At 45.3% G+C, this 144,179-nt stretch overlaps 1 protein-coding gene and 2 long non-coding RNA genes across 3 annotated transcripts; all 3 read right to left on the reverse strand.

The window, feature by feature from the left end:
* Positions 1 to 10,743: 10,743 nt before the first annotated feature.
* Positions 10,744 to 20,598, reverse strand: LOC118497028. Its single transcript, XR_004899570.1, has 3 exons — positions 18,821 to 20,598; positions 15,079 to 15,084; positions 10,744 to 10,755 (listed from the first exon to the last, which is right to left on the reverse strand). It is a non-coding gene; the product is annotated as an uncharacterized LOC118497028 (long non-coding RNA).
* A 950-nt stretch (positions 20,599 to 21,548) lies between these two features.
* ZNRF2 (zinc and ring finger 2) lies at positions 21,549 to 92,503 on the reverse strand. Its single transcript, XM_028526222.2, has 5 exons — positions 91,988 to 92,503; positions 55,060 to 55,155; positions 34,200 to 34,305; positions 26,913 to 26,992; positions 21,549 to 22,827 (listed from the first exon to the last, which is right to left on the reverse strand). Exons 1-4 carry the CDS (start codon positions 92,463 to 92,465, stop codon positions 26,935 to 26,937), a joined length of 738 nt encoding a protein of 245 aa, XP_028382023.1. The 5' UTR covers positions 92,466 to 92,503; the 3' UTR covers positions 21,549 to 22,827; positions 26,913 to 26,934.
* Positions 64,528 to 75,473, reverse strand: LOC118497029. The gene is made up of 3 exons (XR_004899571.1): positions 75,462 to 75,473; positions 69,556 to 69,562; positions 64,528 to 64,870 (listed from the first exon to the last, which is right to left on the reverse strand). It is a non-coding gene; the product is annotated as an uncharacterized LOC118497029 (long non-coding RNA).
* Positions 92,504 to 144,179: the final 51,676 nt, after the last annotated feature.

Below are 144,179 nucleotides of genomic sequence, written 5' to 3' on the forward strand. Positions count from 1 at the left end.
TAAAGCAAATTCAACATGATTTTTATTACACCCAACACTGGTGTTAGAGCTTAATCCAGGGTTCAGAAAAACCACCTCCTAGCTGGACTCTTACCAAACATGTGACTCATAGTGAATGATTCCCCCCAGTCTGCGCATGAGCTCCACAGAGGTGTGGCGGACAGCTGCAGTGAGGGCTCCCCGGTACATGCCACTTCCCCGGCCTGTGTGCCTTGCACTGGGTAATGAATGCACCCCCCACTCCCCCAATCCAATGCAAGCAGAAGCCTTTGCAACTCTTCCTGCGGGGAACCCTCTGCTACCAGGTGACTAATCCCAGCAAACCTGCTGGAGGCACGAGATCCAGCCGGCAGCCAGCAGCCAGCACTTAACCTCCAGCAGAGCGGGTGAGGCCACGCCAGCCCCGTCGGCCCCAGCAGACCCACCTGCTGCTTGTGGCTGCGTGGACAAGTACAGGCAACAGCCTATGTTTCTGACTCACGGAACTGTGAGTTAATTAACACTGTGGTTTGCAGCCAGTAAATTCTGAGGTGGTTGGCTACCTAGTAAAGGATAATTGCAATGGTACCCCAACAAGAAAGCTGGCTAACTGCTATAATAGATCGACTCTGAAATACGAAATGGCTTGAGTACAACAGAAGTTTAGCTCCTGCTCACATAACCAGTGCAAGGGAGTTTCAGGTCAGTGCCAGGTGGCTCTTCCACATGCAGTCACTCAGGGACCCAGGCCGTGTGTTTGCCACCTTTTACATGGAGTTCCCAAGGCCACCGTAGGCCGTGTGGAGCAGACAGAGGCGGCAGCGAGAGCACAGAGAACAGCGAACGGTAAGGTCTGTTGGGCCTGGCCAAAAACTAGGGCGTGTCTTCTGTTCACATTTCAGGGCTAGAACCCAATCACGTGACCCCGCCTAACTGCAGCGAGGGAGTCTGACTGTGTGCCCAGGAGGACGAGGAAGGAGTCTGTGTGCCCAGGAGGACGAGGAAGGAGTCTGACTGTGTGCCCAGGAGGACGAGGAAGGAGTCTGAGGAACAGCTCAGTTTGATGCTGTAGAGCTGTCCTCACTTCAGGAAATAAGAATCATGGGACAGTCGGCATGGCACAGTGGGGCACAGGCTGGGGGTTAGGAAGATCTGGGTGGGACTTCGGTTCCCTGCACACCAACAGCGCAACCCAAGCCAATGACTAATCCATGTACATCTTCACTTCTTCATCTACGAGGCAGGGAAACTGCTGTCTTCAGTGGGCTGTGGTGGGGATTAAACGTGAAGTACTGGGCAAAGAGTGTGGCGTGTGACAGTCATTTGATAAATGGTAGGCAATAGCATTGCCATTACAACTAAATCGAATGGTGTGAGACATCAGAGTATGAACAGAAGAGGCACACTGGGCCATCCGGATGGCAGCAGAACTCACGGCAGGCCCAGCTGTCAGACAGAAAACTCTAACTCAAACCAGCACCACCACGCAAGGAGGGGCTTTCTCAGGAGAGAAAGACGGGGTAGCTGCGGCACGAAAGGAAGCGCTGCTGGACTGGAACCTCTCCCAGGGCCTGAGGTTCCGATGCTTTCTTTTCCACGTCACAGGCTATTTATACATCTCTGCGTCATTCTCTCCCATCCAGACACACCTCTGCGTGCTTCCACAGCCTCCAGAGCCGCTCACTTTACATGTGAGATAATGTCATTGTGGTGTGGCCAAAAGGGGGGTTTTAGGGTGATCCGATCAGTTCCTCATGGGGCAGGTCCTGGTGGCAGTCATGCCCCAGGCATGCAGCTTCTTCAGTAAAAGGTTCATCGTTGCCTTCTGCAAACCCTGTCCATTGCCCTTGTGCATCTAGGTTAACAAGCCTTTGAAATAAGCATTTCCATCCTCCAGAAAGCACATAAAAATCTTATTAACTATCCTGTAACCCAAATCACCTTGCCTTCTCCCACCCTCATGCAATCTTTCTTACTCTTATACAAGTTCTCTTTGGGTTTGGACATTCTTATGTAGACAATGGTTATTTTTAAAGTCTCTCACTTTTACATATACACATTGATTTATACCATGGTTTTTCTTTAAAGCAGTGCCTTTGAAATATACTCGAGGAAGGGGAGGACACAGATGACATGCATCGGCCACGAGCTGACAACTGCTAAAGCTGGTGGGTCACACGTGGGAGTCCGCTCCATTGTTCTGTGTTTGTCTGCATTGGAAAATTCCCACTAAGCGGACAAATGAACAAAAGCCCGAGACTGATCTCCTCCTGGCTTGCAGGTTCAAGACAGATGAACCTGACTAGCCCATCTTATATGGTCCAGATTGTAAAACTTCCCTCAAAGACTTGGCCCAGACCAATAGTATGTGGAAAAAATGGTTAGATCTGCCTCACTTGCAGGTTCACCTTAACCCTGTTCCAAACGTTCCTGGTCACTATCTTTCCTCTCCCTCCCGGCCCTTCCATCTTTGGAAGAACCCGTACTGACTCGAAGTCCCTGAACGTGACAACCTCCAGTGAAGAGGCCCCTAATGTTTCCTGACGTGTCAACTTCTACTCCTGGTTACACTCGAGGGCTTGCTGCCATCATTCAGGACTTCTCGAAGCCTGCCCTGGCCCACGGACCTTCCTGACCTCTAGCAAACAATTCCAGTGAGTCCCTCAGCCCAGTAAGGTGAATTCTCTCTGGTGGAAGGACGGGAACAAACCTTCCAAATGGACACAGGTTGTACTATAAATCCGACCACTGTCTCTATGATTATAAAACCGAGTTGTTCAGAATTATAAGTTACCAGGTGATAAACTTCCCCCCACCTGCTGTCCCCGTATGTGGCTCCCCCTCATTTGACCCACGCCACCCCCTTTTCCCTTTCTTTTTGAAAAACTTAAGGAATTAATCAAAAAGCATGGTGTTGTTATTCACATACCCATTCAGTGCAGATAAAATTCAAATGATTTTTTTTTAAAAGTCTCAAGTTTTACACATATTGGCTTTTTAAATTTTTCTTGCTAGAACCAATCCAGGAGAAAAAGTTAACTGTTAGTCTGAATAATGGCCTTGTTCCTAGGCTAAAACTCATGGTATGATACACATTTTAGATGAATAAATACAGAGGTTCATGGTGTATCAAAGTTAGTCATACTAGAAAACAGTTCGTGTAATATTCCTGATCATAGCCCTTTGGGAAATTGGAATAATTCAATTTTAGTTAAAAACAGCTCTAGGTTTTCTAATTTACCATCATGTAAAAATAATGTTAGTGCAAAGTGTTCATTTGTACAAGACTGGAATTTACTGTTTTTATGATTTTAAACTCCCTAAATCTCTCTCATTGGTTTTGTGGGTCAAGCTGATTTAGTCATGCGTAATTCTTATCATGCTACACACCATAAGGACTTAATATGTAACTTAAATCATAGTTTCAAGATTCACAGTTAAGAGCTAGGTTAATATTAAGAACTTAGGTTAATATGAAATTGAGTTAAATTAATAAATAATCTTCAGATACCTGGACAATTTATAAGAAAAAGATACAAAACCCCGGTCATCGACCACGGTTTTAATTCATCTTTGTCTCTTATTTTATACATTATAAAAAGACTGAAAAATAATTGCAAATGCCTTTGGACAACATTAATTTGTTTTTGCCTCCTTAAATCTATAAAAGATACAAAATGTGTAACCACGAAGAGAAACATTTAAACAGGTTTTGGTTTTATGTATCCTAGTTCTGTGTTTGGGTGCAATAAAATGGGTTATTTTTGGCTAAGGTCGTAACTATTAAAATGGCTGAGACTATACTATAGCACAGTTACCAAATGAGACATCTCATACATGAGACAATGGACGTGGCTTATCAATGAAGGGCCCTGTTAGTTTTATTAAGATGGTAAGGTCAGTGCAATAAATAGGTTGGTTTATTTAATATATATCATAAAAATAATTGTATCTTAAAGCTAATTAAAAACCTTACATTTATTACATGTTTACATATTCACATGCCTAAACAAATATTTCAGAAGGCTTTGGAAATGTGCATTAGTAGAGTTTCTATTTAAAATATTGTGAAATCTTTATACTTTTGGCATACTCTTGAACTATTTTAACACAAAATTCCTCCTTTTTGAAAAAAATAAGATACTAATAAAATAAAAGATGTTAATCATTACTATTTTTACATTATCAACTTCTAAAACTTTCTTGCATTTCGATACTTCTTATTTATAATTATATTTTGTCTCCTTAACTCTACTCTGTCTTTTCCAACGTGAAAATAAAACTGTCAGTGTGTCTTTTACAACCAACTGTTCTTTGGGTATCTTGGAACAACTACAAGGCAGCTTACGATTTGCTTTTTCATCTCATAAAAGGAGGAAAAATAGAAACAAATTTGTTTGGCACTTCAAATTTTAACTAACTTAAAACTATTACGAGCTCTTTAGTTTCCCAAACACAGGCTAAAAGAACAAAAAGTGACAAATCATAATAGAAGTTTTAAAAAATGAATGAAAGTTGGAGAAAATTCAGCTTGAGTCTTGAAGAAACGCAGCCTCCCAGGCCCCCTCCAGCTCTCAGGTGTCGCAACCGCCCTGGAGAGGAGCCCTGCGGGCGGAGACTGCCCGCTCAGGGGCTTCGGGTGGAAGAGGATGGCAAACGCAGACACTTCTACCCCAGAGAGGACAAGCCTCATTGTTTTGATGTCTCAGGTTTTCTTCCTTCTGCTTTACTGCCAGCCTGACTTCTCATCCATCACACCCGGGTGCCCCCTCGCAATCACCTGAGGTTTTGCAGGCTGCTTTTCTGTGTTCTTGCTGGTGTACTTCCACCATTCTCCTGTCTTCTCTGATGTAAGAAAGGCAACGCTCCTGTGTTCCTTTCAGTCCAGAGCCACTGCTCCAGATCTACTGACCGACAGATGATTCTCAGCCCCCATCTGACCTCACGACAAAAAGTCAACATCTGTTACTTTATAGACCTTGAAAGGTCCCTTCTGATATCTGAATTGTCCCCCAGTCTTTTCAAAACTGGAACCTAACCTCAAGTCAACAAAGTACTTCTGCTGGAATTACTTTAGGGTGGACATTACACACTCACTAGGAGTGGGGACAAATACTGGGGCTGTCCCTGGGGAAATGGCCAGTCTGTCCTCCTTGGAGACTCTCCAGCCCGATTTGGAAGAACTCTTTACCTTTGCTCAGGGACCCTGCTGCCCCGAGGGCCAGGCGGCTGGCTCACGTCTCAGGTGATGTTATTTCCACTCCCAGTATCGTCTACCCCCATCCTTCTTTTCAACCAACCTTGTTTTCATTCTTCTTTTTCTACCAACATATCATGATTCGTGGGACATGGCTAAAGCAGGACACAGAGGAACATTTATAGCATTCCGTACAAACCCTTTCAGGACACAAAAGGCGGACCCTTCCCAACCCCTTTAAGGACCACTCCCTCACCGTGATACCAAAACAGAAGATACTGCAGGAACAGGAAACTACAGACCAACAGCCTTCATGGATATCTCTGCCAAAAAAGCCTTACCTAAATATTAGCAAATTGAATCTAGAAATATAAAAACTTCGTTCACCATTCAAAAAAAAAATCAACGAAATTCATCATATCAGCCGATTAAAGAGGAAAACAGTATGATCATTTCAGTAGACAGAGAAGCAACATTTGACAAAATTCACCATCTGTTCATGATAAATTCTCTTAGGAAACAGGAACAGAAGGCAACTTCCTGAATTTTATAGAGGACAGCTACAAAAAAACCCCACAGCTAACATCAATTTAATAGTGAAAGACTGAATGCTTTCCCTTTAAAGTTCAAAATAAGCAAGAGTCTCAGCGCTAGCACTTCCCTTCACACCAGACGGGAGACCCCAGCCAATGTAACACGAGAGAAAGGAAGAAGGAAGCAAGGACAGGAGGGAGGGAGGAAGAGGGGAGGGGAGAGAGAGAGAGAGAAAGAATGGGGAAGGATATAAAGGAGGAGGAAGGGAGAGAGGAGCTAAAAATAAAGAAAAGGAAGAAGAAAAAAGGAAATAAAAGGGCACGCATATTAGAAAGAAAGCAATGATCTATTTGTAGACAGTATAATTGTCTATGCAGAGAATTCCAAAGAATCAGCAAAAAAGCTCCAAGAGTGAGTTTAAGATTATAGGATACAAAATCATGTACAAAATTCATTTGTTTTTCTGTAATAGTGGTAAACAACTGGAAATTTAAAAATTAAAAAAGGCATCATTTACAGTAACACTATCATGCAATACTCAGGTAAAAATCTATCAAGATCTATATGTTGAAAACTGTAAAATACTGGAGACATTTTTAAAAACTGACAAAAAAATGGAGAGAGATACTGTGCTCCATGACTGGAAGCGTTAATATTGTCAAGATTAAAACAATCGATCCTTAGATTCAATGCAATCTCAATCCAAGTACCAGCAAGAGTCTTTGTAGCAATTAACAAGTTGATGCTAAAATTTATGTGCAAGACCAAAGGCACTGGAAAAACAAAAATATGAAATAAATATGGAAGAAAAAAAAAAGGAAGAAAGTTGGAAGACTCATACTACCTAATTGCAAGACTTACTGCAAAGCACAAAGCTACAGTAATGAAGACAGAGCAGAATGGGGAAGGGCAGAGACAGGCAGAACAGAGAACCCAGAAACAAACCCACACATGTATTGATAACTGATTTCTGACAAGGTGCAAAGATAATCAGAGAACGAATAACCTTTTCAATGAGTGGTGCTAGAATCCCTGGACATGCATATATGCAAGAAAAGAAAACAATGAACCTCAACCCATACTTTGCACCATACTAAAAAATTAATTGGAAATGCATCATAGGCTAACTGTAACACCTAAATCTCCCAGAACATGGGTCCACAAACTAAGACTCCTGGGAATGCAAACCTGACCTGTTCCCCGACGCAGATAAAATTACTCTGGAACACCGCTGACTCACGCACTGCTTATGCCTGCTGTCCCACTACGACACAGAGACCCACCCCACGGCCTGCAGAGCCTAATGTAGTTACTACCTGGCCCTTTACAGAAAAAGCTGGTCACCTCTGTTCTCTAAGTCATACAAAGAAAATCTTTGTTACTTTGGGTTAGTCAAAAATATCTTAGATTCAAAATCAAAAACATAATAAAAAATCAATAAAAGAAAAAAAAACCCCAACAAACTAGACTTCCATCTAAATTTAAAACTTCTGTTTTTTGAAAGACATTGGTAAGAAAATAAAAAGACAGGCCACAGACTGGGAGAAAATACTTGCAAATCATAATTTTAAATAAAAGGTTTGTATCTAGAATATGTAAAGAATTCTCAAGATACAAGAATAAAAGAACACAACCCAGTTTTTTAAAAAATTTCTAAGAGTTTAACACTTCGCTAAAGAAGAGAGATAGCAAATAAGAATATGAAAAAATACTCAACCTCATTTGTGTCATTGGGGAAATGAAAACAGAAAATATGATGAGGCATAATGTATATCCAGCCAAAAAATCCCAAAACACAACAAAGCAAAAACATCTTTAGAGAGGGAAGGGAGGGAGAAAGAGAGAGAGAGAGAAACATCAATGTGCGGTTGCTGGGGGTTATGGCCTGCAACCCAGGCATGTACCCTGGCTGGGAATTGAACCTGGGACACTTTGGTTCCCAGCCCGTGCTCAATCCACTGAGCTACGCCAGCCAGGGCCTGCAAAAACATCTTTAAAAAGTCAACCCTCCTGACAACACCAAGATCTGCAAGGATGTGAAGCACCAGGAATTCTCGTACATTGTGGTAGGTATTCTCGTATATTTCGTATATACAAAACGGTACAGCCACTTTGAAAAACTGTCCGCTCCCTGGCTGGTGTAGCTCAGTGGATTGAGCGCGGGCTGGGAACCAAAGTGTCCCAGGTTCGATTCCCAGTCAGGGCACATGCCTGGGTTGCAGGCCATGACTCCCAGCAACCACACATTGATGTTTCTCTCTCTCTTTCTCCTTCCCTTCCCTCTCTAAAAATAAATAAATAAATAAAATATTTAAAAAAAACAAAAAAGAAAAACTGTCCGGCAGTTTTTTATAAAGTAAGCTCGTGATTATCACACGGTCCAGCAATCCCACACTTGGGAGAGAAAGGAAATCTTTCACACATAAACCTTTAGGTGAGCATTAACAGCACCTGTATTTGTTGTCATTGAAACTGGAAACAACCCAAATATCCTTCGACTGCTCAAGCGTGGTATATTCACACAATGGATTACTTACTACCCAGCAATGAAAAGGCCAAAACTACTAATCTTTAGGTCAGTTGTCATAAAAAAAAACTTCCTACATTTCTAAGCAAGCGAAGACGACTTTCCAGTTTCAAAACACAATACAAATCTACAATTATCAAAACTGTGTGGTACTGGCATAGGATGGACACAGATCAAGGGAATAAAATGAAGAGTTGAGTAATAAATCCATGCATTTCTAGTTCACTGGTTCTCAACAAGGGAGGCAAGACAGTTCAATGCGGAACCTAATAGTCTTTTCAACAAACGGTGCTGGGGTAACTTGCTATCCACGTGCAAAAGAAGGAAGCTGTACCCCTACACCTCACACCATACACAAGGATTAACTCCAAATGGATTACAGACCTAAATGTATGAGCCAGAACGATAAAACTCTTAGAAGAAAACATAGGTGTGCGCCTGCCTGACTGATCTAGCAACGGTTTCTTACACGGCACCTAAAGCGCAAGCAGCCAAAGGAAAACAGATGAGTTGGACTTCAAAATAAAACACTTTTCTGCCGCAAAGGTCACTCGTGAAAGAGCGAAAAGATAACCCACGAGGCGGGAGAGAGGGTCTGCAAATCGTGTATCTGACAAGGGTCTATAGTGCAGAACACAGAAAAAGAATTCTTGAAACTCAACAATAAAAAGACAAATAATTTAAAAACGGGGAAACGATTTGAATGGACATTTGATGTGCCAATGGCCAATGAGCACATGAAGATGTGTAACAATATCAGTCATGAAAATGCAAATGAAAAGCCACAATGAGATGCCACTTCACAGCTATTGGGCTGGCAGTATTCAAGATAAGCGATAACAAGCGTTGGTGAGGATGTAGAGAAATGGAAACCTTTCCACATTGCTGGTGGGAATGTAAAATAGTGTAGCTTCTTTGGACAAAGCTGGACAGTTTTCAGCAAGTTAAACACAGGGTTGCCACAGGTATGAGCCAGTAATGCTACTGCTAGGTATGGACCCCAAGGTCATTGGAAACACGTTCACAAAAAGACTTGTACACAAACGCTCATGGCAGCATTATTCAAGATAGCCAAAGAGTGGAAACAACCCCAATGCCCATCAACAAAATGTATCTATACAATAGAATATTACTCAACCATAAGAAGGAATAATAAAGTATGCGTTACCACATGGACGAACCTTGAGAGCATTACGCTAAGTGAAAGAAAGCAGACACAAAAGGACCATATTGTGTGATTCCACTTAATGAAAAGTCCAAAATAAATAGATCCATAGAGACAGAGAGCAGTTTGATGGTTACCAGGGGCAAGGACGGGGGGGGGGGGGGGGCGGGGAACGGAGTGTGACTACTAGTAGAAATTTTCTTTTAAGGGTGAAATAAATAGTCTGGAATTAGTGGTGGTGGCCGCACGACTCTGTGACTATACTACAAACACTGAACTGTATACTTCAAAATGGATTTTATGGCATATGAATTATATCTCAATACAATTAAAAAATGGCAAACCTCTTGCCTAAAGCTATATAATTCAGAAGACAATGGAGTGGTATCTTCAAAGCACTGGGAAAAAAAAAGACAATCTAGAATTCGATGCCCAGCAAAATTTCTTTCAAAACTGAAGACAGTGATTTCAAGACTTACTATATAAATCTGCAGCAATCAAGACAGTGTACTGTTGGCATTTTATATATACACACACACACACACACGTCAATAGAACAACACAGCTCAGAAACAGACCCACACATATCAAGTTATTTGATTTTCAACAAAAATGCTAAATTAATTTGATAGGGAAAAGATAATTATTTAAACAAACGATCTGAAATAAACTGGAGTCTTATGGATAAACATGCACCTCAATACTTACCTTCACACAATACATACAAATGAACTTGAATTGTATCACAAACCTAAATGTAAGTGCTACAGACAAATCTCTGTGACTCTGTATTAGGCAAGAGTATCTCAGAACACAAAAAACATGAACAGGAGAGGTCTAAACTAATAAGCTGGACTGCATTAAAATTCAACCTTTGCTCTTTCAAAGACACTTAAAAAAATGAAAAGGCAAGCTGTAGACGGAAGCCATTTGCAAATCATGTATCTGAAGAAAGATACGTGTGCAGAACATATAAAAAACTCTCACATCTCAGTGATAACATGATGCACAACCCAATTTAAAAATGAGCAGTCTCATGAGACTTTAGGAATAACTGGGTAAGGAGCATGGCAAATTTTCTCCCAAAAAAGTAATGCAAAACTTGACAAAACTGTCAAACAATCACTTTAGAACTCTGGAAACTCACCAGAGGCACGTAACAAACTAAGAAACATTTACTCAAGAAAACCTGCTGAACCCTGGCGAAAACTGTGGGGTCTGGCATTTCAGCCACGAACAGCTTTAACCCTTTAACCCCCTAACCCCCCCCCCCCCCAGTTATGTGGCACTACAATTCCATCACAGTGGGGTGGCTCTGAGGATCTACAGCTTTGGATCAAAATGTGGGTAAAACTCACACTCAGGGGTAATGCTGGAAACAATGTCGATCTTGGCAGAAATCAGGACAGGCCAACAGTGTGGCTTGCCTGAGGCTGAGACACTGGTTGTGGCCAGCAGCAGCTGGGCAGAACAGAAACTTAACATAGTGACCTGGGAATGAGAGGGGGGGTGACCCTCTGACATGTTCCACCGTCCAGACAAGGACTTGAAGGCCAATGTTCATAGCAGCTTACTCGGAACAGCCGAAAAAGTGGAAACAACCTGAGTGCCCCTGTACTAGCAGATGAACAAATGTGGTATGTCCATACAACAAATGCGCTTCAGCAAAAGTGAAGAATCACTAACACATGCCAAGCATGGGTGAACCTCAGAAACATCGTGTTAGGTGGAAGAAGCGAGGTGCAAAGCTGTATTTTGTACGGTTCCATTAAATGAAATATCCGGAAGTGGGAAACTTCAGAGCCCGAATACATATCAGTGGTTGCCCAGGGCTGACGGAGGGGGAGATGGGGAGTGACTGCTAATGGGCGTGAAGTTTCTTTATGTTGATAAAAACATTCCAAAGTTAGGTTATGTTGAGAATTGCACAACTTTGTAACTATACTAAAAACCACAAACGTGTATGCTTCAAGTGATTGGATTTTATGGTATGTAAATTATATTGCAACAAAAATGTTAAAGAAGTAGTGGGGTAAATATTTGTACAGACCTTTCACCAAAGCAGATACAGAAATGGCAGTGAGTACATAAAAAATGCGTAATATTATTAGTGGTTAGGTAAATTCAAACTAAACCATGAAATACATACCTAGTAGAATAGCCAAAATTAAAAAGACTGTCTGCCAACTGAGTGTGTTGGCTATAATGTGGCAAAACCATTATGCAAAGCTGGTGGAAATGTATCACGGTACAGCCACTATGCAAAACAGTTTGGCAGAACCTTAAAAAGCAAAATAATATCTACCACACCACTCAGTAATTCTAGTCCTAGGCATTTATTCAAGAGAAATGAACTCACACGTTCACATACAATTTATATATAAATGTTCAGACATTTTATTCATAAGAGCCCCAAATTAGAAACAGCCCAGGTGTCCCTGAAAACATGGGTAACAGACGGCAGTATATTCGTACAATGGAATTCTGCTCAGCAATAGAAAAGAACTGATTCAAGCAACAACGGTGATGCCTATTGCAGACCTGCTGAGCGAAACAGCCTCACGCAAATGAAGTTCATTCACACTGAGTGTTTCCAGCTGCTCTCCAGCGAGACAAAGCAGGCCGATGGCTGCCCAGGGCTGAGGATGGCCGCCAGGGCGGGGGCAGGGTGGGTCTCACCGAGAGGGGGCTCTGGGTAATGTTGGAGGGTGACACAGATGTTCCCCAGCTCGGTGGTGGTGGGAGCTGCATGGGAGTCTGCGTGTCCAAGCTCACCAGGTGGTCTCCTTGCGACGGATGTTTTTATTGTATGGAAGTTAGAACTTATTCGAGTTACTTTTATTTTTTAAAAAGATTTATTTATTTATTTTTAGAGAAGGGAGAGAGAGAGAGAGAGAGAGAGAGAGAGAGAAACATCAATGTGCAGTTGCTGGGGGCCATGGCCTGCAGCTCAGGCATGTGCCCTGGCTGGGAATCGAACCTGCTGGTTTGCAGCCCGCACTCAATCCACTGAGCTATGCCAGCCAGGGCCTCGAGTTACTTTTAAAAGCTGTGAAGGAAAAACCTGGCTAGAACTCCAACAGCACTCTCACTGGGCAAACAGGCCTCCAGAACCAAAGGCGAGTGAGTGCACAAGTCTCTGCCTGGCTGTCCCCGCTGCCACCCTGCGTGTGTGCAGTGCTTCCGTCCGTTCTCGCCTGCCAGGGCCGCACGGACACACGCCCGTCCAATCGAGTGTTTCCCGGGGACTTGACGGATCTAACGCCTGGAGAGGCCCGACACAGGTGCTCGTTCGAGCAGCAGGTTTCGCACACCCATGCTGCTGTTCACACGGCGGCTGTGACGCACACCCACCCCACTGCCCACGTTCGCTCGGAAAGCGGACCCGCAAGCTCCTTATGGGCGGGCACTGTCTTTTCTCACGGGTGGGCTCACCCAACACCTTACATCTGCTTCACATTCAACAAACTTGTGCAAAATGAATGAACCAACACTTCAAGGCACCCTGCGATCAAGTTCAAGTCAACTCCCCCACCTCCTTCTTCAGGGAGACGACTTTTGAAGATAAGCAACACAACTCCCAGAATGAGACTCAGACGACAATCCCACACAGCCGCCCACGCTGGCTCGCCGAGGACCGACGGGAGAGCCACACGCAGAATGCCGTTTGGAGTGAACCCTGCATGTCCTCATCCCGTGCGTTCTGGTGGGTTGCGTCGGCGTGCCCAGTGACGACACCGGCAGCTGCCGCTCCAGGAGGGAGAAACGACGAGGATAAAACAAAGACATCATTGCTCAGCTTTGGGAAAGTCGAGTTTCTTAAAAGCAAAGCCAGCAGCAAGAGTTGGAAGGTCAAAGGTCTGCCTCTACTTGGCAGAGCCACGTTCTGGAGGTAGAAAGGGTTTTTTTTGTTTTCTTTTAAAGGAATCTACAAACTTAGCTGGGCACAGCAAGGGCCTGGGCCCAGCCTCATCAGGCAGTCTCGAGTCTACGAACCGAACCGAAGAGCTGGGAGCGGTCTTCTCGTTCAAACAGAGCCACCGGTCCACCGGTCCACCGAGCAGTGGAAAGAACCAGAGAAAACGCAGCAAGAGCGGTCTGAGACGTGGCTGGCACTCTCGCCCTCACGAGTGGGGTGCAAGAAAACCTGAGGTAAGGGTTGCACGCTGGCTATAGAACAGGATCACGCCAGAACAAGGAACTCGGAATCTCTGGGGTGGGGGCAAGGCCTTGCCCTTCCCTCTCTCCCTCCTGAGCTGGTCTGATTTTAGCCAAGTGTGGAGGGTCCCTGGCTTGGGAGGGTCCCCCAAGCAGAAGACGGTGTGTCTTCCCCTGGGACAGTCCATCCTCGCAGACAAACCCCCCCCCCCCCACAGCCCTACCCCCAGACTCTCTCCACAGGGCGTCTGGGCACAGAACTCCCACACCGACTAGGGAGCGCGTTCCGGGAGGCAGCTCGGGCTTGACTGCCGGTGACTCTCAAGCTGGCTTTGCAGAGGCTCAGCTTTCGACTGGGGTCTGGTGGACGAGGGTGGCAGGTTCAGCTTGAACGTGGTCAAGGGGCAGCTCCTGCTAGAAGGCCGGAAACTTGTGGAACTGCCCCGGCAGAGCTCAACACGGGGACTGCTCAGAAGAGCTGTTCGTCAGCACTAGTCACAATCCCTGCTGGTCTCGGCTGGAACCTCACAGCCAGCCGACTCCTAACTGACCAGTTACTCAGCGCCTGCACATTCCTCCCCCCAAACCGGGAAACACACCCAAAGCCAGTGGTATCTGTGAGAGCGCACGGAGACGATTCACTAGACTAGCAACCTTTTCGAGGTATTTCCAGCCCCTTTCACTGAAAAAATTAGGGACCAGCCTCGGTGTGGTACCAGCCCAGGGCCAGCTCTGCTCAGGCACAGTGGCTACACTAACCTTGAGAGACACGGGCCTGCACGAAGTTGCAGTTGTGAGACCTTCCAAAACGTCCAGGTCGGGAGAGCCGGGAGTGGAAAACCAGCCTCCCACAGCCATCATCGAGGCCTGCGCCCCGTACAGTACCGCTGGTCACACACGGCGCCCGAGGGCTTACAACACGGCTAGTTCTGAACACAAACGTGCTGCAGAGACGAAACACGCTGAATTTCCAAGACTGGAACAAGAAAAAGAATGTAAACTATTTCACTGTTGTAGCTTTTATACTGGTTGCATGCTACAATGGTGGCAGTGTGGGTTTGAACACCCTGAGAAGGCCTGAGGCCCTGGCAGGGCCTGAGTCCTGACAGCGAACGGTGAACCTTCTCTCGCAGGTGTCCTCCGGCTGGCTGTGTGAGGAACGCCCCCAACACTGGCAGAGTTCATGCATTCCAATGGTTAGGGAGCTAGTTGAAAGGTTCGTGACATACAGTGATTTGATGCTTTTCTGAAACAGGAATTTACCCTGTAGACACTGCACCGTCTGTGTCAGTCACCCCGCTACTCACTAAAAGGTTGAGCCAATCAGAAAGCACAGAGATCGCAAACAGACTTTGTTGGGAAGGTATTTTTCGACGGTGTACTTTTTAAAAAAAAATCCCACAAAGTAATGAATGCTGGATTTGTAAGCTCACGGAAGAGAACCCCAGGAATAAGGCACTGCGTGGCGAACCGAACAACTCCGTGCTGCAATTATGGCATCATTTGGTAATGCAGAACAATTATCTTTACTGTATTTTAGTGGGAAATCAAATCTTAAATCATGCATATGTATGACTATAATGAGTTTTAAAAAATATTTTAGGGCCAGAAAAGCAATAAAAAAAGAAAAGAAAAGAAAAGAAAAGAAAAGAAAAGAAAAGAAAAGAAAAGAAAAGAAAAGAAAACTGTTTTAGGGCCATTCCCTTCCTGCTGCTGAGTCTCTATCATTCCCACAGCCTTGACTGGCAAGACTGCCTGGTCTACAAAGTTCCACACCGTCTCCAGGAGCACCTCCCGGCCGGTGTGGAGACACCGGTGAGAGCTGGAATCACTGTTCCCGTGGACATGTTGTGTTCAACTAGGTAACCTGTGGGGACTTACCCTGGGCCTAAGCTAGCGTGAGGCCATCCTGAGGTTTCTGCTGCTTCTCCCGGGCAGGCCTACCCGTCCTTGTTTTCTGTCCTGGGCCAGACAAAGGTGGTCACGATGCAGCCAGCAGCAGGCTATAGTCTTGCAGGGACTGATCCGCCTTTCCCGGCCCTACTCTTGAAAACCCACCCCACCCCACCCCCCCAACAGCAACACCCACGCAGAAGCAGGACTCACCCCACCCGTCTCCCTGCTGCTGCAGTCTCCGCTTCCAGCCGTAGCTGCCCCCTGCTGTGAATGTCTCAGCACACCGGTATGGACGGGTGTGGGACCAAGGAACCAAGGAGAGACCCCGAGAATGCTTCAGGGTACGTCTCAGTGTTTTGCTACGCAAACCTGGGAACGCATGGCCTTGTTCCAACAGACACCGAGGTTAAGGGTGGGGGGGGGGAGGTGCCGGGGAAGGTCCAACCAGGCGGCCTAGACCTGGAACCAGCTCAGTGTTCTCACCACACACTCACCGACTCGTCTAACGGTGATGGCAACAACGGTGTCTCTATACTTCCCGAACCTGATTGTGTGCGGGCGTGCGCGCACACTCACACTCTCATGCTCTCTCACAACTTGCTCGGCATTCCTGTCTGGCCTCTCCCAAGGCTCTGCCTCCCACTGAAGACCCAACGCGCTCACGTCAGAGTTGGCGTTCTGTTCTCGGGGCATCCAGCAGATGCTTCCGGCACAGTGAGCTTCCCTGGGGGCAGAGACTCTGTCCTTAAGGCCTAACCCCTCAAGATGGGAAAGACGTTCAGCCGGAGCTGTCCTGGCGTTGCCTCCCGTCCCTCACACCTAAGTGGCTACCAGGATGAGTTCACTCTACTCGAGAGTTCTCCCCCCACCGCCGTTCCTGGTGTGGCCGCTTCACCTTTGCCCCTTGTAATCTCCCCCGAATTACTACCAATTTCCTAACAGGGCGTCTCTGCCTCTAGCCTCCCCCCTCTCTACTCTGAAGGGCTAATCTGCTTAAGGTCATCGTTTGACCTCGGTCACAGTTTGGCACATACACCCCTTCAGGGTCTGCCACCTGTTTACCTCTCTCCATAGAGCCACTCTCCGAGCCCGTCGTGTGTGTCTGAGCTCTGCTTTCTGCCTTGGGAACACCCTCCCCAAGCTCCCCACTCCATAGACCCACCCGTCCTCCATACCCCCCGCGCCCTGATGTGCTTGTTCTTGGAGACTTAGTTTAGTCACGCTCTTGCCCAGCCTGAGTCTAACGGCCCCCGTTCCTGCCTCCACAGCCCCTGCGCACGTCTGTCACAGCGTTTACTGTCTTGATTACACGCTGGTCTGCTTGTGGGTGTCACCCGTTGAAGAGTTGCTCCCAGAGGCCAGCTGTCTTGGATTCCAATACTCTTGGTCCTTAACGGTCCGCAGGACCAAGCCGCGCTTCAATATGTAATTGCCGAAATAGTAGATCTCTAGATTTTAGCCAGAGGGGAGATCAGAACTCACAATGCCCTGTATTGCACTTAGGTTTCTTAAACAGCACCTAAGGTCTAAGGCATTATTACGTCTACACCTCATGGCTGGAGAGGGTAACAGGAAGTATTAACTCACGGATGGACACAAACACCGTTATTGTTTATAATAACCGCTGACATTGTAAGGTGCTCACTAGGTGTCCGGCGCCTATGTGTACCTTCCCATTCAACCCTCACGACAAGCTTGAGGGAGGCGGCAGCGTCATTTTTTTTTTTTACAGGCGAGGAGGCACAGGGAGGTTAGGCCGTCTCGCCCAGGGTCCCGGGAAGGGCGAACCCAGGCGGTCTGACCGCAGACGGAGCCCAGGTTCTGAGCCACGGGGCGGGCTGCAGACTCAGCACGCCCCACAGCACTAACACCGTGCTTCAGAAGACGAAGGGCTGAGCCCACTTTTTAAACCATAATGGAAGGTCACTAAATAAAACCTAAATTATAAAGTTATGATGATGTACTGACAGACCATCTCTCTGCAAAACTTAATGGTTCTCTAGTCATAGTTCAATGACAAAATTTACAAATAGGTTTCACATGAGAAATTTCGAAGTAAATCTCTACATATGGTTAATGTAATAAAGAAAGCGCTTTACCCATTACCACCGCGAACAGTTGTTTCTTAAGCTACTGAAAAATGTTAACTAATACTCTTGGATTCAATCTTGTGATAATGGTTATAACGAAAACAGGTAACAAAACTGTGACATCAGTTAATCCATGGCAATCTTTCAGCACACAGGTAATCCTCAGTTTCACCGTAATGCACTGCCAACTTCTAGACGTACGGGTAGAAACGACAAATTTCCTTGAAAGCATCCTCTCATATTCTATTTCTAAATAACAGGATAATTTGGCAAGATCATTTGGAAGGTTTATTAAAAATATCCATAATGAACTGCTTCATTTTAATTAAGAACATACTAATACAAGTTGCTCCTAGTGCATTTTCTGTGTTTCTTGTGATTGATGCTTGTGATACCTCATGTAACAGAAGAACACTTTCTAATGGAGGAAAGTAAGAGGTATTATTACAGAAGAGTTGTGAAGACCACGAACAAAGAGACAGAGGTAAGTATCTATCAGTACCTTGATTTTCAGACAATGAAACTCATCTAGTCATTGTAAAGAAACAAAATGTAGTGGGCTACTGTAACAGTAAAGGCCAGTATCCTCACAGAACCCCCAGGGTCTTGTGTGGCCCCTTACAGAGCCGACTAGCTGTACTGTACCCACTCAGTGCTCAAAACGTATTGACAAATAATGAAATCTTTCCAAGATGCTGGCGCCCGGTGCGCTGGTGACAGGGTGTCAGCAGAAACGTAAGTTCACAAACACGGATCATCAGTACCTACGAATCTCTGCGTGTCCCATCAAAAAGCAGGCATGCCAATCTGGGAATGGAAGAAATCAGTCACACTCAGTCGAAGACCTGGGGTCCTGAGAGGTGCCCCACCATCCAGGGCAGAGCTAAGTACAATATTGGTTAATAGATAATACGATGCCACTTTTAAAAATTTCATTTATTTCTGGGGCGTCAGTGTATGCTGCGCTGCTCTTCGCCTCTCTATAAATAAGCAACCAACAGTCTATCTTACTATTAGCTATTGTCCTATAACTAACGATGGCTTAAGTATCTGGAAACATACTGACTCCCCTAAGTATGGTATTGCTGCATTTTCATAAATATTAACATATCTGGTTTTCTTCAATGCCTTTTACTTTCCAGAGTAGTTCCCATGCAACACAGGGATCCTGTGGTTTAAAAAAGAAAACAAGACATTCGGTTCCCTCCCTTAAGCACAGCACTCACGGAATACGGTAGGTAGGTGCTCCTGGCATCATCTGGGTAGGTCATGACCAGAGAAGTTCCACCGGCTATTCCTGACGGAGAATCACCACCAGGAGCACAGCAAGGAGCAACTTCCTCCAAAGAAAACCAGTGGCAATTCGGTCTCAGAAGGGAAAGCTCCCAGTAGGGAGGAAAAGTAGGCGGTAAAACAGATACCTACTGTTATCACAATACAGCAAAGAAAACAGCAGAAGTTACATAACTCAGCAGAAAAGGGGAATGGGCCAAAGACAAAATAGTGGCTGGCCAGAATTTTTTTTGAACTCACAGAATACGTACAAGAACAAGGGGCACTTCACATGTAACGGCCCACTGTTAACACGTACCACGCTCAACTGAGGATGAGCCAAATCGCAAGGAAACGGCCCAAGCGACCGACAAGACTTCCCGCAACTAACCGACAGTCCTCATCCTTAAGAAGCAGTATTTACCTCGTACGTAGTTTTGTAAAGTTCCCGGTAACCGCATTTGTATGGAAACTTCCTCTGTGAGAGAGTGGGATGACTCTGATATTATCAGCACATAGTGTGAATGTCACTCAGGTGGCAAACTCAACTGTTCTTGAGTTTCGACAGAGAGGTTTCATGCTTTGTTAAAATGTAGCCTATTGTCAGGAAATTCCCCTTTCCACTCTCCAAGTTAGTAAAAAAAAAAAAATTAGGTTATGTTTATATTGAATCCACCATCTTTTTCATTTAAAGGAACACCCCTACATCTTGCTATAATTAGGTTAATGTAAATGGTTGCTCTTACTCATCACTATACTCAACTTCAGAAATGAAAATAAGATTTGAAAAGGAATCTGCCATTTTCACTAACTCATTTGAACTGAAATCTTTTCCAAATACACACTGCAAATATGCTGAGGGTACCCCTTCAGCACTTTTGGGCTATGCTGCATTAATGTTTAGTGGGTAAAAACTGAAATAATTGTATAACATATCAAGTAAGTATAAAACTTATATAGTATGCAACAGTTAACATGAATTTTTAAATGTTCTTTCAGCTACCACAAAAAGCCAGCTATAGGAACCATTACTTATATTTCAATCATGAACACTGCTCTTAAAACACAATCTACATCCGATTTACAACTAGATCTGAAAAGCACAGATTAATGTGCTTCGTCTATTTCTCTAGGAAGGAGCCAAAGGACAGACAATAATTTTGGTAGCTCTTACGCATTCTGGGGTGGGGGGCAGGGGGAAGCCAGATCAGAGTAAGACGGAGTCAAAATTGGCAATAAATCCACCATGAAGAAAAGAGCGGCACTCAAGTGACGTTTCAGAGACAGTGTTTTCTGTATTTGCAAGTGTGATCTTATCTGAAAACAAGTTATTAACATTTACGAAGATGCTAGGAGGCTGTAACTAACTGGATGGCCCGGGCTTTCCATCTTCCTGGTCTCCACAACGTTCAGCTGTCAGTAGCTATGCATGTACACCCCTAACGCGGTTCCTTGTCCGACTCGCACTGTTTAGCGTCCGGACACACGACAAGTGACGTCGTGTAGAGTGTCACTTACGGCCGTTTCCAGAACAGCGACTCGGAGGAAAAACTGGAGCATCTGGGCTTGATGACCATTTCCTTTTCGGTTTCTCAGTTCGGTTTAGGAAGTCATTCACTGATGGAGACTGAGTTTAAAGTGAGAAATGCTGACTTGTCGATTTTAATGGAAAAGGGGCGGCTATAAACACAGGTAAGTAAGTACTGTTCTAGACAGAGGTAATAACGAAGTCGCGCTTGACACCGGCAGACGCTGAGCTTTCTTTGAAGCCCCGGGAGCATCCACTGCGGCCGCTGCAGCGCGGACCTTGACGGACAGCGGACGAGGCTGGAGCAGGAGGGCGAAGAAGTGGACTGACTGAGGCCGTTACACGTTCAAGGCCAGCGAGCAATTCGTATCAGAAGCTCAGCTCCCAGAGGAACATTAACAGTGAACTACCACAGCGGGAGAGCATCTTCTCCTTCGGAATGGAAGACGACAAAGCCACGCTACACAGGTAGTAGAAAAAAGGTGAACTGTTCACGTTCTCAGAGGTGTTTCCTGGGTGGGGGACTGTGTGTGTGTGTGTGTGTGTGTGTGTGTGAGAAAGAAAGCTTACAAACTTGAAAATGTGAAATAAAATTGATTTATATTAAGATCTCGTGATTAATGGAAAAATTTTAAGAAAAAGAATGTTTTCCTTGAGGGAAAAATATTTCCCAAAACTTGTTAAAAAGCACCTAAGAAACTGTGCTGTCAGCTGTCACACTGGAGGTCTGAGATTCTTTGTATCAAAGGCAGCATAACAAAAGGCATTTCACAGCATAATTTTGGGGAAAATGTTATCTGCTCTGAATCACACAGAGAGCAATGAAAAACTCTTTTAATTGTTTATAATACACAAATGTTTCTGGGTAGCAGCAGTTGCTCCTGTACATGCCCTTAAAAAAAAATAAAACAGAGGCAACAGAGTAGAGAAAAATTTGGGGAATAAAGAGTAGCAGCACTGAATAGAAAAGCAAATACTTGAACACATTAAAGAAGGCTTAACACAAGAGAACAGTACTGAGCGACTTTCACTTATTCTGCGTAAAGTGCACTGCTTAAATGCTCACCGATAACATTTTCCCCTGTTGAACACAGAAATCTACTTATTGGTATTTCTGGTATTTAAAAAAAAAAAAAAAAAAAAGGACATTCATGGCTGTAACCCTAACAGCTCTCTTCCAGTATTCTTTAATCATTCAGATGTATTTTGTGGGAATATTTATTCACATAATTTTGCTTAATACATTTCTTTCTACACAAGACTGAAATTTAAAAGTTCTATAACATTTTCAATTACAGTAATAACACATTAATAAATTATAAGTTAACAAAATCTTCATATTTGCTTTAAAAATCATTTATCAAACGCTAACCTCCAGATTATCTGGAAAACTAAAGATGCAAATTGCTATAAATCTGGCATCCTAATTAAATTCTGATTTTTAAAAGTATATAAAAGTCCCTCAAATTATTCCAAGTTCCACTCAAGAAAATTTTATTTTACCCTTTTCACAAGTTATTAAGCTTACAACCTGCTAAAGCATTTTACCCAAATGTGGGAAAACTGCCTGGAGATGCAAAGCACAATAAAATAATTACATGGGAAGAACAAACAAAAATACCCGTTACAACAGAGTTATTGTAGCTGGCAGCACTCAAGACTCGTAACTGTGTTTTTTAAAAGTTGCATAGCTGCAGGACTCCGCCGATCAGCTGTCAGCAGTTTTGTTTAAGAAGAAACAATACACGTCATAAACTGTAATTCAGGAGACAATCTGAGATTTAATTAATTAAAAGTAATTATGTAACCTGATTACTCTTTGGACTGCATTCTGATAATGTTAAACTTTTAATTAATTTAACATGTTAAGGTATTTTAGCTTTCCTATGTAGAAGTCTATTTTCCACCTTTGGGGAAAAATAATAGAACAACTTGAGATCATGGTCTACATTCAGAGAATGTTTTACTGCTTGATTACATTTCTTGGTTTCACATTTAAGACTTTAATTTATAGGAAATAAATTATGTGGTCTTCAATTTAAAGAAGAGATGAATGCAGAAACATCATGTTGAGGAAAACGAAGAGACCCCCAAACTAAAAAACACAACAAATCAAAACACCAGTTGCGCAGCTCTAGAGAACTTAATAAAAAAAAGTGAATCAACGTTTCAATCAGTTAACTTTGGCGTCTGAACACAAAACGTGTGTCAGTGTTACCTACGCGGATGACTACTAAGGGGTGTGCAGCATGTGCAGAGTCCCTGTGAGTCCTCGGGCCATGTTTGGTACAGTGCGCCCCGTGGCAGGGGTCCTCTCTCCGGCAGGACTCTTCCCTGTGCGATTGTCCGGCTCCGCACCCACCGAGTAGCACAGCGCTCCGATTTCTGGCTGAGCATGCCTGCGTTTCTTGTTTTTGCTTTTCCAGGGACAGATCCTCATATCCTCTTGGTCTTTCGAGCATCTTGAGAAAAGAAGAAAACCTGTGTAAAAGTAGACGCACCTTGGTCTAAGCAGCGGTCCACAACAGCAACGCAAATCCAGACACAGCATTCCTTTTCCTGTGACCCTTGCTTTAGCCAACGCAAACTTTCACACACTTAGCGCTACTCTAAAAACTCACACAATCAGTGTTCTGCTAAAGCACAGATCAAGGGCACAGAAGGATCAGTTAAAGCTCAAAATATAACAAACAAACAAACAAACCCCCCCCCCACTACATCAGTTATTCCCTTCTACAACAAAAGCTATACCAGAGTACAGAAAACATCTCCCCAGTGTACTAAATCTCTCCCCAAATAACCAAAAACCTCAAATTAAAAATATCAAGCAATTCCATAACTAATCAACACCTTCTACTCATGTAACTCTACTTTGGGCTATTACATTCTTACCCTGTAAGAAATGCTATCAGAAACGCTGCACCTGCTGCTACAAATTGCCTTAGAAATAACAACAACAACAACAAAACAAAAACTTTTTAAGGACATTGACTCCTCTTTCAACCCATAAACTATAGATCTGGGGCAGCAAAGAGATAAGAAGAATTAGCATGACAAGCAAGGGCAGCCAGAACAGAAGCAAAATGTAAACAGTCAAGATATTTCACGTCCCTGCGTCTTCAAACGACACTTCCAGTAGAGATGACCCTACTGACCCGTACTTCTGAGGGCAGCAGCCACCGCACTCAGGTCCTACGTACAAAATACGGAAAAGGATGACACCGATACACGGGGTGAGGGAACCAAAATCCGTCTGAGACCAACAGACCCACGTGGGATGAGAGGCGTGTGCGCCGTCCCGAGGCTCACTGAGACACGGAAGGGAAGACTGAGCGGACCAGACCACGACATAAACAATTTCATTCCATGAAATTCCACTTCACACAAAAACGTTTGCTGACTCTAGAAGACAAATTTTTACCTATAAGGTGAAAAATCTTGACGTATTCTTTGGCATATAAGATACTAAGATAAAAATTTCATTTTATAAGTATCGGTTCTTAGCGTCAACACTTCTCTTTAAAAATGCTTATATAGTTTTAGCCAGTTTTAATTTATTGGCCCAGACATAAGGTGACATGAAGACACACCAAAGCATTCTCCTTTTCAAAACACCGTTTCACAGTGACATAAAAACACACGCACACCTGTACTCAAAGCACCCCCCGTCACGGCACTGCCCTTACACAGCGGTCTCACCCTAACGCACGCCCGTGCCTCCGTCTGATCCGACTCACCCCACGGAACAGGGTTCGAAAGCCTCGAGCCCCTCAGTACTGGCCAGTTTGCCCAGGCGCTGGGACTGCACGCGCCTCACAGCTGCCTCACAGCTGCCCCACTGCAGGCTGCATTTCTTACTTCACTCGCTGCAGCTGCTATTATTGAGCTACAGGAACACTTCACTTGATGCTTCAAGTGCTTCAGTTGCTTCCCTTTGGTACATTCCAGACAGCGTTTTTTTGTTTTTGCTTTTTTTTTTAGAAACTGAAGGTTGTGGCAACCCTGCATCAAGCAAAGTCTATTAACATCATTTTTCCAACAGCATTTGCTCACTTCGTGTCTCTGTCACATTTTGGTAAATCTTGCAATTATTTCACACTTGTCATTATTATCGCATCTGTTATGGTGCTCTGTGATGGGTGACCTTTGCTGTTGCTGTGGCAGTTGTTTTGGGGCACCACGCACCATGCCCATGAAGGACAGGGACCCTGACAGATGCTGGGTGTGTTCTGACTGCTCCAGCAGCTGCCCCTTCCCCAGTCTCCCTCCCTCCCTCTCCTCGGGCCTCCCTGCTCCCCGAGACACCGCGATGTCGGAATCTGGCCAATCAATGACCCTCCGGAGGCCTCTAAGTGTTCAAGTGGAAGGAGGAGTCACACGTCTCTCACTTTAAATCAAAAGCTAGACATGAGGAAGCTTAGGGGGAAGACACATTGAGAGCTGAGACAGGCTGAAACCTAGCAAAATCGTGAATGCAATGGAAAAGTTCTTGAATGAAATGAGAAGTGCTACTCCAGTGAACGCACGGATGATGAGAAAGTGAAACAGCCTTATTGCTGACACGGGCAGAGTTCTGTTGGTCTGAGGAGAAGATCAAACCGGCCAGTTCCCAGAAGCCAAAACCTAACACACAGCAAGACCCCCACTCTCCTCAATTCTTAAAGGCTTAGAGAGTTGGGAGAGCTGCAGGAGAAAAGTCTGAAGCTATCAAAGGTTGATTCGTGAGGTTTAAGGAAAGAAGCCGCCTCCGTCACATCCAAGTGCCAGGTGAAGCAGCCAGTGCTGATGGAGAAGCTGCAGCAAGTTACCCAGAAGGTCCAGCTCAGAGGACTCCTGAAGGCAGCTACACTCGACCACAGAGTTTCTTTGTAGAAGGAACAGCCTTACACTGTAGACGTCACCCAGGACTCTCCCAGAGGGGGAGGGGACGTCTGTGCCCGGCTTCAAAGCCGCAAAGGACAGGCTGCCTCTCCCGTGAGGGGCTAATGCAGCTGGTCACTTTCGGTTGAGGCCACGCTCATCTACCACCCCGAAAATTCTACAATTTTCAGTATTATGTCTAAAGAATTCTGCTAAGTCTACTCTGCCTGTGTTCTATAAAGGGAGAAACGAAGCCTGGACGACAGCACACCTGTCTGCAACACGGTTTACTGAGTAGTTTAAGGCCGCCATTGAGACCAGCTGCTCAGAAAAGATTCCTCTCAAAATACCGCAGCTCCCTGACAACGGACCCGGCCCCCCAGGGCTCTGACGGAGATGTGCAATGAGATGAATGTGGCTTTCATGCCTGTTAGAGCAGCATCCGTTCTGCAGCCCAGGGATCAGGGAGTGACTTCAACTTTTAAGTCTTACTCAAGAAATACATTTCTGGGTTTTCCGACCAATACAGAGGTTCCTGAAGGCTGCTGGAGGTGCTGGGGCACCAGGCAGAATTTCTTCCAGTCTTTAACATGCTTGTATGCATTAAGAATCTCCAATGAGGGGGGCTTCCAGCCAAGATGGAGGCGTAGGTAGACACAGTGTGCCTCTTCACACAACCAAAATAAGGGCAACAAAAATTTAGAAACAAAAACCAAAAACCAGAACTGACAGAAAATTAAACTGTATGGAAGTCCGACAACCAAGGAGATAAAGACGAAACATTCATCCAGATGGGTAGGAGAGGCGGAGTCGGGCAGCCGGGCAGAGAGGACTCGGCAAAGCTGCGGCAGGCGTACCCCGTGAGGTGGCGGATTGTGGAGGGGCACGGCACACAAGGCGGCTGGCCGACCTGGTGGTCCCATATTTGCACGCAGACAAACCAGGCGAAACTGGGGAGCGAGACAGACCCCGCAACCCAAGGTCCCAGCGCGGGGAAATAAAGCCTCAAAACACCAATTGAAAACACCTGTGGGGATTGAGGTGCAGGGAGAGACGCCCAGCCTCACAGGAGAGTTCGTTGGAGAGACCCACAGGGTCCTAGAACGTGCACAAACCTCTTTCTCAACCTCTCTGTACCTTAATTTCCTCATCTGCATAATGGGAACAGTAAGAGTACTGAGCTCTAAGAGTTATTAAAGCAATTAGCTGAGTTATTAATAAATGCAAAATGCTTAGGACAATGCCTGGCATATCAGAATGCAATATAAACACTATTATGATCAGAATGATAACATTATATCGCATTACTTAAGAACATACTTGGGAAGAGTAGGGAGTTTGATTCTGCTTGTTTGCTGCATGACCTTGGACCGCTGGTGCAACTTCCAAAGTCATGGAATTTAATGACTCTGACCCCCAGGCTTCTCACTGGTAAAATGGAGTCATGATATATACTCCATGGTTTTTTTAGAAAGTACTAAACAAAAAAATTAAATATGCCAATGTGTATTAAAGAACCAAGAATGTAGAAATTAATCAAGAAAGGTGTTTTTTATGTATCATTTAATGTGAGTTTTCTATACAGAAGCCTAACACAATGTTTACACGCACACACACCTGAGTGAATGAATGAATGGAAAGAAAGAAAATGGTGGCTGAGAATGTATAAATCAGATAACAATTTAAACAGGAAAAGGAAGAATTACCTATAAAACAGGAAGCTGATGCTTAATCTGAAGGGTGCTCAGGACAAGATCTATTTACTTCAAACCATTCATCTATGCAGCTAGAAAAGAATAAAACAGAAAAGTAAAACATTTACGTTTCATTATTTATATCATCATGACAGCCATAATAAAAATGCTTACTTCTTGACTTTGTTGTATCTTTGCAAAAGAAAACTTAAATATTTTAAGATATATTTAGGATATATATGTACATACATATATAAAAAATAAAGATGTGTTTACGACATTTTGATTATTCTAAGCAGTTAAGGAAATAATCTTTGCAAAATTATCCTAGGAAGTACTTTAAAGTTTCAAAAATCATTATTAAAAAAGAATCTAAAGAACTACCATTTTACCAATATTCAAAATTAAATGACAAATCTTGAAAACTATGTCTCTCTTCAAAATGTATTTATTTATGCAGTTATCAACCTGTTCACATCACCTATCAATGTAATCAAAAAACAGCTTTTAATTCTAATTCTTGACAATGCTGCATCACATTGTAAAAGACTGTATTTATATGTAGTATTATTTTAATTCTATTTCATCCTGCAATACATATACATACACACATTAAGTATATCATCACTCACGGTTACATAGTATTTTTTTAAAAGATTTTTATTTATCTACTTTTAGAGAGGGAAGGGAGGGAGGAAGAGAAAGAGAAACATCAATGTGCGGTTGCTGGGGGTCATGGCCTGCAACCCAGGCATGTACCCTGACTGGGAATCGAACCTGCGACACTTTGGTTCGCAGCCCGCGCTCAATCCCCTGAGCTACGCCAGCCAGGGCTTGGTTACACAGTATTTTCTTAAATATCGTAAGGAAGTTAAATATTAGGGTGCACACGATTATCCTCATGTGCAGCAGACAGATACCACTTGTGGCTGTTTACGCTCACATCCACTAAGGTGAAATGGAAGGAAAACACAGTTCCCCAGTCACACTAGCCACACGTCAAGTGCTAGACAGCGGACACGGAACGTTCCCACCACTACAGAAAGCTCTGTCTCACTGTGGCAAATGATACGTGCAAGGCCTTGAAAACGTTAAGCAACTTGCCCAACAGCTCAGAAGCTACCCAAGCAGGACTCAAGCTGTCCCGGTCTCACTGCTGACACGCGCCACGTTTGCACATGCCACAGAGCAGGATGGCTCGGCTAATACGTTGAAGGGCAGAATTAATAATTATCATTCTCGTGTCCTAACAGGATGGTATGGTAGGTAGAAATGATGGGAGAAATTAAAAGACAAAAAGTAAAGAATCCCAACCACGTGATATTCTTTCAAATGTCTAAAACAACTGCTGTTGCTGTTAAGACGTCTGCTGTCTGAGTGCGCACGCCCGGCCGGCTGCGGTGCGGCTCTCAGCCCGCTCTCCCCCCTGCCCACGTGGTCCTAGCGGCCCTGGGTCCAGGGGGTCTCCCTGAGAGCACTGAGAACTGGGCAGGGTGCTCCAGCTCCGCTGACCGTCCACGGCACCTCCGAGCAGTCCCTGTGCGACCTACAGTGGGTGCTTCTTATGTCGCAACTGTAATTTTGCCTCATCTTGAGAAAGTGGTCACTTAAAACCCCAGGTTCTCCTCATATAAATTGCTATCAACACACATTATTTAATTATTACATTTGCTTCTCCCAACACCAGCAGGAAATCACTACCCTGAATTTGGTGCTTTTCATTCTTACGCATTTTCTTACTCTGTAACTATGCGCATATTTCAAAACAATACACATATAGTGCTATTTCCATGTTTTTAATTTCATATAAATGCTTCCATAAAAATAGCAATTTTCTGACTATAAAATGCATGCCCACCCCCCCCAAATTTGGGTAGAAATGAGGGTGCGTCTTACAGTCCAAATGTAGCTTTAAATTTACATTGGTGAAATATTATGTTATTAAATATTTTACCATTTTTGCTTCAAAAAATTTCTTCCTATTTTCCTCCTCTAAAACCTAGGTGCGTCTTATGGTTCAAAAATATGGTAAGTTTCTTCTAACCGCTTTTAAAAATCAATTTGTTTGAGACTGGCAGCTGTTAATAAGCAAGGCTCCGGCTCTCCCGTTTTCTCTGTGTACAGCGCCCATCACAGGAGCACGCTGCAGTGCACGTGCTCGTTCTTTCACTGGCAGACACGTGATGCTAAGAGCCTTCTCACACGCGTCTCTCAACGCAGTGTTGACTGGAGTGCTGGCCACAGACGCAGTGCTAATCCACGAGCTGTGTGGCAGCCAGTCCTCAGTGAGACAAGGGGCTTGAGCCAAAATACACAAGAATTCCACTAAACACAAGGCTTTAATTAACTTTAAAAAATAATTGTAGGACTTTCTCAATGAAGACAGCATCACACTGATTCAGTTTCTGGTGCAAGCTCCTCATCTCACCCTGGCCCTGCACACTGAGTAGGAGTCTGTCCTACAGCACGAAGTCAAGAACTCCCCCAGGGCACGTACCTAGGACAGGACACAGAATGCAGCTATTACCGAGCTATCTGCCAAGTGCTCCAACTTGTATTTGTTCCTGGCCACTTGGGGTTCCTTTTTTCTGGACTGACTGCTAACAGTTTCTGACAAATTTTCCATTTTGACTTATCTTTTTAAGAAATAGATCTGTAGATAGTTACTATCCAGATATTTCAGCTATAATATACATGTTTTTGACAATACTTGCTTTCCACAAAATCATGCACTAGAACAGGACTTCTGGGGAAAAACCACGGTCAAGGTTGACCGCTGAAACAATGCAACCTTGTAACTAGAACAAAGATGTGTGTATTCCAAATAAGTAACATCCCATGTCAATATAGGAAGATAAAAGCAAAGGCACAGCATCAGAGTAGAGCTATGGAGTAAACAAGCAGTTCCCAGACACAGCCCACGGCCTAACCGAACTGGCTGTCCGATGTCCCATGAACGGGCGGGCATCCCTGCAGTGTCTTCCATGGCGGGCTCCGTACACACTCTCATCTGACGCAGCCAAATGTTAAAGTGCCAACAGACAGCGTTTGACCCACGAGGGTCAGGCCACTCATCAGCTGTCACCGTTTTCCCATGGCAATGAACTAACTGCATTATAGAAAGTTGCTAAGAGTATTCTTTCAGACACCAAACCTTTGCTGTTATGTATATTTAAAAAACTCTCAGTCTGAACAGGGTCTAGTTTTTTACTTTTTCAAAACATAATGATACAAGAAAGTTTCTAATTTTAACATAGTCAAATTTATCACCTTTTCTTTTCAATTGTTATTGGGGGAAGCTATCTTAGCACCTCCCATGGTTCCTTACCAAGAGGTCAAGGACATTTTGCTTCATTCTTTTCAACACTTTAGATTTTGTTTTCAGTAGGCAGATGTTTAGTCCACCTGGAACTGATTCTTATTTCACATGTAAAGTATGAATTCAACTGTTTTTCCTTATCAATCACCAATCAACCCCAGTACCATCCACTGAACAGTTCATTCTTTCCCTACTACCATTGTACTGACACCTCTGGTCAATCCATTTTTTTCATTTATTTAACAAACACATAGCATCTGTCATGTCCTAGTACTTTCTAAAATTTAACTCATTTAAAACCTCTTAATAACTCTGAGGTTGGTATTATTGCCCCATTTTACAGACTAAGGGAGAGAAAAACTAAGTAACCTGACCAAGACCACAGTGAATTGTGGAGGGCCCGGGACTTCCGTCTTGGGGGTCATGACCCCCTCGCTGTGCTGTCTCACGCATGCATGAGTGTTCACGGACTCGCCTCTGTCCCGCTGGCCCGCCTACGTCCTTCCACTCTGTCTTAACGGTCTTACAATGAACATGCATGCACCCAGTCCGCCCGGCACGGTTTTCTTCTTCATGAGTGCCTGGGGCTGCTCTCGGTCCTTTCCTCTTTGATTGTAAATGTATTTCAGGATCCACCTGTCAAGCTACATGAACACACTAGTTGAGTTCTGATTGGGATAGTATTTTTTTGTTGTTATAACACAACCTATATTTCAAATGGACAGAAAATTAGTATGATTTACAGTATCTTAAACTGCCTTTGAATGAGAGCTTCGTTTCCAATACTCTGAGGTCTATAAGATATGTTTAGAAAAGTTACTGTGGAATGAAGATGGCTTACATCGAATGGGGAGGGAGGGGGGCGAAGAGGGAGAGGCCCCTAGTGTTTCTTTTTGATGAACTGCTGTGACGCTGTCCTTCGGGCGGCGGAGGGAGTTCGGTGTTGTCCCCAGACGTCGGCAGGCGCCGCAGCCGTTGCAGGCCGACTGTGCTGCGGCATGAACCGATGCCCACTGACTGTGCCGGCCCTGGCGGGCTCTCCACCGCTCCATCAGAACCATGAACCCCGTTCATGTTATTGCTGTTATGGATCTTACAAAGGGGGCTGCTCCTGGATATTTAGGTGCACATTCTATTTTCAGGCTATACATTCGGTTTTCATAAATTGTCCAAGCCCGTGGTGGCTGCCATCTTGCACCACTGTCACCCTAGGACGGTATCGACTGTACAGATTAACTGGGGTGAGCTGTTATCTCTATGGCACCGAATCCCCCTATGCACAACATGGTACACCTCCACATCTACCGCAGGTCTTCTACAACATCTTCCGATACAGTTTTAAACTCTTGAATATCTTTCGTAGGATTTACCCTCAATATACGTTCCTGCTGCTGCAGTTTCTGTTGCTGTTAATGTTTTCACTCTTTAAGAAACACTATATTTTTGTTTTTTCTTATTGGGACATGAACGCAATTGATTTCCTTAAGTTGAGCTCATATCTGGTAACCCAGCTAAAATCTTATTCATTTTAACAGTTTCTCTAGTATTTATTCTTTGTGTTTGCTTTAAAATTGTTACTACTGTAAGTACAGAATTTTACTGAAAGTTTTCCCACATTTACTGAGTTAACAAGATCTTTTTCCTTTGTTAATGTGAACCACGTATAAATGTTCTAACCTTAGAGTGTCTTTGCACAAATCTAACTTGGTCACGAGGCCTTACGTTAAAGATATAGGGATGAATTTGGGTTTTATTTTGCGTTTGTGTTCATAAATGAAACTGCCTTTTAATTCCCTATCTTGTCTTTGTCTGATTTTGGCAATTTTATACCAGTCTCACAAAATAAGTGGGAGAACCTTCCAGCTTTCCTACTTTTGGGGGAGCTTATAACCGTTAACACGGTGTTCTTTGGATGTCTGGCAGACCCTCATGTCAAACCGTCTCTCTAGGCCTATTTTCAGGGTTCTGAGTTTAAAAAAAATTATTGTTTCAGGGTGAGTCTTAACAACCACACTTGTAATAGTTATTAGTTGATTCAGGGTTTATATTTCTTTTTTGATAACATTATATTTTCAAGGAAATTGCTCATTTTATTTAAATTTTTAGAGAATATAAGCTTTGTCATAGAAATTTCCAATCAATTTTAATTTCTGCCCTGTCCCAAGTTGTGTGTCCCCATTCGTCCCCGTACTGCTTACGTTTTCCTCCTGGGGACAACCCTGCGACAGGCTTTTCTACTTCATTCTTTTCAAAGAACCAACCTTTGACATTGTTAGTCTCATCTCTAGTATATACTTTTTAAAATTTCATTATTTTCTTTTCTGATTTTTATTTTTTCCTTCCATTTTCACTGCGTTTATTCTGTGATTTTTCTAGTTTCTCAAGTAAGGACATGGCTTTTTTTTTTTTAAGATTTTATTTATTTTTAGAGAGAAAGGAAGGGAGGGAGAAAGAGAAGGAAAGAAACATCAATGTGCGGTTGTCTCTTGCGCGTGCCCCACTGGGGCCCTGGCCTGCAACCCAGGCATGTGCCCTGACTGGGAATCACACTGGCGACCCTATGGTTCGCAGGCCAGCACTCACTCACACCACTGAGCCACACCAGCCAGGGCAGGACACGGCTGTCTTTCCACTCGAACACAGACCTTCTGAGGGTCACTCTGGAAAAATGTCAAGGTTTTCTTTACTATGCAGTTCCGACTATTTTCTAAGTTCCATTACGATTTCTCCTTTGATCTCCCTAAAAGCAATAGGTGTGAAGATTATCTTTCATTATTGACATGTAGCGGTAGTTAGACAACATCTCTCTGTGTGATACCAATTCTCTACAGTCTGCTAAGACCTCCCTGACGGCTGGTACACAGCCCATGTTCGTAAGACTTCACGCGCGCTTGGAGAGAAAACGGCCCCCCGGCTGCTGGGCGCACACACACACACACATCCATCAGCAGATCGAGCGTGTTAACTGTGTTCCGTTTTTCTAGGTCTTGACACGTTTTGCGTGTCTGCTGGACTGAATAAGAAGTGTTGAAATGTCCCAATATCATGACGTATTTGTAATTTTTCTGACATTTCTATAAATATTTTACACTTTGAGACTATGTTCTTAGGTACACAAAAACTGGAATTTTTATATACTTGTATCATCATATCATACTAACAATACTTTTTGCCACCAAGTTTGTATTGTCTGATACTCGTTTAACTTTGTCAGTTTTATTCTAGTGAAAATTTGTCTGGATAGTTATCTATCCCTTCACTTTCCTATTTTTCTGTATCTTTAAGTATGTTGCTTATTAACAGTATATCCCAATCTTTCAATTTGATTTCAGCTAGTGAGTATGTTCTATTTAGATTTATTATAACCACTGATACTGGATTTACTTTTATTTTTTTTTTTACTATTTCCTGTTTTTCTCTATGCTTTCCCTACCCCCTACTTTAAAATCAAGTTCCACCTTACTTCTTTTGTTGGTTTGAAAGTTACTTTTCTATTCTTTTCGTGATTAACTTAAAAACTTTAGTTAAAATTTTTCTGTGTTGCTCTGTGAAGCCAAAGACACTCTACGGGAAACCAGGTGGGCTCGGGAGCCGGACAGACGTGGCTGCAGCCCCGGCTCTTCCGTGCCCCACCCAGCTGGGCGACCTCGGTGGAGGGGTTCCTTGACCGGGGTCCCCCAGCTGCCTTCCCACTGTGAAACGAGGTTGTTACAAGGCTCACAGGAAATAACCTGCTTAAGGAGCCGTGAACAACCCCTGGGTCACAGTACATGCTGAACAAATGATAGACTCTTGGATACAAACGATATGGGCTTAAATCTTCGTTCCAACAGGGAAAAAAAGGACATTATTTTTTTAAGGAATGAGGGGGCGTTCTCTATGAAGAAGAAACCTTTTCAGCCCTCTCCACGATGTCTGAAACCTCGAGGGAGCTCTCTCACTCTCCTGTCGCCCCCGCTGGCCGGCGGGAGGGGACTCACCCTTTGTGATAGATGCACAGGCAAGGCAGCCGCGCTATGGTGTCGCCCTGCTGCAAGTCCTCCAGGCAGATGGAACACTCTCCGGCGTCTTTACTCAGGACGTCCTCTGGGGAGAGAGAGAACCAGTTCAGGGCGATAAAACAGAAAGAACTACTATGCGAGCGCTCATTTACAGAGTGGCGACTGGCATAGTTTGTCTGAAATACGTAAGACTCAGCACCTGTACTTGAAATCCTGTTCATAAATCAGTGAATACTGTTGACCTTTACTTACAGACAGTCTCTCTCATTTCCATCTCCATTTCACTGAGACACACAGCAAAAGCCAGGACAGTACAGAATCTCCAGCTTACAAAGGATTTTGCTATAAAACTGTATTAGTAGTAAGTCAGTTATCTGTCACTTGGAACTCATTTTCCTTCTCCTACTAATCAATATTAATTTGATGCTCAAGACAGTTTTTAAAACTTTAGGGTGCAATGTAGCTGAAAAGACATAAAAATACTTTTCTAATCTTTAAAATTCTAAAATAACACAATTAGATACGTTAGAGAAATCACCCCGAATACAGGACTTTTTAAAATACCTGCTGAACTCAAGAAAACGCCAAGACAGATCAAAGCTTCTGTGCAGGCTCTGGAAGGGACTGCAGAAACAGGAGGACCTCGGGCTCTGGGGCAAAGGCTGTTCTGAACCATTTTCCGCGACAAAGCCGACCCTCCCGGCAGCGATCAGAGCAGGCTCCGGAGGGAGGGCCCTGGCAGAGCGTTTCAGACAGTGTCTACATAGTGAAACTCTTTATAAAGCAAACATTGCTTTAAAAACAAAAATATTCTCTCGGTTTTCAAGTTTTGCACTGAACATTTAATCTAAGTTATATTTTATTGATGTTAAATTTTAATTTTTAAAAGTATCTTGCCTAAAACGGAGTGCGTTAGCCAGATAAGCTTTGGTGGCTCTTTTTACGTGAGGAAGAAGTATGACATGCCGCTGCTGAAGAGTGGGGAAACCTGAGGAGTGCACATTCTCAGGGGGTTGACAGAAAGCTAAAGCAGGAACATGCAGTGTGAATTTATACCATAAGTAAGTACATTCCTGTTTGGAGGAATAAAAATCAAGTTAAAGGGGAAAGAGTGCACCAAAGTCTACTTAAGTGCTGAAAGACAGAGCAAGGTAAGGAAATTTCCAGAAATAAAGTATTTGTACTATAAAAACCAACAAAGTTAACTGTGCACGTAACTGTAATAGCTCCTTCTAGAAAAATACGTTCTGTAAGTATTCCACCTTTAGGTACTCATTTGGAGACAGCACGTTAGGAGGAAACACGGCCTCCAGCTGGTCTAGGAGAGAGAAGGTGCTGGTGGATGATGTACTGGCAAGGCCAGCAGGGTAACCGGGCGACTCCCACAGGGGAGGAAAGGCCTCACTCAGCAAGGAGGGATTGTGCTTCTGGAATTTCGGAAGTACGGCTGCGGTGATTCTGGCCAACCACTAAGTGGTTCACAGGCTGATGATATGCCATAACCAGGGGCTCAGCCAGAAAAGGACTTCTGGCCAAGTAAAGCCAGGCACACGGGAAACGCTGTTTATTAACACCCCCCTCAAGTATCCTCCCCCCAGTTTCCTATTCCTAACCCTGGGGGCCCCACCTGCCACCCCGACTCCAAACCCACCCCAGCCCCAAGCCTTGCCTCCTCTTGACCTTCAGTTTTCCTTTTGGATAGCTTTCCTCACACAGGGAACCAGTCTAAGGTAAAGCACCTACCCAGCGATAAAGGTAACTGGTACATGGGGACCCACAAAATGGAGGCCACCCTCCTGGCCCTGCCCAGGTCACACCCTATGTCAGCCTGCAGGTGTGGGGAGCACCTCACCGTGGAGGACACCTAACGGCAGTCACAGGCCTGCCCCTCGGTGGCAGCCACCTCACTCCTAGAATACAGGGCCCGCCACCGACTGCCCGGCAGCCGTGTCCTCTCTCGTCGTGTCTTGTAACAACACTCTGCAGAGCCCGCTCTCGCCCGCGACCCCTCAGGGAGTGCTGGGTAGGCGGTGGACACCCCCAACCCCTGGGGGTGATTTCCAGCGAATAAAAACATGAAACTAATCATTAAATGGCTTCAGATTTGACACTAGGACAATAGTGAGGAGACCAAACAGAAGATGATCTAAAGGAAACACCGAAAGTCTGCAATGCCAATAACATCACCTGTTCTCGCCATTTAGACTGTTCCACTGCAGAGATATATACACTACACTGCCAACTTCAAAAAAATCAACCATCACTTTTTTTATTCAAGCCTAACACATTCAATGATTATCCATTAGTTTTATATACCACTGAGTAAGGGGAAAAAAGCCTCTATTAAATTATGATACAAATCAATTTTAAGACACATCTCATTTTTCAAAGTATGAAAAAGAAGCATGTCTTAGAATTGATGGAATACGGCATCACATTTTGTGTGTTTGAAATACATGAACAGTGCACCTAGGTTTAAGTCTAAAGGAACTATAAAGTCTCAAATATCGTAAATTAGGAAAATGAGATGGACCAGCTTTTATGACAGGAAAAGTATTTTCACTTTTGCCATATAAGTCCATATGAGAGATTCTCAACACCGACCGAAGATAGGCAGAAACCCACTGAACACAGGCCTCTCAGGCCACCATCTGACGCCACTTCTAAGCTGACCCGGGACTATTAAGTTTCATGTCTTTACTGCAATAGCTTTTTAGCAAATCTTTGAGCTGGGAAAACTTTAATATGTGAACAGGCCTTGATTTTATCCTGTTTACAAGATAATTTATTTACAGTAAAACAAAGATAAATCCAATTTGCATAAAATTCACAGTGATATCTATTTGAACAGTATATTTTGGAAAAAATATATAATGTTATGCTTTGTAGGCATTAAGTTTTTAAAAAAGTCTTAGTTTAATCTAGAATGCCATATCAAAGTCAGTCATTTTAATCACAAGCTCCCTAAGCCTTGGTAATGAGAAACAATCAGAAACGTAGTTTCCGTGTTAAGAAAGGTATGCCTACATCCAAGAGCATCCCAAACACATTAATTTCAACACAGAAGCAGCCCAACACTCACTGTGAGTAGTTTCTAGGGAAGTGCTCTTTGCTCAGGAAATCATCAGCCAATGGTAACACACTGCCCTGCTCAACTGCATTCTGATTCGCTTCTCTGAGCTACAGGGCAGGCCACTCCCACTGCAAAGCCTCACAGTTTTTCTCACTGCCTCAAACAGCAAGTGCTGAATATTCAAATTCGAAAGTCTAATCTCCAACAGAATCTGTCTTTGCACTTTCGAAAATATTTTCTGCCTTTGAAAACTCACTCCGCAGTGTGATTCACTGTTGCCTACCTGGGGGGTTTGGAGCGCTCACCTCTGCTAGCCCATCGGGCCACTGTCTTTTCGTTCAGTTTTGAGCTTAGTAATGTGACACATTCAGAGTTAAATATGGCCTGGAAATACCACTGAATCCAGGACACTGGAGCATCGTCCAGACAGCTGAGGAAAGATCATTAAGAATCTTCAGCCAGTCGACTGGAGACGCTCACAGAGACACTGCCCACAGGTGACAGGGCCAACGCCCGAGGACCCGGCACAGCAAGAGCAGACACTCAGCCGCCCAAGCTGGTTCGAGGGAAGCAGCAAGGGGAACGCTAACAGATTCCACTTCCACAGTCGGCCAGTCTGGACTTCCCCTCGCCACCAGCACCGACCATATGGAGCGACGCTCAAAACTGTCAACAGGAAACGAAACTGTTGCTTTTTCAGAAGTGTGGATGATCTAGCTAAATATCTGGAACAATAAAACATAAATCAGTATATCACTTATCAGTCTCATTCCTCGTCTTATTCGCATGGTCTACCCATTAATTTTGATACACTGCAACAGGAAAAGAAAAAGGAAAGCTGGAAAAGACAATGATTTTTAAACCAGAGGTGGGCACCGGAATCGCTCCGGTACGCATTGTGTCTCAGTGTAGGAAGGAAACATCACATATACCTGGGCCCATCCCTTAGAGATCCTGAGATACACGCCTGCCTGAGAAACACAGCTGCTATCAAGGGAACGGCATACTGAAGTAGAAAGAACATAAGATTTAAAATTGAAAACATAATACGAATTTCCATTCTCAATACTGGTTAGCTAGGCAACCTCAAAATGTTGGTTAGCCTTCAGTTTCCTTTTACTCTTCTTTAACATAATAAAGGTACTCAAACATGATGGAGATGAAATTTTAAAGAATTATGTGAAATCTTTGTTTAAAAAAAACTATATAAAAAGTGTTAGTTTTTATCATCATTATTATCAGAAAACACTTTAAGGACTTCCCCAAAAGCAAAGCCGATCATGTCTTTTCTCCTCACTCTGGTACTGCAGTTGTTTCAACCTTACAGATCGTCATCAACAATCCCCTGACCACCAGAAACTTCTACAGACCACTCCTGACCTGGCTGTTTTCAGGGACCCACTGTAACTGAAGGGCTGGAAACAACTCCAAAGGACACTGTCTAATTAATCCGAATGCCTTGGCTTCATTCTGTATTTGTAACTATTATAAATATCCACTTTGTTATATATGCTTTTTAGACAGATTGAAGTCTTTTAAATTGTTTTCATTTATGGGGTGACTAATATTACCTCCATTTTACAGATAAGCACATTTGGGCTCAAAGAAGTAACTTACCAGAAGTTACCAAACTAGTTAAGTCCTGGGGTCAGAATTCAAATTTAGACTAATTACTTGGCTTTTTTATATTTCATGGGATTTCACTGTGAAATAACATAAACAGTGAAGAAAATGAACTGTTTCAGGCAACTTTAAGTGTGAAATACTCAAGATGGGGCTGACTACCGTACTCAGAGGCAACAGCTCAAGACTAGCCACGTGCTTGCTTCATCTGCTATCCGGGGTTATTACCCTGCTATAAAAACTGGTATGGGAAATCAGCTCACACAGTACCGCTGCCTTCCTGCCACTGGACAGGAGCGTTCTCAGAACGCTCCCCATGCAGCAGAACTTTCTGTGGCGACACAGACAGCCTCTCGTCTGTGCTGTCCAAAATGGGAGCCCCAAGCCCCAAAGGAACCAGTGCAACTGAGGAACTAAACTTTAAATTTTACCTAATTTTAGTAAAATATAAAATCCTAAAATATAAAGAACATATATTTATAGACTCATTAAAGGTTTCCGTAAATGGATGTTTTACTTGTAGCCTCAAGCTCTTAATTTGCATTGCCCAAAGAAATTACTTAAAATTCAAGCAGCCAAATATGCAAAATGAAAATACGTAGCAAGTACAAGCACATATCCATCCAGGTATCGCAGATCGAGACACATGAAAAAAGCAGACAGCCAAAAAATCCTTTTGGGCAGGGAGCGGGGAGGGGAAGAAAAACAACAAATAAAACCAAATTTGTTAGAGGCAGCCAAGAAAACTCCATGCGAAAATTTCATAGTCATCACAACTCTATTTTCAGATCAAGCATCCAAACAGGTATATAGTCTTTTCAGCAAAATACAATGCCAGGCACTGCTTGTGGGTCAGGCATTTTACCTGAAGATTTATTTTTTGTTCTTGAACCCTCAATGATAGCAGTAGAAAACAAAAGCAGCTGAAATGAGAAATAATTCCTAGAAAAATCAAGAATTAAAAAAATTCACAACATTAGTAAGAAGCAATTACTCAAAGTATGAAAAATTGGGGCTTGCAAGGTTTATTATTAAATACTTTCAGATATAAAAGTTATCTCTAGTGAACTTAAAAGAAGTTAACATTAATATTCTAGATTATAGATCCATGAGCTGCCACTGTATTCAAATATACTCAGGAGAATCAGAAACGACAATTGAACAAAGGGAAATTGCCATTTTTACTGTAAAACATATATCAATAAAAACATGGGACGATCTTTCATTGAATTGTCTAAAACTCAAAGTCCCTGGTCAGTGTCAGCCTTCGTAACTTTCTGAGAAACTTGTTCTGGTTTCAGTAGGAATGACTAGCGCCCTCTGCCTAGATGCCATTTAACGATCACTGCACAGCGTTTTCTTTAGTTTAATTGCAACTGAGAACTGACAGAACTCAGAGCTACTTTCCATCTGCATCGTTAGAAACTTAAAGAAACACTAACTCAACATTTACACATTTTGCTTTCTTGGCTTTTTGTTCCTAACTTACCTGAAAAAAGCTAGCTCAGGATTAAGTATTTTATAAAATTAGGTACCTAACAAGCTGCAAAAAGTCATACAAAGCACCTAAGAAATTATTACATTATGAACTTATTTCCTGATTTCAAATCAAATTAACTTCCCTACCTCCCCCTGTCGCAAATCAACAATAAACCAAAATTTAAAACCAATTACATACACTGACACTAAACCATAAAAAGTATTTTCTTAAATGAGCTGCACACATTAAAAAGAAAAAACATGGAATTGCTAAATGTATAAGAAAATAGAGTAAAATATATATCGAACTAAACTTAAGTTTCAGGTCCATTTTCGTTTTGAATCACTGCAGAGAAAAACAGCAGCCAAAAAAAAAAAAAAAAAAAAGCTGAATGTGGGCTGCAATGACCACAGAAAAGGAACCAGGCAATCTGGATCATACATGCTGTAGCCCCCCCCATCCCCACCCCCGTAAGGGGAAAAAAAAAAAAAAAGGAAGGAAGGAAACGAGAAGGAGGGAGGGAGAGGGAGAGGGAGAGGGGAGGGAGAGGGAGAGGGGAGGGGGGACAGAAGAGGGAGGAAGGGAGGAAGGCGGGGGGAAAAGGAAGAAGGAAAAAAGAAAAGTATTACGGGCAGTTCTAAGTTCAAATTTCAACTGTTCATGTTATTCAAAAATGTAATGGGAACAATACGTACCTCACACGGCAGTGGTAAGAATTAAGTTAGATAACACCTGTTACATATCTAGCACTGTACCTGGCAAGGAGTAGGTTTGTTCTGAAGACTAGTTATGTGATTCCTGGCAAGAACCCTTCCTCTGAGTGTGCTTTCTGCCATCTAAACACAGGGCGAAATCTGCAGGCTCCAACTGGCTCTCGCCATTGTGAAGCTGCGCTGAGACATTAATGCACTTGAAAGGCAGCCCGATGCAGAAAGGACAGGTCTGAACGCTGCACAAACCTCTGTGAGCCTCGTTTTCTTCAGATAAATCACAGGTCATAATACCTGTATCTCACAGGGTCTTTAATATTGATGAATAAAAATAAAAGCTAATGAATGTGAAAATACTTAAAGGTCCCGTTAGCTGAATATAAAAAATAATTTACCTACAGCATTACTGAAGCAAACTGAAAAATGTCAACTCAAACCATATAGACTCCAGCATGCCACAATGCAGTACCATTATCATGTTAATGTTATATCAGAACTGGCACTGGATTTGTGAACCAGGAATCTATCATTTTGTTAGAACAAATCTGAGGAGTGTTACAATGTGTGTGTTTACTGCTGATTCAGGCTAAAGTGTAATGGTCTTCCTCCTCTGCTGCCACCTGATCTGTAAGAAAATCAGCAGGCTGAGTGATAAATATTGTACAAGGGTCACAGACTCAAATGCATAAATGGGGATTGCCAGGAAATAGTCAAGAAGTAGCTCATCTCTGAAAAACTATTTTGTAAGAACAGCACAGTTGTGACAATAAATGCTACCTGAATTTGGCCTTGGTTTTAGGTAAGCACGGCAAACTGTCACACGCAGTCACCTTAAAGGGCCATTATAAATTTAAAGGAGTTAGCTGCAGTTAGGTTTTTAGATGAAATTTCTCATTTTCAAAATACAGTGACTCAAAGACCATTTGTGATACTGTGTAAGCCAAACAAAAAAATGTCTGCGAGCTGGAGGCAGCCAATACTTTGCAATCTTCGTATTCAAGAGACAAGAGTAAATGCTCGGAGGGCAGGGGACCTGGCAGGTTTTGCGCATTCCAGAGGGCAGCAGCACAGTGCATCACACACAGCCAGGGCTACACACATACTGTCTGAACAGCTAATGGAGCCAAAGGCCCCAGGGGACTGGGGAAAACACAGAACAATGCATGAACAGCCAACGGACACAGAAAGTGCCCAAATGCCAGGGGGTGGCTGCTCCAGTGACTCAGGCACTTTGTGTGCTGCCCGGTGACTCAGCTGAGCTCAGACCTACTTTTTAGTGTATTAACTTCTTTATCCAAGGGGTTCACACCAGCCAATCAACAGGAGAGCTCTGAATACATGCCAAGTTTGCCAACAAATAATTGTAGGTTGATTAGTATGTATGGATAACATATTAAAAGCATGTATGCACAGGAAAGAGATTTAAAATGTCCACTGCTGAAATAATAATGCAAAATATGAAACTCAACTCTGCCTGGAACAAGCAAGAAGCTGAGATGGTAGCTCCATACTAACAGAGCTCTGTGTTGACTCCCTGTACCCTGCTACTGGATTACTAGCATAACCGTGACTAATCCTGGATCCTGGAGACTCTAAATCCAGACTCATCTGAAACTCCATATAATGAAACCATATGAAAATCAAGAAAGTGCAAGTGTGAAATGTTTCTTGTTTTTTCCTAACTGTTGTAAGGAGAAAGAAAACAGACAGATTTGGAAAGAGGTGTCTTTCTTTTCGATGGGCCCGCTCCAAATCTCCCAATCCTTAAGCTGCCCAGGAGTCAGCAGGACCTGCGTGAATCCCACTGGGATGAGGGGAGAGACCCCAGAAAGAAGCTCTGAGTTGGGCTGAGGACATAACTCCCCTTGCATCCCAGGACCAGGAGACTTCTTTCCTCACACCTTAAAAAAAAAAAAAAAAAAAAAAAAAAAAAAAAGCCCGAGTAGCCCGAGTGTATGTCAAGCAAATGTCTACTGGGCTCACAAGAAATTATCCTGCATTCTATCTTCTTTTTGAGAAAGAAATAACAGTATGATCTACATGCATGTTGAGAGATTCTACAATTGCTAACATTATGCAACAGAAAGGTTACAAGCTAAGTACTCTTGGCAATGTGAATAAAAGTAAACCATGCTGAAAAATTAAAATGACATCTACTATATATAAAGTCACAATGTATGGGAAAGGAGGGATGACTTTATAAGTAAAAGTTCCTAGAACCAAAATACATCATTTTAAATTTAATGTTGCAGAGAGAAGTAAAAAGAAAGGTCATTGCAGAAAACGGTATTAATAATCTAGAATAAGTATCATGTAAGCAATTGCAAACAACCCCCCAAAATCTTAGGACACAGAGGACAAATCCAAGAGCTCTAATACTGAAATTACAGGGAACACGCATGCCTGCGTGTGCGCGAGAGCACACACACACACACACGAACATAATAATCAAAGGGACACTAGAAAAATAACCTCCGAACTGACTAAGGGACTTCAGCTTGGGACTGAAGGGGCTGACGAAGCCCCAAGCAGGACTAATCAGAGATGGGAGTGGGGTGGAGAAACACGGAAATAGATGCACCCTGGGAAAAACAGAATTTCTAATCTTCAAAAAAAATCAAACTCTAAGCTCCCAAATGGAAAGAACAGGTAACTTAAAATTTAAAAAAAACAATGACACCCAGCCAAACTGCTCATCTATAATACTGGGAAAGCCACAGCGTAGAACAGTTTTACAGACTTAAAGGAAAAAAAGTAACTCAAATAAAAATATCCTATATTCAGCCAAGATAATATTCATTTTGTCTGAAAACAGACAAAAGCATTTGAGTATCCAATAGCTCATTAAGTACACTATCCGTGAAGGCTTTTTAAGGAAATTATTCATGGAAATGCTTCTAAAAAAGGAAATTAAAATAACAAAAATCACAATCCATAGAAAGAGATAAATGAAGAGTACAAAAAACGGCAGTGAGCAATAATACATGTATAAGTACAACTGAAATCTAAATAGATAATCCTGTGACCGAGGCTGCACCGTGACATAACGCTGGGTTCTGAAACAGCAGCAGTGTGCTGCCGGTGCAAACTTCATAGTGTGCAGTGTGAGCCTCAGTTACTGCATAACATCCAAGAGGTGGAGGTAAAGGATGAGGGGGATAGGAGAGAGGGAAATGAATGAGAACGATGTATTAGGAAGGAAGGCACAAAGGAAACCTCTAATTTTAATGGAATAAAACAGAAATATATGTTTAAAGATGTATACTAATTTAAAGGAACCAACAGAGGAATAAAATGATGCATAGTAAAAGTTCCCAATTAATTCTGAGGAAAGGGAAAGCAGCTTGACCCCTTCGCAGACGGCGGGGCAGGAACAAAGTAAAATGAGTGCATGTTAAGAGAAGGAACAGCACCCAATCCACCCGCTGTAATATAAATGGTGGCTGTGTATGTTGACTAGTGTAACATATATCGTCTATCCAGATGCAACAAACTTATTTGCCGTGAATTTTAAAAAAATAAATAGGGAAACACTATTTTTATTTTTATTTCTTTTATCTAAGACAGGGAAGCAATGGTCCTGGAGCACATGCAAAGCAATCAAGAACTCTGGAGTTAAGATAAAAAAACAGAGGAGAAAAAAAACCACCATAAAATAAAGGTGAACCTGGAGAAGCACGAGAAAGAACAGACATTCCTGAAATGGGGAGCACTGGGGTGTCAAAGTCAAGAAGAATAAGAATTAAAGACAAAATGTCATCTGTGGAAGACCAGAAAGTGAGAGCCAACTGGATTATCTCTAGTCAAAGATAAAATCAAGGAAATGCTACAGAAACGAAAGCAGATTAGATCTATATATTCAAAGGGCACAGTGAGTCCTAGAAAAAACTAATCATGAAAGATCAACCCCCTGTAAAATACATCCTAGTACCCGACAGTCATTAAAAATAATTCTTTGGGCACCTGGGCACAAGGGCAGTCAGGTCTGAAAGGAAGGCAAACCAGGTTGGCCTAGACTTCTCCATAGTAGCATTTTACAGTAAAAGGCTAGAATGACTTTAGTATCTTCAAGTAAAAAAAAAAAGTGTAGCCCAGAGATTTTATATGTAGTCAACTATTACTCAACACACACACACACACATGCACGCGCACACACACGCACAGACAAGCAATAAGTATACATGCAAGAAATCTAAGGCACTATTATTTCTCATGAGCTGTTCTCAAAAGATGTACATAAGCATGAATTTCAGCTAACTGAGAGATACCTGGAAAAACTAAAAGCTAAATGGGTTTGAAATTCAAATGGTAAAAACAAATGCCACTCATAACAGTAACAAAACTATAAAATACCAGACATAAACCTAACAAGTTTAACACTAAAGACATAGTTCTCAATGAATCAAAACAAATGCAGAGACAAATCATGCTCTCTGACAGGCAAACTGAAAACCTTAAATAAAAACAGCACTATGCAAAAACCAGTGGACCTCTTTCTCAGTGATTTATGATTCAATAAAGGGTAAAACACAGAGTCCAGCTGAGTTTTATGTTAATGCATACTAAACCACACATTACACGCACTCCCCCGTCCTCTGCGTATAATGACCATAAAATGTCTGAGGCTGGAGAGTAAGACCACATGACAGGAGTCCTCACTAAGAGAATTCCACAATAAAATCTAATAAAATTAACTCACGTTTCCTCTCTAAAACCTGGGGAAGAGAAAATTACAGTCTTTTGCTGCTGAGGCATATAAGAGTAGCTCTCACCACCCCAATTCCTTTTCATCCACTAGTATAATTAATGTTGATAATAAATTAAGGTTATATATTGCAAATTAAACACCAGCCGCATACAGTATGTTTCAGTATGACCTTGGGGGTATTTACAATCAGAAAGCACATATGGCACATGAGAAAATTTTGGAAGCAAATTCTTTTTACATCACAACAGATGGGAGCATTAATTTCTTTAAAATTGAAGAACTAAGTGGTTTGCCTCTTAGCATTAAATCTCCAGGTCAAACTTTCCCTCTTCTGTATGATTTACTGATGGACTGATGCGCTGAGGTACATTTACTTCACACGTCAGGGTGCAACCCAGTACCCCGCTGTACGAACTGGGTTGCTCAGAGCGTCCCCTAGGACCTCTGCGTCCCTCGGCACGATCCCGCCTCCCTGGGTCCGAGCCCCGCCCTGCCACCCGACCACATACCGGCGCGGGCTGCTTGTGTTCTCTGCCGCGGCCCTGGGATCGGCCCTCCCCCCAGGGGCCCTGGTGCTACCAGACATCAGTACTTAAAAACCAAGAACTGGGTGTCGAAAATTTTTTCCAGTTATAAATAGGTCTCCCTTACTAAAAAAAGAATCTCAAGGAAAGGTCTAGGAATCGAGGTGAATGCTAAGGAGTATAGTTCAAAGGAATTAAGATTAAAGTAATTAATCCAGGAGGTGCTGAGGGTTTAAGAACCCTGGAGACCCCAAAATCGGTTTAGTGGAAGATGGAAGAAATCGAGTAAAACATAAATACTAACTGTTTAGAATATTTTCCTGTTGGGAACCGCCCTGCCAGGTTTCAGAAGCTGTAATGCCCACCATGGCTAAGGCTGAGTGGGCAACCTGCAGACCAGAAGCCACTAAGGAGACAAAGCTTATCTCCCTGGCAGGGGTGCCGCTTCTGCTCCTTTTTCTTCATCCTGCCTGGTCCCCAATGCTTGATCGGTTAGCCAATGACAAGTAAGATTCCCCAAGGGGGGAACGACCTAAGACAGGCACAATCACATGGAGGCCCCAAGGAAGGACTTGGGGGGCTACAGCAAAAGGGCATGATGGACCCTCGGCCCTCGGCTTTGACATAGCCTGAGTCCTCAGGTGTCTGCAAGAAGTCTCCTAATCTCTTGGCTACCTTACTTCCCCTGCCTGACTTAAGCCTGAGACAATGACTTAAGCCTGAAACAATGCTGGTGGTGGGTACCGCCCTGTGCTGGAAAGGATGGGTTCCCCAGGCGATCAGGCCTAAGAAAGAATATGTAAAATCCTGTGAGACCTGCTTGGTTTAGAATGCTCTCAATTAAATGATAAGGGTCCAAGCAGGAAGTGAGTTTGTTTCTCAAAGTTTTATGGCTCTTTAGCTATCTGACCCTGACTCAAAATAGGCCCTCAGAGTTCTTTGTTGTCTATTGTTTGATCCTTACTGCCTGACAATGATTAAGGAGCTTTACCTGTATTCTTGTGCAAACGAACCCAATAAAAGCCCATTGAGGAAAAGGCTCTTGGCCCTTCGCCTTTGAGAGATCAGCCACATTTCTTCCCCAAGCAGATATTGTCTTGATAGACTTATTCTCCTCCGTGGCAGCCAGGGACGGGGGCCTGTGGGCGGAGCTCCCCCTACATTTTCCTTTATTACATTTAACCTTACATTACCTTACCACACTGTGAAACCGTTAAGAGTTAACCACAACTCCCCAAAAGGCAGAGCCCACCCTGACACCAAACCACCCAGCAGGCTGGGAGAGTCTTCCCAAGGCCCACTCGGATCCAGGCAAATCCCGAGCAGTGCTGTAAATGATCAAGGCCAAGGTGACTGACAGGGCAGGAGCAAAGGCATTTAAAGAATTATGCAAGAAATAAACCGTCCTTGAACATATATTCATAAGCCATTTCTTTAATGATCCGCTCCAAAATCTATCTTGAACTCAACAAAGTATTCGATGACCCTCTGCAAAATCCCTACTCCTCTCTGAGAAAAATCCTTAAAAAAAAATCATATTCCATAGTTTCCACATCTGCAAAGATCAACATCCTTGGCATGTTGTTTAGAGCAGCCAGGCGCTCTCATACACTGTACTGCAAAGTGAGTCTCTCCGCTGCTAACCCTCAAATCACAGGTGACCCCTCCCCCCACCCCAATTCCAGCAATCACTAAACCCAGGTCTCCCCTTCTAATGCCCCCCCCCTTCCCCGTGAGGGCTGCTTCCTCCTCCCAGCACATCACGTAACCGCATCACATGAAGTGCCGTACCATTTGCCAAACTGGTCTGTAAAGAAATTCTCTCCCTTACACACATTTCTGAACGTGAATCTAAGGTTAATCTCCCAAGTCCCAGACAATTTATTAAAAACCTTCATTTAAAGCTCTACTTTACCTTTTCACCTTCCCTTCTCTTACCATTCTCCCTCGCCCCACACCATACCTGCCTTGTTGTTATTTCTGTACACCATTTCTTTCCAAATGTTATTAATCCTTTTGAGGTCTAGATCAGATGTCTGAAAAGACTAATTTATCTTTTACTAGATATAAAATACTTTGTAAAAGGGCAAAACTGCTGACTGACGTGGGCTTTCCTAGGTTTCTTCCATAGAGAAACCATAAAAACGAGATAATTCTTAAAATGTATTTTATTGTTATCTGTATTAGAATTCCTTTAAAATGAGTTAGTCACTATCACATCTTAACCAAAATAAGAACTGTGACCAGGGGGGAAAATGCCCTTTTCCTGTGGAGAACAGTGAGGCCGGCTCACTTGATTTCCTGCACTCCAACAGTCCCTTTCGTCTCTGTTTCATTTCTTCTGGTTTCTTAAAATCAAAAAAACTTACTTAGAATATTGGAGTAAGAAAAAGTTATTCAAAGTGATAGAAGGAGAAAAAGTGAATGTTTCTACAAAGATCTATGAAGTGTTGAGACAACTTAAGAATCCATAAATAAAAAAGAAAACTTTCTTCTCAAATTTTATTAATGCAATCCTAAGTGAAATCTGAAACCTACTTCATGTTTTAGAGATGTATCAGAACTTCCTTCTCATTGTGCTATGTCTTTCAATTTCAATTTCTATTCTATGTATCCTCTTCTACAATAAGCCACAAGAAAAACTGCACCTCAGTATAAACCTTTATCTATGTACAGTAAGCATTTTACAGCACTTCTATTCCTATACAAAATATAAAAGGATCTAGCTTCTATAAAAATTAAGCAATCTGCCTATCATCAAATTTAAACTTCAGGCTTCAGCTATGTAAGTAGGTCACTTGTTGCTTATAAAAAGTAGGAAAATATTTTTTCACTAAATTACAGCTTTAAATTGTCATATCATATGAGAGAGCAGGTAGTTTTCTATTTCCCCATAATTTACAGGAACTATTATTGCCAGGTAAAACTTTTAGACACCTAATTTGGAATTAAACTATGAGCTTTTAAAATAAAATACCAAAAAAATTTAGATGTGTTAGCATGTTGAACATGGCACCTACTATGTGTTTGCCTTTCCAATCCAGAGGCATAGTTCCTAATGGTTGCAACAGCTTTCATCAGTTGGTGCTTGCTCACTGCCTGCAGAAACGATGCACGACTTCCCGTGAGGTTCTCACAGTAACTTCGAGAAGACGGGCACCGGTGCTAGTACTAAGGTTATGGGAGAGGAAACCAGGACCAAGGCTACACAGCCATTAAGTGACAGAAGAGAGAACTGAACCCAGCAGGCTGAATTCCAAGTCCATATTTTGTACAAAGTACTGTTGTTCTTTTAAAAAGTTCCAATGCAAATAGGTGTTTTTGAGGAGCTACATTAACAGAAGGGCAGTAAAATTGGCTTCAGTGGCGTAAGTGTGTAATTCTGGTAAATGGATAAGACTCTATGGTAAAGTTTTTTCTTATGACGATTTCTGATCCATTACCCTTGTAAACACAAACTCATTTTTTACTAATTTTTCTTATTCTCCCTCTTATGATTTTAATGACTTGAAAATAAACATTATCTATGGCATTCAAGTTCTTTGGGTGCTAATTCTAATCACATCTGCTAACTCTCATGCCTCATATATTTTTAAATTTTCATCACAAGTTCACTTTTAATAGACATAACTATTTTTCTGTAGAAATCCATGTGGGTTTTAGAATAGTTTTGCTTTTGCTTTTGTTTTGCCAGCCTCTTCCAGGACACCATTTACTTTGAAATTTCCATAATACAGTATAAGGCAGCGGTGCCAACCTTCTTGGTGCCAGGGGCTGGTTTTGTGGGGGAGAGTTTTTCCAAGGAAGGGGGGGTTGGTTTTCGGGATGATTCAAGCTCACCTTCTGCTGTGCAGCCTGGTTCCTAACAGGCCTGGGCCAGTACGGGTCTGCTGCCCAAAAGTTGGGGACCCCTGGAAGTGTCCCTCTGGGACACTTTCTACTGCATTAATTTTTTATTGTATGTCACGACAGCCACTTTAGAGTACAAAAAAATCACTTCAATTCAATGCCACCCCACACAGTAATCTTGACGAAGTCCTTTAAGACGGCAGTCAGGAATCACAATTAAGTTAAAACTCAACCACAGAAATCACCAACGCAAATAAATGAACCAAGATATGAAATCGGATAACAGAAATCTTCCACAGAAGGGCAAGTCCACAGAAACTCAGGTAATGATAACTGCATCCTTATTTTAAATCATGCTTGGCGGTTGCTGGCAACTTTTTTAAAAACCTCAATTCTAAGAGACGGGCCCATTCAGAAAGCATTCTGAATTCAGAAGCATTAAAATGTGTGCACATGTGTGGGGGGGGAGGGGATCAAATCTATAACTTCAAAGAAAAGCCAGAGAGTATCTAGAGAGGGAGAAAGTGCATCCCGCCGGGCAAGCGCACTGCAGAGAGCCGGCCGCTTGGAGGCCGCGTGTGCGCAGCGCCGGCTGCCTGCTGTCCTCACCCTTCAGGTGAGCGTGATAACAGGCATTCTCCCCACACAGCGCACGAGTTGGGATCCGCTCCACTCACTTTCGTTACAGAACAAGTTCCCTTCCAAATGACTCAATACAGGGGTGGGCAAAAGTAGGTTCACAGTTGTTAGTACCCGCCCCCCCCAAAATAAATAAATAAAAATACTACGACCAGTTCGATTCCCAGCCAGGCCACGTGCCTGGGTTGCACACCAGATGTAACCATACATCCATGCTTTTCTCCCTCTCTTTCTCCTTCCCTTCCCCTCTTTCTGAAAATAAATAACATATTAAAAAATACAAAAATTAATAATTAAAATGCAAAATAAACTGTTTCACATACTTATAGCTGTAAACCTACTTTTGCCCACCCCTGTATTTCTTTGAATAAGTTACTTTAACAGAGTTAAGAGTCACATCTACTTTGCCCATAGAGTTAGTTACTTCTTTCTGATGACTTTGAAAAGATTCTGCTTTGATTCACTACATGAGTTTATAATGGATTCTGAGAAGACACACTTATTTCAATTTACACCTCTTCCAAGCATATATGCATTCACACAAACAGCACCAACTATAAATAACATGAAGATTTCTTAAATACAAATCTTACTGCCCTCAATCACAGAAGTCTAACATACAAACATAACTTTACATCATGCAAAACATGCTATGATCCACTGAAGTTTAAAAATCAACAAAATCAAGACTAAGAATTTGCTGACACTATCTATCTCATTTTTGGTTTGTTCTAAAACATTTTAGAAGATGAGGAGCAAGGAAATGGAGGGACCGTGCTCATAAAATGTATCCCTTGTTCACGGACTGTACGAGTCACCTGGTCCGCACAATAAACAATGAGGTACATGGCAGAGGGCAGCGGATGGGAAGCAGGCGGTCCCTGACTTACGGGCGAGCTGCAGAGATGAACACTCACTGTGGCACTTGGAATTTTCTTCCGCCCTGCCAGTAACACCGCCTGCGCCAGGCAGTGACTCACAGCCCCTGAACCATTCATTTCCTGCAACGGGCAGGTTGGGCCCCTACCTGAACTCTGCTGAGCCGGCTGCCTGAACCCTGAGAGCTGCCCCTTAGTTGGTCCGTTTTATTCCTCAGTTACTAGGACTTGGGTATTTAAATAAATTACAGGTTTGTTTTTTTAAAGAAAGTTGTGAGCTAGTTTGGAAACCAAACTGACACTTAGAATATCATCTCTGTGAGTATGAATCTGAAACTCCAAATTACCAATTTATATTCAAATTTCTGCAATTCATCCTTTTCTGGAATTTGACTATAAATATATCCAGCCTGAAAAGTCTAGTTCTCCTTGCTAACTGTGAATATGTATACCATTAATTAATATAAGTGTAACAAAATTCAAAATTTCAGATCTAGCTACCTTAGATTAAGGTTGCAAAAGATGTAAATAAGCATTATGCTGAATAAAATTCTTGGTTCAGTTGTTTAAAAAAGAGGCAACAGACCAAAAATGGAGTCACTTGTATTAAGCCCCCCAAATCAGCAAAGACTTAATGTCTCACCTAACTGCAGAATCAGTCTCTCCAAGGCACGGAGCCTATAGCCAGTCGATATGAGACTGGCTGATCGACACTGGTGAGCTGATCTGCAGGATACACCGCCCCCCCCCCTTCCCCAAAGGAAGATGACCTTGCTGGAAACTGCTCTGCTGACGACTTCCTCGTTCAGCCCCGCCCCCACTGCCTATAGAAGCCTTTCACTGCGCACAGCCCTTGTGTCTGCCAGAGAGAATGATGCCCGATTCCTGAATCTCTGAATGACGCCAATGAGACCTTCAAACTTATTCAACTAAATTTTAACAATTAACACAATGTAGAGGCCCAGTCTCTATGACCATATCTCTCTACGGGATCGACTTCTAGGAATTCAAATTTAAAGTTGTGAGGAGTCTAAGTGACTATAAAGAGTCTGTCTCAAAGATTTTCTGACTCACCCTGTTCTAAACATTATAAATATAATCCTAGATGCTTTGCCTAGCTGTGAAAGAGACCAACATTCGCAGACTCATCATCTGTGACAGATGACACGTGGGGACTGAAGGAGAGAATACACTATCCCAAATACGCCTCTTCGGCATAAGGGGTTATTTCAAGACAATTCAGAAAGCGCAGACACAAGAGAGGCTCTGGAACAGAGCAGAAGTTCGCCTCGTAAGGGAATTTACATTTGCGTGTTTCCCAGGCTGTCCCAGAAAGAGAAGGAGGACTTCCAGTCACAAGGGAATCTTACTCAATGGAGAAAGCATCGACTAAAAGCTACATAACACACCCCCTATTTACTATGATTTCGCTGGCCAGCTCCCATAACTGGCCTCCCCACCCTCATTTTCTTCCTGTCTTCTGGTGGAGATGATATGTAAGCCTGCCTTCTAAACGATCTCAGAGATTTGCTCCTTTCCCCTGGTTATCTTGCGTGTATACTTGTTAATCTGTCCTCTATCCCAGGGGTCTCGGGGAGGCGGTGGGAGAATGCCCGAGAGCCACCTCTCTAACCTAGCTCGGAGCTCTCCCTCCTTTCACCCGCAGTTGGTCACTGTCCTCTTTTGAAACTCCAAGAACCACATGTAATTTTTATGAAACGCTGTTTCTGCAATATTTATAGACAGTTTATTTTTAACAAATTAAAAATTTCAGGCCACCTACTTTAAAGGGTAGGTAGCCATTCTTAAAAATGGCTGCAACTTCAGCTACTATTGGCATTAAGTTTACTAACTTTTGAATTGGAATACTGTCAAATATTTAAATCCTCGGTTTACAGTATCCCCAAGCAGAAGGTTATATTTTGGTTAAGACCCCAAATAAGTGATAGAAAAACTGTAGAAAAACTTTCATGACTTTAGCACGGTTAAAGTAGGAAACTAGAAACTGCCAAATATTGACACATAAAAGACTGTTTTCTCAATGTTATGCAAAAAGTAAATGTACTTAGAAGACTAAGATTGTATGTAACTACATTATATGGTCAAAGGAAATACATTTGTACTTTCAAAGTTCAAGGCCAGAGTATGAAGGTTTAAGGATATCTATTTCAAAGACACCTGTAGCAAACATAATCATTATAAAGGGTAACGATAGGACAATGGAGTAAGTATAAGAAACCAGCCCAATCACTTTTACCTCAAATTTGAGGGAAAATGCGAAGACTTTTTAGTCCAGTGACTGAATTTCAGCCAGGTTATGCAAAGCAGCCCACTTGATTTCATACCGTAGCACGGCTGGGAGGGAACCCACAGGCCCCTCTCCGGAAAGGCGCTGTGCTCCGGCACTGGGGCAGGAACAGGATGGGCGCTCCAGCACCACCCCCGCAGGGGTGCAGCCCGAGCCCCACTCGGTCTGTCAGAGAGACGTTCCCTCATCAATTCGCGACAATGTCGCTCAAAGCAACAAGTTCATTTCAGTGCTGAATTCTACCCTCTCTCAATACCGTGTTTTAATTTGGGGAGAAATCTGAGATTAAGTAAGCGCTAGTGCGCTGATTAACCTTTGGACGACCCTAGGCTGTGGGAGCCGTCTCTGCGTTGGTCCCTGTTTCATCCCAAGGGCCTGACACCACGTCCCGTACTTGAGAGGCGCATCAAAACGGGCGTCACATGGGAAAAAGCTGAAGTTTCTCATAGGCTTTCGAAATTCGTCCTTCCAGTTACCACTTTTCTTTAATCTTCACCCATCCTCGCCTGAGGACATTTTTTAAAAATTGCTTCCAGAGAGCGAGGAAGGAAGAGAGGAGGGGAAAGAGAGAGGCGCTGGCTGGCAGCCTCCTGCACGTGCCTGGACTGAGCATCGAACCTGCATCCCAGGCGTGTGTGTGCCCTGACTGGGAATGCCCACCGCAACCTTTCAGTTACGGGGAAACGCTCCGACCAACTGAGCCACACCGGCCAGGGCTGTTCATGAAGTTTTTTTAAAAAGGTCTCATTTTTCCTTTACTTTATTCCATTTATCTAAAGTCAGGAGTGAACTGATTTTTTTTCCCAAGTCTGGTTCAAAATGTAGCAGAACTACCCTGAGAATCTCCCCCAGGTTTCTGGATACCTGGAGGCGCTGCGGTCTCCAGGAAACGAGTGCAGGGCCAGAGCCCGGGCCTGACTAAAACCCCGGCTGGCTTCCAGGGTCACGCGTGGTCCGCCTGGCCGTTCAAATTTTACCTGAAACATGAAATTCGTAACATCTAAGGTAATTCTAATTTAAAACATTATTTTAAAGCACAGGACTTACCATTATAGGTTATTCTTGGCTTTGTTAAACACATCACAAGATGTAAATCCATTTCATCTGAGGGTACAAATTTTGAGCATACAGGGCACTTAAATCCTAAAAAGTAAAAGAAAGGCATGTTAACTGTTTGAATATCCAACTATGATTTTTTTTAAAGCATGGAAGACATAGAGCATTTCAAAATTCAGTATTACACTTATAGCAACATACTACTCACATCAAGTTACAACTTTAAGTTACGACTTAAAGTTAGGAAAGAGTCTGTGACTGCAATATCCCATTTAAATCAGTTTATAAAGATCATCCCATTCCTAATAAAACAAGTTCAAATGAGAATTTGGCTCACTACAAAACTCCCCTATCTATTTCTATAATGAACGGGTCCAATCATTCTCGTTTCTAATTTGTTTACATTACCCCGAACTTCTGAGTTCGTTGTAACGGCTCCCTGTTCTGACCACGCGTGGGAGTCGCCTTCCCCGGCGCGGCCCAGTGTAGTTTGTGCCACAGGTTTTGAGCCTAGACGGCACTGTAGGAACTGCTCCACCCCCCTGACCTCTGAAACATTTATCTGATGAAGAAAGGGAAGCCTTTCAGAACGGCAAAATCAGGTCTAGAATCTAAGCCCGCCGACTTCCAGGATGGTGGCCTTGCTGCCATGCCACGCTGCCAAAGTCACAATGCAAACAAAACAGGAGTGTCCCACGGGGCAGACTCCTCAGTCCCGACACCTGAACACTGGCTAGTTTCCTGCAACATTCAACCTGCTCTACTAAAGTGCTCCATTCCAAACATACACTGGCATACTGAAGGAGAGAATATGTCACGAACCGGCCCACCCATGGTTCCTCGCTGTTCCCTGCTGCTCTCCTGCTCCCTCCCTTCCTGGCCGTCCCTAAGGTGCCGAACCCCTGTCCAGGACCTTTACAGTTTATCTAGGAACAACACTCGGAAGTGGCACAAAGAGGAGGTCTGGGCCAATGGTTTTTCTTAGAAGTGTGACTAAATCAGGAAGAGAGGACATTGGTCAGCTATAAGGGCTGAGGCAAAGAAGTCACTTATGGGTACGAGAAAGCCCGCAGCATCCATCCGGGCTCCTGTGCACGCCAAACTCATGGGAGAGCAGAAACCACTGGCCAACAGGGGAAAGCGGTGCACAGGCAGATCCTGGAGCTGATGCGCAGAGGCGGGAAGGGCCCTGGAGACAACTGTCCGCAAGAAGGGCGCTGAAAGAGGTCAGCCCCGCCAGCTGCCTGGAGCCCTCGGGCCTCTCCAGGACCCCGAGCGGGGGCTCTTACAGACCCGCGCCTCCTCCTCGTTGTGCTGTGGGACTCCCGCAACCCAGGGAGTCAGACGGGAGTGATTCCGAGGCAGAGCTTTACACAAAGCAGGGGAAGCTTCTGGCACGGGTCCCTAATCCAGGTACACAACATCCTCAGTAAAAGAAATGGTGCTGAACACTGCTTTTCACACTGTATTAAAAGCATTTTAAAAAACTAAAAATCAGGTGGTTCTTTGTATACTGACTTCTCTCTTTAGGCTTGGCTTTATTTCTACGTTAAGATATACTAGTCATCCCAGATGGCAAAAACTCGAAAGCGTGACAATGCACACTGCAGTGAGGCTGTGGGGAAGCAGGCACTTCCCTCACTGTTAGTGGGAGTGCAAAGCTGCACAACTGCACAGAAAGGCATTTGGCAATATCGAACTAGATTACGTATGTATTTATTTTTGCAACCCCATCACTAGGCTCTCACCCTGAAGGACCGCCCCCAACAGTACCAAAGACAACGTGCACAGCTAGGGGGTCCCGAGAAGATGGCAGAGTAGGAAGCCCTGGAGGAGTCTGGTTCCCACCTAGACCCCCGCTGCACTGGCGGCCTCCGTCTGGTCAGAACTCCGGAATCTACTGAAGGCGCGCAACTGCCAGAGGAAGCCCTCCGCACTGTATTGTGGCTAATTTTAGCTCCTACCGTGGCGCCGGTGCCCTTTCTCCTCCCCGGCCATGTGACAGGCAGTGGTGCCCTTGTTCCTGGGGCAGCTTGCGCATAGCCTGCAGGAGCCAGCATGCACAAAGACACCCTGCCCTCCAACACTGGGAACCTGTGCCCCGACGGCTGGCGGCTGCTCGGGATCCAGGAGGCGCAGAGAGAAGGCCCGTCACTGTCGCCGGGCACTCTGCTATTGTTTTAAGCTCTCTCCGCTCTGGCTGCACACAGTTCGGCCCCGACTTCCATCTACAGCTTCTTGGGGGACTCCAAGTAAGAACCCCAAAACCCTATCACAACGGATCCCTGTCCACTCACAGAATTGTGAGAAATTTACGTTTTAACTAAAACACACACAGTAATTTACTGTGGCACTCGGAAACAGCCCAAGATCAGAAACATATAACAGATCTGGTGAATGAACCATTATTCTTCTATACAACGGAGTCTCCACAGCTATAAACAAAGAAACAAGGAAGGTCTCCATAAACGGATATTGAGAGGTATCTGGACTTCACTAAGTGAAAAAAGCAATATGAAAAAGAATGCACATGGTATGCCAGCTATTGTGCAAAAAAGTGTAAATAATACGTGTATATGTGTGTACCCACAGAGAGAAAAATAGAACAAGGAAGGATAAACTCCAAAACTAAAGTTTACATACGTTAGCTACGGGTGATGAGAATGTAGCGAAAAACAAAGGGAAGAAGGGACTCCTGAGCACACCTTTCAATGAAGTTTCTGACTTTTGAACAATGTTGATGATGTATGAATTCAAAAATAAAAAATAAGCAAGGACTAGGAGAAAACCCACATTAAAATTAAGTAAGCGGAAACAAATGAACTTAACTACGTATCAAACAGATACAAACAAAACTACGTGTGGTGTGCGCACACAGACACAGCTCAGTCCACTAAAAGGGCCTAGAAACGTTAACACCTCGGCAGCAAAACTCCGACACAGCCCCCAGACCTCGGGTTTCTGAATGCCCTTCCCCCATGAAAAGAAGCCAGGGGTCCTGGGAGAGACGGCTGGTTCCAGGTCTGGGGCAGGGAACACGCACAGTAGCCGAGAATACCCTGTTGGGCCGGACGAAGGCAAATGCTCAAATCCTGGTACGATCGGAAAAAGGCACGGGAGCCAGACTGAAAGGGCTCCCTCCCCCCCCCCCCCACCCCCCACCAGGGAAATGCGGATGGTCTGAACATCAAAATGGGTCATGACTGATGTGACAGACTACCGGACTTTGAATTTAGGAAGAATGCAAAAACACATAATAGTAAGTATACGTACTTAAAGAATCAAGCCAAAATTACTGAATTAGCAAAGAATAAAATGGTACTTTTACAATGGAGGAACTGGCTGATACCACCTAAACAAATGTTCAAACTTAGTATCGCCAACAAAAGGACAGGCTGACACTTGTCCCCCCGATGTAAGACATGATACTGAGGGTGTGTATACTTCTGCAAAATGTATTTTGAGCCTAATTATGAGGAAACTTAACAGTTTCCAACATAGAAGACGGACACCAAAGCGAATTCACAGAGAAGGAAGCACTGTGACACAATAGTGCAGGAAACACAGACCTTCAGCACGGCCAGCCCTCAAAAACCCTGTAATTAATTATAAAATTTCTGTATCTTTCTCTTTAGTTGCCTTTGTTTCTATTTATTTGTTTTCGTGTTCATCTGATGAGTTGAAGGGCTCTTCCAAGTTTCCTCACTTGTCCCAACAATTCAAAATCATACTGCCTCCATAAAACAAGAACAGGAAGCTATAAACTAAGAACAGAGAAGCAAACAAAAGCCCTTGATAATTAAACTTTTGATAGAAATTAAGAATTCAAATAGAAAAAATATTAACTTGAGGTAATAATGATACTAAAAGAAAATAATAATTAACATTTACTGTGTAATAGGAAATTAAGCACACTGGACGCATTAACTCATCTGTCCCCACATCCTCTGAGCTAAGTACTAATGTGAACCGCATTTAAAGATGAAAAACACAGAGGGTAAGTAATCCACCTGAAGTCACACGGCTGGAGATGGCAGTGTCAGAACGCAAACAGCCCTGCTGGCTCCAGAGCCAAAGTCCTCTCCACAGCGTTTTAATCTCCCAGGAAGTAGAACCAAAAGTCAAACAGGAGAGTAAACAATGAAATGAGAAGATTAACCCCGGTGATTTAACACCCAGCCAACTAGAAACAGACTTAAAAGAAAGAAACTATCAAGGACATATGCAATTTCCCGAACTGAAATTTGTGATGAGTTCTGTGGACCAAAAAAAAAAAAAAAAAGGTTCTGTAATAAAATGACAAATCCAGTGATGAAAAGTAACCTCATAGGGTGACCCGATCATAAATTCCTAACTGCGGATCATAAATTCCTAACTGCGCAGGGCTTGGGGGCATGTAACTTCTTTAATAAAAGGTTTATCTTCGCCTTCAGCAAGCCCTGTCCATTGTCCATTATCCATTGCATCTAGGTTCACACGCCTTTGCAATGCCAGACTAATCCTCTTTTTCAGGCCCTGAAGCGTAACCACCCCGGAGGGAGCACCCAGTCTTAACTATCCTGCAATCCAACCTCCTCCTGGCTTTCTCCCACCTTCCTGTAATCTTCCTTACTTTCCCTCCTTAATTACAAATGTATAAAAGAAACTGCAAAATGGTTCCACTCCAGAGCATGAGATCTTGCTTCCTGGCAATGTCATCGGTTTGGCTCAAGTAAACTTATAAAAGTTCTCTAAAGATTTGGACATTTTTTACATCAACAATATATAATCTGAGAGAATGCAGTGATACAACAAATGAAAATAAATAGCCATACCAAGGTACATTACTATGAAATAACAAAGCATCAGAGATTAAAAAAAAACCCAAAACCAAGGTCTAGCATTTTCAAGAAGGAGAAAGACTACTGTTAAGTATCTAGAACAGTCCTGGCCGGTGTGGCTCAGCTGGCTGGGCCCTGTCACAGACTAGAAGGTCCCTGGTTTGACTCCTGGCTGGGGCACACCCTGGGATCGAGGGTTCATCTCGACTAGGACACCAGTGAGAGGCACCCAGTCCAAGTTTCTCTCTAACGTCGATGTTTCTCTCCCTCCTGTTCCCTTCCTCTAAAATACATAAATCAAAAATAAAATAAATTTTAAAAATATCTAGAACTGTTTTCCCAGACTTTTAATTTTTTTTTGTCTTTCACGATATTAGTGTTTTTGGAGAGTCTAGTTCAACTTTCAGAATCAGAATGGCACCAGTCTCTTAACAGCAACACTTGGAAGGAGAAGACAAAGCAATAACTTCAAAATTATTAAAGTATTTCATTTGGACGGACTATATATTCAAAGTACTACATATTCACACTCCATACTCCCCGCCACCCCAAAAGTAAAGGATTAAAACTTTCCTTCTTGGGCACACTCTTTATGTTTTTTTTTTAGTTTGGATATCATGAGTTTATTATAAAAGAAACACAGAAATTATTTACATGATAAAAGGCTTCAGAACTCCCAGGGAACGGGCAGCCTCATGGGATGCCATTTCAACAGTGACTTCTTTCAGTCTACAGACTTCCCAAGGACGGCAGCTTCTCTAAGTACGGAAGAATCCTTGTCATCTAGAACTACTCTGGTGTCTCCATATTCTGGAGGAACTCTAACTGGTTGAATCTGTCCGCCCTCTCCTTCGGAGCCCGACCCAGCAGCTCCTACTGTTGCTCACGATGCTTTTTTCCTGGAGGTTTTCCTGGAAGCACAGCGCCTCCTTTAGAGACGGCTTCCGCAGCACTCCTTCAGCTGACGCTTGCTCAAAGAGGGGAGGAAGCTCTCCCAACGTCTGTCTCGCTGGGGCTCCAGGAGCTTTCATGCTGCAGCCACAAGGAGAGTTGGGCATACTCTCGAGAAACCTGCGGAGCATGTGCTCCACTAAAACCAGAGAGCAAGCAGAGAAGAGAGAAACAGAGAGAAAGACGCCAGGACCGAGGTAACGGGATCTCTGATACAGAGGGAAAGGGAAGTCCTCGGGAGAGGAGAGGAGACGGCTCAGGGGGAGAGAGAGGGGGAGGGAGGGGAAGGCAGGGGAGAGGAGCACAGAGGAGAAATGTTATCTTTTCAAAACATTATGTATATATTGCCTTGGTTTAGGTTTAAAAACTATTCTAAAGCCAAGGACCCATCCGTCCTGTGAAAAGATTCCTGTGAGAACGCATCTCAGCTGAAGCTGCTGGCTGCCCAGGTCGCCTCTGCCCACCACCCCCGCCTCCCCTCGCAGGGCCCCAGCTGGGGATGGGCTCCGCTCCCCCACGAATGGTAAGAAAGAGTCCGTGCGGGACCCGAGCGCTGGACCTGCTGTATAGGGGAGACAAAAGCATTACACAGGCAGATGAGTGAGACAATTTAAAAAACTAACCCAGAAACAGAGCAGTCAGAGTTCAGCAAGTAAACTGGATATAACAATAAGTTTATTGCCACAGAAATAAAATCTCTGTAACAGAATTTATGTTACAGAAATAACAAACACAGAAGACTCAGAAAGAAACGGACAAAGCGAGCGATAACATCCCTGACATGAAAAGCACACACAGAGGAAAAACAATGATGATGCTGATTTGAAAAAGATGAAATTCATCTTTTCTTTTTTGAGGGAAAAGGCTGTTCCCCTCAAAAAAGAAAATGGCATCAATAGAACAGAAAGAAACGATCGAAAACATAAAAAAAATTCTAGTAAAAGTCTGGACCGAAAATGTGTGTACGAGCGAGGGGTGAGGGCGGCAGAAACCGTGCTGGACTCAGAATCGTCTTCCGAACATTAAAGGTACCACTTGGGGCATTTTGTCGGTGTGTGTTGTGGAGGGAGCTGCCTTCAGAACTCTTAGAAGCGAAAAAGAGTGGACTCGGAAAACTTATATTCTCAAATATTCATTCAGTCTCAAGATCCAAGCAAACCATTACTCAGAATAAAGACTTCCAGAGTGGACAGGCTGTGGTGTTACACACACACACACACACACACACACACACACAGGCAGCACATGATGCATGGTATTACCTGACTACAGAAATGCGTACACGGCTGCAGGAGTCACTGCTCCGGTGCAGTGCACAGACACGTAATGCCGACAACGTGAAAAGGGCAGACGCGGTAAGAGTGGCACGGCCGTGCTTGTGTGCACAAAGAAGGGAGGCGGCGACGAAGAGGACGAGGGGCAGAACTGAGCCACGTGGCCCTGTCCCTGAGCAGCGAAGGTCCCAGTTACTCTCTCCCAGACCCTGAAGAGCTCCGAAACAGTCCTCAAACCCTGCTCAAGCGTCACCCTTCTTGAGGAATCTTTCCCTAAAGGCCCACCTCACAGCTGAGGCAACCACTCTCCTCCCCTTTGTATGGATTCTGCTCGCCGGTGTAGCACGGGGCACGGTCGTTACTTATTTACGTGTCCATCTTCTTCAGCAGCTCTAACGGTCCGGTGAAAACACGGACTCTAAGTCTGAAAGACCTGGTGCAAACCCAGGTCTACTCGCACACACAGGTGTCCCTGGGGAAGGCACGATCTCTTCCCGTAAAACACTGGTGACGTCACTGACCTGCTGGTAATCCGGGGGGATTAGAGACTACACTAATGAGTGTAAAGCACATCTAATGCGTGTGTTTCCAAGAAAGTATTCCATGAACAGCAGCTATGATTTATGGAAATTGTCCCCTTTTCAATCTTCAGACAATTCACTTATTCTTTGTAACTTCTTAAAATAGTACAGTCCTAAAAGATTCTTTCATGATAGAACCCAGACCCTTTAGACTAAAGGAAACCTTCCTGTAACAATTCAATGAGATGCACCTGCTGTATCAAAGGTACTTGATATAGTAAAGATAAATACCATCAGCACCAGCATATGTGAATACCCTGTCCTTTTCCACTGTGATGACTAGCAAAAAAAACTTTGTATCTCCAGTGACCCAACCCTACTTTTACTCACTGTTTGTACACTGTTTCCCTCTATCACAGTTGAGTCCAGTAAATACAACTAGTGGCAAGGAAAATTAGGATGAGCTTCTGTTTTGTATTTTCGAAGGTGGAAACACGGCTCCTACCATCAGTCAGAATTCACCGGGCAAAACAGAAGATGCAAGTCACCAGGCCCGGTGAGATTTTCCACAGCAAATCTTCACTCCACACCTGTCAACTGGTGGCTCGGTTGGTGGCTATTAACAAAACACAGACCCCAGAAGCGTCCCACTGGAAAGCGACCCTTGCACCTGCTCTCAGAGTCCACAGGGAAAGAACAGAAGGACGACCGGAGCTGGCTGCTGGGGAGACAGTTCAGGGCTCCAACGCCAGACTTTATTTAGGGCCCTTCCTCTCCCACCCACATGATCCTCCAAATATCCCGCCCCTCTCTCTCCCAGGTGTCAGCCTGCCGTGCCCCACTGGCTGTGAACGGACTCAACCCAGAGCTGGCGCTCCCAGTTTCCCCCAAATCACAGCTGTTTCTCTGCACTTTACGGTAAAGCAAGCTCTGTCCCTTCTGATCTCAATTAGGTAATTTAATTGACTAACATGCAAAATTTCTAGAAGGAAACCACCAAGAGGCTTGAAACCCCCTTAGGCACATGTGCACAGAATATGACAAAGGAAAGAGCCAACCACAGAAGCATGAGTTCAGGACATTTTTATAGCAGGTGACCCCCACCTGCTACCCCACACGCCGCCCCCAGGTGATACAAAGAAGCAGCTGCCACTTCCTATCTTCAATAGTGGAAATGAAATGAACGGTCTACAGACTTTCCTGGTTCAAACTGCTCACAGAGAACAGCAGTCTAAGCACAAGGAAACCAAAAGTGACAGAACTCAGCACTCCTGACTCCTAAGCAGCCATCAAGCTTTCTAGCCCAGCACCCTGGCTCTGGAGCGCCTGCCACACTGCCGCACACACCAACTTTACTTTCCCTACACTAAGCTGCTCACGGGATCTCCAACTTTTGCCCCAAGGCATATTTGGTGTAGCCAATTTAATCTCTCCTCCAACAGAACACAGCCATTCACGCCTCTGTGCCTTTGCTCTTACTTTGCTTCTCCCTGATTTTATTAAACACTTACTCCCATCCCTTCAAACCCAGATCAAGTCTGCCCACCTCAAGGAAACCTTGTAAGAGAACTCAAACAAACATCATATGGTTTCAGTTATATGTGGAGTCGACTGAATAAAATAAACAAAACAGAAACAGACTCACAGATTCGGAAAACAGACTGACAGCTGTTAGGGGGAGGGGGATTAAGAGGGTGGGTGAAAAAGAACTGGACACTGGAAACCTATAATTTCATTAACCAATGGTACCCCAATAAATTCAATAAAATTTATATAAATTCATTAATTTGACTTAAAAAAGAAGGAACTCAAACCCATGCACCTCCCTGCCCGACTGCACTCCTTCCATTGACAGCACTCGTTAATGCACATCAACATGCCTTCCGTGCAGGGTTTGCCTCCCACACGTGATGGTGTCTGCGGCGCAGACACCCGATATTCTCCTAGGTACTCAAGTCAGTCACCTTGCCCCAGCACCCAGCAAGACTCAATAAATAATCTAAGTGCGCACGTGAATGAACCGTATCATTGGCCTGAGTTCTGCAGAGGCGAGAGGGGCACACCTGAGGTCGGATTAGGGAATTCCAATTACTGTTAACTCTAACTGCAATTAAGAGTTCTAAGCATTGCATGCAGGAATAACCTGCATTTAAAATAATTCAGTTTAAGGGTAAGATTTTTGTGAGGATGTCAAAAGAAAGGTAAAGAAATCAACCCCCACCAGCGAAGCCCTACACTGCATAGTGTAGAGCGGGGGTCTGGAGTGCAAGCCGCGGACAGCCACATCCCCTGTCCAGGAGGACCTGTTCCGAGTTTGGTCAGTGCAGGACCGTCTGTTCCGAAAAAGTGGTCTCAGGAAACGCAAGCCAATTTCTCTAAACATCCACCGGCAAGCTCGGCAGATTACCTGTCTTCGCACCACCACGGTTGTCTAGCAGGTGAAACTCCTGCTGTAACAGAGAAGATGCTCAAGGAGCCAAAGGGACACATTTATGTAAAACCAACGCTGTTTACGAAATGCCAGCTACTTAATACAAAGGGACAAAAGTATCTAACAAAATGAAAATGACAGCAAAATATAGAACCCATTTTAACCTTGTTCAACAAACATTTACCAGATTAGATGGTTAAGTACCTAATTCTACACGCCATCAAAAACAAGCCTTGATGACCCTGAACACCTAATTCTATAAATCACCAAAAACAATCTTGGATGAGGCCACGAATCATCAGTGTACATCAATTTGCATAATACACACTCCTGAGAAGCTCAGTTTATGCCAAGATCATATTTTAAGTCAATTAGGGAAAGTCATTGTTTTCTACTATCTATGCATTTGTGACAATTCTGTCACTGCATTTGTTTCATACATTATCTTTTTAAGAGAACTATTGCTGATGAGAATAGAAGTAAATACAGCAATATTAAGTGGAAATTATAATCTTATTTTTTGTAGTCCCAAAGCAAAATATGTCTATTACGAGACACAAGGCATTCAAATATTACATATCAATATTTAAATATTAAATATCAGCATACTAAAACAATTCTCAAAATGTCATACAAGGATTTTTAAAATATATCCTGAAGGTTTCTTTGTAGGTTAGAGAAAGGTGTGTGGTGGGGCAATTTCTTTTCCCTCTCTTGGTTCCTAATTAAAAAAACAAAACAAAAAAACTCAGGGAATGGCATTTCTACATGCTTTACTCGAGTAACAGTGCCCTCAGTGTCGTTCACAAAGAGCTGCTTCCCCGAGCTTGCTTACTGCCAACTCCCACTCGGACTCAGCGCAGGTTCACCGGCGGGTGCAAGGGGCTGGGGGGGCGGCGCCGGGAGCACCGCTCCGATCCCCTCCTACGCATCAGAGCGCGCAGCGCGGTGCGGTTTCTGCCGCGCCCGTGAGCAAAGGCAGCAGCGGAGCCAGGACTAGGGCACTTCGAGTTGCACTCTGTACCCACTCGTCTACCGCATCTCTGGTGTGTAACCAATTAAACTAACAATTATACTATCTCACGCATAAAATGTTCTAACCATGCAACCATTGTGGGGGGTCTATTCTGAGCTTGGTTTCAAGGACAGAGAATGTCCCCTGTGAACAGTGGCAAAATTCTACAAAATGAATGTGTACAATTAGGAACATACACTAGGAGCTGCAAGCAAATCAAAATCCATACGGTTATTAAACCCTGGACATCTTAACAAATGGAATTCCAATATATGGGAAACTACTCAGAAACCCAGAGAGATTAACTATTGGAGAATCAATAAACTATCTCCACCCAATTGAAAAAAAATTTTCAGCCATTTTTTAGTCATGAAATGCAACAGTAACATGCACAAATGTTTACACCTTTAAAAACAACACTACGAAGATGCCCACTTTGGGCTTTTGTTTCCTACTTATTATTTCCATTATTTTGTTATTCCTTTTATTGTCTTCTAGCCTATTGATCAACTTTCTGCCAACTTTTTTTCCCCCACCCTACTCCCCCCCACCTGCCCCACATACACACCAAATACCCCATTAGCGTTACTTCTCATCCTATATTTTGGCTTTATTTTATTGTCTAGATTATTTTAAATATACATAACCTACAAATATGACAGATTAAAGTAACTCTGAAAGATCTTAGCGGTGGGCCACTCAGACAGCTCTAATGCAACACTAGATGGAGACTAGGTAACTCCCAAACAACAGAACTTTTTCTCCCCGTTCTGGCGGCCAGGGCTCCTGCACAGTCACGCGAGGGCCCTCTTCTGGTGCAAGGGGCGTGGGGGCACCCAGAGCCTCTTTTATAAGAGCACCAATCCCACCTGCGAGGGCCCCACACTTGTGCCCCACTCACCCCCAGAGGCCCCATTTCCTAGTAACGGGGGGGCGCTGGGTTTGCAGCATGGATCTAGGGGTCGCACGCATTCACACCACAGCAGCAGGCAGGGCAGGCAGGCTACCTACGTTTGGAACTGAGCGTGAGCTTCAACAGAGATTGTTTATTTTCATAAATAGGACAAAAATAGCTTCTGCTCTAGGTAAAGGACAGGGGAAACACACCTCGGAGCCACAGCTTTTCATCGGAGACACCGCACAGCTGTATGAGGCCCACTAGCTGCCGGGGCCCTAAGTTAACACAGAAGTCAAATGAAGAGCAAGCAAATTTTAACTATGAATTTTGGAATAAGTACTACAATGATCTCTACAACAACAGTTAGTAACTATTTACACCCATTGGCTTAAAGCAAAACACGGGAAAATCAGTACAGGCCACAGCTAAAATTCTCAGTAAGTTCAAGGTCTCCAAATAGTCTGCTTCTAAACATTCATGTTTCCAAGTCCCTTCAGTTGCAGGAAACATATGACCCAAGTTCGATGATTAGCTCTAGAAACAGAGTATCACCCTAGGCAGAGCCTACACGGCTCCCGACTGTCACTTGTTTCATCTCCGGTTCCCTCTGTGAGATGCACATGTTGTTCCTACCGTATCTGTATTTGTCGTCTTCCATGTATCTATTCCAAAAACTATTTTTTAAAAATCTTGTTATCCTCACCTGAGCATACGCTCACTGATTTAAAAGAGAGAAGAGAAACACCGATGTGAGGGCAACAGCAGCTGCTGGCCTCCCGCATGTGCCCCGGTGGGGGATGCAACCTGCAACCTGGGATGTGCCCTGGCCGGGAATTGAACCCACAACTTCGGTGCACAGGAGGAAGCTCCACCCAACCAAGCCACCTGACCAGGGCCAAAAACTGTTTACTAAATGTTCAGTGAATTTTACTAAAGCTCCAAGTCTCTTTAAAATGTAAGTAGAAACAAAATCACTGCTTTTAATGTGTAGTTACCAGACTTCATTAGACTTAAAATGTATTCAATACAGGCAGTTAACAGTCATAATGAAACCACTGTCAAACATCTTTAGAATTTTCAAATATAAATACCAAATATATCGATGAACTCAAAAACATAATGATTTAAAAATGTTTCTTGTTTCATACCAAGATTATTTATCTACTTCACAGCACCATGACAAAGCATAGTAGATGATTCAAAAAATATCGACTGAATGAACAACTATGTTCTCCCCCTAACCAACCCTCTCTCTCGCCCCAGTGTGAAGACCAGGTGTTCCGTTCTCCCCGCTCAACTCCCCCTTTAGTGCTAACAGGGCAGCTCGGACTGACAGCTGGCTAAAGGGCATTTGCAGAGCCGGGCTCAGGGCATGTCCTTCCTCCCCTCCTCTGCCTGCCTTCCTCGCTTCCTCCCTCCCACACTCTCTCTTGCTCTTGTGCAGGAGCACTCACACCCAACATGGAGATTTTACCATACTCTCAACTATCAAAATTAAATCTAAATCAAAGACAAGAAAACATGTAAAACCATTTCCCAGCGAGTAGGAAAAGAGAGGGGGGAGACCCACAGGGTTGAAGAGACAGAAATTCTGATTTGTTACTTTCTTCAAGCAAATTTGGACTAGTTATTCCTATTGTTGTATCAGGTAAAACATACCTTTAAATGATTAACGTTCCACTCAGCCACAGAAGTATGAGGGAGAAGCCAACATAATGAGGCGTTTCTTCTGATAATCACTGTACAAATTCTCCATAATAGACCACAAATGTGTGTTTTTTTTTTTTGAAGAACAGGGAACAATATGTATTATAGTCTTAGAGGACTTACTTTTTAAAGAAATCCTAAAGTTTTTAGTGGCTGTTTTGTTTCTAAAGGAGACCATCTTTTACCACACATCTTCATCAACTAATCTTAAAATGCCTATCAGTGATCGGTCTTACTGCAGCACAGGGAACAGAGTCAATCACATTGTAATAACTATGTGTGGTGTCAGATGGGTGGGCACTTATCAGGGTGATCACAAGTCATATAAATGTCTGACCATTATGTGGTACACTTAAAACTAATAATATTGCATAGCAACTGTATTTGAAAAATAAAAAATAATTTTAAAAAACTCCAGGCTAAACAAATATATATCACTTAAATATTCTACTGTTTTCTATCAAAATTAATATGGCTCTGATGTTGCAGAGATATCAACAAATATTAATATAATTCACGAGTATGTGTATTTAACATAAATCTACTATCACAAACACTACATCTTTTACCAAGTAACTGTTTTAAGACACCTAATCAAATGCAAAATGTACCTAACAATATTTGGTAAGATTTTTAAAATGCTCTTTTGGCAACTCAGGCTTTAAAATCTTGAATATTTGGCTAAAAGTGTTTTCTGTTATTGTCAATAATCTAATTTTTTTTGCAGCCACCGTGACAAATGAAGAGGTAACTATGAAGGCTAAACATACACTAGCAGTTCAGTATCACAATCAAAATGTTAACTGTAGCAGGTGGGCACCTGACCGCAATCAGTTATCGCTTTTAAGTGGAGAAAACTTGACCCACTACGTTTGTACTCAAATAATCAGACCCAACGTTGCCAGTAATTCCTACTGCCACACAAACATAATTTAATCCTTGTGACTTATCATGCCAAATTTGATTTAGGATTAAAAGACTGGTTCTATAAGAGTTTTTACGTTTAGCAGAAGACGTACAATCACTAATATATGAGGTTCCGGGAACAGCAAAGGCTAAAAGGGATGCCGACTCCCAAGGGCAAATCAAGTTCCCAGCTAGCACAATATAATCCAACTCTACTTTTCAAAAACGCATTTGTATTTGGTCTGACAAAAGTTATTGGCTTTCTTTTTCACAGGGGCCGACCTCTGGAAACTACTCCTCATTGCTATGGTGTTAATCACCTTCTTCAAGATACAGCTCTTCAGGGAGTTCACTCTAAATATTTCCCTGGCTATACTGAGCTTGCTGACGGTTCCTCATTTCCATGGGTGTTACTGTCTCTTGGGTTTCCCCAAACTCACAAACAGAAAGATTCCAAATAACAGCATTCCAGACTTAATGATCTAGAACTCCTTAGGAATAAAAGGAATTATCTTGCAGCGCATTCGCTATTTATCTTGAACGTTTCCTGTAAAGAAACTGTACTTGGGGTAACACTGGCACAGGATGGACCCATGGGCTAAATGCAGACTTCCACCTGCTTCTGTACAGCCCTTGAGTCAAAAATAGTTTTACATTTTTAAACAGCTGGGGAAAAAGAAAACAAACAGAAGAAGATGATTTCGTAGCACATGAAAATTCGATGAAAATCAAATCTGTGCCCACTAACAAAACCCTATGGGCACACAGCCATGTGAACATACGAACACGTTTCCTATAGCTGGCTTCACGCCACAGAAGAGCTGACAGAGACCAAATGACCTGCGGAGCCTAAAACGCTTACTGCCTGGCCCTTACTGCAAGTTTGCTGGTCCTGGAGCTTGAGTCATTAAAAACTATCCAAAATGTCTAAATATCTGTTTCAAAAGAGGGAAGTAGGAAAACCCCTTTGAAAAATCTTCGTTATGAAACAAAATCTCTGTAAGCTGCCAGTAAACTTCATTTAAAAAATTGAGTCTACGAAAGCGCTGAGGAATAATTAACCAGTCGATGTGGGTGGTGATGATGTTCCTCCAGTCAGGCCAGAATTGTCACCGCGTCCCTGAAGCCACACCTGTTTGTTCTGAATCTCGTACCAACCTGGAAGATTTCATCTCCGAAGTATCTGGCCCACTCAGCCACTTCTCTGGACATCCATCACCACCCTATTATCTAGCTACTGTATTGTTTCTTGGACCTGTGTTACCTCTATCTACACACATCTGCTCTAGCCCACCCCTCCCCGAACTGTTCTCACAGGCCATCTTCAAATAACACATCTGATTACAACACTCTTCTGAATGCACACTCATACACACACACACACACACACACACACGGTTTTTATGAGTCACATAAAGCCATGCACTCTGCTCCTTCTTACCTCCATCCAGCCTCATCTCTCAACCACTAATCGACATTCAAAAAAAAAAAAAAAGGTATCACATGCTACATGTCTGCAATTCCCTGATCAGCATGATTTAGTATTTAATTGAATCAATATGATGTAAAAATCAACCCAAAATTACTGAGCGCCTTTTGTGCTGTATAATTACATGCAATGTTAGGATATCTAATTTTTGCCTTCCAATTTACCCTGAAAGTTACTTACACTTTCACGGGTACGCAACAGTGGCCAACAAAGCAGACACTCAAAACATACTCACTGCTTAATTCACTATAAAACCTCCACTGTGTTCTTCATTCTGCTGGAAGTCCCTTTAGACTGGGATGTGCCGACGCAGGGTCTTGAACTCAGAAAACTCAACGGCAAGATATGAAAGGGAGGTGGGAAACTCCAAAGGGCTGCGGCCCAGAGTGAAGCGTCAGAGCACAGTCTCCTTCAGCTGCCTCCTTGCGTCATTGACTAGGGCGTCGTGACGTGATGTCCTAGTCAGAGAAGTGATGAGTTTCGAGCACTCAGAACATTTTCTTGTCCCTAAATGCAACACCTAGGTTAATCGACCAGTTTCAGAAACCTAAATGTTCTACTCCGTTGGTGAAACAGAGAACACTCAGAATGATCACCTGATGAAGACATCTGAAGGGTGCAGAGAATGCTGGGACTCAAGTTCATTCAAAATCTCATTCACAAAGTCACAAATATGAACACTTTATAAACTGTGCTTTGTCATTTTACAATTTTCCATATTTTTAATATGATGTTGCTCTAGCTTTTTAAAACAGAAAAGGCATTCGGTAATAAAGACATCCTCATCTAAAGAAAATAGTATGTATCTCACATATGCACACTTAATTACATGGGGTGAAATGATAAGGTGTCTGGGATCTGGCTTAAAATATTTCAGACAAAAGAGACAGATGAAGCAAATACGGCAAAGTATCATGAACTAGAAATGTGGGTGATAAGTGTATGAAATTGATTAGCTCACTGAACTATTTCTACTTCTGAATATATTTGAAAACTTTCCTAACAATATTCTTTAAAGGGCTTCAGTAATTCTAAGTCTTTTTTTTTTCGTTCAGTAAATCTGAAAAGGGCAAAATCCAGCTACAGTGAAAGGTGAATTCAGGAAACACTGAATTCTAATTAAAAAAAAAAATACAAAAGTTTGACAGTACTATTTGGCATAGAAGATGCTGAGCCACCACAGAATCCCAACACCACCAGCCTGAGTAAAAGTTGATACGACACTTTTTAAAATTGTTTAAAATTTTAAATTGTTTCAAAGCGGGCTGAAGGCATGTAGAAAGTGGGACCTGGCAACTCCACTTCAAGCTACAGGAGCTGCAGGGGCGCCTTTCCCACTTCCATGCGCGTGAGATTCACCGGGGAGCTTGTTTGCGCGCCCGGGGCCCCAGGCCCGCATTCGGCAGGGGAGGGCGGGGCCCACAATCCTGCAGGTCTGGCTGGCTCGCAGCGGCACCTCGGACGCTGCGTGTCAGAGGACCGCCCTGGGAGCTCACCCGCACCAGATCACATGTTCACGGAATAGTCCCATCAGTCGCGTTCTTCATAGTGAAACTGAAGCAAACGTCCAACGGTGGAGGGGTTCAATAAAATGGGGTGTATTCCTGGAGTGGAATGACGAGCATTAACCACCACCACAGAAGGGTGGTGACAGAAGACGAACCCCAAGTGTGCCGTGCTGGGACATTATTGTGAGCTGTAAGGCACTTAAAAAACAACAGATGCTCAGAGAGGCTTTTTTTTCTGAGCTCCTCTCCTCTGCCTACATGGACACAGACCCTCCCCAAGGCCCTCTACGGCCCCAAACTCGGGTGTTCAGGGGCAGGAAAGACGGACTCTTGCCCTTGCGGGGGAGCCCAGAGGCCGATGCCACAGCCACACAGACCCGGGCCCACACCGTCCTTCATTTCCCCACCTAGTCTTCTAAGGGCCCACTTCCTAAAAATCACCTCCTCTCCCCTGAGAGGCTTACTGCCCCTCTCCCCTTGCCCTCTGAAGACCACATTTGAGTCCGAATTCTAAGGCATCTTGGGGCTACACATTTTTTCCGGTGTATCTCCCGCATATACATGTCAGTCAACTTCTGCCTGGTTTTCTCTTGCTAATCTTTTATTACAGGAGCCGCTAAATGGTAACTGTCAATGATAATACAAGGAAGAGCAAGGCAATGATTAGCATAAAATATTATGATTATTCCAAGAGAAAGAAAAGGTTTCACCACCAGGAGGAGCCGGGGCGGGTGTCGGAGGCCCTGGCAATGCCCCATCTGCCTGTGGGCGTGCGTGGCAGTGGTGGTTAGTCCTCAAGGCTGTGTTCGGTTTTGTGCATTTTTCTTATGAGTAACAAAAAAAGTTTAAGATGTATTCTTTGACGATAAAGTTTTATGAAAATGACTTCCCAGAGTTTACTAATTTAATCTTACTGCTCTAAATCTAGCCTCATCCTTTTAATCAATTAAATTATAACCTAAGTTCACAGAATTAAATATTAGTCACAGGAGTGAATGGAAATTTTATTAAATTGAAGTGCAAAGTTTTGAGGCAACAGCATGACAAATAGATATTACTATGATAAATCCTAAAAAACATATTTCTACATCTTGTAAAAAGGCTCAACTATTTTAAAATTTGAAACAAGAAATGAAACAACACAGAACTTAATAGTAAATTTAGCAGTTACAAGATAATGGGTGAAAAAAAATATTTAATGAACTTGGACTCAATCTGTAATTCTGACCAAAGATAACAGTAATTATGTTTTTAATGCGTATAGAACAAACATCTTACAGATAGCTAACTGGCAAAATTTGGAAAGATTCCAAATACTGGAGGAAAAATAAAAATGCAGGTTATGAGGAAGATTTTTCTCCTTCCCACTCCAATGAACCTCTCCCTCCTCCACCACCCTCCCCCCCCAAAAAAAAACAGCAGAAAGAAGGGGCAAAGGAGAGTGCAAGCTCCGAGAACACCACCACTGTGAAACACACAAATGACGGATGCCATCCGACACAGCATGCAAGGACAGGGCCGCCTCCCGCTGAAGCTGTATCCGTCTACACACACACAAGGCGACAGGGAAACCCTGGGAAGCCACAGGGATCCCGCGGAGGTCGACAAAGTTTTCACCAGAACAGGTGAGGGCAAAACGTTCCTCACTAGGTCAAAAACTTTGTAAATTTGATTTATATACTTACCATTAAACTACTGGTTCCGCAAGAAATAGAGGTAGCAGAGTAGAGAAAAGAGGGAAAACCAATCAATACTAAGAATAAAAAAGTGGCAATACAGTATCAACTCTAGGCACCAAGAATAAAATAGAAAACAAGCATAAAGTAAGAGGTTAGGCAGCCGACTGTCCAGCAGCACGAGAGGAGGATTATCGACACCCCTTCTGCCTCGTACTCCTGTCTTGCTTGTTATTTGGGCACAGAGCTTATTCTTAACAAAAGGCACACTTGTGAAGGCAGAGAAAGCAAAATCCGTAGTTTTTATAACGGGTGACAGTCACTATGCAACTTAAATTACCAAGGGAACCCAGAATCCTTTCCTGACTTAATTCTGCAGCAACCGGAGTACCCAGTACCTTAGGGAAATCACCTATTTTTATCCAAATACATTTATACAACTAAACAGGCCCTTCACCGTTTCTGTGACTAAAACAGATGGCTTTACTATTCGCCAGCCCGGTAGGCACCTACCCATTTTCCTGAACAACTGAAAGGCGACAACACACAGAACCACCCTGCTCACCTGCACCTACTGTGCCACCAAAGCCTGGACTTCCTTCTCCATGGCTTTGTTTCAATAGCTTTTCTTATTTTGAGTGCTTCATGTCATCTTGTACTTACTGCAAGCTTTCATACCCACCATTGAATGGGTAGATAGGAGAACCTATGATGTTTACGATAAGGATAGTGAGTTCACACTTGCAGAGCATTTTACTATGAGTTGGGCAATCGGCTACATGCTACATTATCTCAGCCAATCTTCAAAACCGCTACACGAAGAAGATACCACTGCCATCGGCACTTTTGCTTTGAGAAATAGAGGTTTAAAGTTTAAATGACTTGGCCAAAGTCACACCCAACTACAGACCGAAAATTTTAAGCCGCTATATTAATAAGCAACTTAGAATAATGATCTTCACAAGGTTTCGATCTCGTCCTTGTTTCCTGTAAGTGCTGAAAATATGTATGACAGATAAATGTAACATGCATCCCAAGTCTTATAAAAGATTTCCCAAGTTACTGATTTTCTAACGTACCAGAACACACGACACCAAATATAAAACACTTTACTCTCACACAAAATCAAATTCTAGTCACAAGTAAAAATACTAGGGAAGTAATGACACTTGGTGGTGAGCGGCCAACCTCACCTACATACACCACTGCTGGAAGGACTAAATGACACCCACACGTCCCCATTAAAAGGGACAAAAAGTACCTTCCTGCATGCCCTGTCGGTGCAAGGAACTCAGTAGACGAAATCAATGGCTTACGAGAAAGATAAATTGTGTGGTTATTTGTTATAAAGAGCGATTTTTTAAGGATGCCTTTAAATAAAAATGTTTTCAAAGACTAGGAGAGCAAATTTGCAAAAATACAGTCTAACATACAAGTAAAAGCTAAATAAAAGGCGTATCTTCCTTTAAACTTCGGATATCTTTAAAAACAGGTGAGTAGTAGAACTAGTATCGCCCCATTTCCCTAAGAACAATAAAAGCTTTATCAGATTAAAGGCCCACAGCTTCAGTAAGTAAGTACACTTACAGAGATGAAAGGCAATGGGCCCCTCTAATAGCAAAAGGTGACACCCAGGGGTGTTCCGGTGGGTGCTTAACAACGGCTGTCCAGAGGAGGAGAAACCCTGCCTTTCCCACGTCCGCTGACTTGCAAGGTGTACACCGTCTGTGTCCGGTTTCTAGCTGCCCACGTGTCATCCCTGCACACAGGACCGGGAAGAAATGAGCGCATCATTACCCACGACCTCCACCATAAAGGTACAGTAGGTGTCAGTAACCTCCAGAACACAGGTTAACAAGAAGATGTAAGGAAAGAACTCAAAAGTGATGTGAGTTTTGAGTACTTAGTACCTTTGTTTCAAATACAAATTCCTTAACTGTAAGCTCATGTAACTGAACTTTAACGATGGTTGCCAAAATCCTGAACGTAACGACGGGCTCTGGAAGGGCCGCCTCCGGCACACCGCCTGCACGGAGCCCCCTGGCTAACTCACCGGCCCTCCAGCTCTCTCAGGTTCTTCCTCCACCTTCGGGTGGATTAGCAAGGAAGAAAGTTGTGGCGTTTTAATCAACCAGCTCTGCCAATCACTGCACCTACGTCTACGGGAATGCCCCTTAAGTCCACTCTGCTCCTCAGGGCGGCGAGGCCAACCCCGCACACACGTCCGCCAACACAGGAGGCTGGTGACCTTCGCTCACACTCTTCTCCAGTCCTCGCCGCAGAAAACTGAAAGCCACGGCCACCTGCCCTGGCTGCAAACAGACTCCCCCGACGTGCTCCTCTGACACGACAGTTTTTGCCTGACACAGGCTGTTCCCAAGTTTCCTAAAAAGACCAGAACAATTTACATGTACACCAATATCACTTACAACCCCATCACCTGAAATGGTGTGTTATTACTGTACTTCCTGCCAATCGGACGCGCATAAAGCACTATCACGTTACTCCTTCGGCTTGCATTTCCCGCAGAGCAATCCGGCAGAGCCTGCTGAACTCAGTGCCGCGGAGCGCAGTGCCAGGAGTGGGGCGCAACAGGTGCTCAGACCAACCCTTCCGGTGGAAACAACTCAGAATCCAGGGGTGAGAAAAAAAAAAAAACTTACAAAAAACGAGCTGGCAAGCAAGCTGCACATTCTTGGGCCAGAAAACGGAGAAGGCTGGAAACCCGAAGCTGCAAAGAGCAGCAGCAGCAGAATTATGCCTCGAGCGAGGATACCCTGCAAGGGCTATAATTTCACTGTTAGGATAAATCAGGAACAACCCGCCTCCTTTCAGCACCACTCCCCCAGGCAACTTCAAGGACAATCCGCTGACCCCTGACACTGGGTGGGGAGGACGTGGGAACACCACCACTGAGAGGATGAACATGCCGCTTCCTCCATCCCAAGCCTTCACTCGCAGGGGGTCAAAACCCCGCTGGCTGAAATTCTCACACGTCAGCGTGCATCGGAATCAGCCGGGAGGTGCAGGGCCCTGTACTAGGTGCTTTTGCAAACGCTGGTTCATTTAACCCATCATAACCTTGTGGGGTAGGTTTAATCACTTCCCTCTCACGATGACTAAACTGAAGCTCACAGGCTAGCAGAAAATACTGATGACAGAAGGGAAGTAATGCCCCCCAGGGAATTTAGTTACTACAGCCCCCTTTCGAGTCTCTTTCCATTGCAAAGCAAGTATGTCCTACTTTTAAGACACTCTCTCTTAGGCAGGAAACCACTGACATCACAGTTTGACAGACGAGCTCTACAAGTTTCCGTCCCAAGGTGGCATGGGACTGCACATCGCACGACTGAGGGCGTACAGGTGTGGTTCCTGGACCAGCAGCGTCGCAGCAGCTGTTAACACATTAGCAATGCACGTTCTCAGGCCTCACCCCAAACTTTATCACAACTGTGAAGAAGGTGGGGGTGATTCTCACGCCCACTAAAGTTTGAGAGCTAGAACACCAACAAAAGATTAATAAAAAAAAAGTCAAGCCACTGTGAAATTAATTTGGAATATGCTGAATTAACCAGGTTTCTTTACTATAGAAACTGAATGGGTTACAACAAACTTGCTTGGTTACAGAACACTGCCTTTTAGGAGACTCTCATGGGGCCAGACTAAACTCAGAGATGCTATCCGATGTCAATCTTGCTCCTTAGACCCTGGGACCTAAGGGCACCCCTCTCCCCTGCCGGAGTCAGACAGACTTGAGCTGAATCCAAGCTCTGAAAGTATGAGTAATGACAACACAGCAGCAGTGAGGGCGGCAATACTCATGATACCACCACCAATTCTTTTGTCTATAAAAGTTATACAAGCATTACTATACAAAATAGATGGCACTACACGAAGAAAATGGAAGTGTTCCCACTAGCCAGAAATAAGCAAATTTGAGTGTATGGATATTACTGCTGGTCTTTTGCCTTTACATACTCATATGCACACTAATTTGTTAAGAAAATTACCAAAGCAAAACCCATACTACACTGATATTAAGTCATTTATTTCTAAGCTGTCTATCCACCAGACTTCTCGAGGACAAAAGTGTTTTTCACCACTGCATCACCAGCACCAGAAAGCCTGCCTGCCTACTGCAGCAGGTACTGAGCATCTTCTCATTTTTATAGAGGGGAAAGGAGGGAGAAAGGGAGGGAGAGAAACCCTGACCTGTGAGAGAGACATCTACTGGCTGCCGCTCACACACGCCCCAGCCGAGGACTGGGCCTGCCAGCCGGGCGTGTGCCGTGCCCTGACCGGGAATCAAACCTGCCACCTTTCACACTTGGCGGACGATGCTCAGGGCCACGCCAGCCAGGGCGGCACTGAGCAGTTTTTGACTGAGTAAATAAGTAGCGCAAACAAAGAAAAATCAGATCCACAGACTGTGATAAGAGAACAGTTCAAGTTTCCTCAATGCTTCACCTTAAAGCCAGCTAAAACGCACAAGAGCACCTAAGCCTGTGCTGCTGCTGCGTGTGCAAGTGCACTACCACACTTTCACACAGAGTACACAGAATATGTTTCTCTAAGTCTTCGCTACGTGTAACACCATGTTGGGAAAAAAAAAAAGTCTTAAGACACCAAGTCTGTGAATACACAGCACAGGCAAGAATAACGTCAGTGGGGTGGTAGACAATTTGATCCCAACAGACCTCAACTTTTTGTGAAGTCTGTCAGTTTCTTCCAATTCCTCTCCAGAGCCCCTGACTCTCAGGACGGCCGTTTTCAGAGCAGCAAAGAGTGATCTGGCAGAACTAGCTCACAACACCCGCACCCCTGAAAAAGTAAAACCACATCCGTCTCTGAACCGGGAACAGCACGTCCCTTCCTACAGGCCTCGCCACAGCCCCCTGAGCACACCAGCCCACAAGGGGACACTCCTCCAGGCTGGCGGCCTGGCTAGGCATTTGTTCTCACACGGCAAATTCAATTACCTTCTGGAGTTTGTTACGAATGGGGTTTGCTCATACTAGTATGTCCAATCCAAGACATGGACACAGCTTAAAAAAAAATAATAAAAAAAAAGAAGCCCTTGGAAACAGAAGCCCAAGGAAAAGACAAAGAGCACAAAGCTAGCTGCATTTCCCTCAAAGTAGAACTAATGCTCACCTGTCCAGCGACCCTTCCAAAAACGAAACTACATCAAAAGTGAACGCAGCTAATCACGCCCCAGTCTGCTTTCACAAGTCTAGTAAAGCCCGCCTCCTGGCTTCTGATAAACGCTCTTCCCCGTGGGTATCAACGGAATCCCCAGACCGAGGTGCTGCCATCCCAGTCCCCTTTCTCAATCCACGCAGCTTGATGGGAAGGCAGGAAGGCAGGGAGGCGATGGAGCCGAGCAGACCCCCTCCTCTGCTCTCATCTTAGGGGACCAAGGATCCCCAGGTGAGACCTGGTACAGTCTCGTCTCACTGTCCCAACGGCCGGCAAGCACTGCCTTTCCTGGTTCCTCCCACGCAAGGCTGGGGTTTCTGATGCAGGAGGAAGAATCCCAGCTGCTATTCTGGATTTCAGTTCAGCTGTGCACAAGGCCCAGTATGATCTTTGACTCATTTACACATCCTGAACTCATAAAAACACACTGTAGGCAGCAAGGAAGTTGTATGTCTAGCCAATGTCTACACAATTTTTTAAAAGATTTAGAATAGCCCTGGCTAGCATAGCTCAGTGGATTGAGCGCAGGCTGCGAACCAAAGCATCGCAGGTTCGATTCCCAGTCAGGGCACATACCTGGGTTGCGGGCCACGGCCCCCAGCAACTGCCCATTGATGTTTCTCTCTCTCTTTCTCCCTCCCTTCCCTCTCTAAAAATAAATAAATAAAATCTTTTAAAAAGATTTAGAATAAACCAAAAACAGAATAGGATCAATTCCCAACTCTTTGAAATTCTGTTCAACCACTTCTCTACATTTTTTGCATAAGTGAGATTTCTCCCACATTTGGAAACACTGATCCAAAAAACCCAAAGGTTCCCTGAACTTTGTCCTTTTCCTGAGAATTGACAACATGCAAATAAATCAACTACATCCCACTTTGCCATGGTGCATATTATCTAAAACATAGTATCATCCCAAAACTTTGCCAGACAATTTAAAATTAAACTGTGTGTAAAGCAGGGATGCACAGAAGTGTTAATTTTTAAATTAAGTTATTTTTGAGGCATTTACCCACTCAAGCCTTCTACTACCTAGTGCAATGCTGGGTATTCTTAGCTTTTTTTTTTTTTTTAAGGCTTTATTTATTTGTAGAGAAAGGGGAAGGGAGGCGAGAGGGAGAGAAACACCGACGGGTGGCTTCTCACAAGCGCCCAGACAAGGTACCAAACCTCCAAGTGCCCTGACAGGGAGTCAAACCGGTTGGTCACCTTTGGCTCTGCATCAATGCCCAGCCCACTGGGGTGCACTCGTAGTCTCAGCTGCCCGACACAGCAGAGTAATTGATGGGGAGGGCATGGCTGGGGGAGGGGGGGGTGGAATGGTGAGAACAAAATTCACTAAAGTTGACTTAGAAAGCAGAAGGGGCAGAGGGAGGAAGAGAGAGGGAGGGAGACGTAGATTTGGTGTTCCACTTATTCAGGCACCCACTGGTTGATTACTGCAAGTGCCCTGACTGGCGATCAAACCTGGTACATTGGGATGACACTCTAACCAACTGAGCCACCCAGCCAGGGCCAGTGTCCCCCATTTCCAACTTACCCTCACCATGAAAGCGTACACGTGACATGACGCCGTTTACACGAAGTTCGAGAACAGGCAGAACAAAACCCATCTGTGACAGCGACGGGTGACAGTAATCGGCCCCTCTAGAACAGGGCGGGGATGACAGGGTGGGAGCATGAGGGAGCTTTTCGGGGTGTTCTGTTTTGACTGTGTGGGTGACAGTGAACTGTCAGAAGTATTTGTAAAACTCTTCACGCTGCACACTTAGGTCTGTGCGTTCCAACAGATGAAGTTAACTGCAACTTTAAAAACAGGGGGAAAGCGGGTGCTTCCTCTCCACAGAGGCCCGCTCCCAATGATGATAAAACTGAAGGCTCAGGGGGAAAAAAATTAAGAGTTAAAAAAACCTGAGAAGAACATGACATCACCCAGCACAGCAAAACAGGGTCCGTGTGCCCCATTCACTGCGATCAGCACCCAGCTTACAGCAGAGTTGAACCCTCTGTCCCGCACGTAAAACTTCAAGTGTGAAAGAACTACAGAAAACATAGAGAACTGCACCAAAAATGTTAAGAACTTAATTAGACATGAAAAAAGTTCACAGACCAATGACCAATGAATCTTAATCAATTTAGGGTCCTACACACCTTTGAAAATCTGGTGAAAACTATGGATTGCTCCTCTAGAAAAATAAACAAACCACAAAATTTTGTATGTAATTTCCAAAGCTTTATGAAGCACTTCCGGTTTATCCGTAAACTCCATGAACAGGGACCTAGTAACTGAAGATCATCCATAAACTGCGCAGGGGCCTAGTAACTGTACATGAAGAACTTCTTTCCATTACTAGGTGTAATTTTAACATTTAATTTACTATGGATAAAAATTAGACAACTCTGCTTTCAATCACTAGGGACTACACAAGATGATCATTGCAATTTTTTTCTTTTGTTATTTTTTTATCCTACCAGTCCACTCATTTTTATTGTTCCATACAAGATTTGAAAAGCACTCATGTAGCCAGCTTTTAGATGGATAGTGTCAACAATAAAAAGAAAAAAAAAAAGAATTATTCAAGGTTCAACAGCGAACCGCTAACTAAAGCTGAGACAGTGAGACCGTCCGAGGGTGGTCGCCACCACAGTGTGCCGGGCAGAATGGAGGCTCCCCAGAGACGTCTCCGACCCAGTCCCCGGAGCCCTGGGTGGCATGGCAAAGCGGTGAATTAAAGTTGCTAATCGCTGGCCTTAAAATAGGGAGATTATCCTAGATTGTCAACCTGGAAGACCCAACTTAATCACGGGGCTTCTTAAAAAACGTGGGGGAGTGAGGCGGCCGAGTCAAAGCCGGAGAGACGGCGGTCTGGGAAAGGCCCGGCCCGTGCTGCTCCCTGTGAAGACGACGGAGAAGCCGTAAGGAGCCAAGAAACGCAGGTTGTCTCTGGAACCCAGAGAAGGCAAGGAAACAGTACCCCCCTCCCCAGCCCAGAACCACCGGAAGCCTTCCAAACCTTGACTTCATAGCCCACTGAGACCTGTCATGTACCTCTGACCCCCACACCTGTAAAATAATAAATGTGTGTACATATCCATAATGATGTTTATAATAAATTGGGTCTGAATTGCCTACATTTCATCAAAATGAATGATTTCTTCTGCAATTAAAAATTGGACTTGCATTGAAAGATGACTACCTGATCAAATTGATCAGTTATCTGCTCAGACCATTCTCCTAAAATCATTAAAAATGCCACTGTTAAAGGGAATAAGCCTGTAACAGGATAGAGAAAATAAACGAGTGGTAACTTGAATTGCAGAACCAGGAAAGCAGAGAAGCAACCCGATTTACACCGAGCATAAGAACTTACAGACACAGAGGGAGGCCTGAAACCCAGAGACAGTCAGGGGGCCTAGTGCAAGAAGCAGTCGGAGCTCCCAGGTGGTCCCCTCCACCCCCACCCCGACTGCAGGCAGGTAGGCAGCGGTGCCTGCACCTGGGGACAACAGGAATGTCTAAAGGCAGAGGGACCTACTGACCACGACAACTAAATGAAAGGACCATACTGAGAGTGTAAGACTCTCAACTTCCTTACGACTCTGCCCCCAGAGCCCTGGTATAAAAAAGTATGTCCTCCAGGGGAAAAAAGGAGAAGAGCCATTCTTGAAAATATGACCAGACCAAGAGAAAAGACAGTAATTTAAGATTCCTAAGAAAAGGGCCCACAGAGATGACCCTACTACATACACGGAGAGCTTCCAATCAGCTTTTTCAGTGCCTTCCTTTATTCAAAGTACGAGGAACCAGCCAACGATCACCAAACGTTCAAAGAAGAAAACCTAACCAATGACTGAAACCGAACAATGAGAAAAGGGAACTGGGAGGAAATTGAGTCAGAAGGGAGAGAAAAAATGTATGCACGGGTAAGTGCATATCATTAATTCCTAGAAAACACAAAACGAGAGTGTATAAAAAGAACGTAATTTAAAATAAACTAAGAAAGATTATAGAAACAAACAAATCAACTAAAGGACGTGAAGATAAGAGTCAGGGGAAAGCCCCCCCAAGAGAACAAAGAGCAAAGATACTTTAAAAAGAAGGAAACGAAAAAGAGAAGGAGCTCTCCAGGAGTCGACACTGAAATGAGGAGGAAGAAAATGGTAGAGGAAATAATTTAAAACCCAAATGCGCACTGCAATGGATGAACACACCACAAGATATACAATGTAATTTTATAATGCTATGAATTCACTTCTTTCCAGGGCAGTAAGTTTGTATGCATCATTTAAATAAACAATAATTTGGGATCAATAACCTTGTTACCAAACACATTTTGAGGAACAGTGAGTACTTACAAAGTTTTCTGCCATGTGACTAACACAGTAAATGGGCTCTAAAACTGAACTCAGCCCCGGTCCGGTAACGTGGTTGGTGGACCCTCCTGCACATCAAAAGGGTTGCAGGCTCAATGCCCAGTCGGGGCGTGTACAGGAGGCAACTGACTGCTGTCTCTCTGCCTCCCGGCCTGACCCTCTCTAAAACCAATAAGCACATCACTGAGTGGGGATTTAAAAGAAAAAACTTAATTCAAATATTCGGGGGAGACGCCTAGAAAATAGAAGATACAAAAATAATAAAAACGAAAACAAAAACTTTGTATTATTTTTGCAAAATCTGAGAGAAGGAAAGTGCATGGTCTTCCCGAGGAGGGTGAGGACAGGGAGTCGAGTATGCGTCTCGAATGCTGTATCATTTTTTATAGAGGTTCAAACGTCAGCTAAAAATACACAGGTATAATGTACCTTGCGTAAATTACATTTAATCCCCATAATACTACAATGCAAGTATTCTTTCTGTCCTGATTTTAGAGACGAGAAAACTGAGGCATGAGGTACAGAGAGGTTAGGTAACTTGAGTAGCAAGGCTGCACAGCATGAACGGACGCAACCCAGGAAGCCAGGCTGGAAGACCCAAGCAAGCTCTTCCCCACGCCCAGACAGTGCAGCCTGCACACACACACAGCATTCCACCTCCCGTGCTTCAGCGACTGATCTGTGCACAGGCGCAGGACTCCGACTGGGCAGAGCAGAGTCCTCCTGTTGGGGGTGGAGCAAGCGACCTCTCAGAGCACAGGTGGAGGCCTCTCAGATCTCAGGTGGTTGGAAGCAGCAGTGAGCCTGCAGGCCGCCAAATCGAAACAGGCCTATGCTCAAGAGGAGGGATAAAACTGGGGAGGACGCAGAAGGGGCCCAGGGAGCCCAGGCAGACCAGGCAGCGGGCAGGGGTGTGGGACTGCACGCGGGCACAAGGGCCAAATTTCGGCTCCAGGGACCCTGGTTCCCCCACTTGTCCCTTCAATTCTGTGAGCTACCCTTGGATCCTTTCTCATCCTGTGAGACGATATATTCCGTGCCCCCTTAAGACTATTTTAAGCTGTGTTTCCATCATTTGTAACTGAAATAGTCTTAACATTCTGACCACAATGAAATATTTCTAGTTAACACTAGAAATTAAAAAAAGAACAGCAAACTTACCACCTAAAAACATTAAAACCACACTTAAAAGAATAAATGAAAAAATAAATGAAAAAGCTGGGGGGAAAAAAACAAAATTAACTTTACAAATGAGAAAGAAACTAGGGGATAACAGCAAAGCGAATGAAATAAAAATAATAAAACCAGTAAATTGTTCAAACCAAGAGTTGGCTCTTTGAAACAAATTATATTCCAACAAAAATCAGGATATACAAAATGATCACAATATTAAATTCAAATGATAGAATGTACTTATCCTTCTTTAATATACTAGATTCCTTTACTGTTGAAAAAAAAGAACACGGAGCAGAATGATTCTGACAGACATTACTCAAAGCGCAACCACCACAAAGGCAGGGATGTGCGCCTTATTTCTCCCGGCAGTGCTTGGCAAAGCAATGCTCATTAGACAGGTGCTGAGTGACTTCTGGAATACTGGGGAGCCATCTGAAGTATCACGTTATAAAAAAAACGAAGTATGACAGAAGAAACTGGGGAAGGGGAAAGAGCGTGTTGTCCAAGAATATGTAGCCCACGGGTCTGAGAAGAAATCGAGAGATACATCTAACTGATGTTAACAACAACAACAAAAAAAACTTCAGAATTTGTGGACTTTAGTTAATGCAATTTTGGAGGAAAACCTGTAGCTTTAAAATCTTATATCAGAACATCAAAAATGTATAAAAGCAAAAGGATGTACAGAAGGAATGCCCTAAATTTTCCATCTAAAACAAGTGTGTGTGTGTGTGTGTGTGTGTGTGTGTGAGAAAAAGTACACACGCAAGGTGGGGTGAGAGCAGGTTTACACTTCACAGTTATGAGTATGTGAACAGTTCGTTCTCGTGTTATTATGCATCAATTATTGCACCGTTTTCCACACGAACAACAGTAAAGCTGCCCTTGCCTCACCCTGCATGGCTGTATCTATAATACACATCAGACAGACATCAACATTTTCCTCTGGTTATTTCCAGTGGTCAGGTTACAAGTGATTTTCAATTACTTATGTGTGTTTTCTGTATTTTAATGTTCTCTAGTGAACACACATTTTTATAATGCACAGTATTCTGAACAAATTTTTTTTCCCTTGTGCTTCCATTCCAACTGCTGGCCTCCCAATCTGCCCGTCTCTTCAAGTTCCTGCTCCCCAGAATTTCACACTTGCTCCTCCTCAACTTATACCCACCCCTTAGTAACCTTATCCACTTTTTGGCTTCCCCGACAATCTACAGACTGACAATTTCTCATTTTTTTTGTAATGTCCTAAATTAGAGATCCATACTTCCTACTGCTTAAAGGATACTTCTAGGTGGGAATCTCACAGCCACGCAGTTCAACAGGCCTAGGAGAACTCATTATCATTTCTAAAACTTGTTCTTTCCTTCTTTGCTGTTAATTTTGGTTAACGGCACCACTATGCACCCCAGGTTTGCAACCCTAGCAACGCTGCTTGAGAAATGGCAATCAAATCCAACTTTCCCTCTCCCTCACCAATGCCCAGACTTCAGTTGAAGCATCCACCAACTATATTCTGAAGAAGTCCTGGCTTATCTTCCTGCTGCCGCTCTGGCCTCCCGGGTGCAACTTAATCGTGCTGCGCTCAGCGTCCACGGCCGAGCCCTGCACTCAGGGAGGTTTCCATCCACACAAACTACGGTCGTAACGGTGCCCTCTGGCCCGATCATGGCACTTACCCTGCTTTAAAACTTAGGTTAAACACATTAGAACACTATAAAATTCTTCAACAACTGGTCCACACCTATTTTTCTAGCTTTATGTTCTCATCATTCCTCCTTGCTCCCTATAATCCAGATACACTTAACTTTTTTTAGTACACCCTATCAACGTCTGAGGTGTCTGCCGGTGCTTTGAGTCTGCAGTGTCCTCCCTGCATAAAACTTCTAAATGCTTAAAAAGTTTAAATGTTACTGTCCTCTGCAAAGTACTCTCTGACTGCCCTAGGCAGAGACACTCCCTACAAAGCATTGTTAACAGTCCTATTATAGCACTTGTTACAGTGTATACCAGTCTCCACTGAGAGCTGGGCAGGAACAGGAAGAAGCCCCAAGTCTGCACTCCTAACAACCCTATACTCAGCCCCAGAAGGGGCTGTTTACTAAGTCAACACTTATTGCATACATTATTAGTTTTTCAAAGTAAATACAAACTGAGTTTAAAGTCAGAACAGTTGCACGTTTAGCTGGTCAGCCTAAACCTATAATCCACACGGCAGGCAGACAGACCGAAGTTACCCGCGCTGATGCTGCCTGCGGACCTTTACACCTTTCCGTCTGGAGTGTGAACAGGACCCGTGACTGGCTGCTAACCACAGGGCCGTACGTGATCACAGGCACATATTTACAGAAGACGGCAGCACCGGCCCACGCTGCTGGGCTCCCTCCTCTGCTGGCTCTGAAGAAGCAATCTGTCCTGAGCCTAACCGTGAGGAAATGAATTTCACCAACAACCTGCGGGAGGGAGGCTGCTCGCAAGTGGACCCCTGACCCCACTGAGTCTCGGGGTAACAACCCAGTTGCTCGAGTTAAGCTGCTCCCAGACTCCTGACTCAAAGCAACTGTGAGATAATAAATACATGCTATTTTAGGAGGGTAATTTTGTAGCAATTTGTTAATAAGCGGCACACAAACCAACAGAAATCAGAATCTAAAGTTATTTCTGAACCTTTTGTTCACACAAACGGCATGTTTCCCCCAATTCTAAACAGTTCAATTCGTATAAAACCAACTTAATTCATTAGTTAATACCAGTCAAGTACTTGCAAAATTAAAGCATTTAGGAAGTACTTTGCTACATAAAGCAGTTCCTATACTTCTCTTTTAACCCATTTGCTAACATAGTCAGCTGTACACATACCCTGTATATGAAATAAGTATAACATTAAGGCACTTCTCCTTATAGACACTAGAGAAATGATGCATAGGAAAAAGCCGGTGACTAATTAATGGTACTGGTAACCAGAAAACCAGTAAGAACCTACTCACTGGTTACCAGGCAAAACAATCAAATGGGAGGCCTTGCTGGCGCCACTACCTGTTGGCACAACAGCCCAGCTTCCTGGCTTAGCAGCCAGCACAGCATCCAAAGTCCTGGGCTCAGGCGGCTCTCAGAGCAGATGACGCCCAGGGCAACACAACCCGCTCCGGCCCACCGTCCACCTTGCAGTCAAGAGAACTCGCAAAACATTCCCCAAGCAGAAACTGCCACGACAGAGCCCACACTTTATTTGTGTGCCTAACAAGCATACAGCGGAAGGTGTCTCCTACAGTGTTCAAGTCTATGGGCTCACAAGTGAGAAACACCCCCCGAGCTCTTGTTTTGTGAGGGGTGAGAGGAGTTGTGGTCAGAAGTGTCATTTTCTTCTGCCACACCGCACAGAAGTCCTCAACTGAATAAAAGAACATTCAGGAATAGGAAGCAGATCACAATAAACCTACATCTGCCTTGAAGACTAAGAAAAATAAACCTGTACTAGAAATACAGATGCTATTTAACACTCTCAGTTGTAAGTGATAACCCACACTCCTTCGATACAGGGAAGCATGTTTCTCAAGGAACGAGAGGCACCTGAGGGAACCGCCATCCGCCTACTGGAATACTCAGGGGCGACCCACACCCAAACACACTCTGGCCCGTCGGGAGGAGGTCAACAGCAATCCAGTACCACCGGTTAATTGCCTAGATAAATTAATTCACTTTACGTTTTCACTCCCAGACTCACGGAGACTTTCTCGGCCCCACACAATTTCTCTAGACGTACACTCCACTCACAGGTGCACTTTTATGGTCTAACTCCCCTCCCCCGTCCTTGCTGGATCACTGAAGACTGGGTCATGACCACCCATATTAATGACTTTTATGAACATTAACAACTTGACAGGGGAGAAAATGCAGACGTAAGTCCAAGAAAACCCTCTGTGAGATACCACTGCACTTTTAAACATTCAACTCTACCCCCCTTAAGACCTGTTTCAAAACAAAAGTGATAGCCAAGGCCTTTGTTCCCTTTAATAGTATTACACTCAGCTGCCTGAAAATAACAGAAACAAGCAAATCCCACCTCACCTAAGAACTCCTGCATTACTGCAATGACATTCCGTTACCCAACATCCCAGTTCTGGGAACTTTCTGCAAACTGCAACACCCGGAGTGCGTGCCCCCGTGCGGGTTCTCTCTGGAGAGAGGAGCACACACAGCCACAGTGCGTGTCCCAGAGAGAGCAAAGCGCGGCAACACGGAAATGTCAATCGGTTTGGGAATTCATTCTGAGAGAACTAGCAACAATTCACCTTGCTAGGCTCCCTCAAAAAAAAAAAGTGGTACTAGGTTAGGTTTTCCTTTCCTATAAATCACATGACAGCCCATAAGAGGATAATTTTGAATCTTATGAGTACGCTATTTTCTTCTTAGGAGATATTAATACAAACTTATCTATTTATTTTTGCAAAATTACAGTAATAAATTTCCACTAATTCAGAAATATCCATCTCTTTTCTCTTGATTCAGATGGAGTTACATTTGTACAATTTATAACTGAATAAACACATTAATACTATAATACATACTAAAAATTAAGTCAGTGAAGTGTAGTTAAGTCTAATTTCTAAAATAATTAAGAATCATCATCTGGGTCCCTAAATCTCAAGTGGTGAGAAGCATACTTCTATTAAGTTTCCCTAAGAAAGCATCCACCGAAATAGAAGCAAAAATCTCACTGAAGTGCACGCGACGAGAAAGATGTGTTTTTACACGTGTCCTCTACCTTCCCGTCTCAACGAGGATTTCAGGTACAAGCACTTTGATCTACGCCCACTGTGTAACAGAACAGGTAACTGCTCTGATCCTCTTCCAGCCTTCCTCACCTGGGGTCCCTCATCTGAACCACTGGACACAGATCACTCCAACTTTCCAAGACTCCTTCCACACTGGAGCAGGCAGAGGAGAACACGTGACCTGCACACAACAGATGCCTCGGGCCATCAGGGCCCAGGGCTCTGCAGAGCTCCGGTTGAGAAACACTGCACCAAGTTCCTCACCGTCACTGTCCTGCTGCTCGGCCCCAGCACCCCAACCCCGAAGGGACTAAAGGACCGAGTGCCCCAATCTAGGAACCCGGGTAAAAGAAGAGATGAGTGCTCTCCCTCCCTCCCTAACTTTCGGCAACCAGGTCCTTTCCATTGCTGTTTACTGCGAATTAACAGCACGGGTGTCAACTATGTTTGTCCTCTGTTCTGAATGGAACTGTATTTATTGTAAGAAAACAAACTCATAGAGATATTGTTACAGAATAGCAACTCTTTACGAGAAGAAAAAAGACAGTCATCGATATACTAAAGATGTTAAGAACTATTACTTTGACAAGCCTTTGTCTATTTCCCTTTCTTTAGCAAGCTTTCAAACACACTCTTTTGATGACCATGACTGCTAAACATAAATTTTTATTCCAGAAAGTATTTTTTAAAAACCAGCTTATCTTGTGTTATTACACCGATTTCCCATTCTCAAGAAACTGTCTTTTGTTATTCCTCAATGTGGTGACTACAGCACCTGTAACTGTGATCATTATAATCAATTCACAGGAAGGTAAACACTAGGAAAAAACTTTTTCTTCAAAACCAAGGATTTTTTTAATGACTCAGTTTTAAGAAACGTTAATAATTTTATTTACATAGCAAAATGACTTTATGAAAAGTAATTAAGAATTGTTCTATAGTGCATGTGCAAGCAGTATCACAAAGATGGAAAAAACTAGACATTCCCATTTTTAATTTATGCTAACATGAAGGTTGATAGTACAGAACATCAACACAGAAAAACTGCATTATTAAACATCCCACTTTACCAACTTCCTCAAATTTCTCATGTCTATAAACACTGAGTAAAAGGGGCACAGAAATGGAGGGGATGTTGTGTGCTGTTTACCTGTGCTCAACTGTGAACGTATATCAAGATACATATGCAATGATATGCAAATGTTCATCTTCAGTCAGTATCCCTAACCACATTTAACTTCTATTTTTTCCCCCATGAACTTGGAAGAGAGGGTGTCTTGATTCATCTACTGTAACTGTTTGGAGGGTAGAGATCACTATAAAACATAACTAAAGAGGTCAAATTCATTTTCCTCAAATCAAGTGCACCCTTCCTCCTGTTTCTACATAAAAGCACATCCTTTTGCTACGAAAAATTTCCATTCCTCACAAGTGACTTTTCCTGAACTCAAGTCGACACTGCTTCCCAAATGCTCCTAGGCTTTCAACTGCACCTTGTAGGAGTTGTGACAATTACTAGTTTGTCTCCTTAAACTGTTTTCAATGTTTCAAATGCTGTCCAAATTAAGCAGGACTCATATTAACCATTATCTAAGGTAGCAGTTTACTGGGGTTAAAAATACACTTTCCATTAACGCATTCATCCGATTAAATGTGCGTAGTAGGTGGGACTATTTGCACAGACTTAACCATTAGTTATATATTAACAATCAGTCCAAAGGAGATCACTCCCTCCGTTTTCAGACACTCATTGTTTGAGACCCTCTGACTCTGGCCTGTAAAAACTGCTCACCACTCATTCGAGTCCCGAGATAGAACTCCATTTAGCAACGGGTCTCCTGACTTCCTGATACTAAAAGCCACAAAGCACCAGGGCTGCTGCGTCAGTTTGTTTTAAAATAATATTTGCTCTTCTCATCTCGCGGGGAAAACAAGGGCTTTCTGTCCTGGGGAGACGCTCAGAGGTGAGGGTGCACACGTTTAAGAAAAAACAAACACTGGGTTCTGGCCGCAGCGGCGTCCCGGGGGTTAAGTGGCGATTTTCCTCCCGGGAGGGGTGACTGAGACGGGCGGCGCGGCCAAGCCCCGGCGCTCAGACTGAAGGAGAAAAGGAGAAGGGTAAAAATAAATGCAGCTGCGGCCCACGTGCCGCCCGTGGGAGCCAGGGAGCTAGGAAGCCAGGGAGGGAGGGGGCCGTACCTCCAAACAAGTGCGGCGAGAGGTGAGCTGGTAAGGAGCCGATCACCAGGCGAGGCCCGCCGGGGCCCCCTCCAGCCGGCCGGTCCCTGCCGCCGCCGCCGCCGCCGCCGCCACCACCGCCGTCCTCCGGGCTGCTGTGCACCGAGTCCTGCGAGCCGTACTGGCCGCTGCTGCTATTGGGGATGCTGAAAGAGGACTGCGCGGCCCGGGCCCCCGACGCCACGGTCCCCACGGCGCCGCCGAGGGAGCGGCTGCGAGGGGCGGCCGAGGCCGCCGCGGCTCCGCCCGAGGAACTAGGCTGGTGCGCCCCGGGCACCTGAGCAGGAAACCTTCCGGCGGCCGCGGCCCGTGCCCCGCCGCCGCCGCCGCCGCCCGCGGTCCCATTGGCCCCTCCGCTGCTGCTGGAAGGTAAATCCGAGCCCGAGTACGCGCGGGTGCGGCCGTTAGCAGCGGCCGGGCCGCTCTGCTTGGCGCCCATGTCCGACCTGCCCCGGGCCGGGCCCACGCGCGGCGCCCGGAGGGCGGGAGAGAGCCCGGGAGCTAGAGGGCAGGGCCGAGGCGCCGCGGCCGGCCCAGGGGGAAGCCCGTACGTCCAGGGCCGCCGCCCGGCGCCCCGAGGGGCGGTCGACACCCGGCGCGCTCTTCCTCTCGGGTCGAGGGGCGCGAGAGACGCGGAGAGGCGGATAGGAAGGAGGTCCGGGCTCCGGCGGGCGCCCCTCGCTGGCTCCGGCGGGAGGGGCGGCTCAGGTGGCCGTGCGGCAGCCGCTGGTTTCGGTTCTGCTGCGCCGCGACGGGCTGCTGCCGCTCTCTGCCGCCGCCGCCGCGCTCTGCGCCCGGGGCCTCGGCACCGCCTCCTCCCGGGCGGCCGCTGCTACCGCCGCCATCCTCCTGCTCCCACGGCGGCTCGCGAGTGAGTGGGAGGCGCCCGCCCAGACTCCGCCGGGGCCACCTTCCCTCCTCCCCCAGCCACCCAGCTGTTATTAACGGAGGAAAAGGAAAAACGAGCGGCACGTGAGGGGAGGACGGCGAAGGGGAGGGAGGAGGTGCGCGCGCTTCCCGGCAACCGCCGGCGCTCGGCCCCCGCGAAGGAGGGGCGGGGGGCAGCCTGGACCGCGAAGGTGGGGGTGGTCCAGTAGGAGAGGAGATTGCTGGGCCCTGGCACCGGAAGGCCGAGGGGCAGCGGTGCTCCGGGGTGAGCCCGGGCCCTGGTGTTTGGGTCGCGCGCGGTGACCCCGCCCCCGTCTCCTCGTGCGACCCAGCGGATTGGCTCCCGCCGGCATGGCCCCGCCTCCCCCAGCCGGGGCTTTCCCGCCCCGGTCCGGTCTCTTCTAGGTACCGCCGTTTGGTAGGTGCAACCTCCCGCGGACTCGGTGATAGACAGGTGGCTGGTCCCGCCCTCCCCCAGGGTGCTCTCCCTCCTCCATCGCGGGGCCCACGCCGATTGGAGGGACTTACCCCCACCAGGCACCAACCAAAAGGTGGCCCCTCCTCCTGCACGTGGCCAGCGGACGTAGGGTGTCCCCTTCACATTTTTCTGGCTGGAAAAGGCTGTGTCCTGTATCCCGAACCTATCCGTTTTGGTGTGAGTTAAATTTCTTGCTGGTGTTATTAAATGAGTGTGTCTTTTATATGAAACAGAAGCTCATCGATGCTGATAATAAAAGAACAGTGAAAACAAAAGAATCAGGAATGCAACAGAAGCCAACTTGATCTGAATTAGCCCTGTCATCCAGACACTCCAACCCTGGAGGAAGAGCAGAGTGGGGAGCCCTAAAGACAATCCAGCCTAATCTTCAGTTGCGGGGCACAAACTGGTGCGGAGAAAGCGGACCCAGTGTAGGAGACCTGGGTTGTAGGTCTGGGACCAGAACTAAGTAACTGTAGTGGGCAAAATTATTTTACCTTTTTTGACTTTAGTTTCCTTCCTGGGACGTTTGTATTACATTTCTAGGGTATGTGCAGGTTTAAAATCTGATAATTTCTCTAACATGGACTTTATTAAATAAATTATCAGCCTATTCCTGTGACTTAGTATTTTGGTAATGGAGCATGGTCTGGTCTGTATGTCCAGTGGCCAGCCTACTGGGACCCTCGCATTTTGAAAATGCCTAAGCGTGCTGTATGTAAAAAAATAATAGCAGCTGGTGTTTTTTTGTACAAACTACAGAAACAAATACTTTGTCTTCATTTCATATGTCTAATGTCATTTATGTAATGATTTTCATCACTCTATGAAGTATGAGAATCAAGCTTTTAAACAGAAATGAAGAATATGGGATGGGGATCTGTCCAGAAAAAGTCCAGCCATTGTTAATATAACGACAACAATTTGGGAGACATTGATGTAACCTGGCAGCCAAGGAGACTGGACTGGAATGCATATGCATGAATAATGAGAACTTGACTGTACTAGTCAGTGGGAGGGTAGAAGCTATTGAGTGTACTGTGTGGCCAGCAAATTCAAAAGGAAGTAGAGCAATGAATCTGCATCGAATTGTGCATTCAGCTTTAACATTCCTCTGCAGAAATTATTCAGATGATTCAGAAGGCCTCAGCTATGGGCAGCTGGTGATTGGCAGCTTCATCAACAACATTTCCGCTCATGTATCATGTCTAGTGCAGAGTTTTGGGTGAAACATCAGGTCACCCAGGTGACTCAGCCCCCCTACAGCCCAGATTTGGTGCCCTGTGACTTGTGGCTTTTCCTAAAACTAAAATCACCTTTGAAAGGGAAGAGATTTCAGACCATCAGTGAGATTCAGGCAAATACGATGGGGCAGCTGATGGTGACTGGGAGAACTGTGTGAGGTCCCAAGATGCCTGCTTTGAAAGGGACTGAGGTGTCAGTCCCTATGTACAATTGTCCTATGTACCATATTTCTTGTATCTTCAATAAATGTCTCTGTTTTCATATTATATGCCTGGAGACCTTCTGGACAGACCTCACTGTATAGATGTACAGGGGTGGGAAATAATGCAATAATTAATAAATAATAATATAAGAATAAACTTTGTGTTTTGCCTACTTACAACTGCAAATGTACTTTGGTCCATCCCTGTGTATACATCATGTGTATGTGTGGGGATATATATATATATATATATACACACACACACACACACATATATATCAGATATACCAGTGAAATATATATAGGTATATATTTATAGATGTGTGTATACACATATATGTATATATGCACACATATATACATATAGACACACACACACACATATATGTGAGAATGGAAAGACAAAACAATAGATGCAAGTCTAAAATTCCTGCATCCTGTGTATAAGCTTACTGAAACCAACAGTTACTTGGTAAGCAGAGAATGGTTTGAAAGGCTATAATGGTTACCAGCATAACAACAAGTTCCAATTAAAGAAGGTATTTAGTGATTTGATTTGATTTGCCTTTTATTGAATGAGTGTAAAACTCTGGTCCAGCAGGAAAGTTTTACCAATACCCTAAGAACCTACTACGAATAGAGAAAATTACAAAGAGATTTTTTTTTAAAAAAAGGAGTAAAAGACTTTTGCAAGTCCCTGGGGAGCTAATAACTGGTTAGAAAGTTGAAGAGTTTCATACTCATCTTTACACATGCATTTTAAAAGTTTAGATAACTATCGCTCTGGCCGAGTGGTGCAGTTGGTTGGAGCATCATCCCATACACCAAAATGTGGGTTTGATCCCTGATCAGGGCACATATGGGAGGCAACCAATCAATGTTTTTCTTTCTCCCTCCTTCTCTCCCTCTCTCTCTCTCAAATCAGTAAACAGCCCTGGCTGGTATGGTTCAGTGGATTCAGTGCCTGCCTGAGAACCAAAGTGTCGCTGGTTGGATTCCCACTAAGGGCACACGCCTGGGTTGCAGGCCAGATCCCCTGTTGGGGGCACGCAGGAGGCAACCACACATTGATGCTTCTCTCCCTCTCTTTCTCCCTCCCTTCCCTTCTCTCTAAAAATGAATTAAATATTTTTTAAAAAATAAAATCAATAAACATATCCTTGGGTAAGGATTAAATTTTTTTTTAAAGTTTAGATAACTCGAATATGGAACAAATCCCATTTGGTAGTTAAAACTATTCAATGAAAAGATTTAAAAATAAAACCCGCTGACTGTTAGTTGTATTCAGATTTGTATTATGCTTCATCACATCCAAAGTTGGTTGTATTTTTAATTCATTTTTACCCTGATGGTAATTATACCTTAAAAGCCCTCCACATGTATTCCTAACTAGTAAAAAAAAAAACCTCCTAGTGCCAGGTTTCACACGTGCACACCATTCACAATAGTTGGAATTTTACATTTGTTTGCTTTATATCTGTTCCTAACAAGACTGTAAATTTCACGAGGGCACTGAAAACATTCTTTTGCTTGGCACACAGTAGCCTATAGGTAAGTATTTGTTGCAGAAATGAGTGGCAAGAAGACCATTTACAGGCCGAGTGTTGGACATACAGGATAACAGTTGTATTTGTTATGATCATTCGTTCAGCTCATCAGTATGTGTTTTGTGTTACTCAGTGCCATATTAGGGCACACTGAGCTACACAGAGGAAACAAACCCGCAAACCTCAGGGCCGTGGCGCGATGAAAGCACAGCGCGAGATCCCCTGGGCACACTCTTTCACCTCTCTCTAAACGGTTCCCCACCTGAGGGGCAATCCTGGGTGTCTCTTCTCCAGGTGACTCGGACCCAGGCTGTGATCTAGTGGCTAAGCAGGCCCCTCCACCTCTCAGTGTCCTTCACTAGAACCTGTGCACCTAAGAAAAAAGGCAGTTCTTGAAAGCAAATTTGGCCAAGCCTGAAACGGTTTGCATCCCTCCTACCCACTATCCATGTTAGCAGCAATCAGTCACGTGGTCTAACCTAACTGCGAAGGGGTCAGGAAATGTGGTTTTATGAACGCATCCGGGAAGAAAAGGAAATAATTTTGGCAAGCACATAGCAAACATGTCTTTGTCACACACAGGAACTGTTGTCTGACTGTCAAATACCTAAGCTAAATATTAACTCTTAGTAATAAAAATTGTTACATGAAAAATTTGTACTGAGAGTTAGTATACCATCAAAATGTAGTAAAAAAAACAAACCCTGATTTGTATGTGTGTGTATGTGTGTGTGTGGTAGACCAGCTAAATTCTATATGCTTTACATTGTGTTTCTAGAAACACCGTCTAGCACAACTCTTACTTCAGACGTTCGTATCAGTGATCCTCAAAATAGGGCCCCCACATCATCAGTGTCTGCACTGCCAAAGAACTTGTCAGAAAGGCAGGTTTTCCAGCCCCACCCCACGCCCCAACCAACCGTGCTCCAACAAGCCCTCTAAGAGCTTCTGACGCACGCTAGTGTTTGAGAACCGCTGAGCTAGGCAATCACTGATTCGTTTCAAAATGGAATACCATGTTAAGACATTTTGATTACATGCCCTCTTCACATGGAAGTCCCTGTCACCCCACTCCCAACCCATGGTCACAGACGGGCCTCAGTATTCTCACTCGGTGCTTTGTTAACCTTTCCTTTACAGCACTGATCATGCGATTATGTGGTTATTATTGATCTTGCTTGTCACTAAGCAATCTGATCCATGGTGGGCCTCGCATCTGTGCTCCCCAGCATCCACCGCCGTGCCTGGCGCCTGTGAGAGTATAAAAAATGATCTGTGAGTGAAGGAACATTTCTACTTAAATAACTGTTTCTTGAAGGTCAGACTTGACCTCACTTTGTCCTTGTCCTCCTTCATATCTCCTCAGTGGTAGATGCCCCTTCCATCTCCACTCTGGGTGGGCCTTTTCGGGTTTTTTCCCCCCTGAGGATTCTGCAGTTATAAAACTTCAGCCCGCAGAGTCCTTTCCTTGGCCCTCTTCCATCTCTGCTCCATCTCTCTCCAAACAGGAGTCCACATTAAGCTGTCAGTATGTTTTACAGTCAACCAAACCGTTCTGACTTCATTTCAAATATGGAGCTTCTGTATTGTAGCACTCCAGTTCTTTAAAAATTAAAGGGCTGCTTCCCCCGAATCAGTGCACACGGGTGTACACACACGTGCAGCACAGACATGGATTTGATGAGGTCCTGCCCGCGCTTCGTGGGCTGCGCTGCCTCTGGCATTCCATCTCACTTGGGTGAAATGCTGGCCCCTGCCTACTGGATTGGCTTCTTGCTGTGTGACAGTTTAAATCGGTGCTTTGCAAACGTGGGTGCACAAAAAGAATCATACGGAGGCCTCGTTAAAACAAACTCCTGGGCCCCACCCTCAATGGTCCTCATTCCGTAGATCAGCACTAGGCCTGGAGACTTTGCCTCCTAACGAGCAGCCCAAGGACGCTGATGCCACGAGACCTCGGGCCACACCTGAAGAAGCACTGGTCTAAATGACACTTTCCTGCACGTAGTCGGAGCTGTTGTTTCGATAGCTCAGTCACTCTTTAAGAAACCAGAGCCCCGGCTCTTTAAAATTCCTAGTATTTGAAGCATTTTCGTATGCTCTATTTGGCTTCCTCCTTACATGGTTCAATGATGATATTCTGGCCAACGACTTTTAGAGTTCAAGTTTAGATCGTATTGTTAAAGCTCTTTGTGTTGACAAACTTGGTGGCCAGAAACCCACATGGAAACAGATAAACTAGTTGTGGGCTTATCGATAAAAATACACGACTGATCATTTTGCTATTGTCTGGTTTGAATTTCAGCTGGGGTGTGTCTTCTCCCTTCGGCAGTTACTCTTTTTTCCTGCTTCTCGCTCCTCTCTTGACCACTCTTTTAAAGCTGTGCTCGATCAGACCCTGGATGTGTGGGACGACAGATACGCCAGGGCAGAGACCTCTCGCGCCGGCCCTTTCAGCCGCCCCCGGGCTCTCCTGCAGCCTGTAGCAGCCCCGTCCCCTGCTCCCCTGCACTGAAGTCTCTGCATCCCACTTCTCCTCTGCAAAATGGTCATGGCTTCGCATTTCATTTACAGTTAAGTGTTATACGCTACCCTGTCTCCTTTCCAGAATCTAAGTCTATATGTATAATTATCTATCTTTAATTAGGCCTTTTTCCTACTATTACATTTCTTTCATCTTTTAAAGAAAGAAAGTGGACCATCTAAACATTAAAGTTTATCTTAATACAGCCCACAGAAAACGCTGGTTAGGATCTTCGTAGTCATGAGAAGCTTGTCTCTTAAAGCCTAACCCTAAAGTTAGTGTAGACAAATGCTTAGGAATCACATCGTTGGCTAATTTTTCAGAGAACATCAATAGTTTGTCTAGTGCATGTAACAGACTTTTGTTCTTCGGTCATGAGTAAGCCAAACCCGTCCTTCCCTTTATGCTCATTGATTCGTTAATCAGCCACGCCCGTCTCCCACAGGATGGAGCCAATCATGGCAGAATTGTGCCACAGAGCGGGGGAGCTCAGGCCAGGGGGAGGGCCGGGCTCCGTCTAGCACTGGCTGCAGGATGTAGGGCAAGCCACTCACCCTGGCCGGACCGTTTCCTCTGTAAAATGCAGATGATTTTCAGGCCAGTCCCATGGAGCAGAGGAGTCTCAAAAGTCCCCAGTCTCTCTCTGAAAATACTTTGAAATGTGTTAACAGATACACAGATTTTCATCTCAGTGTTGTTATCCCTAGCAGGTTGTAGTCGTCTGCATGTTACCTCTGGCAGTTTGTGAATTGTGCACTTTAATATATACTGGTACTCACTGGACTTGATTTTATCACGTCATGTAATTTTGATATATTACTCACACTTAAGGATTTATTATTAATAATTATTTAGCATTGATTTGCTAATAAGTATGTGTATCCTTAATCTTGATAATAATATGATATGATGACAAACCAACATATTTCTGCCATGGGATATATATATGTATATACACGTATATATGAAATTTAATTGTCATTAAGAGACCAGGGACTTGCTATTTGAAGTCTGTAATACTTAAAGCTTTTAAAAATTTTCTCTTGATTAAAAAGGGTAGTTAAAGAAACCTAAAGAACACTGAAGAGAGAAATTGAGGAAGATACAAATAAATGGAAGCGTATACCGTGTTCATGGATTAGAAGAATTAGCATCATTAAAATGTCCATGCTACCCAAAACAATCTATAAATATAACACATTAAATTCCTATTAAAATACCAAGGGCATAGTTCACAGATCTAGAACAAATACTCCAAAAATTTGTATGGAACCAAAAAAGACCACGAATGGCCTCAGCAATCCTGAGAAAAAAGGACAAAGTTGGAGGGATCACAATACCTGATATCAAACTATACTATAAGGCCACTGTAATCAAAACAGGCTGGTACTGGCATAAGAACAGACACATAGACCAATGGACAGCCCAGAATAAAGAGCCCAGAAATAAACCCAAGTCTCTATGGTTAATTACTATTTGACAAAGGGGGCATGAGCATACAGTGGGATAAAAATGGCCTCTTCAATAAATGGTATTGGGAGAACTGGACTGGTACTGCAAAAAAAAAATGAAACTAGACCACCAACTTACACCATACACAAGAATAAACTCCAAATGGAAACATAGTATCCTCAAAAAGGATACATAGATATCCCATGTAACAGTATTTTTGCTGATATATCTCCTAGAGCAAGGGAAGTAAAGAAAAAAATAAACAAATGGGACTACACCAAATTAAAAAGCTTCTACACAGCTAAAGAAACCATCATCAAGCCCTGGCTGGCGTAGCTCAGTGGATTGAGCACAGGCTGGGAATCAAAGTGTCCCAGGTTCGATTCCCAGCCAGGGTACATCCCTGGGTTGCAGGCCATAACCCTAGCAACCACACATTGATGTTTCTCTCTCTCTATCTATCTCCCTCCCTTCCCTCCCTTAAAATAAATAAATAAAATCTTAAAAAAAAAAAAGAAACCATCATCAAAACGAAAAAGGAACTCACTGTGTGGGAGAACATATTTGCCAATGATACATTGGACAAGGGTTCAATCTCCAAAATGTGTAAAGAACTCATACAACCCAACACCAGGAAGACATCAACCCAATTAAAAAATGGGCAAAGGAACTGAACAGACACTTCTCCAACGAGGCCATACAGAGGGCCCATAAACATATGAAAAAAATGCTCAACATCTCTAACCACCAGAGAGATGCAAAGTAAAACCACCGTGAGATATCATCTCACAGCTGTCAGAAGGGCCATCATTAATAAATTAACAAACAACAAGTGCTGGCGAGTTGTGGAGAAAAGGGGACCTTCACGCACTGCTAGTGGGAATGCAGACTGGTGCAGCCACTGTAGAAAACAGTATGGAATTTCCTCAAAAAGTTAAAAATGGAACTGCCTTATGACCCAGTGATTCCACTGCTGGGATTATACCCTAAGAACCCTGAAACGCCAATGCAAAAGAACTTATGCATCCCTACCTATGTTCATAGCAGCACTATTTACAATAGCCAAGTGTTGGAAATAGCCCAAGTGGCCATCAGTAGATGAGTGGATTAAAACACTGTGGTGCATACCACACAGCAGAAAGAAAAAAGGAATTTCTACCTTTTGCGACAGCGTGGATGAAACTGGAGACTATTATGCTAAGTGAAATAAGCCAGTCAACAAAAACCAAATCCTATATGACCTCGCTTATGACTGGAATCTAATGAACAAAATAAAACTAATGAGAAAAATAGATCAGAGACATGGGAGCGTGGAGCAGACTGACAGCCGCAGCAGGGGAGAGGGGGTAGTGGTGAGAGGAAGGGGAAGGGACAGTCAAAGATCATGTATGAATGACCCCCGGACACAGACACAAACCACACTGTGGGATGGACTGAGGGAGCAGGGGGTGGGCTGGGTGAACGAGAGCAAACGAGAAAAAAATTGGGACAACTGTAATGGGATAAACAATAAAAAACAAAAAATAACATTATAGAATCCTTAAAAATAAAGGGTAGTTAAATTACACTTTCACTAAACTACACTTTGGGGACCTGAATGGGATTCAATGTGTAGTGAAAGTATTTTATGGTAACTGGTGACCAGGTCCCTAAGCTGTGTCACTCTGGAATCCTTTTCCTTTCTGAAAACAGCTTAACACACTATGTCAGCACCTGCTGATAAAAAAAAAAAAAAAAAACAACTTAATTCTTGCTTACCAGAGAGGTATGGAGTATTAATGAGAGCTTAAATATTTATATTATGCTCTATTCTCAATTAATCCACTTTGACCTGCAAACAATGTTTTGAAAAAATAGTCTTTAAAAACCCTTGTTTTAAAACCTTAATACACACTCACAAAAAACCCTACAACACATGATGCTTTTCCCTGATTATGAAGAAATCTCTTGGATTCCACGCATAGCAGAATAAAGGAATCCTGGATCTTTATTAGGGCCATGCTGTTGAAGAGACACAAAATTTAGTGGAAAGGTGTGTCATGGGGTCAGTACCGAGGGGATTTTCCCAGCATACAGAACTGAATCACTTGGAGGAAAAAAATCACTCCCTGCTACATGATATTGGGTTGGCCAAAATTTTGTTTCTTTTTCTTTTTCATAAGATGGTTCTAGTAGCACTTTGTTGCCTTGAACTTCATTTGAAACAATTTTGTTAAATGGTATTGTGACAGCTGTCATATCAGTGAGCATTTTTTAAAAAACATATCAAAATTGGTGAATTTTTGCATAGTCATTTTAATACTGAAGATGGAAGAAAATATGCAACATTTTTGGTGTATGAGGCTTTATCATTTCAAGAAAGGCTGAAACACACAAAAAGATCTGTGCCGTGTGTGGAGAAGGCGCTGTGCCTGATTGAATGTGTCAAAAGTGGTTTGTGAAGTTTCGTGCTGGGGAGATTTCTTGCTGGAAGACACTTCATAGTCGGGTAGACCAGCTGAAGCCAACAACGATCAAATCGAGACTTTAATGGAGAACAATAATGTTATACCACATGGGAGATAGCCGACATACTCAAAATATCCAAATCAATAAAGCTTTTGGTGACAATGAAAAATGTATCTTTTATTTTGCAGAAAAAAACGAAATGGACTTTTTGGCCAGCCCGATGCATGTGGTCGCATAAGCACTCCCCTCCCTGCTTCCTGTCACTTATTTAAATCACTGTGGCAACGACGCATGAATGATGGAAAGGTACGGTAAGACATTTTCCCTGCCCACCGCCTCCCCCAAATCTTAGGAAAAGCCCCAATTGAAGCAAGCCCCTTACGTTAAGCCTAGATTGCAAATGTCTCCCAAGTACAGGAACTCTGTTCCTGTTTTGACTTTAACTCTGTAACGTGTCTGCTTCCAGAGGCCCGAGACAATCCGCACATTCAGGGACTGCTGTGGAACTCGAGGGGCAGCGGTGACCATACATGTCCTGAGCTACTGCTGACTTCCCGGGCTGTCATTACCACACTCGGTCTGTGTTTCAAAAGTGCTGTTTTCATCACTTCTCAGCCAGGACCGTTCCGCTCCTTAGGGGGCCAGTTCCCTTCTCTCCTAGTTGCTGCTGCTCAATAGGTGCCCCCAGGTGAGGCCAGTTTGGGAACGGTTAGCTCCGAGCCGCAGGACTATCCTTCCCTGGCAACAAGAGAGTATTGAGCCATAAGGGCTACTGCCCGACTTGCTCCACCCTCTGTTTCCCAGAATTTAGCTGGGTGCTGGCTGCATTCTAGGGATGTGGGTCTAAACCCGGTAGGCTCCAGAACACAGCCCTGAACTGGGTCATCCCCAATTCGAGGAAACATCAGGACACCTCGGGACCCACACTGGAGATGTTCTGTCCTTCCTTAAAGAACAAGCAACTGAGCATTTGTCATGTGCCAGGTCCTGTGCTTAGCTCTGGGAATACAAAGTTAAACCAAACGGGGCCCCTGCCTTCGAAAACCTTCTCACTGGGAGTCAAGGGACACAGATACAAAGAATGAGATGATTCCAGTGTAGCCTGGTAAAGCACACAGCAGCCGGGTGCGGGGATGGGGGCAGGGGGGCGGGACGAAGACACATTCCCAGAAGTGACACTGAGCCGCATGCTGAGAAAGTTGGCCTAAGCAGCCTCAGGCATTCCAGGCTGAGGGCGCATGAAGCAAGAGAGAGCTCTGAGCGTTCGCAGAGCTGCGAGCAGTCCATTGCAGCTGGAACGGAGTGTGGGAGGCCCTGAGGTGAGCAGACAGCCTGGAAAAGTAGGTCGAGGCACAGTCCGACTGGCTCGGCGTGCTGGGCTATGAGGTTGGAATCAATCCAGGAGGCAGAAGGGAACCACTTTCATAAACAGGAAGTTGAGAAGGATCACAGGCAGGATTTTGGGAAATGTATTGTTGGGGGGAGGAAAGCACAGTGAAGTAGAAGACTGGGGGGCTGATGGAGGGCAGGTTCAAAAGCTGTTAAGGCGGTCACCTCCACAGGTCTCGGAGATCAGTTGGATGTTGCCATTGGCTGAGAAGAAACACTCTGGGGCAAGAGGAAAGCTTTCCCGTCCCTGGTAGCACTGGGTAGGAAAGATCAAGTTCGAGAAGTGGGGAGAGGAATCCAGCTTCACAAAGCAGAACGAAACCAGCTGTTAGGCGTGGCAGGGCATGGGCCAAGTTCTGTTGGCTTTAGGCATCCGATGCAGCGCTGAGTTAGCATGCAGGTATCAACAGGTCACCCTAGCCAGGTTCCTCAGAGCACTGGATTTCATTTTGCTCCATGCTTCTCGGTGCTGGAACAGGGACTCCCGCTCTGCATGTGCATCCGTTGGTGCTGTTCCTGGGACAGACACCCTGAAAATGGGGAGGCACTGGGTGGGCAGAGTTAGTGCTGCCAGTCCCTGGAGGGCAACCAAATGCCCCTGCTGGGTGGGGCACATTTCTTTTCCTCCATTGTTAGCATTCCACGCGCAAAGGAAATCTGGGCCTTGTTATCTTCCAGCATGGTCCACTGTCTAAACAACATCTTCCTACTATACTGAATTGGCCTATTAAAAAGGTCACTACCTCAAAAATTGCATCAGACATTATTTTTAAAATAATGACTGTGATGGGCAGAAATACGCCCACCCAAAGATGGCCACACCCTGGAATGTGTGATTAAGTCGCCTTACCAGGCAAGAGGGACTTTGCAGATACAAATTAAGCATCTTGAGATAAGGAGATGGTTCTGGATTATCTGAGTGGGCCCAATGAACAATAATTACAAATCCCCTTATCGGGGAAAGAGGGAGGAGGAGAGTTGGAGGCAGAGTGGCCCCTGGGACTAAGAGTCAATGAGCTACTGTCGGCTTTGGAGACCGAAGGAGCCAGAGGCAAGGAATGCCGGTGGTTTCTAGAAGCTAGGAAGGCAAGGAAATAGACACTTCTTGAGAGCCCCTGAAGGGGTCCCAGCCCTGCTGACGTCTTTAATTTAGCCCGCTGAGGCCTGTTTCTGACCTCCGACCTCTGGACCTGTGAGATAATCAGTTTGTATTGTAAGCACCTAAGTTGATGGCACTTAGCCCCAGCTGCAATAGGAAACTAATACGCTGACTGTTCTTTAGGATTTCAGAAGCCCCCTCGTTACAAGCTGCCTCAAAATCAAAACTAGTAAAACATGGCCACAAAACCCTCCTGTGGCTGACCGCACATGTTATTTTCTTTGGCTTCTGGCCCACTCTGAAGCCCCGAGCACAGGACACAATGGGTTCCTGAAGGTGGACACTACAGGTAGCTGAGGTGGCGTTCTGCTTTCAAAAACCCTAAGTGCCAGCAGGGCCTTCCCATTGCCTGCCCAAACAGAGCGCTGTGGGCCGCCTCCCCGGTGCCAGCACTGAGGTTATTCGAAAGTCGCAGGATTGAAAGGGGCAGCCTTTGGTTCAGGGTTTCCGTGTTCTGAGAGAACTCTGGAGAGTCAGAATCTGTAAGCAGAGGATCTATCTGGTGAAATTACGGTTCTGAAAATAGCCATGTGCCTGCCAGGACCTGCAGAAGGACCCGGGTGAGGGTGTCCCCCGCAGAGAGAAGGCGGCTGCTGGGAAAGTCCACACTGACATCTAGTGATACAAAACCGCACTGCCAAAGGCTCGGACCGAAGCAGTTCACTTCGCTGGGCTCCTCCTTTGTGGTGGACACGCCTCCCCCGCTTCCCTCCCCCCTCCCTGCCCCCTCCTGCTGTTCCAGCCAAGAGGGCTGAAGACTCACTGCAGACCAGGTGACTTCTGCTGCCCCAGCGCGGCCTTGGAGGTCACGCTTCTTTATGCCTGTGTGCACCGGTGCGAAGTTTAACCATCTAAGCCTCTTGCCTCCTAATGTTTTTAAATGATGATTTCTGCACATTTTAAAGCTCAAGATTGTACTTCTAAAAGCCCTTTTATGCTCCTGGCGGCCAGATACTTGAGTGCCAGATGAGTTTAAGAGCATTTCTATTCTCTAGGTTCACAGGACAATCACTGCAGCTGTGAGGTCCTGAGCAAGGAACACCCCCTGCCAGGGGCGGGCCAGGTGCCGCAGGTGCCGCAGGTCCTGGCCCTTCTGTGCCCCTTGAGCTCTCCCTGCCTCCTGTTCTCACCAACTCTGATGCCTGAAGCCCGGGGAGACGGCAAAAAATGCCCTTCCATTTTCCCCCTTCTCCCGACGCACGTGGTGGAAATAAGTCAACGGAGGTGAAATTTATATTTCCTTCCTGAATGGGGACAGAATTAGAAGCAAGACAGGATTTCGGAGGCTGCCACAGCGCCCAGGTGAAAAATGACAAGGGGTCGCAGAGCCGTGTGCGTGCACTTAAGGCCACTAAGCTGTGCACTTAACAATTCTTAAAATGGTGAATTCTATGTTATGTATATTATACCACAATTAAACCCATGAGAGGCTGACCCGCAGGAGTAGCAGTAGGACTGGGAGAGGATTCCAGCCTTATCAAACGACTGGATGTAGACACATTTTAATATTCATTTGGGCAAAACAAGCAGAGTAAGAGCCAGTGAACAAATATTAAACTCTCCAGAAACACTCATACAACCTTCTTATTGAAACAAGCGGATCTAAACATCGTGAAATACCCAGATTTTCCCACAGAGTGTGGTTTTCTCCATACATTTAGGACATTATCTTTCGTGACATGTAAATATCAGGCTTCAAGGAAATCACACAGATGGATGGGAAAGCAAAACATGCTGAACTAAAAGCACCCGGATTTTGTGAAGAAAGGGGACTCACACCCCCCTGTGAGGCATGCATCACTCAGTTCTGACTGTCAGAAGCACGAGAGAGGTAAAAACATTGCCGGAACTCGGTTGCCTCTGTGCGTTGAGCACAAGAGGAAAGGAGAAGTAGGAACGGGCGTCAGACGTGACATGTACAAACAGCAGATTCGTAGGTTTTGGTGATGACGAATTGTTTTTTAGAATTTGTAATCCGTTGAAACGGTGATTCATTGAATTCCCAGGGAGAAATGAAAAGAACTCTGCAATGTCTTCAGTGAAACGTAGCATTTCAATTAAGTGTTCAGACGTACATCCATATGGCTTTTCCAGTGTATCTTTTAACAGATGGCTTACTAATAATAAGTCTGTGCTGCTCCTTCATCTCCCCACTGACCGAGGATTGGGGAAGGAAGGGAACTACATTGTCAAGACCAAGATTAATGAGGAGTATGACAGCGGCAATTAGAATTTCATTTGAATACAGCAGGATTTTTTTTTCTACTGAGTTAAAGTTATTTGATAATGGCTCAGGAGTTCCAATAACAAAAGAGTTTCTTCTGGTGTCCACAAAGAACTTCAAATGTACACCTTAAAAAAAATTTTTAAGCCCCACCAAGCAGAAAATTTACCTAGCTCACTGCACTGGGCCTTTGGAGAGACAGGAGTTTTAGGAGCCAGGCCGTCTCCTCTAGGATTTCTGTCAGCTCGGCCACCACCCAGGGGAAACCCATGTCTGTCATTGTACCCTCAGTTCACAATCCTGCAGCGAGAGTGACCCATGGCCACTCTCCAAACGGCAATGGCTTGATGATTCGAATAACAGAAGCTGTCTTGTTTTTCCTGTTTAGTGCAATCAAGCTAATGGCTTTTGTATGATTTTCCAAACTGCTTAATGAATATTTTATGATTTAAAATAATTATCTTTCTTAGCAGGCAACATTATAAAGAATCCAGACTTCCTCGTGTGAAGAGCGGAGAGCCTCAAGATGAAGTTTGTGTCTGTCGGGACCGTAATTCCAGGCGCCGGTCTGCCGACCCACGCCAGTCTGTGCAGAGGTGTTCCCGGTGACATCAGAAAAATGAGGACGAGGCAGTCATTGCTTTCTGATCCGTGAAAACCTAAATGTCTGTTAATAGCATGATGGTTCCTCAAAAAATTAAACTACCATGGGATCCAGCAACCCCACCTCTGATACGGACCCAAGGGAATCGAAAGCAGGGACTCAAACAGACATGCGCACACCCGTGTTCCCAGCAGTGTTATTCACACGGTCAAAAGGTGGACGCGACCTGCGTCCATGAACAGGTGAGGGGGTAAACAGAACGTGGCCCGTGCATACACTGGAATGTTATCCAGACTCAAAAAGGAAGGAAATTCTGACATACTGAAACATGGGCGAATCTTGAAGACAGTAGGCTAAGTGAAATAAGCCAGCCACAAAAAGACAAACACCGTCCGGTTCTACTTACGGAGGGACCTAGAGAAGTCAAATTCGTAGAGACAGGAAGCAGGGTGGTGGGGGCGGGGGGCTGGGGGCAGAGGGAACCTGCCAGTAGTTGTTAATGGGGACCGAGTTTCAGCTGTGTGGGGTGGGAGGCGTTCTGGAGATTGGTTGCACAGCGGTGGAATGAATGAGCACCACTGAAAACCTTAAAAACGGTTAAGATAATTCTATGTGACGTATATTTACCAAAATTAAAAATTTCTTTACAATTCCTTAAAGCTAAATGTATTCCATTTACAAGACTTCCCTTCAGTTCAAGGTCATGTCCTTCCTGCTCTTTTGATAGATTTGAGGAGATTTGTTTTTCTGTTTATTTGGAGTTCTTTGGTTTTGTCATTTCAGACAAGGAAAGATTTGCACTCTGCTATTGAACCCTGAGCTCATTTTGAATTTTTCTTGGCCTCCCGAACCTACCAGAGGGGAACTGCGGCTCCAGAGAATAGTGGTCCCCTCCTTTGATTCCCCTACCTGGGTGGTAGGAGACACCCCCAGCAACCAGAACAATAGGGCTTATTGTCAGCTGGAATTTTGGCCCTAACGGGGGGAGGGTGCATATCAGAACGTCTGGGAGTCGTATATACTAGACACAGGTGTAAACGTTTCTACAAGGGACCCCTCCCCGCCTCCCAGGTGGCATTGGCCCCATCCCCAAACCTAGCTAAACCGAGAATCCCTGCCTCGTAGTACTGACACAGCCAAAATATTTCAGCGGGGCTAGAAGGGACCTGGCCACCTCATTTATCAAGTCACCCTGCTGCCTTCTCCACCAGGCTGTGCCATAGCCTCCTAGCAAGTGGGCGGGGCTTCCCGGGGAGGCACGTCCTTCGGAAACACCCAACAACCAATACCGCAGGAAGCCTTTATTTCTAACACCAACCCTTCACCCTGGAATTTGAACACATTTTTCTTTCCTCTTCAGGACAAGTCCTTTAGTTCTTCTGGGCTATTGTTTCCTCAGGGGAAGAAACGGAAGGGATTAAGTCAGGACTTTCACAGCGTGGCTTGTGATGCATCAGTGGGTCAGCGAAGTGTGGCCAGCATTTTTTTTTTCTAAAGAAAGAATTGAGAGACTAGAAAAATCAAAACGTATCCCATGTAGAAAAGGTATTGTTTCATGAAACTTTATCTATATTCTGGGCTGACACATAATATGTTTCTTTGAATGTGGGGAATCATCAAAGAAGTTAGAAAACCATTTGGATTCATTAAATAATCTCTGTCATATGCTGCAGCCTACCACTGTATGAATCTCACTTTTACAGTAAACAAGAAGTCATCCGCACCCACTCACCGTCCCTCTAACCAATCAGAGGAGCTCCTATCCATCCTGGAGATGAATGTGGTTTCCTGTGAGCAACCTGCCCTGATTCCTTCCTGCAGACTGGGACATCAGGCCCGCCCCTGGATCGCCCCTGGCCCTCGGGACAATGAGTTTCACAGTGCTTACTCTGCCTTATTGGCATTGTTTGTCCCTCTCCCCAGCAAGACGTGCTTTGTAGTTCAGTGAGGTGGGGTACACAGAAGGAGAACGAGCCACGGAAAGAAGGAAGGAACCAACGGCTGTATTTGCTTAAAGCAGCGGTTTTCAGACGGCTGTCACATCAGAATCCCCTAGGGAAGCTTTTAAAACCGCACTCAGACAATTCACATAGAATGCTGACAGTGGAAGCCAGGCACCGGGAATCTTTAAAGCTCCCCAGGGGAGTTCAACGTGCAGACGAGGTTGAGACCTGCTGGACAGACCAGGACCTGGTCTCTTACAAAACAGATTCCGATCCCCTGGGGCTGGAGTGGAGCTCAGGATTCTTTGTAACATACTTCCAGGTGATACAGAGGCCTTGGAGCTACAGACTAGACTTTGAGGAGCAAAGGAAGAGTGTCCGATGGGCACTGGCAACAGAAAATGAGCTGAGAGAGCAACCTCAAACAGGCCTGCAAGGCAGAAGAGGTAATACCAGCCACCCAGTTTCTGGAATTAGCTGACTGGCATAGTTTCTTACTAGCTACTTGACCTAGGGCTGATTACTAAAAGGATTTCCCATGTGATAATGGAGCTACAACAGTAACTTAACTCGGAGGGTGCTCGTGAGGACCAAGCAGCATACTTCATAGAGACCCTGGCACATACATGTTCATTTTGGTGTTCTGGTCATGTATCCCAACCCGCTTCACTGGCTTTGTGCTCTTGGTCAATTACCTGAACTCCCTGAGCTTCAGTCTCCTCAAATGTGAAATGGGAAATCACAAAATCCATCTTCCAAGATTGGCTTTACAGAAGGAAGTGGTGTGTGACATTCTTAGCACGGTATTTGACCCATGTGCTTGTTCAAAAAATGGTTAATCTTCTAATTAGTTTTGTTTGTATCGGGATAATGCACTGTGACCTCCCGTCGGGACATTCTCTCTATAACCATCTGTCAGATCTTCGAATCTCCTGCCCCCGCCCTCCACAGGCCCTAGGCTGCGGGGACAGATGACAGGAGATGGGGGGGATATGTCACTCTCTATGTCAACATGTTACACTTCGACAGCAGGACTCGGTTTTTTATCACCCTCCTGAGCTCGCATGGGTAGGTCTGGGCAGCAGCCATTACCCTCCTTATTACTTTACAGATGAAGAAGAAATCAACTTGGCTAGGACACGTTGGATTTTCTCAAGCAGGTTCCATATGGAGGATAAAAGCTCTTGCTTCTAATCAGAGCCAGAGAAAATACTTGTGGTTTCATGCTTCTCTAAAACCTCTTTTTTCAAAACGCTCGGAAGGCCTGCCGTGTGCCAGGTGTTGTGCTAGATTCAAAGCAGAACCCGTAACAGCGATGTGAACAAATTGCCATAGGATTTCAACGGGGGTCTAGGGGTTGGGGGGCGGCAGGCTGTGATGTTTCACAGAAGAAGCGCTATTTCGGCTGGGTGGCACAAGTTAAGGAGAGGCTGAGAAGTGGGAAACGGGGCAACGGTGTTCAGGAAGGGAGGCAGCTCGGGCAGGGATGACGAGGTGGGAAGCGGCTCCGTGTGACTGGGGAAGGGCGGGCAGCCAGAGTGAAGCCGATGGAGCTAGAAAGTTAGCCTGGGGCAGATGGCGAGCCAGATCAGAGAGCCTGGGTTTCATTGTGTTAGCCGGGGTAGGATGACCCCATAATTCATCATCAAAATGGGTGGCTTTTAAGAAAGGAAAAGGACATGCTAACCAGATGGAATAACAGAACACCCAACATTAAACTGCACTGTCCCGGGCCAACAGGGGCCTCCCTTTGGGAGACCTCCAAGGCCTGACAGTGATCAGACCTGTGTGTTATGGAGGAAATTCCAGTAGCGGTGCGGATTGGAGAGAGGGGGGAGCCTACAGGCAGGGAGACAGCTAGGAATGCGGTGGGGGTGGAGAGGAGAGACATCTGGTGATGCTTTTGTCAGAAATATAATGGATTGAATATAAAGAGAGAGAGAGAGATAAGATTTCATGGCTCAGCATCTCCAGGCCGGGGGTGTGGGGACTAAAGAAGATAAGAAGAGAAACAGGTTTGGGGAAACGGTTTGTCCAGTCGGAGGCACAAGGAGTCGGAGATATTTGCCGCATACCGGTGTTGACACCAGTGTCCCGCAGGCCACTGCAGCTCAGGGCGTGGAAGTCACAGGTGGAGATTGGGGATATACATGTTGTTGTTATAGGAGGTGATATGAGAAGGAAGAAGAGGACACAGGGAAGTTAGGGGGAGTCAGAGCAGCAGGAGGAAAACAGGAGGGAGGAAAGCCCGGAAAGAGATAGAAGGAGGGGAAGGTGCTGGAGACCAATTCATCCACTGAGCGAGCACTCTCAGGCGGGAAGAGAATGATGAGCACTAACATCCCACTTGACAGGGAGACATCCATCATCGCCCATCTTCTCAGAGCGGTGGAGGTTGAAGGCTGCGTGGGAATGCTGACCGGGAGGCGACCGCGGACCACGCTTTCCAGGAGGCTAATGACGGCGGGCGGGCAGGAGAGAGAGTTCCAGCAGCCGGATGGGAAGCAGTTTCCCCGCCTCGTTTTCCTAATGCCACTTATGTCTGGTGTAAACATGGGATCAGAGAGTTAAGACAAAGCAGCTGAGTTTACCCTCGGTCCCCCGAGTTTCATTTTCAGTCCTGAGAGCTGAACCTGAAGTGCTCTTCCTCGTCCAGAGGGATGGAGGCTTTGAGCACTTAGGTTGAGAGTGTGTTTTCCAGCCTCCCATCTTGACGCCTTGGCTTGGATTCACAGGCAACTGGGTAACGGTCCTGTTAGAACGGTTCAGTGTCTAATGCTTTTGCACAGTAGCACTGCGGGGCACTATCACTTAGCTATGATAAACAGTGAAAAGATCAATTAAAAGACTTTTACCTGATGAATATTCATGATTCTGTGTAAGACCAAAGATGGCTGAATCAGTGCCCTCAGAGCCTGCAGAAAGACAAAGATGGTGTCGGGCTTCCCAGAATCCTCAAGGCCTTGACCAACCTTGGTCTAAAGGTATGCAGGTCACCAACCTGGTCCTCATGGTAGGCCATCTCCAGCAACAGAGACCTGTGGGCTCCACTCTAATCTAAAGCTGGAGAGAAAACCAGGTAATATCAAGTTCAGAGAAAGGGGATTCCCTTGAAGAATAAATAGAGAGGGCAACACCTTGAGAAGTTGCAGCTACCAAGGGCTGCACTTCTTGCCTTCACCTTCTGGTGCATGAAGGGATAAGTGGAAATAATTTACTGGGATTCAGAAATGTTCCTGCAGATAGAACATGTGAGTTATATTGGTAACAGCTCTCCTCTTTAATCTCTTACCGTAATTTTCATTTAAAATTTCTCAGTCACCTTGTACCTTCCTTATAGCTCTACCATTGCTTTATCACACAGGCTGTGTGCGTGATAATGTTTGTTTCTCAAATTGCAAACACCCGAACTGCCACCGTCTATCAGTCCCAGGCGAGTCCGCCCCAGTCATGGGGGATTCAGGCACCTGGTCAATCTCCTTCTCTCCCAGGTAGTGTCATCCTCATGGAAGATTTCAAAACTGATTTGGGTACTATCTGTCTTAGTCCGCTCATGCTGCTGAAACAAAACACCATCAACTGGGCAGCTTTGAGACAATAAATTGGTTCCTCACAATTCTGAAGCTGGGAAGTCCAAGATCAAGGCATCAGTAGATTTGGTCCCTGGTAAACTGCTGCTTTCTAGAAGGCCAATTTTCACTGCAACTGCACCTGGTGGAAGGGGCTTGGGAACTCCCTGGAGCCTCTTTTAAGAAGGCACTAATCCCATTCATAAGAATACCACCCTCCCTGGCTGGTGTAGCTCAGTGGCTTGAGCGCGGGCTGCGAACCAAAGCATCGCAGGTTCGATTCCCAGTCAGGGCACATGCCTGGGTTGCTGGCCACAGCCCCCAGCAACCACACATTGATGTTTCTCTCTCTCTTTTTCTCCCTCCCTTCCATCTCTAAAAATAAATAAATTTTTAAAATCTTAAAAAAAAACTTCCTTTCATAAAAAAAAAGAATATCACCCTCATGACCTAATCACCTCCCAAATTCAATGTAAGAATTTGGAGGAGGGATGTGAACATTCAAACCATGGTATCTTCTCATCAGCCTGGCCTCGAAATCCATTACCTGCTTGCCTCCCCACAGCAGTGACATTCACTTACACTTCACCCCAACTGTCCGTCCGTTCCCGTGACCTTACGCTGGACATTGTCATTACTTGAAAGCATGCCACCCCTGAGATTGTATAACTTCAGCACTATTCTTTCAAAACACTCACTCTTTTTTTTAAAAAAAGATTTCATTTATTTATGTATTATTTTTAGAGCGGGGGGGAAGGGAGGGAGAAAGGGAAGGAGAGAAACATCAGTAAGTTGCCTCTCTCATACCCCCAGTGGGGGAACTGACCTGCAACCCAGCCATGTGCCCTGATGAGGAAATCGAGCAGGAAACCTTTCACTTTGCCAAACAACACCCAACCCACTGAGTCATGCTGGTTGGGGCCAGAACACTTGCTCTTTGTCCCAATTAAGAATGAACTCAGTGGAGTAATGTCAGTGAGAATTGCAGAGTAAGAATCTCCAAAAATTCTCTGCTCCATAAAGTAGTGAGAAAACTAACAAAAAATGGTCAGAATCAACTTTTCCAGAACTCTGGAAATTAATCAAAGACTTGCGACAATCCAATGAGTGTTTATTCAAGTAAAACCATTGAATCTCATTAAGAACTGTGAGCTCAATTTGACCTGCACCCATCACCCACCGGCCTCAGCTCTGTGGTAGTCTTGAAAATCACCAGCCCACAACCACAGTGCAAACCTGTGGCCTGCAGCCACTGGAGGGGGCACGATAGGACTAGAGCACCTTCAAAGCCTCATCTCGGAGTACCATCATGATCTGTCTGGTAGTTCCCTGAGATTCGATGGCAAGACAGTCTTTATTTGACTCTATTTGAAGCTCACCCAGTGTGAAAAGCCTTTTCCCTGGGGACTTTGGTTGAGAACACACAGAGGCAATTGTTTAGGCAGTGGATAATAGTCAGCGAACAATGGGCTAACCAAAAAGCTTAGAAGGAAGAGCTGGGGAATGAGATGCCCAGATTCCTGAGAAACTAGAAGGCATGGGCATGCATAGAGCTTTGCAAGTGCCTAGGGCTGTGAGAATACTCAGGAAGAACCAGAGAAGGCCCTAAATTCTCATTTCTATGCACCCTAACCTCGAAATTGTGCGCAAACAGGAAGGGAAGGACAAGATGAAGTTGTCAATTGTCTGGCTGCATGTTGAAGGCACGCCCCACCATGCACACAGAGCCCCTTTGCAGAGCTGGGAGAATTGTTGGTTTCCAGCATTTAAGAAAATCTCAATTTTGTGGCACTGTGGTACTACAAAGATCAACCAGGTGCCACATACTGATGGATGTCTAATCATTACCTGACCGCTGAGCAGACTTCGTGTCAGAAATAAACAAAAACCATCAGAAATGAAGGAAGAAAGAGACAATTCAACAATAACACTTGGAGACTTCAATCTGACACTTTCAATAATGAGTAGAATTACTAAACAGAAGATCAACAAGGAAACACTATAAACCAACTAGACTTAATAGACATCTACCAAACACTCCACTGAACACAATGCCCATTTTTCTCCAGTGCACAGGGAATACTCTGCAGCACAGTCAGAATGCTAGGCTATCGTAAACATTTTAAAAGATTGAAGTTGCAAAGTGTTTTCTTGGACCGCTATGAAATGAAATTGAAATCGATAAACAGAAGAAAATTTAGAGAACTCTCAAATAAGATGGAAATTAAACAACACATTCCCAAATAAACTATAAGTCAAGGAAAATCACAAAAGAAATTCGAAAACACTTTGAGAGGAATGAGAATAAAAACACAGCATACTAAAGTTTATGAGATACAGTGAGAGCAATGATTAGAGAGAAATTTATAGCTGTGAACACCTATATAAAAAAAGAAAAAGATATCAAATCAACAACACAACTACTAGAAAAAGAAGAGCATGCTAAATTCAAAGAGCATAGGAGGAAGGAAACAATACAGATTAGAGTAAAAAAATAAATGAAATAGAGAAAAGAAAAACAACAGCAAAAATCCATGAAAATAAAAGTTGATTCTTTGTAAACACAACACTTATTTCTTCTGTTTTACAATTGGCAAAACTGAGGCTTAGAGAGATTAAATCATTAGCTCAAGGTCACACTGCTAGTAAGTGGTGGGTTAGGATTTGAACTCAGATGTGGCTCTTAAACTTCTGAGTTATGTTGACAACTTCACAAGCAGAACTGTCAAACATTGACAGGAAACAGGTTAAACAGCCAAAGGCTATCTTTCCTTCATCCCACTGCTGTTTCCTCCATATTTCCCCACACAAATCCCCAATGGCATTTTTCTACATTTAGCATTAGCAATCAAATCACTCACTACTCTTTTTAAAACTAAAAAAACACCATTATTTCTCTAAATCAGAATGATTTTTAAGGCCCTATGCCCTTAACCCATGTGATGATTAATTTTTATGTATTAGCTTGACTGGGCTCGGGACGCCCAGACAGCTGGTGAAACATCATTTCTAGGTGTGTGTGTGTGTGTGAGGACGTCTCAGGGAGAGATCAGCATGTGAACCAGTAAGCGGAGTAAAGAAGACGGCCCCACCCGTGCAGGTGAGGAGCATCCAGTCCACATGGGCCTGAGTAGGACAAAAAGGTGGAGGAAGGGAGAATTCCCTCTCTGCTTGAGCTGGGACATCATCTTCTCCTGCCCTTGGACGTCACTGCCTAGTTCTTTAGCCTTCAGACGCAGACTGAATTCTACCTCCAGATTATCTGGTCCTCAGACGGCAGATTCTGGCACCTCTTGATGTATATGAATATGTATATGTATATGTACACACACACACATCTATTTATCTGGAGAACCCCGACTGAAACAGCCCAGCACCGCCAGTACACCAACCCCTGGAAAGCCCAAAGCACGAAACTTTCAGGCCCACTGCAAAGGAAACGCTTTGGTGTTGGAAAATTCGTTGGTGTTTTCCAGTGAAAACCCACCTCCTAGAGAGGAGGGTGTCCCTGAAGACAAGACGATTTCATACTGAAGAAAGCTTGATTTTATCTTTTAAAGAAAGGCCGAAGCCAGGCAGAGGGACGATAAGGAAGCAAGGCGAGTGCCCAGTCTGTGCTGTTTCCCATCCATTCAGCTGGACGCAGTGGGAACATCGGCACCAACGGCCGGTACAGACCTTTCTAGAAGCTCAGCTACAATGGAAAGCGCTGCTGATCTCACCGTCATAATCCGTATTAGTCTGCTGTGTGTTCTGTGTGAAGCCCAGGGACAGATGTGGTAAACCCAACCACAGTCACCATCCACTTCAGGGGATGCGAGGGTGACAGCCGGTTCCAGGGCGCGGGAGAAGCTGCAGCGTCGGGCCGAGGATGAGGGGCTGACTACACGGGGAAGGCTGGCTTGCAGTGATTTCCCTGTCCATAGCTTTTGGAGGCGTACGCTGAGTGGCATTCACTGTTCATTAGCCCAGACACCTCCGAGAGAGTTTGCCTCGACTGCCGTAAACCTCTTACTCAAGCAGCATGTAGATAAGCCATGCATATTCATGAGGACAGAGAAAAAGCTGGTGTGCTTCTGAAAAAGAAAGGTCAGCAAAGGCCAAAAAATTTAAAATGTAGCTCCATGTCGACTGGAGCAGGGCTAACGAGTATAACACACACAACACACACACACACACACACACATGCACACGCTCACTCACACCCCGAACGGAGCCCTTGGCCGACATCGGCCATCGATCACGGTGGGTGATCATGCTGAGATTGACCTCTGACCCTGTTTTAGCTCAGGGGTCCTTGGGAGCCATGACTGGTCCTTCAGCCTCGACTCTCAAGAAAATTCGCCGTCCCTGGCCTAGCTTCCCCAGTGCGCTGGGGACAGCATCTCATGTGTTTTTAGCTGCACACACCCTGCTCTCCCTCCTGCCGCCTTGCCCCAGGTTCCAGCTCTCCTTGCTCAAGGCGCCCTTATCGTCCTTCACTTTCTGTGACCTTCCATGGTCACAGCTTGCCCAAGGCACACGGGCACAGTTAGGGATGACATTCAGTGTATTTAACAACTGGCTCAGCCCAGGTGCCGGTCAAGGAGAATGGCTCCCTGCCACGAGCACCGTGGAGACAGCTCTGCTCACGGTGAGAGTTACCCTGGAGAGGCGTGGCAACCGGCCAAAGTGTCAGCATTTTTCCTGCAGCATTTGCATGATGGGCTGACTCGCACCCTTGATGAAAAACGGAACCCTCTGGAAATTCCAAGGGACTTTTGAATTAGGCTGACTGCTCAGCCCAGACATGTGGTCTTCACGTTGGTGGGCCCAGCGTGTTCCTGTCCTTATGAGCGGCAGTGTGAGGTGTCCTCTCCGGGGTCTTAGGCAATCCTTGGTTATTGCCCACCCCCACCTTGACCTTCTGGAATTCTCCACAGTGAAGGCTTCTTCTCTTTGTGCCATTTTTTAAAAAATATAGAAACATATGCAGAAAAGGCATTGTTACTTGGAGGCTTATGCATTAGGGCCCGGCATTAGGGTCAACAAGCCCTTGTCCTTTATCTCTGTCAGTTGGAAAGAAATGTAATAAAGGATAGACCTCTATCTAGCGAGTGAATGATTACATCCCCCAGGATGAAAGGTGTGTTAGAACCATGTCTCCGTGTGTATTCCTCAGAGCTTCTGCCCACACCGAACCCCCTGATGTGTTTGTCACACACCGACTCCAGAGGCCCGCCCGAGACCTGCGGGATGGGAAGCCCTGAGCAGGAGGGCCAGGGCTCTGCATTTCTAACTCAGGGGAGCACACCTGGGGCTTAGAGACCTTCGGTCATTCTGCCCAAAGGGTTGGCCTTCCCTTGAACTGATTTCTTAACAATAAAATCTTGAAAATTCAGAACATCAGCTTTTCCTGGTTATGTTCATAGTAGACTCTAACCACAGACAGAACAAGGTATCGGCTATAGAAATAAACATGGGCTTGTGCATCATTAAATACAATACAAAGGCAATTCCTGGACGTGGCCACGGAGAGCAGATGAACTGCTTCTGTGTCATGAAATCCAGTCAATACCGATTATTCTTGTGGACAGAGGGAGGATCAAGGACAGGTGACGCCCGAAAGAGATAATCCAGAATATTTCCTGTTTAGCTCTGGAGGGTACTCAGGGCCACAATGTGACTTGGGCACCTGGTCTCACTTGGTCACTGGCCTTGGGACCCCTTTAGGCTCACTCACACACTCCGCCGACAGGAGGAGGTCCTGGTGTCGTGGATCGTGCAATAGAGGCCTGGGCAAGCCAGGATTGTCTCTGTTGACAGTGAGTCTCTGGGCCCCTGAAGTTCTTTCATGATGCCTTCTTAGGTCTCAGGATTACAGCGCCAGTCCCCAGATAGCCCTCTGCTGACGTCAAAAGTATACCCCAGACTAACATATGTGTCTTGTCGTTTTATCTGGGGAGTAGGCCAGTGAGGTTAAAATACTGTGGACTTTGGCCTCAAACTCAAGTCAACCTCAAACTTTACTGGTTAACAGCTCAGCGGCTTGATCGAGTGACTTGTCTTCTCTGAGCTTCAGATTTCTCTTATTTTAAATGGGCATAATATTCCCAACCTCCTTAGTAACTAAGCAAGAAGATTTTAATGCAACCGTGGATATAAGAGCACCAACGTGTTCCTGGCACAAGGCAAAATAACGCTCAGTAAACATTAGTGCCCTTTCACTTGAGAAACTGGGTAAAGTTCCAACCTTGGCAGTATCTCTCCTAGACAAAGTAAGTTAATCATTGACTGGCAAAACCAGGTCACAGAAGATCTGGGAAACAAAAACAGGGTGTCCTTCAGCTCAGCGTTTTCAAGCAGACTTTGGAAACGCATGGACGAGTGCACTTTATGTATGTTTAATGCCCCAGATAGGAAGGACACCATCTCAGAGGAAAGAACAGTTGACAACACGCATGCTCACACGCTCACACGTTCAAACGCAGACGGACATGCACCACATTTACCCTTATTTTTCTGATGGCTGCATAGATCAGGCCTGATTGGATTTGGCCCTTTGGGGAGCCACTGTCCTAGAATGAACACCCTGTCTGTCCTCTCAGGCCACAGAAGTCCATAAATCAGTGACTCACTCTAGAAACCTTCAGTGGGACTTGGCCACAGAGGTGCCCCAAGTCCCTGGCCAGCCTGCATTTGTGTGCTGGCCTGGGGTCGGACCTCTGCATCGAATTGGCATGGCCACAGCCACTAGGGCCAAGAGCCTGTGCCAAATTCCCCCAGACAGAAGTAGAGACATTCTTTTCATTTCACATATGAAAACTCCAAGACAGCAAGAGGTTGCATGATCTTCCTCAATGACATTGATTTAGTGGTAAAAATATGATTAGAAGCCATATTTTAGAGCTGAACCAACGTTCTGAGATGTGAGGGTGACCCACCAGCCACCTGGCCAGGCTGCAGGCAAGACGAGCAGACCAGCAGGGCAGTTGGAAGTTGCCTGCACCACTCTGGACAGGGACAATGGCATTAGTGCCCGTCCTGGTTTCCAAGAAGATGTGTACCCTCTAAGCCAGTTATGGAAAGAAAAGTTCACATGCAAATGATTTTTTTAAGATCTAAAAACATAGATATCTATTTAGAGAATATAACAAAATTTTAGAAGCTGATAAAATCATGAATATCAAAATCTAAAAAATATTATATGTGTATTAATGAAATGCCTGCCATACTTTTTTTTTTTTTAAAACATGCAAGGGAGGGGATGGGCACTGACAGGGATCCCTGCCTTGTTCCCGATCTTCAGGGAAACATTTTCGGCTTTTGGCCATCGAGTATGATGCTGGCTGTGGGTTTGTCCTGTATGGCTTTATTAGATTGAAGTATGATTTTTCTGTTCCCACCTTGTTGATAGTTTTTATCATAAATAGGTGCTGGATTTTATCAAATGCTTTGTCTGCCTCTGTTGATATGATCATGTGATTTGTTCCTCTCATTTTATGTGGTGTATCACATTTATTGATTTGCAGGTATTGTACCAACCTTGCATCCCCTTAATAAATCCCACTTGATCATGGTGTATGATCTTTTTAATGTATCGCTGGATCTGGTTTATTAATATTTTGTTAAGGATTTTAGCATCTATGTTCATCAGGGATATTGACGTATAATTTTATTTCTTTGTGGTGTCTTTATCTGGCTTCGGAATTAGGATAATGCTGGCCTCATAAAATGAGTTTGGGAGGCTTCCTTTCTCTTGAGTTTTTTTGAATAGTTTGAGAAGGATTGGTGTTAGTTCTTCTTTGAATGAATCCAGCCAATTCAGGGCTTTTGTTTGTGGGGAGTTTTTTGATTACTGCTTCAATTTCACTAGTTGTAATATGTCTATTCAGATTTTTTGGTTCTTTCTGATTCAGTTTTTGGAAGATTGCATGTTTCTAGAAATTTATCCATTTCATTCAAATTGTGCAACTTGTTCACATAGTTGTTTGTAATATTTTCTTATAATCCTTTATATTTCTTTGCTGTCAATTGTTACTTCTCTTTCATTTCTAATTTTATTTATTTAGGTCCTTTCTCTTTTTTTCTTGATGAATCTGGTTAAAGTTTTGTCAATCCTCTTTATCTTTTCAAAAAATCAGCTCCTCATTTCTTTGACTTTTTTTGCATTGTTTTTTAGATTCTATTTTGTTTAGATTCTGTTTTGTTTATTTCTGCTCTGATCCTTACTATTTTTCTTCTGCTCACTTTGAGATTTGTTTGTTCTTTTTTTAGTTTTTTTTTTTTAAGTGTAAAGTTAGAATGTTTATTTGAGATTTTTTCTTGTTTCTGGAGATAGGCTTGTAATGCTAGGAATTTCCCTCTTAGGATTGCTTTTGCTATGTCCCATAGACTTGGGGTTTTCTCATTTTCATTTGTTTCAGGATGTATTTTGATTTCTTCCTGATCTCATTGTTAACCCATTCATTGTTTAGTAACATGTTATTTAGCCTCCATGTCTTTGTGTGTTTCTTTAGTTTTTTCCTTGTGATTGGCTTATAGTTTCATACCATTATGGTCAGAAAAAAAATGCTTGATATGATTTTAGTCTTCTTACATTTATTGAAACTTGTTTAGTGCCCTAATATGTGGTCTACCCTAAAAAATGTTCCACATGCACTTGAAAAGAATGTATATTCCGCTGCTATTGGGTGAAATGTTTTGAAGATACCACTTAAGTCCTTTGCATGTTGCTGCCCTACCAGTCTCAATGTAGCTTCTTTTGAAAATCCTTGATAAGACTTTTCTTCATCTAGTCGTCAGTCGGTTATTCGGGTGGATTGCTTTATATTTTAGTGGTAATTCCATTTGGCCTTGGGAGGAGGTGAGGACAGCTTCCACCTACTCCGCGGCCATCACGGATCCTTGAAGAGTTGCGTTTAGGAGGAGAGTTCCAGTGTCCGCTGAGGAGTGAAGTGGGAACAGGAAGTAAATCTGCAGGAAGTCTGAGGCCCACGCAGGCGAAGTGACTTGACCGGCAAAAACCGGACTCTTGTTCTCATTCTGCCAAAGTTTCACTGTGAGATGGAATCAATATTCAACTTTTCAATCTCAGCCTAACATCCCCACCACCATGCTTTCATACTCTTTTCTTTTTAATCCTCACCCTAGGACATTTTTTTTTTCATTGCTTTCAAAGAGAGAGGAAGAGAGAGAAATGTTGATGCAAGAAAGAGGCATCAATTGGTTGCCTCCCATTCATTCCTGGACTGGGGATCATAGGTGCCCAGCCTGGGGACCAAACTGACAACCTAGGTATGTGCCTTGACTAGCAATTGAACCTGCAACCTTGCATTGCTAGATGACCCTCCAACCAAGTGAGCCACACCAGCTGGGGCCCGTCATGCTTCAGATGCTCAGGGCTGCGGTCACCAACACGTTGGCACAAATGTGAAGTGAAATGCTTTGAAAGTTTCATAGGGAGTCAAAGCCTTACTGTTGACATTTAGCTGTAGGCCACACTGGTGCATTTGGGAACAAGGATGTTGTCTCCTGCTGGTGTCTGTAAGAACCAGGTGAGCACTGTAGATAGGAGTGAGATACATGTTTTACCTGCTCAGAAGGGTCTCTCTCCCGTCAGCAAGTGCCAGGGTCTGAAACTCCCACCACTTGTTTGGGCTTTGGGCTAAGACAGTGCTTTCATTCATCTGTTCACTCGTGCATTTACTCAACAGTCATGAACTGAGCCCGGCGTGGCCCAGGCACTGCGGATACAGTGGCCCAGTGTCACCATGGATTTTATCACCTACTGGGGGAGATGGATGTTAAGTAAGTATGGTTTTGTTACACTTGGTGGTAAACTCTAAAAACGGAAAGAGCAGAGTGAGAGTTCAGTGGGAGAAGGGACTCGAAGCCGACTGAGGGGTGGGAAGGAGTTAGGAGAGGGCTGAGTGGAGGAGGGGTTCTTTTGGGCTGTGGCAGCAACACTGGTGTCATCCAAGCCCTGGGGGCAGGTAAGAGAGCATGGAAAGTTCCAGAAATTGCTCTTGAGGCTAAAGCCGAGCGTGTGAGAGGAAATGAAGTAGGAAATACAGGAGACTTTACCAGGGTCTGGTATCTCCAAAAAGTATGTACCCTTACAGTTAAAAGCTTTTGCTTTGACTGTAACAAATGCAGCCACCAGATAGCTTGTGTGACTGACAAAGGATGGTCAGACTTGACAAAGGCGAAAGAAGGTATGGTGGGAAGGGATACTTGGGTAGGAGCTCCATCCCAGACTGTGGGCCAAGGCACTGGGTAGGGACGGGTACAGCAAGGGGTGGGAAAAACGATGGGGTGTCAGAACTCACCCAGTGCACGACTGAGTCACTGCCTGGACCATGGGCCTTACTGAGGCTGCCGAATCAGCCACACATCTCTACTGGGCCCGGGTATGAAGCTGAAGTACAGCTGAGACACCTTGGAGCTGGGTGATGGTCTAGCTCCAGCTGCTCATTTTACAGGTTAGGATTCTATGGCCTAATTCAGTTGAGCTGACAGCCCACAGCTCGCGGTGAAATCCAAGGCCAGTTTCCTGCCTCTCATGCACCACGTGCATCCACCAGCTGTGTGGTTGGTCATGAACTCCTCCACGCAATCAGAATCAGCTCTCAAGGAAACTAGGTCACATATGGCCAGTTGTAGGTGCCCCCCAATCCCTTTCTAAATAAATTCACTTTCTGCCTCAGATTTTTCTTAGTTTCAAGTTTATGCAGGCAATTATAGTCTTCTACTCACACAAACTTGTGATTCATCAACGTTCTTCCAAAGGATTGCTCTTTCGCCAGTTAAAAACAATATGTTGGATAGAGAGTATTTGGGGAAATGAAATACATGCGATGAGTCACTATAACTGTCAAAGAAATTCAGTACCATCTGAAATAGGTTTCTTTCTTAATTAATACACTAAATGTATCATGATATACAGTATGTTCCTTTAAGGAGTGGAAAAAAGCTGGGATCGGTGAAGGGCCAATTAAAGGATATTTTACTTGCAGGAGAGACTATGTTGAAGAAAAACCTAAAATCGGAATTTTTAAAGTCAACCAAGGAGACGATAGGTAACAATTAGATGGTAGGAATTAGTACCCTTGGGCTCTGAACGTCTTTCTTAGAAGTATAAAGAATACCAGAAGGGGAAGGCGTGAAAGGCACTTCCCTGAGAAGATGTAAATACACAGCATGCATGTGTGTGTAAGAGAGCTCCTGACACATGAGCACAGCGCGGTTCCCATGGCAACCGGGGAAACCATGTGCCTTGCCATGAAGCAATCTTCTTAGATTCGGATGCTCTTACAAAGGTCCATGTACTGGAAGCTATGAGGGACATGTTTTGAAACCAAAAGAAAGGTCACCCTGACATTCTTTGAGATGACCCCCCACAAGCTGAGGCTATCACCCCGCCTCCCCAGCCTTTCCCGTGTGCTGCACCTGTCTGTACCTCCAGGATGAGTTTCGGGTGCACTTTGAACCCAGGACATTGTTTCCAGCCCGGTGGCAACAGCAGTCACTGCTGGGGTTTCTCCAGTCTGGCCGTAGGACAGGATGGATCTTATCGTCATTGCTCCTGAAAACAAACTCAGAGGCTCTTTTCTTGTTAAAGTTTTACCATGGGTGTGTGTGTGTGTGTTTAGTAAGAGGGAGAGGGATACAAAGAATCACCAGGGTGTCAAAAATGTGAGAAATTTAATTGTATCCAAGGTTCTCGTAGCCGTGGTCCTCGGTCTGGAGTGTCTGATTTCCTTCTGAGCTCGTTAAAAATAAGGAACCTTTAGTTTTCGGCCGGCCATGTTTATTCTTGGACATGGGGTTCACGGGCTTTTCCCTTTCTTCTGCTCCCGCCTTGGAGTGCAGACCAAGTTCCGTGTGGGAATTAACGTCCCCTTTTCCCTCCAGCGAGCAAGCTGACGCCTGAGACCCTGCCCGGGCAGGGGTGAGCTTCTCTGAGCTTCTCCCTCAGAGACGGAGAATGTGATTTGTAGCGGTGGCTCCTTATCGAACTCTTGTTATTTGCAATTGATCCTCACAAATAATAACAGCATTGTTTACTGATTTCATTTGCTTACCTTTTAGTAGCTAGAACTTCCAGAAACCGTGATCCCAATGAATAAGGATGCTGTGAGGGTTTAAACACGTTTTCAAGAAAATAAACTGAGACATTTTTGCACAGCAGTTTCCTGAAGGGAAGCGAGCACTTTGTTCTCCCGAGCTGCTGTCTGACATCGGCTGCATGGTCTGCTACGGGCGAGCAGGTGTGTACGGATCTCCCTGGCTACCTTGTCATGACACTCAGCGCTGAACCAGTGTCCGAGTCCATGTTTGAGAGCAAGCTCCACTGAGAATAACGTTCCCTCAATACAAGACCATGAAGCGTGGGGCTGAGCAGAAAGCAAGCTTGTCCCTCAACTGTGAACACCAAAGACGGCGTGCACCTCCATAATGAATGATGTCGGGCTGAATTCAAAGCCCGTGAGCCGGGTGTGAAGGTGAATCAGACCACAGACTGCCGGCACACAGGAGCCGACCAGTGAACATTAATGATGCTCACTCCCCTCCCCGTCCCACACTCACCTGTCATAAGAGACCCAATGGCCATCCAGTCTGTCTCAACAGCAAACCACTTCTGTTGCGGCCCTCGGAGAGGATGAACACAGCTCACCAGGGACAACTGTCTTCCCCACTGGGTACTCACCCCCTCTCATGAACGAGGGCTGTGAACCCAGCCCACCCAGGCCACTGTTTGCTCCAACTCAGCTTCCTGCTCAGGGGCGTCCAACCTTTTGGTGTCTCTGGGCCACACTGGAAGAAGAAGAGTGGTCTTTGGCCACACGTTAAATGCACAAACACAAACAAAAACGGATGAGCAAAGAAAAGGTTTTGAGTGAATTTACGATTTTGTGTGGGGCTGCATTCACAGCCGTCCTGGCCTGTGCATGGCCCCGGGGGGCGGCGGGTTGGGCACCCCTGCGTGAAGTCTATCAGAAAAGAAGAAAACCGAGCGCCTTTGAATTCTCGTCATCACAGGGTGTCCACGGTCACAGCGATCAGGAACGGTGAGGTAATACACGCATTCTTGTGCTTCCTGTCCTCGTTTTCTCTGCATTCCCCAGCGGATGAAAGTAATTCCAGTTCAGCTCTGGAAACAAAGACGCATTGGCTCCTAAAATACTGTTACTCTTTCCACAGGCTGCACACAGCACAGTCACGGGGACACAGTCGTAAAGGAAGGGGCCTTGCTAGCCAGTTTCACGTATTTGCAAGAACACATTGCGTTTAGTGATAGAAGTAATAAAATACTTTATCATGTGTCCTAGTTTTACAGTTGCCGTGCTTTCTGTTGGGTCGTTAGAAGTACTATAATTCATTCCTAGCTGGCACCATGCCTCAGTTTTAAAAGTCACCATTCGCAAGTTCCTATGTGAGGTTCCTCTTTTGCACGAACAGCTCTCTTTTCAGCCGGTTTCCGTTGGCCTAACGTTTGGCAAACTTGCAGAGTCTGACCGCTTCTCACACCGCAGGCCCGCTGAGCATCACCGGTTGGTTGTGTGGACCTCCTCCACAGCCTCCCGGCTGGCCTCCCTGCTGGCCTCCCTGCCTCCCCGTCAGGGTTCATTCTCAATCAGCAGCCAGGGCCGTCCTTAGGGCAGAGGTCAGCACGTGCTGCTCCTCTGCTCGGCGGCGCCTGGCAGGGCTCTGCATCGGCCTCAGGGCGCAAGTCAAAGCCTGTACAATGGCCCGCCAGGCCCGCCGTGGCCTGGATCCCACATGCAACACTGTCGCTCCCCGCTGAGGTCACTGTTCTGGCCACACTGCCTTCCTGCTGTTCTTTGAACACAGCCCACATTTCCTGTCCCCACTGTCCTGAGTGCTGTTTCCTACGGAACGGCACTGTGACGTCTCTCGTCTCCTTCAGTGTTTGTCCTTGAGTGTCACCTTCTCAAAGAGACCTCCCCTGTCCACCTTAATTACAAGTGTGTTCTGTCCCCTTGTCCCCACTCCAACTCTCCTGGTTCCTTTCACTGTGCCCCAAGCTCTTTATTTTCCATAGTGCTAATCGCTTTCTAAAACTGCAACATTATTTCCTTAAACATAGTTTGCGCATTGTCTGTCTGCCTCAGTAGAACATAAGCAAGTCCAGGAGGGCAGAGAGCTTTGCTCGCTGAGGAACTCCAGGCACCAAGCAGCGCCTGTCACATAGTGAGTGTGCAGGAAATACTTGTTGAATGCATGAATGCATCTCCAGAGTCCAGAGTTATTCTTGGCACACAGTAGGCTCTTAATGACTTCTGAATGTCTCTCCCTGGGGGAGGAACAGGACTAAGTGTCAAAATGAGACCAGGCAGCATATCATAGGGACTCAGAGGACCTCGGGCTCTGCCTCAGCTGGTTGGAGGCCACGTCCTAGTGGTGTGACCTTGGCCATTCGCCTGACCTCCGTGAGCCTCTGTTCCATCATCTGCAAACTGGGGATGAGAGTCGTACCTCCCTTGTAAATCAGTCAGGAGAATTCAGTATGGGAATTCAGAGCATAAGTCTGGTAAATGATTGATACCTTGAATTATTGTTGTTGCTGTTATTATTATTTTACTCCTTTTCCCAGAAAAATTACTTCCACATTTTTTCTGACCCCTCAGGGAGGCAAAAATATACAACATTTATGTGAAAACGCAGTGTAAGCCATAGAGCATTCTATAAATGCTCAGGATTATGATGGGGAGTCTTCCCAATCCCCCCGAAGACCCAGCCCCATGCTGGACACTCAAGAGGTGCCCAGGGAACACTATTGACCCTGAAGTCAACTGGGGAACGGTCTCAAGTCCAAAGAAGAGTGACACTGGCTGCAGTTGACAGCGAGGACCCCCTCCACGGAAGGGCCCCTTCACGCGGTACTACAGAGGTGGTGGAGGGCCCGGCTGTGTTTCCACGGCCTCCCCCGTCTCATCTCTCCCTCCGCATCCCCAGGCTCCCAGAACGTTTGCCCGGACGTCTGCCCTGTTTCCTGCCTACTGCTCACGGGCTGTAATTATTGTTCAAAGCATCAAACTGCCTGCAAGGGGAGTATTTACAGAGCTTTTCTCTTCCCAGAACCTCTCACATGCGGCAACTCCATACCTGTGTGCCCTAATGCGCACTTTCTCTCACCCTTCGACCAAGAGCCTCGGTTGGCCGACAGCATCTGGCCACCCGCGGCAGGTTCCTCCCCTGGCACAACCCTCTCCGACCCCCGAGGAGATCAGCCCTCCCCCGCACACTGGGGAGGGAGTCAGGTGTCTGCTCCAAGCTGGCAACCTTTCTCTGAGGTGATGTCACACCGAGACAGAAAAACAAACGCGCTGTTTCTCCCTTTAAATGGCGGTGGATGAGGAGTGAGTCTTTCAGACAGGCTTTGGAGACGTGGTAGAGTCAGGTGTGACTGCCTTGGAGTGTTCCTCGCAGGAGAAATAGCTCCTAATTGCACAAAAGAGAGAAAGGAGCCAGCTGCTGCTTTCATGACTATTTAAACACCCATCTACCGTCAAAACACGCCTCATTGTTTCATTACCATTGAGATGTGATTGCCGCTACACTTTCCACTGGCCTCTTCTCTATGCAAATTGGGGAGAAGAAAGAAATTCGTCAGACACCCATTTGGTTTCTAAATGCATTGTTTGCACATAGACATCGGCAGCCTGAAAATACTGTAGCCCGGGAGTGTCAAACTGACAACACTGTCTGCTTTTCTGTTGTTCTCTCCGAAAATAGAATTTCTAACGTATCCATCAAGGCCAGCCAGCCTGGGTTTTATCGGTGCTTTTTTTTTTTTTTTTTTTTTTGTAAGAGACGAGAGGCCTGGTGTTGCAACTGTGGGCTTTAGACATTAATGAAAACCATTTCCGGAAGAGTACAGTTTATAGGAGATTAAAAGAATTCATCAACTTGCAAAAAAATTTGTTCTCACCCCCTCTGCTGACAGCTGCTGTTTGTGCTGGGGGTTGAGTCCTAGATAATGAACCTTTGTAGTTTTCAAATACCGCTGCCTCCGCTGTGTCGCGTGACATCCCCAGGGACCCCGGGAAGGAGGTGAGGGCAGCTCCCTCGTCCTCCTTCTGCAGACGAGCAAAGCAGGTCACGGAAAGATGGGGGCTTAACCCATCATCAGACGCCATGCCCAGTCCCCGGCACTTGCCTTGCTGTGCCTGTTTCTGTCCTACTCTACTGACAGATTTCTTCTTATCTGCTGAAGCCCGAATAAAATGTCTCCCCTTCTCTGTAGCTTTCCCTGCCCACCCCCCAACGCCCCCCCCCCCCCCCCACACAACCGTTCATTGATTTAACCACTATCAGTCTGCTTGACCCTAGGCCCCACGCAGCAAGGAGTTGCGGTGTGTCTAGTGATGTATAATGTTTCACTCTCGGGATCCCTGAGAATGCCAAGGGATAGAACCCCTCTTTCTTGACCAAATTCCAGACTTATGAGAAATCAATCAAAGGGTATCCGGCTGACGGTGGTGAAAATGTATCATCGTTTGTTACTGATACGGGGGAAGTAAGAGAACATGGTTCAGTGGTTGGCTGTAGGGGCCTGGGCACCGACACCCCAAACCAGCTGAATCCCACCAGCGTGCAGGCAGGGCCGGGGAGCTCAGCGCAGAGGGAGTGGGAGTCAGGATGGCCCCCGACAACTTGCTTTCGGACAGCTGCAAAGAGAGGGGCTTGGGCCACATTCTCTCTATGGTCTAGCAAACGTGTTTGCTAGGGAGCAAGTCTTTTTTTTTAAAGATTTTTAAAAATTTTGTATTTTTTTGAAGGAGCATCTTTATCCATACACACGTATCTTCTATCGGTCTTTTACATTCATACATCAAAAAATAAATAAACAAAATGAACTGGTTCATGTGTTCCCAAGGCCTCCTATTCGAGTCTGACATTCCCAGGTCACCCCTGGCCTCGCGGTGTCCTGCCCACTCACCCAGCCCAGGGCACTGTGCTCTTGCAGCATTTCTTACAGAGATGCTCCGCCATTGACCCCAAGAGTTCTTCCAAGCTGCTGCCGGCTTGGCTTTGATGCACAGGCTCCAGAAGCGGTGGTACATCGTGACTGCTAGCCGGCCAGTGCTAATACTCACGGTGTATCATCACAGCGACTGAGATAGCTTAACATGTGAATCGACACGCACATTTCAGGACTGATGAAACATGGCTGTCTGCTCACGTTCCTCTGCCTTCTCCCGCCTTCGCTAACGGCGGCACCAGGGCAGCAAAACAGCTAATCAGAACAAATCAATTTTAACGTCCTTCTCCATCTAATGGAATTATTTTTTAGCAACAATCACGTAGTGATCAGAAATGAGCACAATTGCCTTGATTTGTTAATTCCAAAAACAAATCATTTTAAATTATTTGCATTATTTAAATTAAATGCACAACTGCATTATTTTAAAAGACCACCACGGTGGTACAATATATCATGCGGGAACTAAAATTTCTGTCTGGGAAACAAAGATATCCCACGAAGGGGTACAGCCCAAAGTTAACTGCTTACACCTGGGGTCCCGCTAAGGCGTCCCAGGACTCACCTGTCATGGAAGCGACTCAAGTTTGTTTCTCTGAGTTCGCGGGTCCTGAGCACTCTTTGTGGGTTCTGGGTCTCTTGTTTACAGGCCAGAAGTGCGAGGGGCTGCGGGCTGAGGGACGAACTGAGGGAAGCCCCAAGCCCTTAGGACCTGCGCCTGCAGGTGCTGGAGGCTGACTACGGACAGACAGACGGACAGGAGCTCTCCAGGGCAGCACCGTGTCCACTGTGGGACAGGGGGTCAAAGGTGCTCACCTGAAGCTCACGCCGCTGTGATTGAGACGTGCCTGCAGCGATCCTCCCCACACAGCAAGCAGCACGGGAAGGGGGCGTTTCATCACTTACATTGTTTAGCAATGTGGGCCCAAGGGGATCATAGAAAACAGATACTTTTAAAAATTTTACTTGGCCTTTAAAAAGTAGTAAACATCTTTCTTTTCTACAATGTTGTCTGTTATTGCTTAAATCCAGGGCAGACCACCCCACTCCAACGCTTTACTCTTGTATGGGGCTACTTCCGCTTATAACTATGAATTTTAAAGGACTGGAGACTACTCCATTGTAAAGAGTTTCAACAGCAAGGCACTTGCTCGTCCGGGTCAACAGGCTTTAACTGTGGGCCAAAGGAGGAGCAAAGCGATAGATACTAGTAGTAGCCAACTCTCAGCCCCGTGTGCTTCTTGCAAGCCGAGCGCCCAGGGCTCTGTGCGCACTGCCTCTTTCTCCCAATGCACCCCTCCGACACATGCTCTATTATTGTCGCCAGTTTACAGAGAGGAGGGCTGCAGCTCCAAGAGGCTGAGTAACATCTCCGAGGTCACACCGCTAATAAACGGTAGAGGATAGGTCTGGGCCCAACAGCCTGGCTTGGAGGCCCGTGCTTTTGACCTTCAGGCTATACTGCCTACTCCTTTGTGTTCACCTACCACGTGCCCATCACACAGAAGACAGCACAACACAATAGAACGGTAACCACTTGGGGGTATCTCTGCAGAGCCAGGAGCTATAAATACGTGGTCCCATTTAATCCTCACAACAGCCCTGCCAGGGAGGTATTTAGCATCCCTTTTTGCCTAGCAGGAGAAGGACATTGAGCAAGGTTGATTGCTTTTATGTTGCGAAGTCAGTAAACGAGAGAGTTGGTATTTAAACCTACACATTTTTTTTTCTGGGCCCACACTCCCTAACCTAACGCACCCAATGCTGTATGGTATATTGGGCCAGAAATACATAGGTGGGCACACAACGTGAGAAAATCCCTGTGCATCAGAAGCAGGATGCTGTCGATGAAGTTGGAGTGCTAGGTATTTTATTTCCTTTCCCAGCCTGCCTTGCAGCTAGGCTGGCACTGTCCCGACCAAAGAGATGGTAAGGGGGATGCCTACTGGTGGACGTGGGTGGGTTCTTGCAAAGCTTTTGCTCTCTGGATAAAAGGGGACAATCTCAGCTGTCAAGCACCTTCTCCCGTTCTTTCTTCCTTGAACGCAGATGGCAATGTTGGATCTGCAGAAGCAATCTTGTAACCATGAGGCATAAGCCAAAGGAATCTCAGAGATGGCTGCCCTACTATCACAGAGCTGCTGAGCAAACACCAAAACCCACCCACCTCTCCACGGCTTCTGGGAGAAGAGTCCATATTCATTGAAGCTACTCCTAATTGGGTGTTCTGTTACCTGCAAACAAATACAACCTTAACGGATGCAGAAAGAATATAAGTTTAGCCTCACTTTTCTTATACCTGGCAGCTAAGCCTTTAATCCTTATGCCTATTTCATTGGATTTTCCCCTGCCTTCATAAAGAGAGCACCCTGAATATGATGGGAACTATCTTGGTGGTGTAGGCATGACCCTCCAAGTATCTGCTGTGCACCTAGCCCCTTCTGAGAAAAAGCACTATTGGTTCTTTGCAAGTGAGTCCTGTGCTTTGTGCTGGGTGACTGTGATTGTCAGGCCAAAGTGAAGCTGACTTTGACACTTGGAACTTCACCCAAAGCACCCACCCTCAGGTCAGTGAGTAGCTGAGGGGGTGGTTTGGCCAGACTGCTCCGCCAGCAAAGGACCATGTAGCTGTTCCCTGGCTCACCCTCGAGGCAGAAGCGGAACAATATGAGAAGGCAGAAACCACTGGGCAAGACAAGTCGTGAACCAGCAGCTGCTGTGAATCAGTGTAAGTCAGGATTGGGCAGAAGCTGAGAGGCAGAGAGAAGGAAAGTCAAAGAGGGACAGGGTAGTGACGGGAGAATCATAGCTGTGGCACCACCTTTAAGGCAGGAAGCCACCAAGGCTGCTATTAAGGGAACAGTAAGACAGCCGGACCCCTCCCCCGTTGACCTTCTAGGGTTCTGTGGAGCCACAGGAGCTGCTGTGGCTCCTGACTGGTCACTGACCGAGCTCTGTGGTGGGGAGCCACCCAGCTTACTTCCCCAGAATGCCCACCATTGCCGCACAGGATCACATCAGTCTGGTCATCTGAAAGGGCTTAACCAACAAGTTGGCAATGCAGGGTCACCATTCCCATCACCGGCGGGCCCTCCTGGTGGGTTGCACATATGCCCTCAGAGCCCAGAGGTTATAGGCAGGGTGCCTGCGGGCCATACCTGGCCCCAATACACGTCTTACTTAACTGACACGGTATCCTAAGAAAAACGTACATTGGATGCCTTTCAAGGGGAGATGCTCTCTTCAATTTGTCATGGTCCCTGGCCCTCTCTGTGCCTCGCACCTGCCCTACTTTGCACCTTTATATTACCTGCTGGGTCCCTGTAGGCACTTGTGATGCAGCTTCTGGCAGAAACGTGCAGAAACGGTCAGGTCACATATGCTGCCCATGTGCTGCACTTGGCTCACGTCCCCTGGCAGCTGCAGACCCGTGCCCTCAGGGCAGGCCAGGGCGAGGCTGCTTCCCCAGAGTCTTCCCTGTTTCTAAGGAAGGTTGCATGCAGGGGGAGGGTGGGGAAGAGTAATGGAGAGAGAGAGGGAGGGAAGGAGGGAGAGAGAAACTGCTGCCCCCCCACAGACCTCAGAGCTGGTCTCCTCTGTCCCTCCAGCACCCACTTGCTTCTCCACCATGGAATGCCTGCTGCACGTCCAGCACCATTTTCCGCCACGGCTTTCCTGTCTCCCGTCCCCTGTTGTTTTGCCTGTTTCACCGCTTGTGTGCTTGACCTTTGTGGTCATAGCCAATTAGCGGGTGTTTTCCTTCTGCTGAGCAAACCATAAATCTCAGCACAGTGTGGTCCCGGGGACCACAGTGTTTGTGAGCTGGGCCCTCAGGGGCTATGCTTCCCCCTCACCCTCCAGTCCGTTCTCTTTTGTTTTTTGAAGACTTTCCAATACACAGGGATTCTGGAAGCCCGAGGGATCTGGATGATGGGGCTAGCACAGAGGTGTGAGCTGTCTCGGAAAACAGCAGCTGGTGCAGAGCATGACAGGACAGACGGCCAGGGACTGCTGTCAGATGTGGGGGACAAGTCTTCCTTGGCGAACAAGGATGGTGGAAACAGAAAAAGGATTACGGAGACCATCGAAAACCGCAGAGCAGGCAGCCCCAGCAAAAGCTGGGTGGTGGTGCGGGGCTTGGTGGACACACACAGGAGTGAGAGTAGGTGCCCGAGTGCATGCACACACATGTGTGTGCACCTGTGCACGCCTGTGGGTAGAAGGATTAGCACCGGGGAACCGTGAGAAATAAATGAGGTAGGGGCAAAGTATGCAGGGTCTTGAAAGGTAGGTGAATAAATTTAGAGCCATTTCAGTAGGCAGTCTAGAGCTATTAAAGGGGAAGAGACGTGGGCCCAGGCACCCATCTCGGTGATGTGCCAACAGCACGACAGAAATGGAGAGGAAACAGTCCTCAGGTGTCTAGAAGGCAAGTTGGCAAACCTGGCCGACTGGCTCAATCTCACAGGCTGGATGGAGGGGCCCGTCAACGTTGATTCTAAAGCTTTGAGCTCGGGGGCAGAGCGGCAGGAGCCCTAGAATGGAAAGCTCGAGAGAGCTGCAAGATCACGAGTTCTCTTTCAGACATGAAATCTCTTTCTTCAAAAAGGGACCCATGTTCCGCACATTCACACGGCTGCCTGTGCAGCTGCCAGGACAGATCCCCATCTGGGGTGCATCAGGGAAACCTGGGGAAGCCTCTCTCCCACCCACATCCCTGGGGTTCTTCGCTAACGAGGGCAACAGGACGAAAAGCTTCTATCAGGCGTCACAGGGCTGCTCCTGTCTCTGTGAGGGCTCTGGCCAGAGTGGCGCGGAGGCAGATGAGTTAGTTCCAGACAAGAGCTCAGAAGCCCCTTCTTTGCTGTGACGTCAGAAGAATGCTAATGTTCTTTGGCTGACAAGCAGGTACTGGCCAAATTGGGCCCCATCAGCACACTGGCGGGCAGCCAGCCAAGTTTTTAAACGGAAACTGACCCGTCACAGGAAAAAAGTGCAGGGCAAATGATCATTGCACTCCGCGTCCTTGCCGCAGACCACACCCCTGCTCTCGGTGTCCAGACAACCTTCTATATCAGCAGCCCCCAAACTACTTCGGGGGGTAAGGCCCCCATAAAGGCAGTTGTTCTGGGGCTGTTCAAATGTCTGCTGTGAGTTTGAGACCCTTTCTGTCTCCCAAGGACCAACATGGGACTCCCTGGGCAGGCAGTGCTGGCGTAAACAGTCTGATTTCCACAACATATCATGTGCTTCAGTTTTAAACTGGCTGTGGAGTTCTGAGCACAGACCCACAGCTGCCTCTAGGGCCTGTGTAATCCCAGATGCCAGCAGCTAAGCCTCACTGTAACCAGACCACTCAGTGCAGTTAGGGGCATTTGGCTTTACCCTGCGTCCAGGCATTCTGGAAACTGCAGGTGGGCCCCCACGCGTGCAACAGAGCGCACAGGTGTTCAGTGCACAGGTTTGTGTGTGAAAAGCGAAGCGGGAGTCCCAGCTTTGCTTCTACCAGCTGCTCCGACCCTGGGAACATTAGCTAACCTTGCTAACCCTTGGTTCCTTATCGGAAAAATGGGGATAACAATACCTAGTTCAGAGTGCTGTTGGGGTGAACAAATTATATGCAAAAACTGTGGTAGTTGTCTAGTGCTGGATAACAGTTTCCTCCAAAACACAGTGGCTTAAAGCAGCAAGAGGCATTCACTGTCTCAGTGCGTGAGGGTCGGGAACTTAGGAGTAGCTTAGCTGGCTGGTTCTGACTTGGGATTTCTCATAAATTCAGTCAGACATCAGCTGGGGCTACGGTTATCTGAAGGCTAGTCTGGGGCTGAAAAACCCACTTCTAAGGGTGCTCACTGCCTGGCTGATAAGTTGGAGAAGGACTCAGCTCCCCTCCACATGGACCTCTCTTGTAAGACTGTTCGAGGGTCCTCAGAACGGTGACCGGCTCCCTCCAGAGCAATCAAACCAAGAGACCAGGGCAGAAGCGGCAATGCCTTTTATGACATAGCCTCAGAAGTCCCACGTCACCACTTCCACTATATTCTACTGGTCCTATTCCATAGGTCAGCCCTGATTCCACGTGGGAGGGGACCGTACAAGGACGTGAGTACCAGGAAGCAAGGATCACTGAGAACTGCCTTGGATGCTGGCAACCACGCGCTGGCACAGCACCTAAGTAAGTGGTAGCTGCTGATAGGGTTATTATTTGCTTCTTATCATCTACACACACACGAACCAATGCTTTCCCTTCGCTCTAAAGTGTCTAGTCATTGCTCTTCTTCTCCTAAACCCGTGGCCTGCCAGACCCGTGGTGATGTCGGAAAGAACAGCACCCCACGGGCTCATGAGGGTGACTCACACACTGGTACTCGGACACTGTCCCCTCACTGATATAATTAGAATCTTCCCGAGCACGTCCTGATTCCTCTGATGACCTGAGTGCCGCCGCCGGCCAGGATCTGCAGGCTCTGAGCAGTCACTGTGGCAGCGAAGATGCTGACTCACCGTTTGTGGTCCAGCGCGGCAGGGCAGAGAGTAGTGACCAGGTCCCCCCATCAATAAAAGAGTGGACATTAGCAGAGACTCTGTTGGAAGTGGGAATGTCCACTAAAGGGCAACGAAAAAAGTATGTCCTCTCTTGGGCGGTGTTCACAGGCAGCAGGCAAGCACCTGGTTCCCTGTAAACCACTCTCATGCGACTTTCCCTGTGTCGTCAGAGCAGATGCTGCACATCCAGTGAGGCTCAGGTTGGCTAGTGATGGGACAGGGTGGACATCTGAGTGGCAGAAGTCGCCAGTTGTTTCCCGGTGTCATTTCTTCCCTTCTTCCACAGGAACAAGACCCCTATTGTTAGCTGAGAACAAGGCACCCCAAAATAGAAACTGTATTTGTCAGGCTCCCTTAACAAAATCCTGGCCAGTGGGACGCAGTGGAGGTCCTATGGGCAACTTGTGGAGAGGGGCCATGCCTTTCTTTCCTCTCACTCCTCCCTGCTGGCTGGAGTGCCCATCAAATGACTGCCCCCGGGAGGCGTTTGGAGCATGAAGTGGCCTCGGGAACGGAAGTCACTTGTGGCAAAGCAAAAGGATAGAGGGAACCTGGGTCCCTCGCACCAGCGGGCTGCCTTCCGACTCTGGGCTGCCTGCCTCTAGATTTCTTGAATGTTAGAAAGAGATCAACGTTTAATTTTTAAAAAGCCATTCTTGCTTCGTTTTATTTCTTTTTCTTTATGACAAACCTAACCCCAACTCATTGAGCTTCCCACTGCAGTGCCCATTGTTACTGCAGTTCTCGCACGTGGCCTGCTGTCAGGGTGTGCATCTGCCTGCCACGGGAAAGTCCGCAGAAGGATCCCAGGGGAAGGGGGAACGCATCATTTAAGTCTGATGTAGCGTTGGCTGAGCTCCCCCACTACGCCCCAAGGCCCTGCAGGGAAGGCCAAGCAGGTGTGTACCAGGTTTCTCCGCCATCTTGGGCCCTCTGTCACCACCACTGCATTCCTCCGTTTCTTCTTTCATTTATTCATTCATTTGTTCGACAAATATTTATGAAGACCTCCCACATGTCAGGCCTTACACGAAAGTGGAATCACAACCGTACAATGAGAGAACGGTGGCACCCATCCTTGGGAAGTTATCAGCATAGAATGATGCAGTGTAAGAAGGGTCTACTATGGATTTCTATGCCTTAAAAAATAAAATTGTAATGACATTATATATTTCTTCTTTCAAAAGTGACATATTCAATAAGCAAAGAGAAGAAAAAATTCACCTACAGCTCCGGGAACAAATAGTAACATTTTGCCATTTTTCAAAAGTCTTAATATAAATATACACTTGGGTTTTTTTTTTTATGTTGGGATTATTTTATTTTGGGACTTGCTTTTTTCACTTAATATTGTATTGTGACCATTTGACCATGACCGTAAATGCAGGCCCCCAACAGCATTTTTAGAAGGAATCCTGACTTGCATTCAATGGAACTGATGTCACTTATGCAATCGATCTTCTATTGTTGGACATGTGAGCAGGTCTTCATTATCACAAGTATAAAGAGCTATAATAGTGAATATTCACATAGCTGAGCATTTTGTATAGTTATGATTATTTCTTTGGAATACATTCTCAAAGGTAGAGTTGCTAGGTCAATGGCAGGTCTAATTCTGAGAGTTCGGGTACAAATCTAAATTAACTGTAAGTGGTTAGACAAATTTAGTCTCCCTCCAGAGGGCCAAGAGTTTCATTGAATGTTTTTATTTTAACATAAAAACTTAGCGAGGACTCCCATCACTTGATGAGTCACTTACGCCTTTGTAAGAGTCATCTTTTGGCCCTGGCTGGCGTAGCTCAGTGGATTGAGCACAGGCTGCGAACCAAAGTGTCGTAGGTTCGATTCCCAGTCAGAGTACATGCCTGGGTTGCAGGCCATGACCCCCAGCAACCGCACATTGATGTTTCTCTCTCTCTCTCTCTCTCCCTCCCTCCCTCCCCTCTCTAAAAAATTAATAAATAAAATCTTAAAAAAAAAGTCATCTTTTCAGACTCCCTCCCTCCCGGGAGCTCCCAGCAAAGGCAGGGATCTGGCAAAGGGCACGAAGATGGGCCAGGCCTGGCAGTGGGAGCACTGCCCTGGCGAAGCCCTGCTCCGGGGTGAGACCGGCCTGACTCCAGCAGGATGTTCTCCCGCTGGGGAAGGGGCACGCCCGCTCACCCGAAGGGCCGAACGCTCTCCTTCAGCCCGGGTCCTGCCAGCGGAAGCCAGCTCCCATCAAAGTGCCAGCACACCGCCTTCTCCGGCTTGGCCTTCTCTCCCATCCCCTCCTTATCCTCATCCTTGTTCCTCTGACTATTGTTCTTCCAAAATCAAAAGAGCTTTACTGCATTTTCTGTTTATAAAATGATATAAGCCCTTTGAAGCAATCTTAAAGAAATACAGAAAGGGAGAAAAGGTAAAAATCACTCCAGAATTTCACTCTCCAGTGATAGGACCACTGTCTAGACATAGGTGAACATCCTTCTAGATGTCTCTCTGCACGTGCGACAGCTCATTTATCACTCGGCCTGACAGCGAATGCCTGAGTTAGGCACCATTACCTCTCGTTTGTAATTATGAAAACTGAAGTGTTAGAGGCGCTCAGTTGCTTGCCTAAGGTTGTAGAACTAGTAAGTGGGGAGGTGGGATTTGAACTCTTTGACTCTTTGACACTGAAGCCTGCGAATCCGAGCCGTGGCATGATTTCCCCAACTCTCCTGCTTTCCTCTCTGTGTGTATCTCTTTGTGCAGACGGAGCCCTTGTACTTCCTTTGCTGGGTTGTTTCATTCAAAAAAGGACTGTGGACATTTTCACAGAGGGGTTCAGATATTTGGGCCTAAAGTTTAAATCTTGATTTACTGCTTACTAAATCTGTGACCTTGGGCCTTCCTAACCTCCAGCCGTTTTCCTCACCTGTAAAATGAGGATTGTAATGCCTAGCTTAAGGAACGGCCGTGGGCATGAAATCAGACACATATGTGAAGCACCTGGTACACACGCTCAAGGCTCATTAACTATCAGCTCTCATCCCCTTTCCAGGCAGGAACATGGGTCTGCGTCACCCCTTGAACGGCAGCCCATTATTCTTGGGCGTGGATGTGGTATGACCTATATAACAGACACTGACTAATGTCTAACCTTGACTTGACATTGTGTCCAGCTCTCCAGTTTGTCACTAACACGCATCCCAACACTTCCGTCTTTGCACCCCTGGCGAACACAAATTCCTAGAAGAGGAGTTGGGTCACAGGGGCGCATACCACACACACGCCCTGCAAAAAGGTTCACACCAGCTTGCCTCCAGAGGGGAGTTCCTAACAGTGTAGGTACTGGGGGCTGGAGAGTCCTCCCTCCGGTTTCTGTGTCTTCCTTCCCCATTCGCTGGGAGAGGCTAGTCATTTTATGGAGAACCCTACCACCCAATTAACTCTGTTAAAAATTCTGTCTTCCTCTGTCAGTTGAAAACACAATTCAATGGAACATATTTTAAAGATCTCCTTGGCTCGGTGGAATGATTTCTGAATCGGGCAGCAGCCCACCTAGCAAAAAGGAAGGAGCTCCGGGGAGCTGCACGAAATGGGAGAGTTTTATAGGCAGAAGGGAGCAGGCAAAGAAGTCAGCAGCAAAAGAGCGGGTTGTTTCAGGCAGGGTCACCTTCCTTTAGGGGAAGGGGGGCCATCAGGCAGGCCACCTCTCTAGTGCTGACCAGGTCGTTCCACTCATTCCACGTGGACTGTGGAGGTCACGTTCCCGGGAGGGGCAGAAAGTGTTGGTGACACGCGCTTACCACAAGTGCCTCCATTTTGGACCTGTTGCCTCTTTTTAACACTTCTGTTCTCAGATTACAACAAACGGAAGCCCACGTCTGATACAAAAGGGTGAAAGTTAAAGGTGCCATAATTCAGTTGAAAACAAAACAAAAGTTGCTGAAACGCAGTTCTGCTGGGTCCTCATATGTTAAAGCCTGTGTGTGCGTTTAATCTCCGTGGTGTGTTCACACACAGGCGTACACAGCTTTATTTATAAGGGGAGGGTGTCTGTCTAAGGGATTTACACACACACACACACACATACACACAAATATGTATATTTTTTAAATAGAAAAATATAACCCCTTCTTCTCGAGTTCCAGACTGACATTTCCTACAAAAACAGTAAATACACCAGCAGCGCCCTCGGCAGTCCTGGGATCTGTCTCCGGCTTCACCGGGGTTTGCACGGAACAGACCCAGGGCCGCCCCTTCTTCCAGCCCCCGACCGCCCTCCAGCCTCTTTTCCAGCCACTGCCTTCGGAACCACCTCAGCCATCCTCAGCCCTGGAGACCAGCTAACACCGTTCATTTTAACCTTAACCCCTCCTTGCCGAACAACCATGAGCTCCCAAGTTTGCCAGAATTACTCCACCGAGGCGGAGGCTGCCATCGACCGCCTGGCCCCCCTGCGTCTGCGGGCCTCCTGCACCCACCTCTCTCAGGGCTCCCACTGTGACCCCGACGACGTGGCTCTGCAGGGCGTGAGCTGCTTCTTCCCCGAGGTGGCCGAGAAGAAGCACAAGGTACCGAGTGTCTTTTAAACCTGCAAAAACCAGCTCAGTGGCCGCATTCTCTTCCAGGACGTGCTGAAGCCTTCGTCACCCACGATGAGAGGGGTGACACTCAGGATGGCAGGGAAGCCACCATGGTCCTGGAGAAGGACCTGACCCAGGCCCTGGTGCCTGCATAGCCCCTCAGCTCTGCGACCCCCGGTGAACCACTTCCTGGGTGAGCAGGTGAAACTCATCCAGCGGATGGGCAACCACCTGACCAACATCCGCAGGCTGGCCGGCCCCCGGGCTGGGCTGAACAAGCATCTCTAGGAAAGGCTCACCATCAAGCACGACTAGGAGCCTCTGGAGCCCCAAGGCCTTTGAGGGGCCCCTCTGCCTTTCCCTGGGGTCTGGCTTTTGCCTGAGCCTCTTCCTGCAACCATTAGGGATCATTTTAACCACCCTGGCACCCTCCTCTCCCATGCATTGGACGAAATGGAAACAATAAAACTTTCTGCAGAAAAAAAATTAAATATACCTGGGTGTTTTCATCTTGATACGTCTTATGGAATACTACATATTTCTTTTCCTGATTTGCACAGACATTGCTGGGCTCTCTGAAACGAGCCTGTACCCCGAGAGGAGAACGGGAGAGGCCACCGTCAGTCAGGACTCCCAGGGAGTCCGAGGAGCAGGGACAATTGATTGGAAGATGAATATGGGCAGCTGATGCCCGTGCTAGGCCTCCCTCCACCCTCCACTCCCCTGGGCTGAAAACAACCCTCACTACAGAAACTCGGCTACTCCCTTCTTTGACTTCATATCCAGAGGAGAGATATAAAGAGTTTCCAGTTATGTTTTAAAGATTCCGTTACTCCAAATTTCTTAAGGTGAGGAGTCGTCACACAGGACTCCAGCTGGACGATGAAGTTGTAATCAGATCATCTGGTTCGTTTGCCTCCAGCGAGGCTGGGCACGTCCCAACAATAGGGCCCCCGGAGTTTGCTGGTTTCGAGTCAAGCCCCTGGGACGCTGCCTCCCTGTTAAGTAGACCATGAAACGAAGCAGAGGAGAGCTCTCTCGCTCTGTTTCCCTCCCACCCTGCCCCCAACGTAATTGCATTTGCGGCTTGTGTGGCTCGTGTCGGTTCTAATCAGGGTAGTTAGAAGTCAAACCATCCCACCCTCCAGCCAAATCTGAACAAAGGGCGGAAGGTGGTAAGTCCATATTAGTTCCATCTTTATATACAACGAACATTTTCAGAAATGCCATTTCAACGGTAGTGGGATCCCCCTCGTCCCTAATACTTCGCCCAGTTCAGTGTTTTCAGACACCAGTGGAGAAGAGCAGGGCGTCAGGAGACTCGCTCGAGTCCCGCCCCGATGCTAACTAACTAAGGCGGCTGGGAGGGCAGTTCTCTTTACTCCGCACTTGGTCTCTTCCCGTGACAATAGTAACACACGCACTTCCCACCTAACTCATGGGTGTTGCCGCTGTAAGTAGCATGAGAGTATTTGGGAAATACGCAGTGCAAGGAATTTATTTCTGCTGAGCACACGCAGGCTGATTCTTCTCTCTCCACGCACGCCTGTGGGCCCTAAGTCCTGCTTGGCTCACACTCCAGCTTCTAAACACCTCAAGGGAAGAAGGCTGTGTCCCACCCAGGTCATTTATTCCCCGCCTTAGAAATCCTCATTATCTGAGAGTTCTTTCGAGGTCTACCCAACACCCCTGGCGCAGCCAAGTCAATTAATTGCCTCTTATTTCGATCCCAGAGGAGAAGAGATTACCTGCTTCACGTGGGCCTGACCTGGAAGGCTGTTTATTTAGGTCCTTCCTGGGCTGCTGTGGTTTCTTCATCCCCTTTACGGTGGAGGAAAGGCAAACATCTATTTTATGTGCAGTTAAGAGAAATGCCAACAGTTTATCTTATGCGCGGTTCAAATGATAATCCCGCAAGCAGGGATGACTCTGAATAAGGCTGGGGATAGGCTTCTACATGAGTTAAGAGCTTCATTGTGGCTGACGTAGCAACCACAGCGGCACCTCCTGAAGCTGACCAGGGAGTTCCCTGCTGAGGCCCAGGAGAGAACCCCGAGGAGGGCAGAGAAAAGAAAAACAAGACTTCGCAATGACAGTTACAGAGTCATAAGCCCGGAGCTCTGAAAGTCATGGGCTTGTCATTGGCCCAGCCAGGGGAGGGGCCCAGCAATGCTCTGTTTTCCAGAATCTTCTTTTGTAAGGCTTGAGAATGCTCTGAAGGCACTCATGCAATGAGACTCAGGGGCATATACTACTATCAGCCTCACTGAACAGAAAAAGCTCTAGACTCTTGCTGCTCCGAGGGTACCTGCTAACCAGCTGTACCTGCACCAGCCTGGGGCTCGTTAGAAATGCAGGATCTCAAGCCCCAGCTAGACCTCCTGAACCAGAA

Source organism: Phyllostomus discolor, chromosome 10 (assembly GCF_004126475.2).
Source record: "Phyllostomus discolor isolate MPI-MPIP mPhyDis1 chromosome 10, mPhyDis1.pri.v3, whole genome shotgun sequence".
In the NCBI taxonomy this organism is placed as follows: domain Eukaryota; kingdom Metazoa; phylum Chordata; class Mammalia; order Chiroptera; family Phyllostomidae; genus Phyllostomus; species Phyllostomus discolor.

Excerpts from the sequence above, each read along its gene's own strand:
- ZNRF2 (XM_028526222.2), bottom strand. The coding sequence starts at position 92,465 with ATGGGCGCCAAGCAGAGCGGCCCGGCCGCTGCTAACGGCCGCACCCGC. Across the intron at positions 34,306-55,059 it reads GCCAAGAATAACCTATAATG|AGGACGTCCTGAGTAAAGAC; the intron begins GTAAGTCCTGTG and ends CTCTCTCCCCAG. Across the intron at positions 26,993-34,199 it reads CTGTGCATCTATCACAAAGG|CTGCATAGATGAATGGTTTG; the intron begins GTGAGTCCCCTC and ends ATTCTTTTCTAG.